The sequence below is a fragment of the Columba livia genome, chromosome 20, assembly GCF_036013475.1.
Source record: "Columba livia isolate bColLiv1 breed racing homer chromosome 20, bColLiv1.pat.W.v2, whole genome shotgun sequence".
NCBI lineage: Eukaryota > Metazoa > Chordata > Aves > Columbiformes > Columbidae > Columba > Columba livia.
In genome coordinates, this window is record NC_088621.1 from 10,051,597 (window position 1) to 10,189,166 (window position 137,570).

General features: G+C 57.3%; 5 protein-coding genes and 1 long non-coding RNA gene across 55 annotated transcripts; 2 read left to right on the top strand and 4 right to left on the bottom strand.

Annotated features, from left to right (window-relative positions):
• Positions 1-5,391: 5,391 nt before the first annotated feature.
• LOC135575917 (coiled-coil domain-containing protein 183-like) lies at positions 5,392-12,614 on the top strand. Its single transcript, XM_065037225.1, has 14 exons — positions 5,392-6,836; positions 6,923-7,044; positions 7,187-7,261; positions 7,762-7,932; positions 8,062-8,166; positions 8,556-8,678; positions 9,540-9,653; positions 9,761-9,815; positions 9,898-9,998; positions 10,277-10,437; positions 10,960-11,119; positions 11,232-11,357; positions 11,580-11,676; positions 12,316-12,614. The coding sequence occupies exons 1-14, from the start codon at positions 6,095-6,097 to the stop codon at positions 12,435-12,437; spliced, it is 2,274 nt and encodes a 757-aa protein (XP_064893297.1). The 5' UTR covers positions 5,392-6,094; the 3' UTR covers positions 12,438-12,614.
• Positions 12,615-15,889: 3,275 nt separating this feature from the next.
• On the bottom strand, positions 15,890-24,643 carry LOC110364446 (uncharacterized). The gene is made up of 2 exons (XR_010467372.1): positions 24,429-24,643; positions 15,890-18,314 (listed from the first exon to the last, which is right to left on the bottom strand). It is a non-coding gene; the product is annotated as an uncharacterized LOC110364446 (long non-coding RNA).
• A 2,412-nt stretch (positions 24,644-27,055) lies between these two features.
• Positions 27,056-34,325, top strand: LOC135575919 (coiled-coil domain-containing protein 183-like). The gene is made up of 14 exons (XM_065037228.1): positions 27,056-28,543; positions 28,630-28,751; positions 28,894-28,968; positions 29,469-29,639; positions 29,769-29,873; positions 30,263-30,385; positions 31,248-31,361; positions 31,469-31,523; positions 31,606-31,706; positions 31,985-32,145; positions 32,669-32,828; positions 32,941-33,066; positions 33,289-33,387; positions 34,027-34,325. The coding sequence occupies exons 1-13, from the start codon at positions 27,811-27,813 to the stop codon at positions 33,349-33,351; spliced, it is 2,109 nt and encodes a 702-aa protein (XP_064893300.1). The 5' UTR covers positions 27,056-27,810; the 3' UTR covers positions 33,352-33,387; positions 34,027-34,325.
• Positions 34,326-38,578: 4,253 nt separating this feature from the next.
• Positions 38,579-52,208, bottom strand: SEPTIN4 (septin 4). 3 transcript variants are annotated; one of them, XM_065037236.1, is made up of 13 exons: positions 52,032-52,208; positions 46,517-46,645; positions 45,967-46,266; positions 45,643-45,736; positions 45,423-45,509; positions 44,433-44,556; positions 44,125-44,259; positions 43,921-44,038; positions 43,479-43,580; positions 43,018-43,114; positions 42,578-42,740; positions 40,328-40,427; positions 38,579-40,060 (listed from the first exon to the last, which is right to left on the bottom strand). In XM_065037236.1, exons 1-13 carry the CDS (start codon positions 52,191-52,193, stop codon positions 40,001-40,003), a joined length of 1,671 nt encoding a protein of 556 aa, XP_064893308.1. In that variant the 5' UTR covers positions 52,194-52,208; the 3' UTR covers positions 38,579-40,000. The 3 variants fall into 3 exon arrangements, with proteins under 3 accessions (XP_064893308.1, XP_064893310.1, XP_064893309.1); XM_065037238.1 differs by lacking the exon at positions 46,517-46,645; XM_065037237.1 differs by lacking the exons at positions 38,579-40,060; positions 40,328-40,427 and adding an exon at positions 41,675-41,827.
• A 6,843-nt stretch (positions 52,209-59,051) lies between these two features.
• LIMK1 (LIM domain kinase 1) lies at positions 59,052-68,580 on the bottom strand. Of its 3 annotated transcripts, none has more exons than XM_065037234.1 (16): positions 68,407-68,580; positions 66,307-66,403; positions 64,444-64,582; positions 63,985-64,094; positions 63,707-63,898; positions 62,803-62,908; positions 62,532-62,716; positions 62,265-62,448; positions 62,069-62,155; positions 61,738-61,869; positions 61,567-61,626; positions 61,402-61,467; positions 61,148-61,304; positions 60,969-61,024; positions 60,362-60,519; positions 59,052-59,189 (listed from the first exon to the last, which is right to left on the bottom strand). In XM_065037234.1, the coding sequence occupies exons 1-16, from the start codon at positions 68,462-68,464 to the stop codon at positions 59,078-59,080; spliced, it is 1,899 nt and encodes a 632-aa protein (XP_064893306.1). In that variant the 5' UTR covers positions 68,465-68,580; the 3' UTR covers positions 59,052-59,077. The 3 variants fall into 3 exon arrangements, with proteins under 3 accessions (XP_064893306.1, XP_064893305.1, XP_064893307.1); XM_065037233.1 differs by having other exon boundaries at positions 59,052-60,277; XM_065037235.1 differs by lacking the exons at positions 66,307-66,403; positions 68,407-68,580 and adding an exon at positions 65,806-65,967 and having other exon boundaries at positions 59,052-60,277.
• A 1,669-nt stretch (positions 68,581-70,249) lies between these two features.
• Positions 70,250-92,932, bottom strand: ELN (elastin). 46 transcript variants are annotated; one of them, XM_065037240.1, is made up of 35 exons: positions 92,558-92,932; positions 86,063-86,116; positions 85,654-85,680; positions 85,455-85,487; positions 84,189-84,233; positions 83,515-83,607; positions 83,239-83,334; positions 83,086-83,151; positions 82,953-83,000; positions 81,826-81,897; positions 81,585-81,611; positions 81,305-81,376; positions 78,285-78,311; positions 77,760-77,828; positions 77,436-77,480; positions 77,179-77,298; positions 77,029-77,091; positions 76,002-76,151; positions 75,861-75,908; positions 75,151-75,309; positions 75,001-75,069; positions 74,717-74,848; positions 74,565-74,624; positions 73,836-73,967; positions 73,580-73,633; positions 73,268-73,411; positions 73,056-73,103; positions 72,629-72,670; positions 72,293-72,337; positions 71,829-71,870; positions 71,695-71,721; positions 71,391-71,432; positions 71,142-71,171; positions 70,966-71,016; positions 70,250-70,865 (listed from the first exon to the last, which is right to left on the bottom strand). In XM_065037240.1, the coding sequence occupies exons 1-35, from the start codon at positions 92,637-92,639 to the stop codon at positions 70,816-70,818; spliced, it is 2,364 nt and encodes a 787-aa protein (XP_064893312.1). In that variant the 5' UTR covers positions 92,640-92,932; the 3' UTR covers positions 70,250-70,815. The 46 variants fall into 46 exon arrangements, with proteins under 46 accessions (XP_064893312.1, XP_064893315.1, XP_064893313.1 ...); XM_065037243.1 differs by having other exon boundaries at positions 71,829-71,855; positions 92,558-92,827; XM_065037241.1 differs by having other exon boundaries at positions 71,829-71,855; positions 78,270-78,311; positions 92,558-92,744.
• Between the last annotated feature and the right edge of the window lie 44,638 nt (positions 92,933-137,570).

Sequence of the window (137,570 nt, forward strand, 5' to 3'; positions counted from 1 at the left end):
TCTTTGAGTCCAACCGTCAACCCAGCCCTGGCACTGCCCCATGGCCCTGAGAACCTCATGTCCGTCTGTCCAACCCTCCAGGGGTCTTCGGGGACCCGCACCAGGCTCCTCCTGATGGCCCGTCCCAAGTGAGGAGAATGGCGGTGGCCCCATGGAGCAGCTCAGCTCCAGGTGGCACTGGGCACTGCAGGGTGTTGTCCCTGGGGAGCATCAAGGGCATCCCTTGGGTTGTAACACCCACCTCCCCTTCCAGCAATTAACCCAGGGTGTCTTTCACAGACTTTCGTGCAGGCCAGGGATTTCCTCGAGAAAAAAATGTCCAGCGATCCTCGGAATGTGACGGTATCGTTTGAGGACAGAGACAGCAGCGATGACGGTAGGAGAGCATAGCGGGGACGCGTCCCACGGCGACTGTCCCTGCCCCTGCCTGTTGGGATTTGTGGCCATCCCCACCTGTCTCTCACTGTCCCAGCAGAGCCCAGCCCATGAGTTCTCTCCAGACCTTGGGGCTGTCTCCAAGGCTTAGAGCATGGGTGGTGCTTTTAGGTGGGGATGTGGGAGCATGAAGGCAGCTGGTGGGGTGGTGAGCATCGAACCACAGGAGGAACAAGAAAAGATGCTGTGGGGCAAGGACGGAGGCCCTTGTCTTCAAAATCACCTGGTTGTGAAGCATAACCAGTGCTCGGGTCTGTCTGTGGCCTCTTCCTACACCTTGTACCCTTTCTCCTGCAGATTTAATAAAGCAGATTTCTGCAGGTGACCCTGCAGACCCTCCCCAACCCATTTCTCTCTATTCCCTCCTCCAGAATCCTCTGAAGACAAAGAGGAGGAAGATGGCGAGCATGTCCCCACCCGTGAAGACATAAATAGGGAGGGTCAGCTGCTAATCAAAAGAAAGAAAGAAGCCATGAAGAAGTACTAGTTGCTCCACGAGAGCTTTGGATGCTCCAAACCACCCCTTGTTCTTTGGGTGTCCTCACTACCCGTTGTGTTCTGGATGGCCCAGAGCATCCATTTGCCTCTGGGTTCCCCCGTGACACCTTGTAAACTTTCTCCTGCAGGTATAGTAAAGCAGATGATGACCATGTCCCCATGTTGGAAGACATCAAGAAGGAAGGGCAGCTGCTGATTGAAAGCAAGGAGAAAGGCAGCAAGGAGAAAGGCAGCAAGGAGAAAGGCAGCAAGGAGAAAGGCAGCAAGGAGAAAGGCAGCAAGGAGAAAGGCAGCAAGGAGAAGTAGCAGTCGCTCCACAAGAGCTCCAGACCTTTCTGGGAAGCCCCAGGAGCTGGAGATGGGCCACAGCAGCAGCAGCAGTGCCAGCCAGAAGTAGCAGTCACTCTACAATAGGTTCGGATGCCCCCACTACCCCTTGTGTTTTGAATGGCCCAGACCATCCGTTTGCTTTTAGATTCCCCCATCACCCCTTGTACCGTTTCTCCAGATGGAGGGGTAAAGAGGAATGGGGAAGACCCAGGAAAGAATCTGGGGCGTGGGGGGTGTGCAGGGGGAAGCACAGGAGATGGGATATTTGGGATCAGAGGAACTGGAGAGAGGATGCAGAGGGGAAGTTGGATGGGGAGAACCTAGAGTGCACAGAGAGGGGGGCAGAATGGGTGTCCCCGGGGTGGGGGGAAGGCTGGTTTGCCAGTCATCACCCCCCCAGTCCACAGGCTTCCTACCTGGGGGTGCTCAGCACAGCAAACGAGCTGGGGCTGCGGGTGGTCCCAGCACCCCCACCCCAGGCAGCAAAGGGGGACCATGGCAGCAGCAGGTCCCACCGCACATCCAGCACCCATCAGGGGAAATAAAACACCTAAGTGGGGGTGGGTAAAGCAGGAAACCCCAATGTGGGCACAGAGAACAGGGCTGAGCACAACACATCCCAGCACTGGGGCTGCTGGGCTTAAATTGGTGTCCAGGAGCGGGGGGGCGCAGCTGAGGATGGTCAGGGTGATGAAGGCACCAGGGTAAGGATGCACGGGGGAGGGGGTGGTGGGGGCTCTGAGATATCTGGGGATGTGTGTGTGTCCCCAGCTCTGCAGGGCACAGGGGGATAGTGGGTTACAGGACAGGATAGTTAGTGGGGTACAGGGAGAAATAACAGTGTGCAGATGGATGGCGCCCACTGGAGGGCAGGTAGAAACACAGTCCATGGATCCCAGCACCAGCCCACCAGCTCCTGGTGAAGCCAAATTGGGGTAACTGGGCATTGGTGCTCATGGGGGGGACCAGCCATAGCGAGCGCCCACGGTGTATCCCAGCAGGGCTCACCCCATCATGGGGGGGCACAAGGATGTTGGGGGGCAACACATGAAGAGCAATTGTATCCCCAGCCCAGGACCCCTGCTCTGCTCCCCCAGATCCCATCACGGTCCCCACACCAGGACCCCAGGGCAGCGCATGGGGGGACCCTCACCCTTGGCTGCTGCCCCAGCCCCCAAGCGGAGTCGCACAGGACTCTCCCAGCCCCCTCCAAGCTGGGTGCCCCTGTGGGTGCAGCAGAACCCCCCCAATACGCATTCTAAGCCTTTTTTCGGGAAATAGGAGCCAGAAGCCGCTGAGCGGTCACTGTCAGCCCCTGCCCGCACGGAAGCCACTCGGAGCTGCAGACAAGCCGGGTCAGCCGTATTTATTGAGAATGGTTGTGGAGGGATTAGACATATTTCCACTAGCTCTGTAAGAATTTATAGACCTATACTCTGCTTCTCCCTGAATAAATGCCTCTCTGACCGCCATGCAAAGGGAGGTACTTGTGTAAGAAAATAGCAAGATTAAAAAAAGGAAAGCGCTAATCCACCCTGCAGGGCCCTGCCATGGCAGGGGGGTCCCTGCCCGCGGGGGCCAAGGGACCCTCTGCCTGGCACGGGGACATGGGTGACACACACGGACGCTGCCCCAGCACCCTGCAGCACCCACCCCCGGTACAGCCCCCGTCAGCAGAGCCCTTGGTGTGCAACCCCCTCGCCCAGGGGTGACCCCCCCGGGGACCGTGTCCCGTCCCAACAGATGGGATGAGGGATGAGTTAACTCCAAACGCGACACGCGCCCTGACTCAACAGATGAGACCGGCTGTGAGTTAACTCTGGGTTCATTCTGCGCGCTTACGTGAAGTGAAGGACAGACAATCACCTCCGGGGTCCAATTCAGTTGTGAGTTTTACTAAAAGTACTTGTTGGAATATTGGGTGCAGCGAATGGTGACTTGGCAAAAGTGTAACAGAACTTGTCAACACATTAGCAGCAAAAATCCTACTACGAGCGATATACTGGCAACCATCAGTAGCTCTAACATGAAATGTAACCAGAAATCAACGGCAGAGCTTAAAGATGGTGCTATCCTTGTATGTTCAAAAGGGAAAGCGAGAAACAGAGTGGTAGAGAGGGAAGGAAAACGAAGGTATAAGGGAGAGAGAAAGAGAGTAATATATATATATGTATATACACTGCATGTAAGGAACATTTAAGGAAGAACTGCTGTTTTTACATAACTGAGGACCTGGCGCCTGACCCCAGCAGGGGGGAAGGACCGAGGGACATCGGACTATGAATTCTTAACGTAACACACAGTCTCTTCCTGGAATCGGTACTGACGCCTGTATACATACCCATACCTGTATCGATAAGATAATTTAGGGGGAAGTGTAGCCAAAGTACCAAGAATTCATATCTTAAACAGATGGATAAGGGGAAGGGTGTTGCGTGCGTCGGGATGGTCTGTACACTCTGCAGTACCAACCAATTACCAACCAATGGGGAACAGGGGAGGGAAATTGCAGCCGGGAATTTGGGCACATATTTGCAAAAGAATTATTTCCTACAGGTCTGGGGGCTCGTCCGGGATAAACATCGTCATCTCGGGGGTCCCTGTCGCCGAAGGACAGGAAGGCGCGGCCCGTTGATTTCAACGGCCCTGGGGATCGTCGGTAGGGACTGCCAGTGTTTTGGGGGCAGGTCTTTATCGACTTGTTGCCTGTTATTGACTCTTTATCAAAATCATTAATGGCCTCCATAATGCCCCATTTAGCTGCAGTGGAGTGCCAGTTAATTTTTTTGATAGCAAGTGTTATTAGCAGCTCCTTTTAGTGAGCAGCAGTGCTGAGGCACATTGCCGGGTCCTAATGCGAGCTGCCCCTGACCCTCAGAGCGCACTGAGCCGGGCGGGGCTGCCGCTCCCAAGCCGCGGCGTCCTCTTTCTTCATTTGAAAGCGGGGGGGGGGGGCCAGGAACGATGCGGGGGGGCAGCCGGGAGGAGGTGCGCGGACAGGCGGTAGAAGCTTTACGGGGGAAGTCTGCTTCCGTTTTTTGGGTCGCGCCCGTACTGGACATGTATTTCTAGCGGCCCTTTCAGGCTGCCCCGTTTCGCGCCGCCGGTCCCGGGGCGGTCGCCGGCACTCGCCAGGTCGGGCTTTGCTATGCCGGACCCTCCGAGTTGCCGGTACGGAGGGGGGATCGTCTGGACACCGCGGCTGGGGACAGGTCGCGGTCTCGACTGCCATGGGCACTCGGGGCCGGCCACGGGGAGGGAGCGGCCAGCTATAGCGAACCCACCGAGGCTCCCACGAACCGGTGGCAGCGCCACCAGTGGCAGCAATGAGGACACAGAACCACGGGCGTACTTATATGCGGTGCTTTATTTCAGCGCTGGGAAACCAGGGGTTCGCACCCCAAGCTGGCTTCGCTGGTCAGTTTAAGTTACACAGTATTTATGCAGTCCATTCACATACATATTCATAGGGCAAACCCTATGAAGCACCAAACCCATATCCAGAGGTCCACATAAAGGGTATTCAGGACTTGTACAATTATGCGTTGTCTCTTGGCAGGACACTGAATGGACTCCGATCTGCATTAGTGTGGAATCGACTTGAAAATCCAGTACATAATATAGAAGCTGGGGACACTGTATATGTGAAAAACTGGAACGAAGAGCAGTAGGTAGTAATGAAAGTACCCAGATACCACAGGTAGTACAAAGTGTACAAAATCAGGCAGAGAACCTAATGATAACATTAATCCGAGACTTTGCGCAAACACGAAATATCAGTAGCATCACTGCCTGCCTTCCCATACCTAAATCAGCTGAGGATACAGTGGGGAATAATCGCTACTGCCTTACCAGAAATAAACAGAACTGGTAAGATAGCATGTGAATCCCACACTAGAATAGAAGAAGTCCCAACTGAACAAAGGAGAAGAGAACGACAAAAATGGAAAACGCCAGGACACAGGGCAGATTGTTTAAAATTACCTAAAGCAAGGTGTATTACAATAGGACGATTCCACGATGTAGGATGGTGCTTCTATGACAAGTGGACCACTAAAAGAGTGAATCAAAAGGTTGAACAGACCTACTGGGAGTGCAAAGATCAGGATGACAAAAACATAACTGAATTGTGTAGAACTGAAGCAGGGAGAGTTGACGTCAACGGGAGGAGCTTTGACGTGTCGGGTGCGGAGAGTCTGCGGGACTGGATCCTCTCGGAAGCTGATTTCTGCGGCGGTCGATTGACGGGAGCGCGTGCAAGGCTGGCTTAAGATTCTTTAGGGATATTTTCAAAGTGTTTGCCACTATAGACTCTGAACTTTGCTGAGGGCCACTGCAATGGAGATTCTTGAACCATTTCACCCGTTTTAAAACACTTTCTCTTGCCCCCAGGGTAATCTTGCGCGGTGTTTAAATGCTGCCTCGGAAAGTTCAGTGGCATAACGATTCTATTTGCCGTGCGGCCACAGCCTCAGTGTGGAAATCTCTACGCGGACAGATTGGTAAGATTCCTCGTGCGCACAATCCGCGTTTTTCAGACACCCGTGTCTTTGTGAAGCACTGAGGATGGTAACGTTGATATTTTAGCTTATCCCTGGCAGTTAGCGCTAACATCCAATTCATGAGTCTGCGAGGGAGACGCTGAGGAAGAGCCTCCGTACTGCTCGATTTCATAATCCCGCCTTTTGTTTTCTACATCCCAGCACCCAGAGCACAAGAGGACGGCTGCAGGTCAAAGAGCTTCTGTTACAGAAACTTACTCTAAGCCAATCTATGCGCTTGGTGCTAGGAAGGCAATTTCCTTATCAAGTCTGTTTTTTCTGCAAATGCAATGTTAAGTGTTTTCTCTGGTAGGGGGAGCTTCATTTTATTAATCAAGAAATTAAGGTACGTGCTTGCACTTCTTGTCCTATCTGTCCTCCAGCAGGAGTGTACGGTAAGCATCCAAATAAAGATCAGTGTTGGCAGCTGGCTGGCGTTTGCGGGTTTTGCTAACTCCCTGCGCTACCGTGTCCTGAGTGGTGCAGTGGAGTTTCCGAAGGAGGATGTCCAGGGAGTGACGGACTCCTCCCGGCACTCGGACAAGCGGGCAGCTCCCGGGCGAGCGCTGCTGTGTTGTGTGTCCGTGTGCGCGTGTCTTCGCCGCAACGGTCCCGTTTCTGGGGGGTTCGGCGGGCTCTCCCCTGGGCTGGTTGCGGCTGCCGCAGCCGCGGTGCCGGCAGCAGAGCTGGGCTGTGCTCGCTGTGCTGCCCGTGGCTACCGCAGCGCGCTCCGGAATCGCTCCGGAGCGAGTCCGCCGCGTGCAGGTGTGGAGAGGAAGGGGCTGCGAGCGGCCGTGGCCGCGCGGGAGGCGCGTGGCGTGTGGCCGTTGGAGCTGCCGCGGCAACGGTTCCGCAGGCAACGGGCACCCGGTTCCACAGGCGGTGCCGGCCCGGCGGCGGCTCCGGCAGGCGGTGGAGCGGCCATGGCTGCGGCGGGGCCGGGGGGCCGGGACGCGGCTGCCAGCGTGCGGGGCCAGAAGACAAAGCTGAGCCTGCACGCCCGGGAGCTGCGCGCCGCCGCCGCCTTGCAAGGTGCTGCCCCTTGGGCTTGGCGGGGACGGGCTGGGGCTCTCGCTCCCCCCGTTGTCCCGCAGCAACGGCGCCTTCGTGTCCCCCAGAGCAAGGGAGGAAGATTTTCACGCAGTCGTGCGAGGAAAAGCTCCGTCGGAACAGGGAGCGGCTCCCCCGCCTGCGCGAGGCCGTGCAGGAAGATGCCCAGGCTCTGGACGCGGCCCGCAAGGTAGCGGGAGGTCCCATCTGCCACGTCCCCGTGCCCGGTGTTGGCCCTGCAGAGCCGGCTGCTCCGCCAGCCCTGTCCGGGAGCAGACAGCAGTAGGACGTGACCGTCCCCATGCTGACGGTGACGTTCTCTGTGCCCGCAGCACAAGCCCGTCCTGGACCCCGAGGTCCTCGGGGCGTACAACTTGCCCCCCGATCTGGCCGAGCTGACGGTGGAGGTAACGGGGTCTGGTGGGCACGGGCTGCTGCGGGGGCTGGGGCTCCAGGGACACTGGCAACAGGGTGCGCGGTGGAGGGACCTGGTGCCGGCACAAGGACAACCCCACAGGGCTGGTGTGGTGAGACACGGGGTGTTCACCTGTGTCCCATGGGCCCCTTTCCACCGCAGGACGCATCCGTGCAGGTCCTCCTTTAGCTCGCGGAGCAGATCCCCTGCCCCAGCAGAGCTCCTGGCCCTTCCAGCCTGCCTTTCCTGGGCTGTCTGCCGCAGAGTCCCCGAGCCCTGAGGTGCTGATGTCACCTCTGCCTTACCCCAGCCACCCCCCAGAGCAAAGCTCTCCCAGTCCCCGTCCTTGCAAGCGAGTGACAATGTCCTGGAGCAACGTCCCAGCGTCCCCGGCTCTACGGTGGGGGGACTTTCCCAGGCAGGACCCCCTTCTCCCGCGGGTGCCCAGCGAGCGCTGCCTCCAGCTTGGTGACCTCTCGCTTGCCCATCCAGGAGGCCCGGGAGAAGCTCCGGGCCACAATCTCCAAACAGGCGAACACGCTCAACATGCTGGACTACCAGCTGAGGCAGCGCTGCCGAGCCCGGGACAAGCTGCAGCGGCAGCTGCAGCAGCGGCAGCGGCTGCTGAAGGAGGAGTTGGATGAGACTAAGAAGCAAAAGCAGGTACCCAGGACCCCTCTTCCTGGGGTGGCAGCACCCATGGGGGCTTGAACCCAAGCCCTGCACCCCCTGGGTAGGTGCTGGGTTCAGCAGGTGGTGTCAGCCCGAGTGTCCCCCCGATCTCTGCCCCAGATGATTCGCCAGCTGGAGAACGAGCTTGACAAGATGCGCGCCAAAGTCCGCGCTGCAGAGAAAGTGGGCGCCGTGTACGAGCGGGTGCATGATGCCCTGCAGGAGGTGAGCTCCTCCTCAGCGGGCCATCGTCCCACCCGCTCCCCCTGCAAAGGCAGCGAGGTGCCCCTGGGAGCACTGGTGCTGGTGGGACGTCCTCCTGGCTCAGCGAGGTCCTTCTGCTCCCCTCCATGAGGTGGTGAGAGCCTGGCCTGGGTTGCTCAGAGAGGTGGTGGCTGAACCATCCCTGGAGACATCCCAGGCCAGGCTGGACGGGGCTCTGAGCAACCTGAGCTGGTGAAGATGTCCCTGCTCATGGCAGGGGTGGCACTGGGGGAGCTGGGAAGGGCCCTTCAAGCCCAGCTATTCTAGGATTCTGCGATTCCATCCATTGTCACAGTGTGGGGACCCCCAGGGCTCAGTGGGGTGACAGGCTGTGGTTCCCTGTGTCCCAGGAGGTGAACCAACTGACTAGAGAGGTGGCGCTCATGTGCAGGACGTCAGAGCTGTACGAAGTGGAGGTGAAGGCCATGGAGGCCATGGCCGAGGAGGCCTGCAAAGCCGCTGCCATAGCCCAGGTGAGATCACCCAGGGCACCCTGGGGCCCACTGCCACCCTCCAGAGCCCACAGACAGCACCATGCACCCAGGCCTGTGGATCTTCCTGCAATGAAGAACAAAAGAGACTGAGCTGGGCTGGCCCACAGCACCTAGATCCTCTGTAGCTCCTCTCATGTCTCATTCTTGGGCCAGGATGCCCTGGGGCTGGGGACAACATGCCCAAAGCACCAGCCATGCTGAAGGCAGCACTCTCCACCCTCCAGCCCTCCCTGCCCTCCATGCTGCCCGCTTTCCTACCCAGCCCATTTACACGGGGGGTCATTCATGACACTGGCCGTCCCAGAAGCTCAGCTGGCTCACAGAGGTCTATCTTCATGCCAAGAAAGGCCTTGAGTTGCTGGAGCGAGTGGAGAGAAGGGAACGGAGCTGGTGAGGGGCTGGAGCACAAGTGTGATGGGAGCGGCTGAGGGAGCTGGGGGTTCAGCTGGAGAACAGGAGCTGAGGGGAGACCTTCTGATCTCTGAACTGCCTGAAAGGAGCTTGGAGCCAGGGGGGTCGGGCTCTGCTCCCCAGGAGCAAGCGCCAGGAGCAGAGGAAACGGCCTCAAGTTGCGCCAGGGGAGGGTGAGGTTGGATGTGGGGAACAATTTCTTCCCCAAAGGGCTGTGGGGCATTGGAACAGGCTGCCCAGGGCAGTGCTGGAGTCACCATCCCTGGAGGGCTGGACAGACGGAGATGAGGATCTCAGGACATGGGGCAGTGCCAGGGCTGGGTTATGGTTGGACTCGATGATCTTGAAGGGATTTTCCAACCCCAATGATTCTATGATTGTGTCATCCCAGCTTCTGCAGCCACTTGTCTCTTCTCTGATACACTCCAGGAGCAGCTGGCCAAGAGGGAAGCCGAGTTCCTTGCGGAGCGCTCCCCGGACACCCAGAAGGTTCCCATCGACAGGCCGTGGCTGAGGGAACTGAGCGAAAAGAATGTGCCAGCGGTGAGCTGAGGGGAAAGCACCAGCACCGAGCCCCCATGGGTGGGGGTGGCAGGGCCAGCTCCCCAGGGTGCCAGCAGCTCGGGGGGTGACCATGAACGTCCTTACAGCCAGCCAAGGACGAGTCCAGCATGGACCTCTCGACCCAGCAGGACCCACTGGTGGGTGAGTGCTTGGCGGGGTGCAGACGGGTGGGACGCTGGGGCAGCTCCGGGCATCCCTCTCTGCCACTTTTCTCCCGCCTCAGCCACCGAACTGGAGGCCGCCGAGTCCCAGACAGACCACGAGGCCGAGATAAGCGAGAAGATGGAGGCGGCCAAGGCTGCAGTACAGTGCTTGCGCCTCTGGGTAACGGAACAACCCATCTCCCCAAAAACCTGAGGCTGCCTGTAGGCACCGGGAGCCGAGACCTCTCTGCTCGCTTTGTTTTCTTGAGGGGTTCTCAGCTCTCCTGTGGGCCTGGAGCCCCCCAGAGCCCCTCTTGTGTGGGCTGGGATGGAGCTGTGTTTCTCCATGCCTTGAGCCTGCAGTGGTCCCTGGTGCAGAAAGCCCTCTGAGGCCACGGGCCAGGTCCTGCACCCTGCGTGAGCACTGTGGGCTGAGTTCTCGTGCTGTCTCTGGCTTAGAACATCCCCAGCAAGCTCCTGGCACAGGACTCATCCTTGGAGGACCTGGAGAACGACATCAAGGAGAAGGAAGAGGTGAAGGAGGAGCTGGAGAAAAAAATGAGGGATCTGGAGCTCCAGAAGGCTTTGCTCATGTTTCACCAGCCCTCCAACAAAACCAGGTGATGCTGGCCTCGGGACAGCCGTGTCATAGAATCACAGACTCATTTTGCTTGGGAAAGACCCTCATGATCCTTGAGTCCAACCGTCAACCCACCCCTGGCACTGCCCCATGTCCTGAGAACCTCCTGTCCGTCTGTCCAGCCCTCCAGGGATGGTGACTCCAGCACTGCCCTGGGCAGCCTGTTCCAATGTCCCACAGCCCTTTGGGGAAGAAATTGTTCCCTAGATCCAACCTCAACCTCCCCTGGCGCAACTTGAGGCCGTTTCAGTTTGTCTTATGGCTCGTTATGATTCGAGTGGTGAGAGCCTGGCCCAGGTTGGCCAGAGAGGTTGTGGATGAACCATCCCTGGAGACATCCCAGGCCAGGCTGGACAGGGCTCTGAGCAAGCTGAGCTGGTGAAGATGTCCCCGCTCATGGCAGGGGGGGTGGTGGGTTGCAACCTGAGCAGCTTTTGCAACGGATTTGTGGTGTCTCTGCACCCCTGTGCAGTTGTATGGATGTGGCTGCGGTTGGCTGCAGGGTGCTGGAGGAGGAGCTGAGAGCGAAAATGCAGGCACAACAGGCCCGGCGGAACCAGTTGCGGGCCCAGATGCTGAGGAACGAGGAGCTCCTCTTTGAATTTGAAAGCAGAACCGACCACCTCCTCTTCCGTCTGCGTGGCATCACCGTGCCCGGCCAGGTAGCCACCCAGCGCTGGGTGGTGCAGTGACACAGCGCGGTGACACTTGGGGCAGCCACCGTCACCCCAAGTGGCTCATTTTGCCCACCAAGGTTGTTCTCTCTGTCTCCAGGATGATTCTCTCCTGTCCCAGGGGGTGGAGGGGAAGTTCCAGTACCTGGCCGAGAAGCTGCAGTACCTGGCACAGCGGGCGGCCCACCTGCCCCCTGAACGCAGGATCCTTGACGAGAGCAATGAGGTACGTGGGGTGTCCATCCCTGCTGGGGTCTTCAGGGACCCGCACCAGGCTCCTCCTGATGGCCCGTCCCAAGTGAGGAGAATGGCGGTGGCCCCATGGAGCAGCTCAGCTCCAGGTGGCACTGGGCACTGCAGGGTGTTGTCCCAGGGGAGCATCAAGGGCATCCCTTGGGTTGTAACACCCACCTCCCCTTCAGCAATTAACCCAGGGTGTCTTTCACAGACTTTCGTGCAGGCCAGGGATTTCCTCGAGAAAAAAATGGCCAGCGATCCTCAGAATGTGATGGTATCATTTGAGGACAGGGACAGCAGCGATGACGGTAGGAGAGCATAGCGGGGACGCGTCCCACGGCGACTGTCCCTGCCCCTGCCTGTTGGGATTTGTGGCCATCCTCGCCTGTCTCTCACTGTCCCAGCAGAGCCCAGCCCATGAGTTCTCTCCAGACCTTGGGGCTGTCTCCAAGGCTTAGAGCATGGGTGGTGCTTTTAGGTGGGGATGTGGGAGCATGAAGGCAGCTGGTGGGGTGGTGAGCATCGAACCACAGGAGGAACAAGAAAAGATGCTGTGGGGCAAGGACGGAGGCCCTTGTCTTCAAAATCACCTGGTTGTGAAGAATAACCAGTGCGCGGGTGTGTCTGTGGCCTCTTCCTATTGGATGCTCTTGGAGGAGCCACTGAGATTTTGGAGCTTGCCACCTCTTTTGAATGAAGCTGGAGCTGCGTCCAGCACCGCGTGGCTCCAGAAGCCCCAGCAGCTGGAGATGGGCCACAGCAGCGGCAGCGCCAGGCCCTGCAGGTCACCCTGGGGTGCTGGGCAGGAAGAGCCAGGGCTTGGCAGGAAAGCTCACTGTGATGCCACCAGCCCTCCAAAACGTGCTGGCTCTCCCTGGGGACAGAGGCACAGCGGAGGTGGCCCTGCAGACCCTCCCCAGCCCATTTCTCTCTGTTCCCTCCTCCAGAATCCTCTGAAGACAGAGATGACGAAGATGGTGAAGCTGGCGGGCATGTCCCCACTCGTGAAGACATCAAGAGGGAGGGGCAGCTGCTAATCGAAAGTAAGAAAGGAGCCATGAAGAAGTAGCAGTCGCTCCATGAGAGCTATCGATTCCCCAGACCACCCCTTGTTCTTTGGGTGCCCCCACTACCCCTCGTGTTTTGGATGGCGCAGACCATCCATTTGGCTCTGCATTCCCCCACCTCCCCTTGTACCCTTTCTCCAGCGGGTTTAATAAAGCAGATCTTTTTCGTTCTTCCCAAACCTGTGGTCAAGCTAAAATGGGGGGGTCCTAGGTCACTTCTGCCACCCGGGACGCATGGGGGTCAAACCCTGAGGAGCACTCACGTGGGTTTGGAGGCAGCCCCATTGCCCTGGCCCTCACCCAGCTGTTCTCCCTGCAGAGATGGGGATGGGCTGGGGTGGGGACGGCGTTCCTGGCCAGAGGAAAGCTGGGGGCAGGCTGGCTTTGGCCCCTTGATCCTGTGGAGCCAGCAACTTCCTGGGACCTCTGTCCCCCAGGCGGCTCTGGGTGCACCAATGGGCCCGTGTGTGTCCACAAACATCTGCCAAAGCCTCAGGTAACCGAGAAAACCACCTCCCAGCAGTGACATCACCGAATCCAAGATCCAGAGTCTGTTGGTCAACAACTGGGAATGTCCCAGTTCCAGGTATTCTGACAGCCTGAAGGTCACTGGGAAGAAAATCATAGAATCCCAGAATCAGATTCACAGAGCAGTTTGGCTTGGAAGAGACCTTCAAAGCTCACCCAGTCCAACCTCTGCCATGAGCAGGGACATCTTCACCCAGGTCAGCTTGCAGCTGGTAGAAATGATGACCTTTCAGAGCGTGCTGGTGGTACTTTGTCCCTTGTGCCCTGCCCTGATGTGCAGAGGAGACAGAAGGGACACTGGGAAGATTTGGGGAAGAGCCTCCATATGCTGAGGTGTTGTGTCTCCTTCCTCTTCAGCCTCTACAAGGTATTTGGTAAAGAGCAGAGTTGGAACCGGGGGTTCCCATCATTTGGGATACACCCTAAAAACTCATTAATCATTTTGGTTGGAAAAGACCCTCCAGATCATGGAGCCCAACCATAACCCACCCCTGGCACTGACCCGTATCTCTGAGAACCTCATGTCCGTCTGTCCAACCCTCCAGGGATGGTGACTCCAGCACTGCCCTGGGCAGCCCGTTCCAATGCCCCACAGCCCTTTGGGGAAGAAATTGTTCCCTATATCCCATCTAAGACCTCCCCTGGTGCCGGTTGTTTCAGGCTCTTGGTCTGGTCTTTGCACTCTGGCTGTGGGGAACAGAGAAGCCACAAAACGCCTTGAAGACTTCTCTCTGATAAAGCTGGACTCCATTTCTCCATCTCAGTTTTGGGAGAATGTGGTCTGTGGCCCGTTTGCCAGATGCAAGGGAACACTGAGACGCTTTAGCTGCCTTGAAAGGAGGGGAAGAGCAGTGACACGCAGCAACATAGGAATTTCAGGTCTACTGAAACCATTAAGTTGTGAGCAGAAGAGACAAAGGCCAATTGCTTTATCATGAGCATTCGCTGAATGTGTTCAGACACAGCATCCCAACTGCTCAGCACGTCTGCGAGGCGAGGAGAAGACGTCACCCCAGCAGCGAGCTCCTGCCCGGGAGTGCAGCGATTAGGAACGACGCACACCAGGACGCAGACAGAAATTCACGCAGAGGCAGAGATCTTGTTCAGGAAGGAGCGCAGGGCCTGGCCAAGCCGAGAGCTGACCTAGGCCTGGGCTGCCTTCTTTATTCACCGTTGACAACTTATAGGATTTACAGGTACAGGCCTGGGCCAAGACGTTTACAAAAAGGTGCTTTTCCACTAATGGTTGTTAAGAACACACTAAACTCATGTGATGTTTGTCTCACTTGTTTTTGCACTCATTCACAGACCAGGCCCAAGGACATTCACACATCCCATGCACTTGGGGGCGGTTATCCGGCCCGAGATACCATTCTCACGAGTCTGGGCTATAACTTTTTACAATTACGAGAAACGTACTTCAAAGTCATATGTCCAAGGCCCTTGATATATTATTATGTTAGTATTATGCCTTTGACCGTCCAGATGGTCATGTTAGTATTGATCTTCCTTTATCATCCAGGTGGCTGGAACCGAACATCTTGCTTTCCCACATCTTACTTTCCAACATTCCCCACCTTTCTGTTTTAAACATCAGGTCTCAATGAGCGCAGTAAGGACCCTGGCTTTGTTCTTCTTTGCATTCTGCATCATTCTCCAGATGATTCAGAGGACTACAAGAAAAAACATCACACAAGCATATCCAATTCCCTCAAAAACCCAGACATGCAGACTGAGAGCTGAAAATGAAGTTTTAGGCTCTAATCACTTTATGCTATTAGATAATGTTAGCCATTTTGTCTTACAGTCCGAATTCTTACAAACCATGTAATTCTTTTGCAGGGTACTGGCTAAATCCTAATTCAGGCCTTGCACATTACCTAAGACTGTTATTTTACTTCATATCACTCATAAACACCACAATTCAATTTCAACGGTATCACACATATTTAGCACTCTGATAACAGAAAATACAGGTTCAGACAGCAGCTAAGGAGATGATTTAAATGCAATATCATAAGAATAATGAGGATCCACAACGTGCAAGTAGTCACTCACAACAAACAAAACTGGAGGCCTTTTCCTTCAGGGGACTCACGAGAAACAGTCACTCACTCAAAGAAGTGAGGTGTCATTAATGCCAGGAAGTTTCCCTAGATGGTGTCCCTGTCTAAGGAAAGGACTCCAGTTCACAGACCTGCAGCTCCGAGAAGACCACTCAAAGGGGGTCTTTGGCGGGAACCCCGTTTCATTGTTTGGCCAGATGTGGCTGTGGGCATTACAACATAGGCCAGAAGCTTCTCAGCTAGTCTGGGCACCTCCTCTGTTAAGGACCATGTTCATTGACCAAGGGTCCCACCCCTCCTGACCCATCAGTTGGTAGAGGTGAAGTGGGGCTGCTGGGCTTAAATTGGTGTCCAGTAGCAGGGGGGTGCAGGTGAGGATGCTCAGGGTGACGATGGCACCAGGGTGGGGATGCCCGTGGGAGGGGGTGGTGGGGGCTGTATGGTGCCTGGGGATGTGTCTGTGTCCCCAGCTCTGCAGGGCACAGGGGGACAAGTACAGCCCTGTGACACCCACGTAGTGGCTGCTGCTGGGTGTCACGGTGTGGGGACCCAGGATCACCCCAACACGCTGCCCTGGGCTGGGGCCAGGCGGCTGCTCCCCCAAACTGCCAGCACCCACTCCTGGGCACCCCCCCACTGGCTGCCACCCCCAGGGCAGGCACAGTGATGCTGGGCTGTACAGGGACCTGCTGCTTCACAGCAGGATTTGGGTGGGGCCCAGGAGGAGCAGTCGGGCACCCCACCCCGTGCTGAGCTGGATCCATCCACCAGCACCATGTGGAGGACATTGGGGTGCAGGGGGGCTGGGAGGGGGTTTGCAGGGTGAAGGTGTCAGCATTCAGGACTCATAACCATGGGCGTAGTTATATGCGGTGCTTTATTTCAGCGCTGGGAAACCAGGGGCTCGCACCCAAAGCTGGCTCCGACCACTGATTCAAACTTCACCATTTTATACAATTTGGTTACATACATATTCATTAAAGTTACAACGTGTATATTGCATATTCATTAGGTTACACAATTATTTCACAATATCAGTTGCAACACCTTGGAACTACTCTAAGCATGCGCAGTGTCCTCTGGTGGTCGTTCAGGGGGTCTTCAGGATGAAGTAAGTAGTCTTCATCACTAGTGTACTTTTCACCTTTTGTCACTGCACATGCGCACTTTGTATAAAATTATACAAATTCTTGGATGATAGCAAATGTACCTTCTCAGCACTTTCAAGATAAGATAAGAGCTTACTGAGAACTAACAGAACTAATTTTCAGTTCTCTAAAATATGAGCTCGTATACAACTTGCATAGCTTTTACGATAAGGTAGGAATCCTGGATATGGTCTACAGAATCAGAAACACAGCCCAGCCCACAAAATTCAATTCAACTATAACATTTCCCCCCTTTGAAAATGCTTTTCTATTCCTAGACAATGCATTTTCACTATTTATGTTTTCCTTATAAGGTGGAGGGCTGTCAAAAGTAGGTCTGCTAAGAACAGTAAAGATGCGGTCGTTCCTGGCGTTTGATTGACTTATCTGATGCTTAATACAAGCATACAGCAAAAAGAAAAGAGCAACTATAATAGCAAGCAAAAATAATCTTTCCAACAACGAATGTACCCATCCTCCCAGGTTCAGGTTCAATTTGCCTAGCAAGGCCCCAATCCGGCTCTGCTCTACATCTTGTTTTTCCGCTTGCAGATCCTTTTCTGTTTGGGTTAATTGGGAAATATCTTTCTCCACTTCAGAGGTTATGTTTGGGATATGAATGCAGCAGTGATCAACCCTATCCTTTAAATACCCACAAAGCCCATTTTCTTTTAGCAACATTATATCAAGTGCCATTCTGTTCTGCAAAGTCATTTTGGTCGTAGCTTGCAATTGTATATTGAAATCTCGAAAACCCTTTTTGGTTATCCTTGCCAATCGATCCATCTGTCCAATTAATCTGTCAATCATTTCTCTGTTTCTATAGGCTGCAATTGGTGCAAAGAAAGATTCTAATGCCCAGCCGAATTTAACACTACCTGATGGCTCGTGCCACACATCATCTTCATCTATCTCTCGCTTGTGCCTAACTTGTAGGAGTTCTTGCCTATTCTTCAGGGGTGACCTCTTCCAAATGGGACATAGGGTTGGTAACTCCAAAGTAACCTCCCTTACAGGTCCTGCTATCGGTAAATGTGTTGTCCAGGTTCCATCACTTAAGGCCCAAACCAAATGTCCCACACTACCTATAGTTCCTCTACAATCTATCTTATCTCCATCAATGCCTATTTTGATTGCTTCCTTTGGATCCAATTGTTTCTGAAAAATGCAACCTGTGATTACTGCAACTTTAATGATGGACAGAGGTATTTCTCTCACATCTGTCTGGCAGGTCATCACTCGAGAGCAATTCCACCATGGTACTGTTACTCCTCTCGTTACATTGGTCCATCGTATACACCATGGAAATGCTTCACTATATTGATATTGCTGTACTATGATTCAGTTATGTTCTGATTATCCTGATCTTTACATTCCCAATAGGTCCAATTAACCTCTTCATATACTGTCTTTTTGGTCCAACTTTCTTTGAGAATTACCTTTCCTCTAAATTCCACTGTTTCGGGTCCTGTTTTTACCCATTTTTCAGTTGGCACTTGCTCCAGCCTAGTACGGGATTCACACACTATCTTACCAGTTTTATTCATTCTCGGTAAGGTTGTAGATATTATTCCCCATTGTATTGGGTCTTCGGCCGATTTTGGAATGGGAAGGCAAGCAGTGATGCTACTGGCATTTTGGGTTTGTGCAAAATCTCGAATTAATCCTATCATCAGATTCTCTGCCTGATTCTGTACACTCTGCACTACTTGCGGCATTTGAGCATCATCACTATCTCCTATAGCCCTTCGTGTTTTGCATAATTGTTCTCCAGTGACTTTGCAAATCAGTGTGGCATACAGTCTGGGTACATAAACTACTATAAGCACAAAGCGGTGATAAAAGTTAGACATCCTGCGTTGTGATTTTAAGTGTGGTTGGACCCACTAATTGTGATTGCCACCGTTTTGGGACTTTCTTCACTCGGGTGTAGTGTATCCAGGAATCTATTTCAGCAACCTTGATTGCGGTAAATGTAGTTAAAAGTACTTGATAAGGTCCGTCCCAACGTTCTTTTAAAGGATCTTCTCTCCAAGTCTTTATATACACCGTGTCTCCAGGTTCTATATCATGTACTGGATTCTCAAGTGCTAGTGGGCAATTCCACACTAATACGGATCTGAGTCGATTCAATGTCCTGCCGAGAGACAACACATAATTGTACACATCCTGATTACCTTTTACATGTACACTTGGATTCGGATTAGGTGCTTCATATGGTTTGCCATACAGAATCTCGTATGGGCTTACTGACATTCCCCTCCTGGGTTTAATCCTAATTCGCAATAACGCTATTGGTAAGGCCTGGGGCCATTGAATTTTTGCTTCCTGACAAATTTTGCTAAGCTGTTGTTTTAGCATCTGATTCATTTTCTCCACCTGGCCACTAGACTGGGGTCTCCACGGGGTATGTAATTCCCATTTAATTCCCAAACATCTACTGACTTCCTTTACCACTTGAGCAACAAAATGTGGTCCCCTATCAGATGATATTCCCAATGGTACTCCAAATCTAGGAATTATTTCCTTCAATAACCATTTTACAGTTTCTTGTGCCTGGTTGGTGCGACAAGGGAAGGCTTCTGGCCATCCTGAAAAAGTGCATACCCCAACTAATAGATATCTGAATCCTCGGGTTTTGGGGAGTTCCACATAATCTATTTGCCAACAATCTCCTGGTTGTACACCTGTCCTAATTTTTCCCATATCTACTTTCCTTTTAACTAAAGGATTATTTCTCAAGCAAATTTCACACTTAGCTGTGATAGATTTTGCCATTGTTAACATCTGGACCGAGATAATTTGTTTTCTTAGATAAGTTACCAATGCTTCTGCACCCCAATGACACTTCTGGTGCTCTGCCTGAAGTATCCCTCTCATAATTGTGATAGGCACCACAATTTGTCCATTGGCGGTTACATACCATGCAGAATTATCCTTGACGGCTTTTACTAGTCTTGACAATTTCTCATCTTCTGCAGAATATTTAGGTGCCTCTGAAGGTGTAGGTAATAAATCAATTGCTCTTACCTTCTGGGAGACGAGACCCACCATCATCCAGACTTGTCGTGCCACTGATCGGGCTGTCTGATTAGCAAGTCGATTTCCTTCAATAATTTTCGATGTCCCACTCTGATGAGCTTTACAGTGCATGATGGCAACTAGTGATGGCTTTTGAATGGCATTAATCAAGTTCAATAATTCTTTTTGGTACTTGATATTTGTTCCTTGGGAGGAGAGTAGTCCACACTCTTTCCAAAGAGCTCCATGTACATGAACAACCCCGAATGCATATTTTGAGTCAGTCCAAATATTGACCTTTTTGTCTTCACTGAGCTCTAATGCCCTAGTTAGGGCTACCAACTCAGCTTTCTGTGCTGATGTGTTTGGTGGTAAGGATTTAGCTTCAATTATTGTTTTGGCAGTAGTAATCGCGTATCCTGCATACCGCACTCCGCTTTCCACAAAACTACTGCCATCAGTAAAAAGCTCCCAATCCGCCTCTTCCAATGGGGTATCTTTCAAGTCCGGACGACTTGTGTGGTGTATTCAATGACCTCCACACAATCATGTTCCAGATCTTCTTCTTCAGTCTCTGTGCTTAAAAACACATCTGGATTCATTAGGTTAGTTGTTTTTAGGATAACATCATCCTGTTCTGTCAAAATCGCTTGCTATTTCATCATTCTGCTTGGGGAAAGCCAATGGCCCCCCTTTTGTTCCAATACAGTAGTCACCATGTGGGATACAAGTACTTCAATCTTTTTCCCCATGGTCAGTTTCCGGACTTCCTGAACTAATATCACGGTAGCAGCCACTGCCCGCAAGCACGTCGGCCATCCAGCACTTACCGGGTCAAGTTGTTTAGAGAAATAACCTACGGGCCTTTTCCAAGATCCCAGCCGTTGGGTTAATACCCCTAGGGCAAGTCTCTGTCGTTCATGTACGAATAACTGAAAGTCTTTACTCAGATCAGGTAGGCCCAAAGCAGGCGCTTGCATTAAAGCTTGTTTCAATTTTTGGAAAGCTTCTTGTTGTGGCTTTTCCCACACTAAGGTCTTATTCTTCTGTGCCTCGTATAAAGGTTTGGCAATAAATCCATAGTCCATAATCCAGAGCCTGCACCATCCTGCCATTCCTAGAAAAGATCTTAATTCATGTAAGTTACGCGGTTCTGAGATAGCACAGATAGCATGTACACGGTTTATACCTAGTCTTCGCTGTCCTTGAGAAAGCTCGCATCCTAGATAGATCACAGTCGTGGAGGCAATCTGAGCTTTATTTTTTGACACTTTATATCCATTCATTCCTAATTGATTCAATATTTCCATTGTTACCTGGATGCAAAGTTCTTGGGTCTCAGCAGCAATCAGAATATCATCCACATATTGCAGCATCAAATACCATTGTCGAGGAATTCCGATATGGCCTCTTGTAGTCCATTCCTCAAGTTCTTTGGCTAGTTGATTTCCGAAGATAGTCGGACTATTCTTAAATCCTTGTGGAAGGCACGTCCAGGTTAATTGGGCCTTTCTTCCGTTGTGTGGATTTTCCCATTCGAAAGCGAATAGCTTTTTATTTCCTGGTCAAGGGGTATGCAGAACAAGGCATCTTTTAAATCAAGAACCGTAAACCATTTATATTCCTCTTTCACAGATGTTAACAAGGTATATGGATTTGCCACTACGGGATGTATATCCTTAGTGATTTGCTTTATTGCTCGTAAGTCCTGGACTAGTCGATAGCTACCATCAGGTTTCTTTACTGGAAAGATTGGAGTATTGTATTCTGATTCACATTATTCTAGAACTCCATATTTCAAGAATTTCTCAATCAGAGATACTACTCCTAATTTAGCTTCTAATTTCAATGGGTACTGCCTCAATCGTACTGGTTTAGCACCTTCCTTCAGCTCTACTTTCACAGGTTTAGCTGCTTTTGACCTCCCAGGTATGTCAGTTTCCCATACCGTGGGGATCACTGCATCTTCTACTGCCTGTGGCATCCTTACAATTGGATTTTCCTTTAATAGTAAAATTTGTCCTACCTTCGACTCCGGAACTTTCATTACCAAATCTCCATCCTCAAATGTTATTGTGGCATCTAATTTAGTCAGCAAATCTCGTCCTAAAAGAGAAACTGGACATTCTGGAACATATAAGAACTCGTGGGTTAGCTCCTTTTCTCCAAAACACAAATCCAAAGGTTGCAGGAATGGCCGTACTTCCTCCTTCCCTGTGGCACCAACAATTGTTGTAGCTCTGTGACCCACCACCCCCTGTAAGGAATTTAATACAGAATAAGTAGCCCCTGTGTCTACTAAAAATCTTACATCCCGGTCTCCCACTTGTATTGTCACTAAGGGCTCCTTATTCTGAGTTTTCACTTTCGTGCCTTCATATAGTCAGCTGTCATTACTGTATTCCCCTGTGAAAAATGCAGTTGTGATTCGTGCTAAGATGTTTAATGTTTACAGGTATAACCAAATGAGGCACAGACTCTGAATTTGGGAAAGGGAAAGGTGGTTAAGTTCTATGTAAAAAAGTTATGAAACTTGTTTAGGAAGTTATATTGATAGAGCGAACTAATATTTTAAGGGTTAAGCAACTATATAATAAGGGCCTACTAACAAGCTAACATTTTAAACCATATAATTAATATCTAGTTTAGAGCTGTATGTAACTAATTGTGCTAAAAAAAAAAAGCAGGACTTCATTAAATGCTGAGACAATCTGGAACATATAAGAACTCGTGGGTTAGCTCCTTTTCTCCAAAACACAAATCCAAAGGTTGCAGCAATGGCTCTACTGATTTTACAGCACCAGCTGCAACCTTGAGGAGACAAGATAGCCAAGATTTACAGCAAAAAGGAGGCACCAGTCTGGTTCCAGTCGGTTTGGTAGCTTGGGTTCCAGCCAGTTCCTCCTAATGAGCCAAAGGTAAAAAGTCCACTGTGACGAAGCTGAAGGAGCCTTCATCCAAAGACCCCTAAAGACCCTTCCTCAAATTCACCAAGTGACATTGCGCAGGCGCATCACGGGAGGGTCAAGGAGGGGAATATGTAAATGGTTATCTGAGACTCATTTTAATAAAAAGCGGGAAAGCTAATGAATATGTATAGGCGTTTCCGGGGTCATTATGAATATGTAATACCATACTGTATTTAAGCACACTTCTTATTGTTAAAAGTGTGCGTGTTGGGCGGAGTGAATCCCCCGCGCACCCAGCGCTGTTTTGCTTATGCTCTAATGAACACGTGTTTAAGGAATACAAGGAATTGGATTAAATGTTGTTTATCCATAGAAAAAGCATAAGTTATTTATTTCACCCCCAATACCATAGTCTGTACCGCATTTCCCGCAGCATTGGACACCTGATTCATGGGGGTCTTTGGACACTCATTCTTCCAGTGTCCTTCCTGCTTACAATAAGCACATTGGTTTATGCCGAGCTTCACAAGGGGTCTCAGGGGAGTTCCTTGTGTATTTCGTAAACCGCGTCCCCGACCTCGAGCATGTCCAATTCGCCTACCACGGACTCCTATTCCCCTGCCTTGTCCCTGGATCAAAGCTAACAGATTTTGCTGGTGACGTCTCGACTGCTCCTTTTCTCTATTATTGTAAACTTTCCAAGCTGTTTCTAACATTACATCCAAATTCCTTAACTGTGCACCTTCTAGTTTCTGCAACTTCTTTCGAATGTCATCTTGAGATTGCCCTAGGAAAATTAAAGCCAACTGAGTTTTCGCTTGTTCCGTTTCTATATCTAAATCCGTATATCTTTGGGCAGCTTCTTTCAATCTTTCTAAAAAGGCTGAGGGAGACTCATTCTTTTCTTGCCTTACATTATACAATTTTGACCAATTCATCTGCTTCGGTGTAGCAGTTTGGACGCCGGTCAATAACCAATCCTGATACCTCCGGAGACGGCTTAACCCGCCTCCTGTATTATAATCCCATCGGGGATCTTCCTTTGGAAAATTCTCATCAACATTACCACCTGCTAGTCCATTTCGGATATCTTCTCTCACTCTATCTCTTGCAGCCCGTATGACCATATCCCTTTCTGTAGAGTCCATTAATGTATCCAGAATCACTTGTAAATTCATCTTAATCACTTTTGCAGCCTTATCTGGGTTTTCCCGATAAGGACCAGCTGATTGCTTCCAGATTACTAAATCCCCTGGTGAGAACGGGACTTTTACATAAACTGGTTCCCCCCCAACACCTACCGCCTGCCGCAGGGGTGCTATTACATTTGATAATCCTCCCCCCTTTTCTTTTTCCCTGTTTCTAGTTCGGTGAGACACTGGGGTTACCGTTATCCCTTTTACACCGGTTATTACCTCCTTATCATCACTTAAATCATCCTCACTATCAGCAAGAGGGATAGGCGCAGAGGGTCTAACTGATACCGTTTCCTCAGAAGGCGCAACATCGAGACACAGTAAATCTGTCTTTGAATCATTACCGCTGCTATTTTCCACAGCCAAACACGTCATGCATTTCTTTTCCGTTGTGCATCCCGTACACTTATTATCGCTGTTATTTTGCACTAACATTAGCCCACAGCCCTCTCTCCAATCATGTTTTTGCTCAAGATAGAAGAAGAGATCAACGTATGGAACTTCATCCCATTTGCCCTCTCTCTGACAAAACCTCATTAATTCAGCAATAATTTCATGGTTCAAAGTGCCCTCCGGTGGCCACTGTACTTCATTTGGTAATTTATACCCAGGCCACCAATGAGTGCAATACTCGATTAACTTCTTTTTATGCATAGACTGTCCAAACCCAGCCTCCTTCCAATGTTTCAGTAAACAATTCAGCGGCGATACTTTTAACTTAGACATATTATCAACACACAAACACAAATACAGAAACCAAACCAAACAAACACAAATTCAAAAACAAATACAAGAACCAGATCGAATACAGGAACTAATGCAATACAACCAGACCAGAATAAAATCAGAAAACAAGATTCAGGATGCGAACCTAAGGCAAATACACAAACCAAACCAAATTGCTCCTAAACAAATGCTGAACCTTTCAGCTACACAGACTAATTGGCGCCTAACCAAACAAATGCCGAACATGCAGAGGTTTCCCTCCGTCTGACGGACGGCGCCTATAGGCTTTACTGTTCGGGAGCTCCCTGCCCAACCGAGCGTGGCTTTCGCCGCGTCTGATCGGCAGGCTACCAAACCAAATGGGGTACCCCAAATTCAAAAGATAAAGCACCTTCTTACCAATCAGAGGTCCGTCGAGAGCAGCGGAGGGTCGGTCGCGTCCGATGCGCTCCCCAAGAATACCTCGGTGCTAGCCGGAGCAGGATCCAGACGCGATCCGCCTCAGCAATGCTCGCGAGGTCCCATCTGTGTCCCCAAAATGTTAGCAATTAGGACACATAACCACGGACGTAGTTATATGCGGTGCTTTTATTTCAGCGCTGGGAAACCAGGGGTTCGCACCCAAAGCTGGCTTCGACCACTGATTCGAACTCCACTACATTTATACAATTTAGTTATATACATATTCATTAGAGTTACAACGTGTATATTGCATATTCATTAGGTTACACAATTATTTCACAATATCAGTTGCAACATTTTGGAACTACCCTAAGCATGCGCAGTGTCCTCTGGTGGTCGTTTTGGGGTCTTCAGGATGAAGTAAGTAGTCTTCATCACGAGTGTACTTTTCACCTTTCATCACAGCACATGCGCACTTTTAATAAAATTAGATAAATTCTTGGATGATAGCAAATGTACCTTCTCAGCACATCTTATTCTCTCGAGATAAGATAAGTACTAACTTTCAGTTCTCAAAAATATGAACTCGTATACAACATGCATAGCTTTTAAGATAAGGTAAGAATCTTGGATATGGTCTGCAGAATCAAAACACAGCCCACAAAACCCAATTCAACTATAACACCAGCTCCCTGCAGCACCCACCCCCGGTACAGCCCCCGTCAGCAGAGCCCTTGGTGTGCAACCCCCTCGCCCAGGGGTGACCCCCCCGGGGACCATGTCCCGTCCCAACACATGGGATGAGGGATGAGTTAACTCCAGACGCGACACGCGCCCTGACTCAACAGATGAGACCGGCTGTGAGTTAACTCTGGGTTCATTCTGCGCGCTTACGTGAAGTGAAGGACAGACAATCACCTCCGGGGTCCAATTCAATTGTGAGTTTTACTAAAAGTACTTGTTGGAATATTGGGTGCAGCGAATGGTGACTTGGCAAAAGTGTAACAGAACTTGTCAACACATTAGCAGCAAGAATCCTACTACGAGCGATGTACTGGCAACCATCAGTAGCTCTAACATGAAATGTAACCAGAAATCAACGGCAGAGCTTAAAGATGGTGCTATCCTTGTATGTTCAAAAGGGAAAGGGAGAAACAGAGTGGTAGAGAGGGAAGGAAAACGAAGGGAGAGAGAAAGAGAGTAATATATATACTGAATGTAAGGAACATTTAAGGAAGAACTGCTGTTTTTACATAACTGAGGACCTGGCGCGTGACCACAGCAGGGGGGAAGGACCGAGAGACATCGGACTATGAATTCTTCATGTAACACACAGTCACTTCCTGGAATAGGTACGGACACCTGTATACATACCCATACCTGTATTGATAAGATAATTTAGGGGGAAGTGTAGCCAAAGTACCAAGAATCCATATCTGAAACAGATTGATAAGGGGAAGGGTGTTGCGTGCGTCGGGATGGTCTGTAAACCCTGCAGTACCAACCAATGGGGAACAGGGGAGGGAAATTGCAGCCGGGATTTTGGGCACATATTTGCAAAGAAATTGTTTCCTACAGATGTGGCGGCTCGTCCGGGATAAACATCGTCATCTCGGGGGTCCCTATCGCCGAAGGACAGGAAGGCGCGGCCCATTGATTTCAACGGCCCTGGGGATCGTCGGTAGGGACTGCCAGTGTTTTGGGGGCAGGTCTTTATCGACTTGTTGCCTGTTATTGACTCTTTATCAAAATCATTAATGGCCTCCATAATGCCCCATTTAGCTGCAGTGGAGTGCCAGTTAATTTTTTTGATAGCAAGTGTTATTAGCAGCTCCTTTTAGTAAGCAGCAGTGCTGAGGCACATTGCCGGGTCCTAATGCGAGCTGCCCCTGACCCTCAGAGCGCACTGAGCCGGGCGGGGCTGCCGCTCCCAAGCCGCGGCGTCCTCTTTCTTCATTTGAAAGGTGTGGGGGGGAGTGGGCAGGAACGATGCGGGGGGGCAGCCGGGAGGAGGTGCGCGGACAGGCGGTAGAAGCTTTACGGGGGAAGTCTGCCTCCGTTTTTTGGGTCGCGCCCGTACTGGACATGTATTTCTAGCGGCCCTTTCAGGCTGCCCCGTTTCGCGCCGCCGGTCCCGGGGCGGTCGCCGGCACTCGCCAGGTCGGGCTTTGCTATGCCGGACCCTCCGAGTTGCCGGTACGGAGGGGGGATCGTCTGGACACCGCGGCTGGGGACAGGTCGCGGTCTCCACTGCCATGGGCATGATAACATTAATCCGAGACTTTGCGCAAACACAAAATATCAGTAGCATCACTGCCTGCCTTCCCATACCAAAATCAGCTGAGGACCCAGTACAGTGGGGAATAATCGCTACTACCTTACCAGAAATAAACAGAACTGGTAAGATAGCATGTGAATCCCACACTAGAATAGAAGAAGTCCCAACTGAACAAAGGAGAAGAGAACGACAAAAATGGAAAACGGCGGGACACAGGGCAGATTGTTTAAAATTACCTAAAGCAAGGTGTATTACAATAGGACGATTCCACGATGTAGGATGGTGCTTCTATGACAAGTGGACCACTAAAAGAGTGAATCAAAAGGTTGAACAGACCTACTGGGAATGCAAAGATCAGGGTAACAAAAACATAACTGAATTGTGTAGAACTGAAGCAGGGAGAGTTGACGTCAACGGGAGGAGCTTTGACGTGTCGGGTGCGGAGAGTCTGCGGGACTGGATCCTCTCGGAAGCTGATTTCTGCGGCGGTCGATTGACGGGAGCGCGTGCAAGGCTGGCTTAAGATTCTTTAGGGATATTTTCAAAGTGTTTGCCACTATAGACTCTGAACTTTGCTGAGGGCCACTGCAATGGAGATTCTTGAACCATTTCACCCGTTTTAAAACACTTTCTCTTGCCCCCAGGGTAATCTTGCGCGGTGTTTAAATGCTGCCTCGGAAAGTTCAGTGCCATAACGATTCTATTTGCCGTGCGGCCACAGCCTCAGTGTGGAAATCTCTACGTGGACAGATTGGTAAGATTTCTCGTGCGCACAATCCGCGTTTTTCAGACGCCCGTGTCTTTGTGAAGCACTGAGGATGGTAGGTAACGTTGATATTTAGCTTGTCCCTGGCAATTAGCGCTAACATCCAATTCATGAGTCTGCGAGGGAGACGCTGAGGAAGAGCCTCCGATGACATTGTGTCAGTACTGCTCGATTTCATAATCCCGCCTTTTGTCTTCTACATCCCAGCACCCAGAGCACAAGAGGACGGCTGCAGGTCAAAGAGCTTCTGTTACAGAAACTTACTCTAAGCCAATTTATGCGCTTGGTGCTAGGAAGGCAATTTCCTTATCAAGTCTGTTTTTTCTGCAAATGCAATGTTAAGTGTTTTCTCTGGTAGGGGGAGCTTCATTTTATTAATCAAGAAATTAAGGTACGTGCTTGCACTTCTTGTCCTATCTGTCCTCCAGCAGGAGTGTACGGTAAGCATCCAAATAAAGATCAGTGTTGGCAGCTGGCTGGCGTTTGCGGGTTTTGCTAACTCCCTGCGCTACCGTGTCCTGAGTGGTGCAGTGGAGTTTCCGAAGGAGGATGTCCAGGGAGTGACGGACTCCTCCCGGCACTCGGACAAGCGGGCAGCTCCCGGGCGAGCGCTGCTGTGTTGTGTGTCCGTGTGCGCGTGTCTTCGCCGCAACGGTCCCGTTTCTGGGGGGTTCGGCGGGCTCTCCCCTGGGCTGGTTGCGGCTGCCGCAGCCGCGGTGCCGGCAGCAGAGCTGGGCTGTGCTCGCTGTGCTGCCCGTGGCTACCGCAGCGCGCTCCGGAATCGCTCCGGAGCGAGTCCGCCGCGTGCAGGTGTGGAGAGGAAGGGGCTGCGAGCGGCCGTGGCCGCGCGGGAGGCGCGTGGCGTGTGGCCGTTGGAGCTGCGGTTCCGCAGGCAACGGGCACCCGGTTCCACAGGCGGTGCCGGCCCGGCGGCGGCTCCGGCAGGCGGTGGAGCGGCCATGGCTGCGGCGGGGCCGGGGGGCCGGGACGCGGCTGCCAGCGTGCGGGGCCAGAAGACAAAGCTGAGCCGGCACGCCCGGGAGCTGCGCGCCGCCGCCGCCTTGCAAGGTGCTGCCCCTTGGGCTTGGCGGGGACGGGCTGGGGCTCTCGCTCCCCCCGTTGTCCCGCAGCAACGGCGCCTTCGTGTCCCCCAGAGCAAGGGAGGAAGATTTTCACGCAGTCGTGCGAGGAAAAGCTCCGTCGGAACAGGGAGCGGCTCCCCCGCCTGCGCGAGGCCGTGCAGGAAGATGCCCAGGCTCTGGACGCGGCCCGCAAGGTAGCGGGAGGTCCCATCTGCCACGTCCCCCTGCCCGGTGCTGGCCCTGCAGAGCCGGCTGCTCCGCCAGCCCTGTCCGGGAGCAGACAGCAGTAGGACGTGACCGTCCCCATGCTGACGGTGACGTTCTCTGTGCCCGCAGCACAAGCCCGTCCTGGACCCCGAGGTCCTCGGGGCGTACAACTTGCCCCCCGATCTGGCCGGGCTGACGGTGGAGGTAACGGGGTCTGGTGGGCACGGGCTGCTGCGGGGGCTGGGGCTCCAGGGACGCTGGCAACAGGGTGCGCGGTGGAGGGACCTGGTGCCGGCACAAGGACAACCCCACAGGGCTGGTGTGGTGAGACACGGGGTGTTCACCTGTGTCCCATGGGCCCCTTTCCACCGCAGGACTCATCCGTGCAGGTCCTCCTTTAGCTCGCGGAGCAGATCCCCTGCCCCAGCAGAGCTCCTGGCCCTTCCAGCCTGCCTTTCCTGGGCTGTCTGCCGCAGAGTCCCCGAGCCCTGAGGTGCTGATGTCACCTCTGCCTTACCCCAGCCACCCCCCACAGCAAAGCTCTCCCCGTCCCCGTCCTTGCAAGCGAGTGACAATGTCCTGGAGCAACGTCCCAGCGTCCCCGGCTCTACGGTGGGGGGACTTTCCCAGGCAGGACCCCCTTCTCCCGCGGGTGCCCAGCGAGCGCTGCCTCCAGCTTGGTGACCTCTCGCTTGCCCATCCAGGAGGCCCGGGAGAAGCTCCGGGCCACAATCTCCAAACAGGCGAACACGCTCAACATGCTGGACTACCAGCTGAGGCAGCGCTGCCGAGCCCGGGACAAGCTGCAGCGGCAGCTGCAGCAGCGGCAGCGGCTGCTGAAGAAGGAGCTGGATGAGACTAAGAAGCAAAAGCAGGTACCCAGGACCCCTCTTCCTGGGGTGGCAGCACCCATGGGGGCTTGAACCCAAGCCCTGCACCCCCTGGGTAGGTGCTGGGTTCAGCAGGTGGTGTCAGCCCGAGTGTCCCCCCGATCTCTGCCCCAGATGATTCGCCAGCTGGAGAACGAGCTTGACAAGATGCGCGCCAAAGTCCGCGCTGCAGAGAAAGTGGGCGCCGTGTACGAGCGGGTGCATGATGCCCTGCAGGAGGTGAGCTCCTCCTCAGCGGGCCATCGTCCCACCCGCTCCCCCTGCAAAGGCAGCGAGGTGCCCCTGGGGGCACTGGTGCTGGTGGGACGTCCTCCTGGCTCAGCGAGGTCCTTCTGCTCCCCTCCATGAGGTGGTGAGAGCCTGGCCTGGGTTGCTCAGAGAGGTGGTGGCTGAACCATCCCTGGAGACATCCCAGGCCAGGCTGGACGGGGCTCTGAGCAACCTGAGCTGGTGAAGATGTCCCTGCTCATGGCAGGGGTGGCACTGGGGGAGCTGGGAAGGGCCCTTCAAGCCCAGCTATTCTAGGATTCTGCGATTCCATCCATTGTCACAGCGTGGGGACCCCCAGGGCTCAGTGGGGTGACAGGCTGTGGTTCCCTGTGTCCCAGGAGGTGAACCAACTGACTAGAGAGGTGGCGCTCATGTGCAGGACGTCAGAGCTGTACGAAGTGGAGGTGAAGGCCATGGAGGCCATGGCCGAGGAGGCCTGCAAAGCCGCTGCCATAGCCCAGGTGAGATCACCCAGGGCACCCTGGGGCCCACTGCCACCCTGCAGAGCCCACAGACAGCACCATGCACCCAGGCCTGTGGATCTTCCTGCAATGAAGAACAAAAGAGACTGAGCTGGGCTGGCCCACAGCACCTAGATCCTCTGTAGCTCCTCTCATGTCTCATTCTTGGGCCAGGATGCCCTGGGGCTGGGGACAACATGCCCAAAGCACCAGCCATGCTGAAGGCAGCACTCTCCACCCTCCAGCCCTCCCTGCCCTCCATGCTGCCCGCTTTCCTACCCAGCCCATTTACACGGGGGGTCATTCATGACACTGGCCATCCCAGAAGCTCAGCTGGCTCACAGAGGTCTATCTTCATGCCAAGAAAGGCCTTGAGTTGCTGGAGCGAGTGGAGAGAAGGGAACGGAGCTGGTGAGGGGCTGGAGCACAAGTGTGATGGGAGCGGCTGAGGGAGCTGGGGGTTCAGCTGGAGAACAGGAGCTGAGGGGAGACCTTCTGATCTCTGAACTGCCTGAAAGGAGCTTGGAGCCAGGGGGGTCGGGCTCTGCTCCCTTTGGAACAAGCGCCAGGAGCAGAGGAAACGGCCTCAAGTTGCGCCAGGGGAGGGTGAGGTTGGATGTGGGGCACAATTTCTTCCCCAAAGGGCTGTGGGGCATTGGAACAGGCTGCCCAGGGCAGTGCTGGAGTCACCAGCCCTGGAGGGCTGGACAGACGGACATGAGGTTCTCAGGACATGGGGCAGTGCCAGGGCTGAGTTATGGTTGGACTCGATGATCTTGAAGGGATTTTCCAACCCAAATGATTCTATGATTGTGTCATCCCAGCTTCTGCAGCCACTTATCTCTTCTCTGATACACTCCAGGAGGAGCTGGCCAAGAGGGAAGCCGAGTTCCTTGCGGAGCGCTCCCCGGACACCCAGAAGGTTCCCATCGACAGGCCGTGGCTGAGGGAACTGAGCGAAAAGAATGTGCCAGCGGTGAGCTGAGGGGAAAGCACCAGCACCGAGCCCCCATGGGTGGGGGTGGCAGGGCCAGCTCCCCAGGGTGCCAGCAGCTCGGGGGGTGACCATGAACGTCCTTACAGCCAGCAAAGTCCGAGTCCAGCATGGACCTCTCGACCCAGCAGGACCCACTGGTGGGTGAGTGCTTGGCGGGGTGCAGACGGGTGGGACGCTGGGGCAGCTCCGGGCATCCCTCTCTGCCACTTTTCTCCCGCCTCAGCCACCGAACTGGAGGCCGCCGAGTCCCAGACAGACCACGAGGCCGAGATAAGCGAGAAGATGGAGGCGGCCAAGGCTGCAGTACAGTGCTCGCGCCTCTGGGTAACGGAACAACCCATCTCCCCAAAAACCTGAGGCTGCCGGTAGGCACCGGGAGCCGAGACCTCTCTGCTCGCTTTGTTTTCTTGAGGGGTTCTCAGCTCTCCTGTGGGCCTGGAGCCCCCCAGAGCCCCTCTCGTGTGGGCTGGGATGGAGCTGTGTTTCTCCATGCCTTGAGCCTGCAGTGGTCCCTGGTGCAGAAAGCCCTCTGAGGCCACAGGCCAGGTCCTGCACCCTGCCTGAGCACTGTGGGCTGAGTTCTCGTGCTGTCTCTGGCTTAGAACATCCCCAGCAAGCTCCTGGCACAGGACTCATCCTTGGAGGACCTGGAGAACGACATCAAGGAGAAGGAAGAGGTGAAGGAGAAGCTGGAGAAAAAACTGAGGGATCTGGAGCTCCAGAAGGCTTTGCTCATGTTTCACCAGCCCTCCAACAAAACCAGGTGATGCTGTCCTCGGGACAGCCGTGTCATAGAATCACAGACTCATTTTGCTTGGGAAAGACCCTCAAGATGCTTGAGTCCAACCGTCAACCCAGCCCTGGCACTGCCCCATGTCCCTGAGAACCTCATGTCCGTCTGTCCAACCCTCCAGGGATGGTGACTCCAGCACTGCCCTGGGCAGCCTGTTCCAATGTCCCACAGCCCTTTGGGGAAGAAATTGTTCCCTAGATCCAACCTCAACCTCCCCTGGCGCAACTTGAGGCCGTTTCAGTTTGTCTTATGGCTCGTTATGATTTGAGTGGTGAGAGCCTGTCCCAGGTTGGCCAGAGAGGTGGTGGATGAACCATCCCTGGAGACATCCCAGGCCAGGCTGGACAGGGCTCTGAGCAAGCTGAGCTGGTGAAGATGTCCCTGCTCATGGCAGGGGGGGTGGTGGGTTGCAACCTGAGCAGCTTTTGCAATGGATTTGTGGTGTCTCTGCACCCCTGTGCAGTTGTATGGATGTGGCTGTGGTTGGCTGCAGGGTGCTGGAGGAGGAGCTGAGAGCGAAAATGCAGGCACAACAGGACCGGCGGAACCAGTTGCGAGCTCAGATGCTGAGGAACGAGGAGCTCCTCTTTGAATTTGAAAGCAGAACCGACCACCTCCTCTTCCGTCTGCGTGGCATCACCGTGCCCGGCCAGGTAGCCACCCAGCGCTGGGTGGTGCAGTGACACAGCGCGGTGACACTTGGGGCAGCCACCGTCACCCCAAGTGGCTCATTTTGCCCACCAAGGTTGTTCTCTCTGTCTCCAGGATGATTCTCTCCTGTCCCAGGGGGTGGAGGGGAAGTTCCAGTACCTGGCCGAGAAGCTCCTGTACCTGCAAGAGCGGGCGGCCCACCTGCCCCCTGAACGCAGGATCCTTGACGAGAGCAATGAGGTACGTGGGGTGTCCATCCCTGCTGGGGTCTTCGGGGACCCGCACCAGGCTCCTCCTGATGGCCCGTCCCAAGTGAGGAGAATGGCGGTGGCCCCATGGAGCAGCTCAGCTCCAGGTGGCACTGGGCACTGCAGGGTGTTGTCCCAGGGGAGCATCAAGGGCATCCCTTGGGTTGTAACACCCACGTCCCCTTCAGCAATTAACCCAGGGTGTCTTTCACAGACTTTCGTGCAGGCCAGGGATTTCCTGGAGAAAAAAAAATGTCCAGCGATCCTCGGAATGTGATGGTATCGTTTGAGCAAAGAGACAGCAGCGATGACGGTAGGAGAGCATAGCGGGGACGCGTCCCACGGCGACTGTCCCTGCCCCTGCCTGTTGGGATTTGTGGCCATCCCCACCTGTCTCTCACTGTCCCAGCAGAGCCCAGCCCATGAGTTCTCTCCAGACCTTGGGGCTGTCTCCAAGGCTTTGAGCATGGGTGGTGCTTTTAGGTGGGGATGTGGGAGCATGAATGCAGCTGGTGGGGTGGTGAGCATCGAACCACAGAAGGAACAAGAAAAGATGCTGTGGGGCAAGGAGGGAGACCCTTGTCTTCAAAATCACCTGGTTGTGAAGCATAACCAGTGCGCGGGTGTGTCTGTGGCCTCTTCCTATTGGATGCTCTTGGAGGAGCCACTGAGATTTTGGAGCTTGCCACCTCTTTTGAATGAAGCTGGAGCTGCGTCCAGCACCGCGTGGCTGCAGAAGCCCCAGCAGCTGGAGATGGGCCACAGCAGCGGCAGCGCCAGGCCCTGCAGGTCACCCTGGGGTGCTGGGCAGGAAGAGCCAGGGCTTGGCAGGAAAGCTCACTGCGATGCCACCAGCCCTCCAAAACGTGCTGGCTCTCCCTGGGGACAGAGGCACAGCGGAGGTGGCCCTGCAGACCCTCCCCAGCCCATTTCTCTCTGTTCCCTCCTCCAGAATCCTCTGAAGACAGAGATGACGAAGATGGTGAAGCTGGCGAGCATGTCCCCACCTGTGAAGACATCAAGAGGGAGGGGCAGCTGCTGATCGAAAGTAAGAAAGGAGCCATGAAGAAGTAGCAGTCGCTCCATGAGAGCTATCGATGCCCCAGACCACCCCTTGTTCTTTGGGTGCCCCCACTACCCCTTGTGTTCTGAATGGCCCAGACCATCCATTTTGCTTTGCATTCCCCTACCACCCCTTGTACCCTTTCTCCAGCGGGTTTAATAAAGCAGATTTTTTTCGTTCTTCCCAAAGCTGTGGTCAAGCTGCAATGGGGGGTCCTAGGTCACTTCTGCCACCGGGACGCATGGGGGTCAAACCCTGAGGAGCACTCACGTGGGTTTGGAGGCAGCCCCATTACCCTGGCCCTCACCCAGATGTTCTCCCTGCAGAGATGGGGATGGGCTGGGGTGGGGACGGCGTTCCTGGCCAGAGGAAAGCTGGGGGCAGGCTGGCTTTGCCCCCTTGATCCTGTGGAGCCAGCAACTTCCTGGGACCTCTGTCCCCCAGGCGGCTCTGGGTGCACCAATGGGCCGGTATGTGTCCACAAACATCTGCCAAAGCCTCAGGTAACCGAGAAAACCACCTCCCAGCAGTGACATCACCGAATCCAAGATCCAGAGTCTGTTGGTCAACAACTGGGAATGTCCCAGTTCCAGGTATTCTGACAGCCTGAAGGTGACTGGGAAGAAAATCATAGAATCCCAGAATCAGACTCACAGAGCAGTTTGGCTTGGAAGAGACCTTCAAAGCTCACCCAGTCCAACCTCTGCCATGAGCAGGGACATCTTCACCCAGGTCAGCTTGCAGCTGGTAGAAATGATGACCTTTCAGAGCGTGCTGGTGGTACTTTGTCCCTTGTGCCCTGCCCTGATGTGCAGAGGAGACAGAAGGGACACTGGGAAGATTTGGGGAAGAGCCTCCATATGCTGAGGTGTTGTGTCTCCTTCCTCTTCAGCCTCTACAAGGTATTTGGTAAAGAGCAGAGTTGGAACCGGGGGTTCCCATCATTTGGGATACACCCTAAAAACTCATTAATCATTTTGGTTGGAAAAGACCCTCCAGATCATGGAGCCCAACCATAACCCACCCCTGGCACTGACCCATATCTCTGAGAACCTCATGTCCGTCTGTCCAACCCTCCAGGGATGGTGACTCCAGCACTGCCCTGGGCAGCCCGTTCCAATGCCCCACAGCCCTTTGGGGAAGAAATTGTTCCCTATATCCCATCTAAGACCTCCCCTGGTGCCGGTTGTTTCAGGCTCTTGGTCTGGTCTTTGCACTCTGGCTGTGGGGAACAGAGAAGCCACAAAACGTCTTGAAGACTTCTCTCTGATAAAACTGGACTCTATTTCTCCATCTCAGTTTTGGAAGAATGTGGTCTGTGGCCCGTTTGCCAGATGCAAGGGAACACTGAGACGCTTTAGCTGCCTTGAAAGGAGGGGAAGAGCAATGACTCGCAGCAACATAGGAATTTCAGGTCTACTGAAACCATTAAGTTGTGAGCAGAAGAGACAAAGGCCAATTGCTTTATCATGAGCATTCACTGAATGCGTTCAGACACAGCATCCCAACTGCTCAGCACGTCTGCGAAGCGAGGAGAAGACGTCACCCCAGCAGCGAGCTCCTGCCCGGGAGACATCACTGGGTGCAATCGGACTGACTGCCGCTGTCTTCGCCTGGCCTGGGAGAGGTGGCTGTGGAAATGGATGTGACAAGTGGAGAAAAGGTACAAGAGCGAGTGGGAAGACACCAGAGGCAACGCCTGTGTTTCTAGAGTAAGAAAAGCCAAAATACAACCAACCAGGAAGGCAGCAGCAGGGTCAGGAGCATCCCTCTGCCAAAGTGACCCTGGGCCAGACAGGACAGCCCTGCCTGGGACAAACAACACACACAACAAAGGGTAGACCCAGGCTGGGACTGACACTGGAGCCTCAGCACCGGGTTTTATCCTTCATGGACAAAGGGAACCAGGCTACATCAGCCAGTTGGAGGCCAAAACAAGCGGCTCCTTTGGCTGTTCTGGGATGGGAGATGCAGGCAGGACCACCAGTGTGGGCTCTGTCCTGGAGCTGCAAGGGTGGGATGCGGGACGAGGCAGCCAGAGCTGCTTCCACACAAGGAGGCACAAACATTTACCGTTTCCATGTTGGTTTTAAGATGGTTCATATATGTGATGGTCATTTTTGACCCACACATCGCCTGGGTTGGCATCACGAGCCACAGGTTGGGTTGTAGCTTCGTTCTAAAATGCTGGAGGGAGCAGGGTGGGACTGAGGCAGCACTGGTGACAGAGGGACAGAGCCCTGGGGTCCATGTCTGTCTTGTGCCGGACAACCCAGAGCTGGACTCGGTTCTCTGGGGGGCCCCAGGAGAGCAGAGCAGAGGGGCAGCATCCCCTCCCTCAACCTGCTGGTGATGTGGCCCAGGAGACACTTGGCTCTCTGGGCTGCAAGTGCACATTGCCAGCTTATGTCCCTTTTGTCCCCACCAGCCCTTCTCCACAGGGTTGCTACACATCCATTCATCCTTCCATCCATCCATCCATTCCATCCACCCATCCCTCCCTCCCTCCCACCCCCAGTCTCTGCTGGTGCTGGGGTTGTCCTGACCCAGGTGCAGGACCTTGCACTTGGCCTGGTTGAATTTCATGAGGTTCACATGGACCCCCCAGCCTGTCCAGGTCCCTCTGGATGACACCCCTTCCCTCCAGCACATCAACCGCACCACTCAGCTTGGTGGAAAAGCAAAACTGAAGTGTCTTGCGTGATGCAGAGGCCAGGGAAAGGCGCCTGGCTTTAGCTCTCTGCCAAGCACACCTGGGGAAACCCTTTGAAATGCTTCAGCCACTTTAGCAGAGAAAAATAACACCCCCACACAGTTGCCAGGCTTCCTCTGCTCACGCAGGGACAAAGGACAGCGCGGGGACAGCACAGCTCTCTCTGCGGAGCTCGCTGGCTCTGACACCGGTGCCTGTTTGGGAGAAATATCAATGGGAAAGATTTTGTGCCCTGGGATTCAGGTCATCTGAAGAACACCAGCAAGGAGAACGACTGCCAAAACCTGCACAACGATGGGACCAGCTCCAGCTTCCCTGGGGAAGGAGGCGGCTGGAGCTTGTCCCAGCCCAGCCATGCCACGGGCGACCCAGAGCGCATGAAAGCAAAGCCTCTTTCCAGGCTCTCTTCGCTGTGAGACCGTGGGGCAGGGTCCCATCCATGGGGGACATGGGGAGCACATGCTGCCCGAGCTCTCGCAGGCCGCTCTGCTGCACGGGGAGCAGAGGAAGGGACAGAGAGGTCTGGGTGGCCCCGGAGGAGCTTGGAGCAGAGCAGGGGGCACAGAAACCCAGGGAGGGTCTTGGAGATGGGTCCAGAGAGGATCCAGGTGTATATAGGGAGGGGGAAAGGGATGGGATGGTGCAGGGGGTGTCACACAGGGTGGGAGTGAGCACGCAGGGACCAGAGCAGAGTTGAAGGTGCTTGGTGGGGATAGAGGTGATTGAGCAGGGGCAGGAGCAAAGTCCTGCAGAGGGAAATGGAGCTGGAGTGGGTTTGGGGGGTAAAGAGGAATGGGGGAGACCCAGGAAATGATCTGGGGCACGGGGGGTGTGCAGGGGGAAGCACAGGAGCTGGGATATTTGGGATCAGAGGAACTGGAGAAAGGATGCAGAGGGGAAGTTGGATGGGGAGAACCTAGAGTGCACAGATTGGGGGGCAGAATGGGTGTCCCCGGGGTGGGGGGAAGGCTGGTTTGCCAGTCATCACCCCCCCAGTCCACAGGCTTCCTACCTGGGGGTGCTCAGCACAGCAAACGAGCTGGGGCTGCGGGTGGTCCCAGCACCCCCACCCCAGGCAGCAAAGGGGGACCATGGCAGCAGCAGGTCCCACCACACATCCAGCACCCATCAGGGGAAATAAAACACCTAAGTGGGGGTGGGTAAAGCAGGAAATCCCCAAAGGACTGGATAGTGGGGTGCAGGGAGAAATAACAGGGTGCAGATGGATGACGCCCACTGGAGGGCAGGTAGAAACACAGTCCATGGATCCCAGCACCACCCCACCAGCTCCTGGTGAAGCCAAACTGGGGTAACTGGGCATTGGTGCTCATGGCGGGGGACCAGCCATAGCGAGCGCCCACGGTGTATCCCAGCAGGGCTCACCCCCATCATGGGGGGGCACAAGGATGTTGGGGGGCAACACATGAAGAGCAATCGTATCCCCAGCCCAGGATCCCTGGCTCTGCTCCCCCAGGTCCCATCACGGTCCCCACACCAGGACCCCAGGGCAGCGCATGGGGGGACCCTCACCCTTGGCTGCTGCCCCAGCCCCCAAGCGGAGTCGCACAGGGCTCTCCCAGCCCCCTCCAAGCTGGGTGCCCCTGTGGGTGCAGCAGAACCCCCCCAATACGCATTCTAAGCCTTTTTTCGGGAAATAGGAGCCAGAAGCCGCTGAGCGGTCACTGTCAGCCCCTGCCCGCACGGAAGCCACTCGGAGCTGCAGACAAGCCGGGTCAGCCGTATTTATTGAGAATGGTTGTGGAGGGATTAAAAATATTTCCACTAGCTCTGTAAGAATTTATAAACCTATACTCTGCTTCTCCCTGAATAAATGCTTCTCTGACCGCCATGCAAAGGGAGGTACTTGTGTAAGAAAATAGCAAGATTAAAAAAAGGAAAGCGCTAATCCACCCTGCAGGGTCCTGCCATGGCAGGGGGGTCCCTGCCCGCGGGGGCCAAGGGACCCTCTGCCTGGCACGGGGACATGGGTGACACACACGGACGCTGCCCCAGCACCCTGCAGCACCCACCCCCAGCACAGCCCCCGTCAGCAGAGCCCTTGGTGTGCAACCCCCTCGCCCAGGGGTGACCTCCTGGGGGACCATGGCTCAGGTGGCCCTGCTAGGGAGGGGACACGTCTCCACTCTAGTGAGCTCCCAGTGATCCCACTGCTCCCAGTTCTGCCTCCACCCTGCAGCTTCGCTGTCCCGTCATCTCTCCCCATACCCAGGGACACCCCTGCGGGGGACACAGGGACACAGCACAGTGTTCTGCAGAGCAGCAACACAGATGGGGACATCCTGGGGGGACACAGGGGCACAAAATAGTACTTTGTGGGACTGCCATACAGATGGGGACATCCCTGGGGGACATGGGGACACACAGCAGTGCTTTGCTAGGAAGCAACATGGATGGGGACATCCTTGGGGGACACACAGGGACACACAGTGCTGCTGTGTCAGGGCACAGTGGGGACATACTGGAGCCACACAGGGACACCACAGACAAGCGAGTGACACCAGAGGCTAACACACCAGCGAGGAACGATGCTGTCACCGCAGGCCGGGCAGCGCCGCGGGCACGTGATGGTTGTTATTGCTTTGCAGGTCCAGCGTTCCGGGGGGCCAGGCTGGGGAGCCAACCTCTGATTTGGGCTTCAAGGGACTTTCTTAAGGGACTGTCCCCCTGTGTCAGCCAAGGCCTGGGGGGGAGCAACTCTGTCCCCAACAGCAGGGCAGATGGAGGGGCTGGGATTGCTCCCCCACTTAAGCCAGGGCCAAGCTGAGTGTAAGAGTGGTAAGCAGGCAGCCCGAGGTGACACGGGGACAAGGGACACGACTGGGGAGCAGGCTGGCCAGTGGCCCTGCCCTGAGCAGCAGGCGGCACAGAGAAAGCCAAAGCTTGGGGGACAGAGCTGTCCCCAGCCCATGGGGAGTGGCTGGGGCAGCATCTGGCCGAGACAAGGGACCCCCGGGCTGGGTGGCCAGTCCCCTCGCTGTCCCCACGGGCTGGGTGCTGGCCAGTTGGCTAAGGCGATACCGCAGCAGCGTAAGGTGGAGGGTGCGGTGTTGGTAACGGGGCAGGATGGAGCGTGATGTAAACATTTCTGATCTGGGGGGGGTGGCAAGGAGCAGGAGGAGGAGGAGGGGGCTAGTGTGAGTCCTTCATCTGCTTCTGGATCTTCTGCAGCATCTCCTGCATCCGCCGCAGCTGGAGGGGAGCAGAACAGGGAGCGTGGTGGGGGCTGGCACCCCCCAGCCCCCTTGCAAACAATAGTTGGGTTGAGCATCCCAAGCAAATTGGGATCCCCGAGGCCTGTGGGTTGGGGAGGAACCTCTGACACCCCTCCAGCACCCCCCACCATGGCTGGCAGCTGCTGGGATGCTGCGGGAAGGGTGGTCCCTTGCGGGCCATCGCTGGGGCTTGGGACATGGGGAATGGGGTGATCGGGGGTGCTCAGCCCACCCCCACACTCACCTCCTCGTCCTTCTCCCGGATGAGTTTCTCTGTCTCTGCGTCTGGCACCGGGGAGATGACAGGGATGGGGAAATCGGTCCCACTCTCTCGCGTCAGCTTGCTGCGGGCAGAGAGAGGAGGTGAGGATGCTGCCAGAGCCCTGACAGCCCCTGTGACACCCGGGGGGACATTCCCCAAGGGTGCTGCAGCCCTGGACACCCCAAACCTTGCAGATACCCACTGCCCACCTGCATAGACCCTGCACCCCCCTGGGCTGGCCCTTTTCCTGGCAGGAAGGAACAAGGACACCTCCAGGTTCCCCCCCAGACCTCAGCATCCCTGATCTGCTGCAAACCAGTTTGGGGAAACTGAGGGAGGCACCACCACAGCAGGGGTGCCAGGGACCCCCCGGGCACAGAGCCCGCCTGGGTGCTTCAATCTGGGCTCGGGCTCTCTTCACCCAGTATTTTCTCTGCTGCTTTCAAACATCATAAACTCAGCACCTCCTTCCTCTGCCACATGCCCAGCCCTGTGGCAGGATGGGGTCCCTGAGCACCCCTCTGCCCGGCCAGCCCTGGGGATGCTCCGTGCCTCTTTTTCCCCCGAGCATCAGCTCCTGCTCAAGCCCATCCCTGCTGGAGGGAGCTGCAGGCGTCCCCCGGGGACACCCCACCGTGCAGAACTACAGCGAGCAAAATCGATGGCTTGTCCCATGCCACTGGCAATGGGGAGGGACCAGCTCTCCCAGCTGGGTCCCCGTGGATCCCACACGCTGCCACGTGGCTGGGACACCGCTGTCACGACTGGCAAGCGTCACGTGTAACGCCGTGTGCCACCGCCAGTGCATCCCCTCCATGTGCCAAGGGTGAAGGACACGGCGGGTGTCACACGTGCGGGCTGGGTCCTGGGGGGTCCCGGTTGTGCCGGGGACCGTGCCAGTGTGTTAAGGGTTTTGGCCGCATTTTGAGCCGCTTTGGAACTCACTGCCCCTTGTCACGGCTCCTCACCCAGAGGGACCCAGGGGAAGCTCGTCCATCCCTGGCAGCAAGACAAGGCTTCAGGCACTGGGCACGGGGCAAGTGGCTTCACCAGCCTGGGAAAACCCGCCTTCCGCTGCCTCCTGCGCCCCAAAACCGCATCCCCCTGGGAGGGCAGGACAATGGGGGTGCCCATCCTGCAGCCTTGGGCTTCCCTTGGGCTGGGAAACTCTGGGTGCCACCACCCAGGGACACATCCCTCCATCCCCCTTTGCCTGGGCGAGCCAGGGTGCTGGTGCTGGCACCCAAGGGTGACTTGTATGGGTGGTCACAGGACCAGTTCTCCCCGGAAGCAGCTGCCTGGCCCCTGCACGGGCACAGAAGGACCGAGACAGCATTGGGTACCAACAAGTACTTTATGTAGGGGCCAGGAGGGCAGTGGGAGGGGGAGGAGGGCGGAGGGGCCCAAGGTGGCCCCGGCCTGATCCTGGCTCAGTCGGCGGAGCAGTCACTGCAGCACAGCCTCAGCGTGGAGGGGTGCCGCCTTCTCCGGCAGCATGTATGGAGAGACCAGCTTAGAGGCACCTAAAGCCATCCCCACCACCAGCACTGCTGCTTCAGCCCCCCTGACCCACAAAGCCCCCGCTCGCTCCAGCGCCCCGACCGGGGCTGCACAGCCCCACAGGGACCCTGCTATGGGGAGATTCCCCCCAGTATCTTGAGGTGGCTCACGGGGATGCAAGTGCCATGAATGTGCCCAGCACCGACAGTACGGCTCTGGGGCCAGCTGTTTTCTGGGTCCTGCTCCTGCCCCAAAGCCTGCATGGTCCCCCTCACCACTGGAGCATCCCACCCCACCTGTCCTGCACAGCACAGGGTCTTTCTTGCTGCTGGAGCATCCCCCAAGACCCTCTCACCCAGGGGGATGCGGGGTCCTCCATGCTGCTGGAGCATCCTTGCCTGAGCTGCCCCCAGGGAGGTGCAGGGTCTCCATCACTGCTGGAGCATCCCCCAAATCCAGCTCTGAGGGGATGCAGGGTCTCCCTTGCTACTGGAGCATCCCCCCCCACAACCAGTCCCAGCCCAATGGCACGGGAAGAACCCCCCACCACCTTGGGGCATCTCCCACATCACCAGTTCTTCCACATCCAGCCCACCACAATGCCCAGCATGGACCCACACACAACCCCAGTCCCCCAAGATCACCACTTGCAATGGGCCAAGGTCATCCCAAAGAGAGGAGAAGTCCCTCCAGACCCCCCTGCAAGCTGGTACCCCACTCCAGGCCCCGTACTTGCGGTTCCTCTCCTTCACCACCATGCGGGTCATGCTCTGGATGCACTGTGTGCGGTAGTTCTCGTAGTGGGTTTCCCGCGTCACGTCCTTCAGGTCCTGCATATGGGTCCTCACCAGCATCGTCCGCAGCTTCACGAAGTCACAGTGCGATGGGTTCTCCACTGCGGGGGGAACCCGGGGTCAGGGGGCCACAACCATCCCCCACTGTCCCCCCGTGCCACCACGGGCCACGTTGGGCATTGGAACAGGCTGCCCAGGGCAGCGGTGGAGTCACCATCCCTGGAGGGGTTTGGAGGACACATAGATAAAGTTCTTAGGGACACGATTTAGTGTCAGTGTTGGGTTAATGGTTGGACTTGATGATCTTGAGGGTCTCTTCCAACCAAAATGATTCTATGATGTCCCCAAAAGGACCCCGTGGACACAGCCCAGCATTACCTTCCACGATGCCCCAGGGGTAGAGGCGCCCACGGACGCGCCGGCCTTTGGCCTCCACGATTGTGTTGCTGCCAATGACGGCGAAGGGGATGCTTTCCTGCGGGAGGACAGCAGGGGCTGGCAGAGCTCGATCCTGGCTGACGTGGCCCATGTCCCTCCACATGCATCTCCTGGGCTGTATCCATCCCCATTTGCCAAGATCTCCCTGAGCCCCAGCCATGGAGACTCCCAGGTGGGACAGCAGCATGGGTTTCTCCACCCCAGCCCCACAAGCTGCAGGTGGCACCTGCTGGGTCTTGGTGACACATCTGGGCAATGCAATATGTGCCAACCCCACCATGCTGGGGCTGCTGGAGACCTTGTGGGGCCCCAAAGAATCCTAAAGCTACCGTAGGAGGAGATGCCCTCTTGGCCATGGGGCTCTGCTCCTCCAAGGATGGAACTAGAGGGGCCAGACCCACCTTCAGAGCCTGGTCTTGCAGCTTGAACTCCTCATCCTCATCTGAGTCGCACTCGGGGAACTGGTAGATGCGGATGCCGTACTGGTCAATCTCCTCCCGGATCTGGAGGCAGACAGCCCCGCTGAGGGCACGGCTCTGGCCCTCAGAAAGGCACCAGTGTCCCCCAAGGACCCACAAAAGCCTGTCCCACAAAACTTAGATGTTGTGGACACCCCTTCAGGTCCTTCCAGCCCCTAGCTGAACACCAGAGAGATGTGTCCTTGGTGGCCAAATGGACAACACTGTCCTCTACAGTGCTGCAAGCGTGGAGGATTCTCTGTAGCAAAGCCCGAAGAGGGGATGGAGAGAGGATCCAGCCAAATGGGGACCCCAGCCCTCAGGGTACCCCTGTTCCCAGGGACCTGCTGGGATGGCTCCAGCCTGGGACAACTCGCCTCCTTACCTTGTTCTTCATGCGCTCCACCTCGGTGGGGGTCAGGGTGTCAGCCTTGGCCAGCACCGGCACGATGTTCACCCGCTGGTGCAGGGCTCTCATGAACTCCACGTCCAGGGGCCGAAGGCTGTGGGTGGAGCCCGGTGAGCACCATCTTGCTGAGCCCCTTCCCCAGCACCCCCTCCCAGCAGCGCAGGCAGGGGCTGCCCGTACCCGTGACCAAAGGGGGAGATGAAGTAGATGCAGCAGTGGACGCGGTTGTCCTGGATGTTCTTGCGGTTGAGGCCGCTTTCATCACGGAAATACTGCTCGAACTGCTGGTCGATGTAGTCAGCAACTGGCTTCCAGCTGCGGGGACAGGGACGTGACCATCGCAGTCCCCTATGGGACCCTTGGGCTTTGCCTGGAGCCCCAGCTCAACAGCTCCCATGACTCAGCATTGCAGCCCAAGGATCCATGGAAATCCCACCCATGGAGGTGCTGCCCAGCCCCGGGGGGACCCCCACCCCCATGGGATATACCACTCGGTATTGTTGACAGCGTCACCAAAGCCCGGCGTGTCCACGATGGTCAGGCGCAGCTTGACACCCTTCTCCTCGATGTCCACCACGTGCTTGGTGATCTCCACTGTCTGCGTGATGCGCTCTGTGGTGGCGGAAGACATGTCAATGATGGGGGGGACACCCCAGGTGAGAGACAATGAGGGTGTCACGGGGAGATGCTGCAGCTCCCGAGTGTCACCCTCCCACCTGAGGATTGGGGTGGCTTTGCAGGATCAGTCCCGACATGCGCTGGGGTCCAGCACCATGCTCTATTCCATGACTCCCACATCCACCCATCTCTCGGTGGCTGTACCACCACTCCCCGTGACAGCCCAGCTCTGGCAGCACAGGGGTCTGCGGGAGCATTTTTGGCTCCCTGTACCCCCACGTGTGACCCCACAGCTCTGGGGCTGCACATGGCCCCAGGCACCTCCATGTCCCTGCATCCCTGTGTCCCCAAGGATGCTCCCATTGTACCGTGTGCGTGTGGCCGCAAGCATTTTGGCTTTTGCTCCGAGCAACGGAAACAAATCAAACAATTGCCTCAAAACAAATCAAACAACTGCCTCAAACCCCTGAGGATTTGGGCAAGTTTGGGCAATTTTAATTCAAAAACCACCTGCAGCTGAACCGGCACCGTGCCCCAGACCCTGACTGTCCCCAGCCTCCCGGATTTGTCCCAGCTCCAGCTGATCCCCACAAGCCAGGACTTGTTTTCCCTGCAGGGACAAAGCCCCAGCGGGAGGTCCCTGTGCTGGGCAGCAGCGAGGTCCCCTGTGGCCTTGGAGCAGCCCCCAGTGCCATCAGGCAGCTGCCAGCATTTCACACGTGGCTTCAGAGACCAAGAGGAGCCCAGCCTGGCAGGGAGAGGGACTGCAGACTCTTGGGAGTAGCGTGGGGCTCTGCAGCCCCCCAGGACACCCCATTCCTATGACTGTGCCCCCCATTGCTGGGAGTGTCCCCCCTCACCTTCGGCATTGAGCAGCTTGCGGTCCCTGTACATGTCCGTCAGGAAGAGGCTGTTGACCAGGGTGGACTTGCCCAGCCCGGATTCCCCTGGGACAGAGGGACAAGGGTGAGGGGAAGCAGTGGTTAACAGGGGACACAAGACTCTGGCCATGCCCTGGCAAAGTTGAGACTCCCCTGCCATGGCTTTTGGGACCTGGAGCAGGGTCAGGACCCCCTGTACCTGCCACCATGAGGGTGAAGTCAAAGCCCTTCTTCACCGACTTGCGATGGACCTGGTTGGGCAGTGTGGCAAAGCCCACGTACTCCTTGTCATCCTGCAGACGGAGGGGACATGGGACAGAGGATGTCACCATCCCACCCCCTCCCATCCTGAGAGGCCACCCCCTTCTCCCTTGCACCTCAGGAGATTCCCCACGGCTGGAGTACCGCAGGATGCAGCCATGTCCACCCCAACCCCTTGGGTTCAGATAGGGGGAGCATCCTCTACAGTCACTCCTGCAGCCCCTTGGCCCATGTTCCCCCCTCTCTGCAGATGCGTTTTCACCTCGGAGGAGTCGTAGGGGTCCAGCTGCCCCCAGGGGCTCCGCGGGCGGTTGGGGCTGGGCGGCGGGGGGGCGGTGATGTGCTGCTGGAAATCCAAGGGCCGAGAGCGTGAGAAGATCCTGGTGTCCCTCTCGTCGATGGCTTCGTCAGGGGGGACCCTGCTCACACCAGAGAGGGGGTGGCCGGGCTCCCGCCGGCTCTCCGGGGTCTCCACCTTCCTGGGGCTGTCTGTCGGTGGGCAATCCCGCAGGAGCTGGGTCAGCTCAGCCTCCTCCGAGTCCTCCTTCAGGAAACGCTTTATCTAGGGACCAAGGGAGGAGGTGACACTAATGGTGACAGTGCCAGCCTGAGGTGGCATCACCCAACTCAGCATCACAAGCCCCCCGAACTGCAGCAGACAGACACATGCACCCCAAGGATGGCAGAGATGGGAGGAGAGGGGACACACAGCCCCCCCCAGGGGACCAGCCACCACCCTGGGGACAGCCATGGGGACAGCTATGGGGGTGGCAGTGGGGACAGCCGTGGTCCCATGCACCGCGGGTGCTTACAGCTTGTGGCGCGGGGATGGCAGCCAGCTCCTGGCACTCTGGGGGACAAGGACAGGGACCTTCCCCCTGGGCACCCTGCCGCTCCTTGGGGTCTTCTGGGGGAGGCAGGACCCCCACACACCACATGGCCTGCCGGGAGGATGGGGAGGGGACACCAAGATAGATGAACAGCAGCGGTGGCGGAGCAGGCAGGGGGGCCAGAACTGGGGGGGCAGATGGTGGGCAGGGGTCTGTCTGTCCCCTGACCCATCTGCCCACTCCCAGGGGCTGACAAGGACACAAGGGGCTCCTGTCCCTGAGATCCCAGGGGACAGATCAACCACAGCCCTCACCAGCCCCACATGCAAAGGGGCGGCACAACCTGTCATGCAAGGGGGCTACGAACCACATGGCCACCCCATGGCCATGTCCTCATGTGCACAGGGACCCCGACACCCCCTTGCCCTGGCTCTGCGTGTCCCGGAGCTGGTGCAGGCAATAGCCGCGCAGGAGCCGGGGGAGCCGGGTGCGGTGGCCCCTGCACTGGTGGCCAGGCTGGGACAAATGACAGGGACGGCTCCACATCCTGTTTACTAGCGCTGGCGGGAGGGGACACGTTCCAAGGACATGTCCGGCATCGACTCCCATTGCACTGAGCCATCCTGCACCAGTCCCACAGGCAGAGACACTCCCAAATGGGGGGCACACCAGGCCCAGGGAAGCCCCTGATCCTTCACCCTCCAACCTGAGGGTCAGTGCAACCCCCAGATCAGGGCTCTCCATGGGGACACATGTCCTCCCCCATCCTGTGTCCCCGCTCCATCGGCGGGGGGGACAGCCATGCCAGCGGCAAGGCGAGATGCACTGAATTAGCTGGAAACAAGGTCACGGCGCTGCCTGGGCTGCACGCTCACACGCCTGCCCCCTGCCCCCTCCACGGCCCCCAGCACCGGGAGCCACAGTCCCAGTCTGAGGGGGCAGCAGGTGCCCCAGGGCAGGGGCTGCAAGGGCCTCCACGCTCCCCTCTCCCTCAGCAGGCTGACAGCGCTTGGTGTGTCTGTGTGACCATCCTCTTGCTCACCAACCTTGGCCTGGGGGGGCTCAGCACCAGCCCCCACCAGCACACAGCCCAGACGGGGGTCACACAGGCCTGGGACATAATGCCGCCACCACCAAGTGCTCTTGGCCCCACTGCTGCTCTATCCCATGGGGCTCCAGCCCTTCGGGGGTCCCCCCTGTCCCCAGACACACAGATGGCCTCACCGATGCTGTGGCACGAGGGTGTTGCACCACATCCTCAGGGGGTTCTGCACCAAGTGCATCCCCCAGCAGCAGTTGTCCCAGGAATGGAGCATCAACTGCGCCACCTTCCCGCAGCACCGGGGTGCTCCAGGTCCCCCATCCCCATCTGCCCCCTCTCTTGTCCCACCAGGGAGGGACACTGTCCCCGTACCTCTTGCCCAGGCTGCAGCTCGGGGCAGGTGGCCATGGCAGAGCCGGCAGCACCCGTGGCCGGGAGAGGATGGTGAGCAGCACCAGCTGCGCTGAGGGATGGGGAGGGATGGGGAGCAGCATTAGCATAACTCCACCCTGGGCAGGCACCGGCACCCACGGCACCCAACAGCCAGGAACGGCCCCTGCGGGTGCTGGGGGCAGGACCAGCGGGGGGCACAGGAGGGGAGAGGCCAGGCCAGGTCCTGCCTGGCTGCCGACCTGTCAGTGACCAACAAAGTGCTGTGGGCCAAGGAGGTGGCAAGGCAGGTCCTGGGGGGCTGCATGACCATCACCATCATCACCAGCCCCCACAGGCTGAGCACACAGCTTGGCTGCAGCCCAGGAGGACATTCAGCCCTGGAAAACACCTCCATCCCAGAAAAAAACCTCCTTCATCCCAGGACAATAACCTCCTCCATCCCGGTGTGCACCAGATCCTCTCCTGCTCCCCACTCTGGAGCACGGCACAGCTGCCAGGCATGGTCCCAAAACCTCTTCAAGAGGAAAAACCAGGTTTCCTATGGAAGCCTCTTTGAAAACTCAACATTTTTGCACCTGACAATTAAAGCTTCCCCACATGGTTCCAAGTCATTACTCCAGCTGGGCTTGATGGGTCCAGCCAGGACAGACCCTGGGCTCCCCAGCTTAGGAAGGACAAGGAATTACTGGAGAGAGTCCAGCAGAGGGACACAGAGATGCTGAGGGGTCTGGAGCATCTTTGTGATGAGGAGACACTGAGAGAGCTGGGGCTGTTGAGCTGGAGAAGAGAAGCTGAGAGGGATCTGATCCATGGATCAATAGCTCAGAGTGGGTGTCAGAGGATGGAGCAGACTCTGTTCAGTGCTGCCCAACGCCAGGGTGAGGGGCAACGGGCACAGACTGAAACACAGGAGGCTCCATGTGAACATGGGCAGAAACTTGTTTGCTGGGAGGTGCCAGAGCCTGGCCCAGGCTGCCCAGAGCGGGTGTGGAGTCTCCTTCTCTGAGACATTCCAACTGCCTGGACCCACCTGTGTGATCTGCTCTGTGACCCTGCATGAGCAGGGCTGGGCTGGGCATCTACAGAGCTCATGCAATCCAACCGGCCTGGGGTTCTGGGGTTCTGTGACCCAGCCCTGGGCTGGGAGAAGCAGGGATGGTGCCCACCACAGGGATCCCTGGCAGAAGCTCCAGCAGCCCTGCCTCAGTTTCCCCAGCTCATCCTTGGGCAGGCAAAGGGTTAACAGTGCCCCAGGAGGAGCCGCAGGTGGCAGTGACCACCTGAGCTGTCACTGCTGGGGTCACCCAGAACAGTGATTCACCTTGACACATATCGAGACGCATTAGAGCAGCTCAGGTGCAGAGGCGGGTTTGCTCAGCCATGGAAGGGCTGCGCTCGCCAGGAAAGCGCTAAAAAGCCCCCGAGCATCAGCTGGTGCCGGGACAGGTGTGATGAACCGTGAATCTTCTGGACACTGAGAGGGGCCTGGATGCTTCTGTGCTGGTCCCCAGCGCCCGCAGGTCCCAGCCACACTCCTAACCCCAGTGCCACATCTCCTCCACCCAGCTCTGAAGCCACCCAATGCAGGACACCCTGGCATGTGTCCCTGCTCAGCCCAGACCCAGGGGAGCAATGTCACTGTCCCTTGGCTGACACTGCCCCCTCCCAGTGGCTTTGCAGCCCCTTTCCCCACCCCGGCAGGCTGCAGCACCCCCCACCACACCAGCAGCCTGGCCAGGCTCTGCACCCCACCAGCGGCGCCCCTTGCCCCCCAGAAACCCCCAACTGAGCATAGCACAGATCTCCAGCGACACTTCCTAATTGTCCCACCTTGCGCTCCCGGCAGGAACAGGGCGGGGATTTACTGCCTGGGGCAGTGCCGGTGCCCCTCTAAGCGGATTACACGCCCGTCTGCGCGTGAGCAGGCACTGGGGCTGTCACCAGCCCCGCAGCTCCAGTGAGGTGACACACGCGCTGCCTTGTCCCCACATGTCACGCTCCACTGAACCTTCCCCGCCTGGTGACAGCCTGGGGGCTGTGGCGGGGGGTGCACGGGGGCAATGGGCAAAGCCTGAGCTGGGAAAGCCACTGGCTGCCTGTTAGCATCTTTCTGCCTGGCACAACATTCCCACAGGACGTGTTTTCCCAGTCTATTTCTGCAGGGAAAGAAAGGAAATGTTTGAGTGAGGGGCTGTCCCTGCAGCCAGGGGACAGCCAGGCTGGCCAAGGTGTCCCCAGTCCACCCAAAAATGACATCCAGATGTGCCCCCCCATGGCACAGCGTGCACAACGGCTGAGCATCCCAAGCACTAACACCCTGATCCAAAGGCACAAACTCCACATGGAACAAGGGCACGGTGGCCCCTGGCAAAGCCCAGCTCTGCTGGGACCAGCCCAGCTCCTGCCCAGCACAACCGGCACCTGGGCTGTGCTTGTTCCGACCTGCCTCCAGACGCACGGGATGCTCCCACCAGTGCGCTGGAATCGGAGTTCCGTACACCCAGCTCTCCCCTCCCACTCCATCGGCAGCATCTCAGTTGGGAAACTCAGTCCACCAACAGCCTGAGCAGGAGCAGGGTGCCAGGCACCCTATGGATGCAGTGGCATGGGTCAGCATGTCATGGGCAGGGTGTCAGCGTCAGGCAGGTGAGCACATGGGACATGAGCTTTTTCAAAACATTCCTCATTGCAGCAGCTCTGGCCCTTTCCTTGCAGGGAATCCTCCAGTTTGAAGGACCCACAAGCGCCTGCTTGGGGGCCCTGGCATGTGGCACATGCAGTGGCTCCTCCGAGCTGGCAAGTGACAGTGGGGCCTGTCCAGGCTGGAAACAAGGTGACATCTCAGCTCATGGGGATGGGTGAGAAGATCCAGCCCACTAAGAGCTGGGAGCAGCAGTCGAGGGGGACAATTGCTCTTCTCAATTCTCTGGGTGAGCTGTGGACCACATTGGGGACAAAGGGATGTGGCACCAGTGTCAGAGAGCACCAGCTCTACCTCCATGGGTCCTTCTGGATGCGTCTGCACCCACCTCCAGCCTCAAATCACCCCACAGCCACAGCAGCCCAGCTGTTGCTGTCATCCTCCCCCCCCAAGATGTTTCCAAGCCTGGCTCTGTCTGTCCCCAAAGCTGGGGTTTGGAGCCTTTCGGGAAGGCGCTCGCCGGAGCTGGTTGCGACACGCTCCGCCAGCCGCCCTCCTATCCGGTTTCACTGCGTCCCGCTCCGGAGGAATGTGCCGGTCCCGTTCCCACGGCAGCTGCTGGGGAAGGACAACCACGATGGTCCCCACCAAGAGGGGTTGTCCCAGTTGCCACGGCCCTGATGCCACGCAAGCCACAGCCACAACCCATCTCCATCCCCACCCTGGCTATGGTGAGTGCCTCGAGGTCCCCGTGGGGACGTGGCCCTGATGAGCGGCTTCTGGGGATTGTCACCACCGAAGAAGGGTGAGGCGGGACAAGCGACGCAGGACAGGCTCCCACCGAGCCCGGAGGGCTGTTGGCAGCTCCGGCCCTTGCAGGTAACTGCAGAGACGGCTCCAAAGCGCAGCCGGGCTCCGGGCGTGCGCGACGGTCCCCGCAGGAGGGCCCGGCCAGGCTGGCAGCGCCACCGGGACCGCAGCCCGGGGGACCTGCCAAAGGCACGGCTTGGTGACTGATGCTCCGCTCAGAGCGCCGCCTGCCCACGCAGCGACATCCCGGGGGTGCCGAGGTCGCGGGGACACGCAGGTGCCACTCAAAGGCAGCGTCGCTTTGCCGGAAGGTGCCCGTGCCGGTGCCACGGTGAGGGGTGGCGGGCAGGCGGCCCCGCGGTCTCCCCGGTAGCAGCAGCGTGACCTCCCCATCTCCTCCCAGGCTGCCCCCGGGACGCTGCCCGGCTGCTGCCCTCCAGGACGGGGAAAGTGTCGTCGTCCCCCCGCCCCGCTGCGGCACTGGCGGCCCCGGCCCGCTCCGCCCCCGCCGCACCGTCACCTTCACGGAGGGCACCGGGAGCGGGCCCGGCCCCTCGTCGCGGTGCAGCCAGGCCCGGCTCTGCCCGGTCCCCCCCCGCCGCCGGCCTTACCATGGCTGCGGCGCCGGGCGCCGTCCGGGAGCGGCGGCTGCCGAGCGGCACGGCCGGGCCCGCGCCGGGATTAGCAGAAATAGCAGCCGGCGGGGGCGGGGACGGCCCGGGGCGGGGCGGGCGGCGGGCGGGGCGGGGGCGGCCTCTCGGCACCACCGGCATCGAGCACCGGCATCAGCATCCGGCACCGGGAACAAGCGCTGTACGCGGGGCACCAAGACCAGCATCAACACCCGGCACTGGCATCACCACCGGACACTGGCACCACACACCGGTATCAGCACCGGGCACCGGACGAGCATCCGGCACTGGCATCAGCGTTGGACACTGGCACCAGGAACCGGGCACAGGCACTGTGCACAGGGACCAGGCACTGTACACGAGTCATCAGCTCTGTGCACCAGCACTAGCATCAGCATCCAGCACCTGGTACTGGTTTTAGCACTTGGCACCAGCATCAGCATCTGGCAGCGGGCACCGGCACCACGCACTGGGACCAGGGATGGTACATGGGGCACCAGGACCAGCATCAGCACCTGACACCGGCATCGGCACCAGCATCAACACCCAGTGTCAGCACGTGGTGCCAGCAACAGCATCTGGCAGTGGCCACCGCCACTATGCACCGGGAAACACACAGCTGGCATGGGGCAGGGATACAAGGCAGCAGCACCAGGGTCTTGGTACAGGGCACTGGGAACAGGACACCTGCTCTGGGTACAGGGCATTGGCACTGGATACCAGGTACAGGGCACCAGTACCAGGTACCGGTGCAGGTGAGAGGGAACGGCCCCAGCACCGGGGAGTGACATTCTGGTGGTTGGCACCAGTATCAGGCATGGCTCAGAAGGTACTGGGCACTAATCACTGCCACTAGGAGCACTGGGCACTGGGTACCAGTTAGCAGGTATTGGATACTGGGAACAAATGCACCGGCACCATGTCACACATTGGGCACCATACGCTGGGTACCAGGGACTGAACACTGCACTGAGCACAGGGCAGGTCCCAGTCTTTCCCAGTACTCCCTTTGCAATATCCCAGCCCATCTCCCTCCGCTGGAGCCTTTCCTGGGGCTGGTGCCGGGTGATCCTGCTGGAAACCTGGCAGGGGAGACCAGCAACCCTGTGGACAGTGTCCCCGTCCCATCTTCGTCCCATGCCAGGGGCTGCATCCTCTGCCTGGGATGTCCCCAGTCCCAGTCCACGTTGTCACAGGCAGTGGGTGCCAGCAACACATGGCTGCACCCCTCTGTCCCCACTGAGGGCAGGGGAGGACACTGGCACAGCCAGGGTGTTTGTGTTCCCGGCCATGAAAGGCGCCGGGGGGGTCTTGGCCAGAGGTGGCCATTCCCCACAACGAGCAGCTGGCAGAGGCTCAGGCATTACCAAATTTCAGCCATCTGCTCCAGCTACCTACTGGGGCTGTCCTCATGCCCCCTGTGCCAGGAGGGGCGCAAGGCCACACATAACCCCAGAGCAACCCTCTCCCGGCAATGTCCTCCCTGCCTCAGTTTCCCCACCCATAACACGAAACCAGTGCTAATTTCCCAGCAGGAAAAGCCAGATCCAGCTGCACACAGAGACTCCCACCAAGGCTCAGTGACCATCTCAGCCTTGTCCCCAACATTGTCACTGCCCCAGGCCTTGTCCCCCCACCACATTACAGGCCCAGGCTGCAGCCAGATGGCTCCATGTTCCCATTATTCCCATAAATAACCAACACAGTCTCAACATGGTGTGGGGGAGTCCCAGCAGCCACCCAAACCCTGTCCAGCTGGGGCGGCTGGGCAGTGAGCTGGGCAGCTCTTCCCATCCACTGCTGGGCAGGGGGCTGCAAGCAGGGGCAGGCAGGGGCAGGCAGGTGAGGGTGGCCGTTTGCATCTCTAATCCCTGCAGCGAGCGCTTTCCTCTGAGATTAAGGGGGATTATAGGCTGGGGTGCTCCCGGATCCCAGCCTCGCCTCTCCTGGCCCTTCGAGGAGCAGCGTCTGGCACAGCGGGGGCAGGAGGGCAAGGCAGGCACCGCTGTGATGAACTGGGTGTTTTCAGCTCTGCCGGACACAGCCTGGAGCAGCCGTCAGCTTGCCAGGGCCTGGCTTTGGTAGCCGGGTGCCCATGGAGGCCGGCAAGCTGCAACCCCGGCTTTAAATAGAGCATTAAAAGCTGAAGGGATCAGCTGTGGAGTGGGAGGGGGGATGCAAGGGGCTGCATTTTTCTTGGCCAGTGGCTGACGCAAAGGGAGCAAGGGTGACACCAAGGGAGGCTGGAGCTGCTCAAGAGGTCCCTGAGGTCCTCGAGTCACCCTGTTTTCCCTCACCCTGGCTGGCAGCAGCATTATCAGGTCCCAGCACAGCACAGCCAGGCGGGGAAGCCACTGCGATCTGCTACTGGGGACCAGAGCTCTGTAATTACCATGAGAGGCTGAGTTATTTTTGGGAAGCCACTACACTGCTGCCAAAGCTTTTATCCTCCAAACCAAAACAAGATGGGAAGAGCCCATCCCAGGATGCTGCATCTGCCGGGCGTGGGGAGGTTAACCCCTTGCCTCCTGGCTGCCTCTACCAGGGGGCTGCCTGTGCCCCCCCACCTGCACCCCGCAGCGTCCCAGTGCCTAGTGCTTTGGTTGCACTGGTGGGGTTTCAAAGTGGGGGGCAGTGGGGGAAGATTTGGGGTCACAGAGGCCACAGGGTGTCTGGCAGGCATTGGACAGGGCTGGGGGGTCACCCCCCTCCTCAGCTGCTGGCAGGTTCAGAGGCCACATATTCGGATGCTTTTCTGCATCCACTGTGAGAACCGCTATTTATAGCTCTTTCTGGAGCAAAGGGTCCAGTCTCGGGGCCTTCCCAGAGCAGAGGCTGTGCTGAGGAATGCCGGCCAGAGCAGAGCACCTCAGCGATGCTCCAAATTAAACAGCCCAGGGGACAAAACCCTGAAGGGTCCATCCCAAAAGCTGCCCCAAGGACGGGCAGAGGTGGCGGCTGGGCAGGGAGGCGGCACTGCCAGGCTCTGAAGCAGCCAAACAGCCTCCAAGCTGGGAATAAACTATTTTTTCCCAGCATGGAGAGGATGAGCTACATTGTGCACCTCATGGTGCCCCCTGCGATTGGCTCCAGGTGGGTTAAGGGTCTGTGCTCAGGGTGACACCCCAAAAACCTGGGGTTTATTTCCTACCTTTTGCCACATTTCCCTTGATCTCAGCCTGCCAGGGCTGCCCGTGCCCAGGTCACTCCCTGTGCCAGGTGCCTGCAGGGCAACAAACAGACCCCAAAATGCATGGGCTGGGGTCCCCAAAGTTCTAAACCCACATGCCATGGTTTCCCAGCCCACTAAACCACATATTCTGGGGTCTCCCTGCCCCCTAAAACCCATGTGCCAGGGTCACTCCATTCTTGCTCCAAGCCCCCCAGACTGTTTCTCTCCAGGCAGTTCCAGCCAGTGAGGGTCTGGGGGTTGTTGGGGACCACGATCCCCCATGTCCAGCCAATGCCAGCCCCTGGTGGGGGACACAGGGTGAACTCCATAGGACAGTGACACCACCAAGTCGCAGCCATCCAAACCTGTAGCCACACAGACCTGCCTGTCCCACCCCCGAGCCCTCCCGCAACTCATCACACAGCACCAGCCCCAGCAAACCATTTGCAAGGGATTCACCAGCCAGCACTGTCCATCTCTGGTGGCAGGCCTGGGGACACAGTGGCACTGGGAATTGGGTGTCATCCCACAGCCCCAGCCCATCACTTACCTCCTCCTCTGGAGCCGCGGCCGGGGGGGATTTGCATCAGAGCCGGGGTAGGACAGGACGGCAGCAGGACCGAGGAGAAACAAGTTTTCCCATCAGAAGCAGCTAAGGTTTCCCAGGATCCCCTGCCAAGCCCTGGCTGCAGCCCCCATATGTCCCTGTGTCCCCACAGGTCCCTGTTTGCCCCCCAGGAAGACCAGCTGTGTCAGGGATGGAACACTCGTGTCCCCAGCTGGGACAAGGACGGGTGAGCGATCAGGGAAGCAGGGCAGAGCTGTATCCCCGCTGCTGTGTTTAAAAATGCCACATTTATGTAGACCCTACAAAAACAGCCAGCAAGGGAGGCAGCAACACGTGGCCCATGGGATTTCCCAGGCCAGGGCCAGCCTCACCTTTCAGGGACCAGGGGACATCAGCATGTCCCTCATCACCCTGTTTGCAGGGGGAGAAGGAGCTGGAGCATCGGCCCCTTCTGCCTGTCCCCACATCCAGCACCCCCCACCATGTCCCTGCAAGAGAGGAAACTGAGGCAGGTGAGAACTGACGTGCCAGCATTGGCCTTGGTGCCCTGACGGGGTTTCTGGGGTCTGGATTCGTCCCATGGAGCCACCAGGTCATGGTGATGCAATGACATGAGTGACCCAAGGAGGTGGCTCCTGTCTGAGCCTGGGAGGGACATGAGGCTGTGACAGTGACACCTCTGTGCCCAGCTCAGGCTGCTCCCGGACAGTGCAAAACCCCCAGTCCTGAGCTGGAAGGATGGATGATGTCCCAGGGGACAAAGGGTGGCTCTGGGGACAGTGCCAACCGTGATAGAGACCCTGCAGAACCAGGCAGTGGGCATAGGGTGGTAGGTTAAAAGAGGGTAGGACAAGAGACATCTGGGGACATCTCTAGTCCAGCCTCAGCTCAAAGCAGGCACGGGCAGAGCCACAGAAATGCTGGTGGCAATGGCTCTGGAGGTCCCACTGCCACCTCCTGCATGCTGCTGGGAAATCCTCTGGCACCATTCCTGTGGCTGAGGATGGGGACTTGTCCCCATGTCCCTGTGGATGTGGGTCCCTCGGATGGACCCCAGTGACCTCTTCAGCTCCCCATGTCCCTATGGAGCTGGGGACCCTGGTGGGAGCCCAGTGACCCCTTAGATGTCCCTATCGAAGTGGGAATGCTAGTGAGACTCCAGTGACCCCTGTGCAGCTTCAGACATCCCTATGGAGGTGGGCACCCTGGTGGGACCCCAGCACCTCCTCTCTTTGCACATCTCCAGCCCCAGGAGGACCCTGCTGCCTGTCACCCCCCTACCAGCAGGCAGCTGCTGTCCCCCAGGGAAAGTCCCCCCAGCCCTGGTGTCCACCCTGATGTGATGCCGGGGGAGCCATCGCACTCTCCCTCCCACAGAGTTGCCCAAACTTACCCGCAAGGAAGGCAAAAAACCCGGTGTCCAGTGGCTTGTCCCCATTGTCACCACTGCAGCTCTGGGTCGGAGCCTCATGCAGGATAGTGGGGGAGGCCCTGTGCGGCAGCACTGGCTTGGCCATGTCCTTACCAGAGCCACTGGTGCCTTTGGCCACCACCTTGGTGGCATTTGGCTGCTGGCCTGCCAGTGGAGACGTGGGACATGGGGACACCTGGCTCTCTGCCTGCTGCTTGGGCCACCACAGCGAGCTGATGAGCTTGGGCCGAGCCCTGCCGGGGCTGGCCCTGGGGGGTCCCTCAGATGGGGCACCCTTGGGGAGACGTGTGGCACGGTGCCAGCTCTCAGTGGCTCGGTTCTGGGTGCTTTTCTCCCTCCAGGGAGGTGACGACTGAGGGGGAGAGTCAGGTGACAGGAACGGGGACACTGAGCCTGTCACACTAGCATCGAGCTGGGCAGGGGGGCGCTGCGGGGGTTGGGGGGTGTACAAGTACTGCACACGCCGATGGTTGGATTTGGGCCCCCCAGGGGGTGGCTTTGGGTGGGCGCCAGCCATGTTGTGGGGCCACTGGGGCTGTGCTGGGGCCACCTCCTTGCCCGGTGACAGGGGGCTCCTGGCAGATGGCTTGGGCTGGGATGAGGTGCTGGTTCTGGGGGTGCCCGAGCTGGCACCACTCTGTCCCTGCTGTGACCGGCTGCTGGCTGTGCCCTGGCCCTCCACCCCCCCAGTGCCAAAGCTGTTCTGTAGTGTCACCAGCAAGTGGTCTGATGACACCGGCTGCACCATGCACATCTTGCCCCGCAGCTCCATCCAGTTGGACAAGGCGCCACGGGGGGATAGGGGGTTGCCGCTGCCGGGCTGGGGGTGCCCTGGGGTCCTGCTCTCCCGTGGTGACATGGGGTTGGGGACCATGGTGGTTCCCAGGGCGGGTGGCCTCAGCAGGTCCCCTGCTGCCCCGATGTTCCTGGGCAGTGATGGTTGTCCCGCTCCCGGAGCAAAGAACCAGTGCTGTGCGATGTCACCAAGGGCGCCATGACAGCGCAGTGACGCTGGCAGGGTGTTCGCCCTGTCCCTTTGCTGGGGTGATGGGGGACAGGCAGTCAGACAAAGGAGCCACCTCAGCGGGGGACAGAGCTGCCGTCACCTCACCAACCCCCCATCCCTCCCATGCTGAGGCTGAACATCTCTAGAGCAATAAACCAGGAGGTTTTCCTGATGGGGGGGTCCAGCCTGGATCCTGGGACCCTTCAGGCTGCGCTGTCCCCTCCCCTCCTCGTCCAGCTGCAGCATCCCTGGGGACATCCCCCTGTCACTCCACCCTCAGTAAGCTCCTTGGGGTCTGTTTTTTCTCTAGTCAAAGCTCAAACCCCTCTGAGGATGGAGATCCCCCACCTTTGGGACCTCAGTTTGGTTTAGGAAGGTGACAGAGGGACAGCACAAGACAGTCACGGGTCACCACAGTGTGGGGCATGGGCCACCTTGCTGTCCCCTGGGGCTTGTTTTCCTTTGAAGGCAAAGCTGCTCCATGGCACCCACAGTCATGAGCCTGTCACCACCGTGGGCTCTGTCACGGCGTGGGGTGACAGTGGGCACAGCCAGGCAGGGAGGGGACACACGGCCTGAGGTCCTGGGGACCCAGGCCAGGGGTGGCATCAGCCTCAGGGCTGGGGGGACACCCATGATGGGGTGGGAACGGCATGAAGGGGGATAACAGTGCTGCCATCATGGGGGTGACCCAGCCAGGGAGACGCCACCAAGCATGGTGCCAGCAGCCACAAGTGGAGGGTCCAGTGCCTTCTGCCTCAGTTTCCCCAAGAGCTCCCAGCGCCCCCGGGGGGAGGCGAGCGATTCCCAAGCAGGCCGGGCAGCGAGCAGGGAAGGATTTATTGACTCACAGCTCGGGGTACATCACAGTTTGAGCTCCCTTCCCGCCTCCGGAGAGGACATGGCCTTGAACTTCCCGGGCACGAGTGCGCGCGGAGAGCGGCTTCACAGTTTCATCCCTTTGGGAAAGCAGAACCGAGGCAGTGACAAATGGCAAACGCTACGTCGTATGAAAAAATAATACAAACTCTTCTCTTTAAATATCTTACAGAAAAAAATGAACCTGAATAAAGAGCATGAAAAGCACCGCTTGGCGCAACCCCCTCCTCAAAACCACCCCAGGTCAAGGGGACCAGACAAGCCGCATCCCCCGCGTCTCTCTGGACCATCCTGGGGATGCGTGGTCGTGGATGAGCACGGGCAGCATGGACGTGGGGGTGGCGGGGACCGCTATGTGCCTGTCCCCACGCCAAAGGGGTGTCCCCCCCTCATGGAGCCCTCGCTCAGCCAGGGGTGCTGGCAGCCCCCCAAGCCCAGGGTGCCAGCAGGAGCAGCGTGAGAGGGACAGGCCAAGGACAAAGACATCGCTACGAAGCTGCCCTGGGACCTGCGCTCCCCAGGGGGGTCCATGGGCTGTGTACCCCCCTAAAGGAACAGGGGGTCCCTCCTGTGTCGCAGTGCAAGTTCAGGGAAAGCCAAGGCACCGCCGCGAGGCTGCGGCTCTGGATGGGGGGAGCCCCCGGGGCTCGGGAGGAGGTGGCCGCGCAGCCCCCGGGCGTGCAAAGGCGAAGCTGAGCCAGGGTGGGGGGGACATGGGGACACAGGGACAGTCCCCACGGTGAGGCTGGTGGGGCTCATCCGGGGAAAGAGCTACGGCATGGGCAGTACAGCCCTGGGGAGAGCCAGCTCCTGGGGCCGCGTGGGCAGCGGTGCAGGCAGCAGCACGGGCAGCGGCACAGGCAGCCCGTGCACAGGTGACAGGGTTGGGGGGCTCATCCAGGGAGCCCCCGGGATCCAGCCCCGGGGGGTGGTGGCAGCCAGAGGAGATGCTGGTGGTGGGTGCAGCTCCTTCTCCCACAGCTTCAGAGGTGCGGTGCAGGTGGGGGGGCTCTATCGGGGCGGGGGTGCGGGAAGCCCGCCCTCGCTCCGCCGGTGTGTCTCCCCAAAGGCTCGGTCCAGCTGCTCCAGCTGGGAGCTGAGAGGCAGGTGGATCTCCAGGTGCATGCGGAGGGTCTCCAGCCACTGCTCCAGCTTGCTGAAGGACGGCCTGAGGGACAAGTGGGGACATGTGGCAGCTTCGCTGGCCCTATCCCACCCTCCCGCCAACAGCCCCAGAGTCCCAACCACTCACCGCTTCTCGGGGTCCAGGTCGCAGCAGCAGACGGCGATGGGGAAGAAGCTGGGGGGACAGGCGGGGGGGTAGTAACGGTCCAGGAAGCCCCTGACGTTGAGGCCAAAGTCGGTGGTGCGGGGCAGATAGTCGGGGTCAGCGCTCACCCGGCCAATGATCTGAGGGGACAGTGGGAGGGAGGAGGGGACTCAGCCCCAAGGAGGGACCCCAACCCCAAGGGGAGACTCAAATGGGAGACCCCAACCCCAAGGGGATATCTCAAACCCAAGCGAAGAACTCAACCCCAAGGGAAAGACCCTAATCAGAGATCTGGAGACCCCAACCTCAAGTGAAGAACTCAGTCTCAAGGGGAGACCCCAGCTGGAGATGCTAACCCCAAGGGGACACCCCAACTTGAGACCCCAGCCCGAAGGGGACACTCCAAACCCAAGGAAGAACTCAACCCCAAGGATAAGACCCCAACCAGAGATGTGGCAACTCCAAGGGGAGACCCCAGCTGGAGACACCAAGGGGACACCCCAACCCCAATGGAAGAATTTGACCCAAGAGGAGACCCCAACCAGAGACCCCAACCCCAAGGCAACACCCTAACTCCAAGAGTACTTGCCTCACACAGGACAATACCGAAGGAGAAGATGTCCACCTTCTCATCGTAGCTCCTCCCTGCACAGAGAGATGGGTCAGGCCACATGACACGTCCTGTCCCTGCCCCACCAAGTGTCCCCTGCTTGGGGGCAAAGCCCTGGTTGGTCACATCCTTTCTCCCAGCACCGTGGCCAGACTCACCATTGATCATCTCAGGGGCCATCCAGTACGGGTTCCCCACCACTGTGTAGCGCTTCTTGCGGTCCGGTTTCTTCAGGTTCTTGAGATGTTCGGGTTGGTTCTTCTCGTCCACCATCAGCCGAGCCAGTCCAAAATCAGCCACCACCACGCTCTTGTTCTGGGCGGATGGAGAGGGATGAGGGACGGGGGGAGCCACACAGGGGGCTCAGACCCCCACCCAGCTCACGGGAGAACACCGCCGAGGTGGGACTCACCTCCCGCACCAGGCAGTTGTGAGAGTTGAGGTCGCGGTGGATGATGTTCATGGAGTGGAGGTAGGCCTGGAGGAAGGATGAATGAGAGCTGGGGGAGCACCCCCACCCTGTGGCCCCTCACCCATCAGCACCCATTCCACCCACCCATCCCCTGGTGACACCCACCATGCCAGCAGCGATGTCCTTGGCAAAGCTGACCCGCTGGCTCCAGGGGTAGTGGCTGTCCTGGGGGCAGGAGGGGGGTTTACCAGAGAAGAGGAGAGAGGAGAGGGGTCCCCCAGCCCCACCAGGGCTATGGCGTGGTTGGGGGGGTCCAACCTATCCCCCAGCACTCACCATGGTCTTGATGAGGCCCCTCAAGGTGCCCCCCTTGATGTACTCCGTGATGAAGTTGAGTCTTTTCTCCTTGTACAGTACCCCAATAAACTTCAGCACGTTGGGGTGCTCCAGGCAGCGCATCACCTTCACCTGCAGGACCCCGGTGCCCGTGACACCCCCAGGTACCCACCCACACAGACTCCATCCCCAGGTGAAGCGTCCCTCATGGAACAGGCAGGGACACCCCCACTGTGTGCACCCAGCACTCCATGCTGGGAGGGGACAGGATGGGACACCCCCATCCCTCGTATCCCTCCCCAACCCAGGGGGATCAAAGGCGGACACTTGCCTCTTTGAGGAAGGTCCTCTGCGTCTCCTCGTCGAAGCGGATCAGCTCCTTCATGACCATCACCTCGCCTGTCTCCCGATGTGTCACCTGGCAGGGAGGGCAGGGGCTGAGCCACCCCCTCTGGGGACACCCCAGGGGAGATGACACACAAGCCAAGACCCTCACACTCGTGACACTTGTGGCCACCCAGCCTCACCTTGATGGCCTGGCCGAAGCAGCCCTTGCCCAGCACCTCGCCGTGGATCAGGTCGGAAGGACGGAAGATGCGATGGGCGCGGGAGACGACGCGCAAGGACTCGGAACGCCCGATGTCCTTGCGCTGGGATGCGGGTGACCCCAGTGAGCCGGAGCCCGGAGACTTGTCCGTGCTGCAGCTCCTCCTGCGGGACAGACAGACAGACAGGGGGTCAACCCCAAGGAGGGACCCCCGAAATGGGAGAGGCGGGCGAGCTGGTGGCCTTACGTGACGGCACGCTGGCGCGTGGGGCTGGGCTCCCCACAGGGCAGGGGTGCTGGGGAACGCAGGGGTGTGTACGGGGCGGGGAGGGGGCTGCAGGCGAACCCCGACTCGCGGGCGAGGGGCTCGTGGGGGTCATGTTCAATGGTCAGCTGGAGCAGGCGGCTGGTCTCCTGGATCAGCAGGTCAATCTGGGGGGGCAGAAAAGGATGGCAGGGGAGTTCTAGGGGAGGGGGGGCATGAGGGTGTTTTGGGGGACAGCACGGAGGGGTTGTACCTCATCCAGGGGGACGTGGCCGATGGGGGTGCCGTTGATCTCCAGAATGCGGTCGCCCACGTGGATGGAGTTCTTCATGTCAGGGCTGATGCAGTTGGGATCCACCCTGCAGACAGCAGGGGCTCAGTGTGTCCTCCCGACACCGTCACGGGTGGGGATGTGCTGGGACACTGCCCACGAGCCACCCCCCCAGCCAATGGGAACAGGCTGTCGTGTCCCCTGTGAGTCACCTCTGCCAGATGGGGATGTGCTGTCATGGTACCCAAGAGTCACCCCTGCAATGCGGGGACATACCGCCCACAGGTCACCCGGACCATGCAAGCTGCCCACATGTCACCTTCTAGCCGCGGACAGGCAGGCAAGCTGCCCTCGTTGGACGGGGACATGCAAACTATCTTTGCTTGATGGGGACACGCAGTCATGGTACCCACGAGTCACCCCTCTGTGTTGGGGACTCGTAGACTTGGTCCCCACAGGTCACCCCTGCTAGTTGGGGACAGGCAGGCATGCTCCCCACAGGTCACCTCTGCTAGCTGGGGACACACAAGCATGGTCCCCACAAACAACTCCAGCATGTCCTGGACAGGGACATGCTGGCACAGTCCCCAGGAGCCATCCCAAGCATGGGGACACACCGGCCCTGTCCCCACAGCCCACCCTGGCAGACAGGACAACATTAACATGTCACCCCCAAGTCACCCTGATGGCTGGGGACATGCCAGCACAGTCCCCACAAAAAACTCCAGCAGCTGTGGACATGCCACCGTGGTCCCCTCTGCCACCCCCCAGCTAATGGGGACACACCAGCCCCAGTCCAAGAAGTTTCCATGGGGTGGATCTCCACAAGGGGCACGGGATGTCCCCAGCCTCAGGGAGGGGACAGTGGCAGAGGGGACAGTCATACTCGCGGACGCGGACAGTGCGGGGGTGCTCGGAGCCACAGCCCTGGTCGATGGAAACGGAGAAGCCGCGTTTGCCGTCGGAGCACGCGGGGATGGAGACGAGGGTGACAGTGTGCGGGATGCGGGACGCCGGCGACTCCGGCAGGATCTGCTCGATGACTGGTGTCACCACCATCTGGTAATAGCAGTGCCCGCTGCGGGAACGAGAGGACAAGGGTGGGTGGGGGGTGACAGGGGACGTGTGGTGTCCCTCCCGCATCCCACCCAGGCTGGGACGTACCAGTAGAGCTTGGAGCGCTCCACCAGCGCGTAGGTGTCCCCGTCACCGATGAACGTGTGGCAGTTGAGGCAACTGAAGCACTCGGGGTGGTACTTCTGCTCCCCGGCCACCTGCGGGCAGATGCCATCAGCCCTGGGGACCCAGGTGTCCGGGGCAGCCACGGGTGCACCAGGGCCAAAGCAAGGGCAAGGCTGAGCCATGGTGTGTGGCAGGGACAGTCAGGCCACCAGGCTGGGGACAGCTGCAGGGACATCTCCCCACCACCCTGAGCCTCCCCAGTGCATCACCCAGCCCCAACACAGGGGGACACACCCCTCAGGGTCCCCCTAAAACACAGAGGACATCACTGCCACCCCCAGAGCCCAACCTGGCTGGGGCTCTGCAGCCCCTCCCCACCTCGCCCCCTTTCCAGGGGGCCCAGCTGTGGGTCAGGGCTCCATGTCCCCTCTCGGCACTCACCATGACCAATCCCTTGGTGATCTGCTCGGAGCAGCCGTGGCAGAGCTCCCCAAATCGTGCCCAGTAATCCCGCTTGCAGTACAGGTGCCCATCCTTCTCGTAGTACTGGTGGGACAGGGAAGCCCCGCACTCGCAGCACCTGCGCCAGGGGACGAGGACCCTCTTGTTACCATGACTTCATCATCACCTTGTCCTCATTGTCACCCCAGGGAGCACCCAGTGACCATTAACCCTACAGTTCTCCAACCAAACTGCTTCCCCTGTTTCCCACCCTGCTGCAAGGACACCACGTCTGTGTGTCACCAACCCCAGGGTGGCAGTGGGTGGTGTGGGGACACTGGGGTAGACAAGGCAGGGGACACAAGGCAGGGACAGGCATGGGGAGGGATGTGCCAGCCCTGCATGGATATGCCACCCTGCTCATGGACACATGGAAGGACATGCCAGACTGGTCACAGACATGCCACCTGGCACAGACACATAGAGCGATGTGCCACCCTGGTCATGGATGTGTCACCCTGACCACAGACAACACATGGAGGGATGTGTCACCCTGGTCCTGGACATGCCAGCCTTGGGGTGCAACACCCTGGGTGCTGCAAACGGGGTGCAGGGGGTGCGGGGAGCTCCTGTGGGACTGTGAGATGGGGTGCAGGGGGCTGTGCAATGGGAGAGTGCACCCAGGGATGCAGAGGGGGCTGTGAATTTTGGCGTGTACAGGCAGGTGCAGAGGGTGCTGTGCAATGGGGCACGCAGCAGGTTGTGGGGGTGCTCTGGGGGTGCAGGGGCTACAAAGGGGGTTGCTCTGGGGATGCAGGGGGTACTCTGGGGGTGCAGGGCCTGCAAGGGGGGGTTGCTCTGGGGATGCAAGGGGCTGCAGGGGGGGTGGGGGTGGGATGGTGCAGGGGGGTGCTGTGGGGGAGGGCACGGGAATTGCCGCAGTCACCCCCCCAACCCCAGCCGGGGGCAGGCACCGCACGCAGGTGGAATCCCAACCAGCCGTGACGTCACGGCGCGGAATTTCCCCACCCCATGACGTCACCACCCGAGGACTCCCCCGCCCCAGAGCCAGCACGAAGCCTCCACGGGGTTTGCGGGGGTGGGCGGGGGGGCGGCCGTGGCCAATGAGGGGCGGCCGCGCGGCCCCGCCCCCTTAAATCCCGCCCCCCCCCACGGGCCACCGCATCCTCATCCTCCTCCTCCCACGCGTGACCGGCCGAGGCCCACGGCTGCTGGAGCCCGGGCTACCGCGGGGGGGTCGGATCCAGCAGCCTGGGGACACAGGGAGCAGAGCAGGGGGACACACAGGACACAGGCAAAGCGCCCCGGGGGTCCGGCCCAACCCAACCCACTCCCACTCACTTGGCTCCGGCGCTCAGGACATGGCTGTTCCTCAGCACTGCCGCCAGCATCCTCCGCAGGACGGGGGGGACACCACCCCAGTCCCCTGCCGCACTCAGCAGCCCAGCCCCACAGGGACCTCCCCACCAGGTCCCAGCCACCCCTCACACCCCCAGACCCACGACTTTCCTCTTCCTTGGGGCTCCCACAGCTGGAGCTGTTGGGAGGGTGCGAGCGAAAGAGGAAATGGAGGGAGGAGGCCGGGTGACACTGTGACATCAGCCCCGGAAGGGACAGCGGGGGATGTCAGAGGAGCCCTCTGCGCTCAGTGTCACCCGTTGAGCGCTGCCTGCACCCCACTGCCTCGCAGGCCCACGGGTGCCAGGACACGCAGCCACACTCCTGCCAGCATCCGGGTGTGTGCAATGGCCTCACACATGTCCACGGCTGGACCAGTGGGATCCGCGGTCCCTGTCTCCACGGAGCATCCCATTGTCCCCAGGGCCATCCTGGTGTCCCTACCGGAAGCAGTCGGCATGCCAGTCAGCGTTCAGCGCCTGCAGGTACTGCCCGTCGTAGATGCCCTGCCCGCAGCTCGCACACACCGGCAGGTCGGTCCCTGCATGGAGTGAGGGGACACAAGGGGGACAGGGCTGTCACCTTGCTAGCTGTACTCATCCTCCCTGCAAGCATCACCCAGGCACATCCCCCAGGATTGAGTCCCGCAGCCCAGGGTGACAAATTTCCCCCCTGGGCGCCCACCCATCAATCCCATAATGGGGACAAGGTCATGGCATTGATGTCCCCAGGGTTGGGGACAGGGCAGGGGCCCAGTGCAGCACTGCCACTGCAGCTCGCATTGTGCCACGCCACCTCCAGAGCCCCTGTTACCCAGGGCACTGCCTATGTCACCAGGGGGTGCTGGGTGCCCATGAGGGCGGGGGGACACAGGGAGGTCGAGGGTGGTGGCAGGGGTGGCACTGAGGACCCTGGGTGTCCCATGGAGGTGCTGCAGGGGTTCAGCCAGCACAGGGGACGGGCAGGTTGGGAGGTGCAGGGGTGATGAGGGGGCTGGGGACATGGCAGGGACAGATTTTGGGGGGCACAGGGGTGGAGGGGTCCCTGGGCACCCACAGCTGAGGGATGCAGGAGGGGCTGGATGGGGGGCACACACTGTGGGGTGCAGGAGGGATGATAGGGTGCAGGAGGGGGCAGAGCATGCAGCAAGGCTGCAGGATGGGTGCAGGAGGGGTGAAGGGGTGCAGGATGGGTGCAGGAGGGGTGAAGGGGTGCAGGATGGGGACAGAGGGTGCAGGGGGGATGAAGGGGTGCAGGATGGGTGCAGGGAGGGGTATGGGGGGATGAAGTGGTGCAGGATGGAAGGGTGTAAAGACGGATGCAGTTAGACATAAAGTGCATGGAGGGACACAGAGAGGTGTGGGATGGGTGCTGGAGGATGTAGGGGGGTGCAGGATGGGTGCTGGGGGATGGAGAGTGCATGGGGGGACACAGAGGGATGCAGGATGGGTACTGGGGGATGCAGGAGGTGCAGGATGGGTACTGGGGGATGCAGGAGGTGCAGGATGGGTACTGGGGGATGGAGAGTGCACGTGGGACACAGAGGGGTGCAGGGTGTTTGGGGGGACACAGGGGGTACAGGACAGGCGTTAGATGAGGAACTGCAGGATGGAAAGAGGTGCAGGGGCACACGGGGTGCAGCAGAGGATTATGCGGGTGCAGTGAGGAAGGTGGGGGATGCAGGATGAGTGCAGAGGTCCTAGGGGTGCAGGAGGGATGAGAGGTCTGGGGGGACAGAATGGATGGGAGGCACAGGAGGCATATGGGGGTGCAGGGAAGGAGACAGGAGGGACAGGGGGTGTGGGGGATATTGGGGTGCAGGGAGGGAGGTGCAGGGTGTTTGTTGGGTGCAAGCAGCAATGTTCAGGTACAGGGGGGATGCAGGTTGTTTGTGGGGTGCAGGGGGGCGGGGGTGTTTGTGGGGTGCAGGCAGGGATGCAGGCTGGATAGGGGTGCAGGGGGGATGTTGGGGTGCAGAGGGGTGTGCAGGCTGGATGGGGGTACAAAGGGAAATGTGGAGTTGCTGCAGGGAATGGGGGTGCAGGCAGGGGTGTACATTGGATGGGGGTGCAGGGAAAGATATGGAGGGATGCAGAGTGGATAGGGCATGCAGGAGGAGATTTGGGGCTGCAGAGGGGATGCAGGCTGGCAAAGGGGTGCAGGGAGGCATGTGGACTGGATGAGGGGTGCAGCACGGAATGTGGGGCTGCAGGAGGGATGCGGGGGGAATGTGGGGTTACAAGCGCAATGCAGGCTGGAAGAGGGGTGCAACAGGAGATGCAGGGGGTAATGTGGGCTGGATGAGGGGTGCAGGGGGGGATGTGGGGGTGCAGGTGGGATGCTGGCTGGATGGGGGGTGCAGGGGAGGATGTGGGGGTGCAGGAGGAATGCGGTGGGGATGCAGGGGTGCAGGAAGGATGCGGGGGGTTTGCAGGCAGGCTGGGGAGTGCGGGTGAGCCGGGGGAGGGTCGCGGGACCCCAGTGGTGGCGGAAGCGCTGAGTCAGTCGAGGGGGGCCCGGCGGCGGGGCGGGGGGGTCACGCACCTTCGTCCTCTCCCATAGGCTCGTCCCTCCAGGTGCAGCACAGCAGCATCAACCTCATGCAGCCGCACTGCCCGGCGCCGCGCCAGGCCCTGCCCTCGCCCCGGTCCCGGCCCCGGCCCGGCCCTGGCGCTGCGGCTCCGGCAGGCGGGGAGGGCGGGGGCCCACGGCGCCGGCGCGGCCGCTAGGGGGCGGGGCCAGGCGGGGCCGAGGGAGCAGGGGCGGGAAGGGGCGTGGTCATGTGGATAGGGGTGTGGTCAGAAGGGCGGGGGCGGGGCTGGTGGTGAAGGGGGCGAGGCCCGGGATGGGGCGGAGCGCTGGGGCTGTCACCGCGGGTGACAGGGGTGTCCCTAGCGCCACTGGGCTGTCACCGTGGGGCACGACGTGGGTATCACTGTCATCCCCCAGGTTGTCACCTGGGACAGAATCCCAGAATGTCAGGGGTTGGAAGGGACCTGAAAAGCTCATGCAGTGCAATACCCCCATGGAGCAGGAACACCCAGATGAGGTTACACAGGAAGGTGTCCAGGCGGGTTGGAATGTCTGCACAGAAGGAGACTCCACAACCCCCTGGGCAGCCTGGGCCAGGCTCTGCCACCCTCACCGGGAACAAGTTTCTTCTCATATTTAAGTGGAACCTCCTGTGTTCCAGTTTGCACCCATTGCCCCTTGTCCTGTCACTGGTTGTCACCAGAAGAGCCTGGCTCCATCCTCCTGACACTCCCCCTTTCCATATTGATCCCCATGAATGAGTCACCCCTCAGTCTCCTCCAGCTCCAGAGCCCCAGCTCCCTCAGCCTTTCCTCACACGGGAGATGCTCCACTCCCTTCAGCATCTTGGTGGCTGCGCTGGACTCTCTCCAGCAGTTCCCTGTCCTGCTGGAACTGAGGGGCCACAACTGGACACAATATTCCAGGTGTGGTCTCCCCAGGGCAGAGCAGAGGGGCAGGAGAACCTCTCTGACCTACTGACCATCCCCTTCTAACCCACCCCAGGTACCATTGGCTTCCTGGCCACAGGGGCCCAGTGCTGGCTCATGGTCACCCTGCTGTCCCCAGGACCCCCAGGTCCCTTTCCCCTACGCTGCTCTCCAACAGGTCCTTCCCCAGCTTATACTGGAACCTGGGGCTGTTCCTGCCAGAACAGATGTCTCCACCATCCCTTGAAGTGTTGCAGAGATGTCCCCCTCAACCTCCAGGCTGTCAACACGGGACAGGGCATGGACATCCCACTAGGTCCTTAGGCTGTCACTGAGGGACAGGACATGGACATCACCACCTTCCCTTGGTACGTCACCTTGGGGCAGTGCACAGATGTCCCTCCAAGCCCCCAGGTTGTCACAATGGGGCAGTGCACAAACATGTCCCTTGTCCCCTGGGCTGTCACCAAGGGCAGGGCATGGACATCCCCTTTGGTCCTCAAGATGTCACTGTGGGTCAGGGTACAGACAACTCCCTGCAACCCCAGGCCACCACCATGGGACAGGGCAGGGATGTCTCCCTCAGCCGCCAGGCTGTCACCATGGGACAGGTCTTTGCTGGGTCCTTGGGCTGCCACTGTGGGATAGGACATGGACCTTCCCATCATTCCCTGCTCTGTCACCATGACACAGAACATGGATGTCCTGCTCATTCCTGAGGCTGTCACTGTGGGACAAGACATGGGCATCCCCCTGACCCACCCGCTGTGTCCCAGGGCTGTGACTGCGCAGTGGGGCACACAGCATCCCCAGACCAAGAACACAGCATGTCCCCAGGCTTGGGCAGAGCCACGGACACAAGACATAGGTAGTGCCACCCATCACCACCACGGGGAGGGGGACAGGGACACAGGACAGAGCCGGAGTCCTTTAAAAACTTGTCCTTTATTAATCTGTCGGAAGCGAGTCCCTCTGCACAGGGCATCCCACCCAGTTATAGCAAAGTGAGTAACATGAAGGGACTGAGCCCCTCCCACCCGCAGCCCCCCCGGGCCGGGGGACCATGGGGACTGGGGGGGGACCCTCGGGCGACAGGGACATCCCCCCTACGCAGTCCCCGCCGCTGGGACCCCCTTCCCTCCCTCCTTCCAATGTGGGGTGCCCCTCATCCTGACCCTCCCCCCCGGCGGGGTCAGCTCTGGTGCTGGGGGGGGGCTGACACCCCAAGACCCTCCCCCAAATCCCGCAGGGAGCGATAGCACCAAGGGGGACGGCTGCTCCCCGCAGTTTATTCCGCACTCCCCGCGGGCCAGAGGGGCTGGTGGGGGGGACGGTCCCTCCTGGGAATGTGGGCCTGGGGATGGCCCCGGCGTGGGGGGGACGGTCCGGGGTTTTTGGGGAGGTGGGGGATGTCTCAGCTTTGCTTGGGATTTACATTCTGGACCATGCAGTAGCACCAAAGTTCATGAGGTCATCGATGACTGGCGGACGGTTACTTCCGCTTCCTCCCACAGTACTTCCCTTGTGCGCAGCCCACGCCGCCTGGGGGGATACACAGGGTGAGCTCCCCCTGCACCCCCCGACCCCCAAGGGGTGTCTGGGAGCACGGCAGGGGGTGCAGGGGCCACCCAGCAGTGCTCACCTCTAAAGCCCAGGGCACCCAGGGCTCCTCCGAAGGTCTTGGGGGGCTTCCCTGGAGGGGGGTGAGGAAGAAAGGCAAGGTGAGCAGGACCCGAATTCCACTTGGCTACTGGGTGCAGGGGGGTTATGCACCCCCACACACCCCAAAAATGGCCCACTCAGTGGGGGGACACTCACCACCGAATCCCAGCTGGCCAGCAACCCCACCTGAAAGAAGAGCGGAGCCCTCAGCACCCACCGGCACGCAGCAGCACCCATGTTGCTCTGCCCCACACCCCCCCGAGCACCCCCTGGCGCAGTGGAGTCCCCTGGGACCCCTGCAGGCTATGACCGTGTCCCCACACTCTGTGGGCTGTGCGTGGTCTTGCGAGCCAGCCTGACACTGAGATGTGCCCCGGGTGCGTGCCAAGGAGCTGGGGACAGTACCTGGAAATATCGGTGACACGCCAAAGCCCGGAACTCCAACCCCTGGGGAAAAAGCAGCAGCTGGTGACAGCCTGTGACAGCAGTGCCACCCCAACCCTGTCTGGGGACACCCTGGCTCACTGCAGGGACAGGAGCTGCTGCAATAGCCCCTGTCCCCACCATGGCACCCGCCTGGCTTCGGGGTGCTCTCCTGTGCAGTGACGTGCCAAGCAGCGGACAGCAGCGGGATGGGGACAGCCAGTGGTGTTAAGCATAGTGGGGTTGGGGACACGTTCCCACCCCAGCCCCAAACTGTGGCACTCACCTGGCTGCAGCCCCCCAATGCCAAAACCTGCAGGATGGGAGAACCCTGGTGAGGGTGGCGATGGGGACAGGGATGGGGACAGGGATGGGGTCACCCCTCCAGCCCCCATGGCTGGAGCAGTCCCTGTTCCTCACCTGGCTTGGGAGGTTTCCCAGCAGCTCCTGGAAACAAGGCTCCTGTGTCAGAGAGGGGGGTCAATGCAGCCCCCCCCCCCCCAAGGCTTGCTACCCCCTGGGCTGTGCTGGACCCCACTACAAACCCAGAGGGTCCCCAGGCAGGAACCTGCATATCTGCACATTTGGGACATGGTACAGTACTGTCCCCTGTCCCTGCACCATGGGTGACACTGGTACCACAACCCTGGGTACCTGCTTAGCGATGGGCACCCCTTCCTGATCGCACCCTGGGAGCAGGGTGGGTGACAGACACAAGCTGGGGCACAGGGCACGGTTACAATATGGGGTGGGATAGAGAGGGGACAAAAGTGACCCTGCATCCTGTAAATCCCCTTTATTTTTCATCAAGCTGCCAGTACTGCCACTCCACTGCCTGCATCCCCACCCTGGAGAGCCCCCGTGCCAGGGGCAGCATCACTCACCAGCACCGAGCCCACCAACTCCAAGGCCACCGACTCCAAGGCCACCTATGACAGGGACCCTGGGTGAGCACCAGTGGGAATGGGCAGTGGGGTAGCATCTGATCCACTCCTCACCCACCACCACATGTGCCTGTCTGTTCTCGGGCAGCCCCCACGTCCCCCCATGCCCTGGGAGAACATCCCTCTGCCCACATCCCTCTGGGTGAGCATCCCTCTGGGTGAGCATCCCTGTGCACACATCCCCCTGGGTGAACACCCCTCTGTCCGCATCCCGCTGGGTGAACATCCCTCTGCCCACACACCCCTGCTGCCTTCTCAGCTCCTGCCAGCACCTACCTGGGATGCCACCGACTCCTGGGACTCCAACCCCGGGAACACCTGCCAGAGAGAGACCGTTAACCTGTGTTCCTCCCTCAGCCTCGCACCCCCAGCTCAGGGCACCCCCAGCTGGTGCTCAACTTGCAGGGATGGCCCTGACATGCATCCTGGGTGTCCTCAGCACCCATCTGACAGCACCCAGAGCAAGTGGACCCAGAGAGGGCTCACACCCTGCCTGACACATTGCTGCAGGGGAGCAAGCACAGGTGGCACTTGGCACCCATGGGTGACAGCGTGCCACCTCCCACACTTGGGCCACCCTCTGCCAGGGCACCACAGGGCATGGAGGGGAAACAAAGCGAGGCCAATAGCCTGATGGCCACAGGAGGAGGGTGTCCAGTGATGGTCCAAGGTGGAGCTGGGGCAGGGTGCCAGAGATACGTACCGAATTTGGGAGGTTTAGCACCAGGTTGAACCCCTACTTGGGGGATGCCTGCAAAGTGAATGAGGGCACCATGGTAAGGATAGTCACCGTGCACCTCTCCCGCATGCCACCATCCTCCATCCCGCCTGCATTGCCCCTGCCATGTGGCTCAGTGGCTTTTAGCATGCCTGGCCACCATTGTCCCCAAGGAGGGGATGTGACAAAGCACATACCTGCCCCGGGGAGGATGCCAGTACCAGGTACCCCCACACCTGGCACCAATCCAGGCACGGCACCGACGCCAGGTGTCACTCCTGGCACTCCTGGCACTCCGGGGACACCAGGAACCGCACCTGGCACCCCTCCAACTCCAGCACCTGTGGAGAAAGGGAGTGAGGCAGTGTGGGGGTGACCCCCGTGTGACCCCCATACTCCCGTGGGACAATGTGGCTGGAATGGAGTACCCACCCTGGAGCCCTCCAGCTGCCCCTGGACCAGTCTGTGCTCACAGAGACACCCCAGATGCCCAGGTTGGGCTGACTCACCGAATTTGGCTGCTTTTGCTGCTGCTTTTGCTGCTGCGGCTGGAGCTCCCACCCCTGAGCAGAGACAGCAAGAATGGGGTCAGTGTCCCTGGGGGGTCCTCTCCAGCAATGCCCATCCCTCCCTCCTTGTTGTCATTCCCCAAGGGACGACCATGAGTTGATGGAGACCACAACCGTCCTCCTCATGCCTCTTCTGCCCCAGACCTGACCCTGCACCAGCCAAGCTACCGTCACCATCCACCTTCCTCCTCCTCACCTGGGACACCAACGCCAGGTACCACTCCAGGAGCCAGGCCACCCACGCCAGGAGCTAGACCGCCTATGCCAGGAGCCAGGCCACCCACGCCAGGAGCCAGGCCACCCACGCCAGGAGCCAGGCCACCCACTCCTGCAAGAAGAGAGAGGAGGATTGGGGCTTCAGCTCAGGATTGGAGGTGATGGAAGGAGCTGGCTGAGAAGACAGAACAATCTGGGGTGGGCAGATGGATGGTGGGGTGGATGGATGGTGGGATGGATGGGTGAATGGTGTGGTGGATGGATGCTGGGATAGATGGGTGGGATGGCTGGCTGGATGTGGAATGGACAGGTAGATGTTAGAGTGGATGGATAGATGTGGAGTGGATGGATGGTGGGATGGATGGCTGGCTGGCTGGCTGGATGGATGGATGGAAGTGTGGATGGTAGAATGGATGGATGGATGGATGGATGGATGGATGGATGGATGGATGGATGGATGGATGGTAGAATGGATGGATGGATGGATGGATGGATGGATGGATGGATGGATGGATGGATGGATGGATGGATGGAAGTGTGGATGGTAAGCCAAGCCCTGAGCCCATGTACATCCCTGTGGAGAGCTCATCCCTCATCCCGACCCACACGGACCCTGCGCAGTGCCCAGCCTCAGCCTCAGCGAAGAGAGCAGCCTGGGATGGGGAGGTGGCAGGACACACAGGGTAACCCTGGGGACACCCTGGCTTACCGTACTTGGCTGCTTTGGCGGCTGCTTTGGCAGCAGCGGCGGCTGCTGGAGCTCCAACTCCTGGGGAAGAGGAGAACCGTGAGGGTCAGTGATGGCCCATGGTGGCCCCATGGCTCAGAGACAACCTGAGCATCCCTTAGAGACCGTCTCACCTGGTACAACTCCGGGCACCAGACCAGGCACACCGACACCGGGCACACCGACACCAGGCACGCCAACACCGGGGACACCGACACCAGGAATGCCAACACCGGGCACACTGACACCGGGCACACGCCCTGCTCCTGCAGAGAGGTTCCGGGATGCAGCTGGGTAGGCAGGTTCTGTAGGCAGGTGTCCCACACCCTCCCTGCTGCCCACAGTGCTGGGGTCCCCCCACCCTGCCCCTTTGCAAACATCCCTGCTCCCTGCCAGGGGAAGGATGATGGTAACTCACCGAATGCCGCAGCTTTCGCTGCAGCCTTTGCTGCGGCTGCTGCAGCTGCCGCACCATCTGGGACACCCACTGTGGGGACAGAAACAGGACAGTCAGGGGACCAGCGAGGTCAGCACCACCCCATTGGTACACGCCAGCCCATTCGCTCACCTCCAACACCGGGCACCACACCAGGCACACCAGGCACACCGGGCACACCGGCGACACCAGGGACACCAGGAACACCGGGAACACCAGGAACACCAGGAACGCCAGGAACGCCAGGAACACCAGGAACACCAGCAATGCCAGGAATGCCAACACCAGCTCCTGCAGGTCACGAGTGGGGAAAAGTTAGATCTTGTTGCAGCAGCAGTTGAAAGGTGGGACCTCATCACAGGTCTGCTCTCGCTGTCATGCCATGACAAGGAAAGCACCCCACCACCTCATCCCATGCACCATAGTGCATGGGACAGATTGGTCCCTTGTCTCTCAAGAGCCCCCAGTGAGGATGGTAAATCTGCTGTCGTAAAAGAGAGGCTGGGAAGTCACCAGCACAAGGGACTGTGATGATCCTCACCATGACAGGGCAGCCTGATCCAGGCTCTGGCACCTTACACCAAAGAAGTTTCTGCTCATGTTCACATGGAGCCTCCCGTGTTTCAGTCTGTGCCCGTTGCCCCTCACCCTGGCATTGGGCACCACTGAACAGAGTCTGGTCTGTCTCCTGACACCCACCCTGGATGCTTCCCCATAATGATCCATCAGGAGAGATCCCCAGGGGACACCCACCTGCCTGGGGACACCCTGGGTGCCAGGGGTGGGGAGGGTCAGCAGGGGTCCCCAGGGAGCTGCTGGGGAGCTCCTTGCACAGCACATACCGTACTTAGCTGCCTTTGCTGCCGCCGCTGCTGAGGGCGTCACGACTCCTGGGGACAAGGAAGAGAGGGACCTTCAGCCACCAGACGCTGCAGCCCCCAGCAGAGCTGGGTGGTGGGGATGGGGATCCTGGCAACAGTCACCTGCCACCCCGGGGACACCTCCGACACCGGGCACCAAGCCGGGGACAGCACCAACACCGGGGACAGCGCCAACACCGGGGACAGCACCAACACCAGGCACAACGCCGGGGACACCTGGGACACCGCCGACCCCGGGCACCACTCCTGGAGCTAGAGGAAAGAACAGTCAGACCCCTCAAAAAACACCTTGTGCCACTGGTGGGGACATGCTCTCCTCCAGTGTCATGGGAGGTTCCAGGGCACCTGGTACTGAGGTGGGCTCTCCACACCTCCCAAACCTGCTCAGAGGGCCGGGGCTGCACCCAGGTGGGGGATTCCCTGCTCCCTGCACCCAACATGAGCTCTGGAGCCCACCCAGCAATCCAGGAGCTTGGAAACTGCTGAGGTCCCCCAAGGCCGTGGCTGTAAATCCCAGCTGCTCCTGGGGCTGATACGTTTGCTACTTGCTTTTCTCCCACAAAACAACTCATGAGAGGAGCAGCAAACACGCGATCTGCATCACAAAGGTCATCCCTCCTCTAACAAATGTCAGCTCATTACAGGCACTGTCTCCCTGGACTCCCTGCCAGAGCCCAGGACAGTGAAAGCTCCTCTGATGGAGGAGCTGCTGGTATCAGGGACATACAGCCCCGCTCCAGGCTGTTGCACCATGGAGTAGCCCAAGAACCCTCCAGCTACTGCCAAAAAAGCTGCTTTTTGCAAACCAGGTGTTGCTACGCCCAAGCCTGGCTCTCCCAACAGGCTGCTGGAATCTGTCCCCACAGGTGGGTTAAGCTCCTCTGCAGCTCTGTGGTCATTTCCCACTTTCCTCTGGTCAAAGCTGCTGGTTCAGCAGATTGGAACCGCCTCATCCTGAGCTTTGGGCAAGATGGGGCTGGGAGAGCACCCAGGAGCTGGGGCAAGGGGTGGTGGGGCAGGTGGTGAAGCCACGCAGCCCCTGGCACTGGTGCCCGGCTCTGATGCACCCCAAGAGTGAGCCCAGCCCTGCAGGCAGCTGCCGTACCCACCGAGACAGCAGGGGACTCACCAAGAGCTCCTGCCTTCGCTGCTGCCTTTGCTGCCGCTGCTGCCGCTGCTGCCGGCCCTCCAACTGCCAGGGGAGAGGTACAGAGTCAGGGGAGTGGGACAGCGGGAGGAGACCGTCCCTGAGCCCCAGAGCTGAACCCCATGGCCTCACCTCCAACTCCTGGGACAACCCCGACACCAGGTACCACTCCTGGGACAGCGCCGGGTACCGCTCCTGGGGCAACGCCGACACCGGGTACCACTCCTCCGACTCCTGGGAGGACGCCGGCTCCTGCCGCAGGGGGGAAGGGGATGGTCAGCTCTGGGATGCAGGGGCACAACTAGCATCCCCCCAGCACAGGAGAGAGGGACGGAGCAGCTGCACACTGGGGAGGTGAGTGATGGACGTGCCCGCAGAGTGTGACTCACCATATTTCGCTGCTGCTTTCGCTGCTGCCGCTTGTGCTCCGACTCCTGGGGAAGGACATGGGCAGACGCTGAGGTCCCGAGACCATTTCCACCTCAGCTCGCCCATCCCATGGGGACCCTGGGGGACCAGCCCATCCTGTCACCATCCCCCCTCCTTTGGGAGGTGATGCACCCCTCCAGGCTGTCCTTGGGGTGACACTGACACCCTGGGGCCACCAGACAGCCAGGCAGTGCCCAATACCCCATCCAAAGTGACCGGGGTGCCTGGTCCCCTCGCTGTGCCCATCCCAGTCCCCACTTCGGGGTTGCTGGAAGGGAGCATACCTGTCCCGGTGGGGTACCCTGCCTTCCCTGCCGCCCCGATGCCGGCTCCAATCCCGCCGGGCCCGAAGCCTGCAATCACAAACAGAATGGCAAAGCCGGGTCAGGCGCTGGCCCTGGGACAGGGGATGAGGCAGATGGAGCAGCTCTCTCAGCCTAAATGTTGAGGGATGTGGGGGCGATGCTGGAGCACCCCCCTGGGTTGAGATGCCAGTTCGAGCACCCCTGTCTGTAGCTGTCCTCAGCTCAGGACATGTCCTAGCAGAGAGCCAGACGTGCTGCGGCGTGCCTGCGGGTTAATGGTACCGGGTGGCCAGGAGAGCTGGGTTGCTCCCAGCCAGGTCCACGGGCATCCTGGCAGGGCAAAGCACGGGTCCCCGAGTGACCACCTCGCCCTGGGAGCGGGGTGCCCCTCACACCGCCCCGGGGTTCGGTGGCCGTGAGACCACAGCAGCAGCAGCCGGCAGAGCTGTGAGGAGCTACAACCGCGGAGCGAGGGCTACGAGCACTCACCGTTGGGCAGCTTACCAGTGCTGTAAGGCAATCCATAGCCACCTGGAGAGGAGAGAAGGCGGCGGGTTAGCGCCTGGCTGCCGGTGGCTGTGCCCCCTCTGCCCCACGGTGTAGCCCCTCTCTGCCCGACGGCTCTGCAGGACCAGCCCTCGGTATCAGAAATCCTCCGAGATACAACCCCCTGTGATGGAGCCAGGCCATGAGTTGCTCCCCTCCATCACCTTGGAAGTAGCGGCTCCAAAAAGAGCCACCCACTCTCAGCCCCACGCTGAGGGCTGTGGCACCTGAAGCTGGTTTTGCAGGAACTTCTTGTGACCCTGTTTCGGTGGGGGGTCCCCCGTGAGCCCTGCGGCAAGAGCTGTACCCAGCTGGCTGCGCCATGGCCGGCTCCAAATGAAAGGTTTTAATTGGAATCAGGGCTTGGGAGCCTCTGCTGAAACGTGACCTTGTTAGGGGGTCGGCGCAAAGGGATGAGGAAGGATTACGAGCGGGAACATTGCGGCTGGGGAAATATCTCCTTGCAAAAGACCAGGATCCCACCGCTGGGGACAGCATGGGGACGCCTGGGACTCGGCAGGGACGGTGTGCTTGGGAGCTGGCAGCGCAGAGCTGCCATCGCTGCTGGCAGAAGGCCTGAGGAGGGGTGATGAGGTGCCACATCCCCATGGGGACACCTCGAGTTGCAAGTCACACACCAAGCCCTCCTGCTGGCGGGGGTTGCGGGCAGGGTGGGGATGCAGCTCCCTGCAGCCAGGACGGGATTGCTCATGGTAAAACATCTCCCTGAGTGTAGGACATCGTCCCCTCCCGCCAGCAACATGTGGGGACCAGATTTCCCTCCACCCTGCCAGGCTGTTCCATCATGTCCCGCACCAGCGTGGCGTTGATGGAAGGCAGAGGCTTTCCAGGCTGAGGTGGCCTTGATCTGTACCAGGTGTCCCCCCACCCTGGGGACTCCCCTTGCCCATCCTGGGGCACCTCATCAGCGCCTCGCTCACCCCAAAGCTGCAGAATGGTCCAGCGCTGGGTGAGACACGTGGAGGTGACTCCACGGGCCAAAAGTCCAACCCTTTGGGTCTCTGAGGGTTTTGCCAGGTCCAAGCGTAGCTCCCCACCACTCCCCAGCCAGGGGCTGTGCACACCCATCCTGAGCCAGTGCACGGATGCCACCAACACTGCTGGGCTGCCACCATCACTGCTGGAATGCCACCAGCAGTGCTGGGGGGTCTCAGGGATGATGGTCACACTGGCTGGCATAGAAAAGGCTTTGCATAGAGCGATGCCACCTTATCACAGCCTGGCACTGGGGAACAGTCATCATCCCTATGGCATGGAGTGGGACCCCGATTTCAGCCACAGCTTCAAACTGAGCCTGCGGTGACAAGGTGGCCTGTGGTCACCTCCTGATTAGGGACAAGCACAGAGCAGGAGCTGGCTGTGGCATTTAGAGCAAATCATCTAAAAAGCAGACTTTCTATTGAAAATGTTATTTTTTCCACTGTCCCCTCATCTCTTCTCAACCCAAACCTGCTGCAATGGGGAAACAGTTCAGGGGACACAGGAATGTGTGGGAGACCCTGGGTCTGTCTGCAGCTTCAAACCGACAGCTTTGCCAGCCAGCCCAGCATTTTCCTGAGCCCTCAGAGGTGACAAACTAGCATCCCTCTGCACCCTGGCAAGGACTGGGGTGCCAGGCAGCACCCACAGCTGAAACCACAGCTGTGGACACCACCACTGTCCCCCTGGTTCCCGCAAGAGGTGCGATGCACTGACAAGGTTCCCTGGCCAAGGGGACGAGCGTCCTCCCCTGATTTACTTAATGAAGAATCCCCAAAAAGTGGGTCAGTCGGAGGTGAAGCCCTGTCCGGGATGCGGGCCATGGTGGGGCCGCTGCGGTATGGAGGCAGACACGGCCGTGCCGGTGTCGGCGGTTTGCTCTCTGCACCGGGCACCCCATGAAAGGCGGCGAGGGGCCGGGCTGCGGCTGGGACGCCAGACGGTATCCAATGGCGGCAGGGCCGGGTCGCCCTAACGAGCGTAACTCTGTTTCCGCGGGAGGAAGCCAGCTCGGGCCAAGTATTTCTGCCACCGTTTGCGGTGATGGGCCCCGGCGGGGGAAACTGGTGGAGCTGCCGGGGCTGGCGCCCGTGCCGGGATGGGCTCTGCTCCCCAGGGCTGGGCTCCCTCCACCAAGTCTTTCCTGCCTGTAGCAACTTGGGAAAATGCCTGCAGATCTACTTATGTCCCAGCACTCCAGGACTGCAGGTCCCTGGATGGATTTGGCCACTGTCCTCCTCGGGAATGCTCTTGGGACCAGCAAACTGGCAGTGCGGCCCTTGGAGGGCACAGCACCTTGTGCTGGCTGTCTGGCACTGCCCATTGTGCCACTGTCCCTGTGTGTGGCTGGTGACAGGCAGAGATGGCACCCAGCACAGGGCTGGGGGATGGAGGTCCCTGGAGCAGCTCAGCTGGGGAAAGGGGTGCTGAGCACCCCCAGGCTTCCCTGGGCTGGACAGGCAATGGGGAGGGAAGCCTGCCTAGAGCTCCATCCCCACCGCCTGCCTGCTGTTGGTGGCCTTGGCTAGAGCTCCCTGAGCTGGGACATTTGGTCCAGGTGACTGCCCAGTGCAACCCCAGGAGCCACAGGAGGCAGATGGTCCCTACAAAAGCCATACCTCATGCCAAGAGGAGCCAGCAGGGACAGCCTGGGGTGACCCGGCCCAAAGCGTATCCCCAGAACCTGCTCTTTCCTACCTTGCAACAGCCGGAGAGAGGCACAGCATCATCCTCATGGGCTGGGGCCAAGACCAGCATCAGCGACCAGGCAGCTGCAAGTGGGGCTGCGATGGGCAGGGCTGCTGCTGGACTCACCCACCCTGTGTCCTTTCCTCTGTCCTGCTGTCCCAGGGCCAGCACCGGCACCACCAGGTCCAGGGGACCCAGGGACATGGCACCTCAGCCCAGGGGAGCGGCGGGTCCTTCTGACACTGCTAGGGGGTCCTCGACCCCCAGCCCCGCTGTCTGTGGCAGCTTACCTGGGAGCTTAGGAGCTTTGATGGGATACCCCAGAGGGACACCGGGCTGCTGACCTCCAAAACCTCCCAGTCCTGCAAAGCCAACAGCAGACTCTCACCTGGAGCCCGCACCCAGGCTGCCACAAATCCTTACGAGAGGGGAGTGCCCTGGGACACCCCAGAAGAGGAGAGTGGGTGGCTTGGGAAGCCCTGGAGCATCTTCTGGCACAGGAAGACCATGGCTGTGATGAACAGGCTTGGGAAGGAAGAGTAGGATGAGCGAGAGAGATGGGACACTCACCAGGGATTCCTGCGAAGGCTCCTGCTCCTAGATAGAAACACAAAGGCACCGTGTGAGCCTCAGGGCTGGTCCTTGAGGTCCAAACTAGCCTGTGTGGGCTTAGCCAGTGATTGGCTTCACTTGCCCGCACGCCTTGTGGGGCTGTGACCCCCAAAGAATGGGCTGGAACCAGCCACAGCAGGATGGGGACACCCCGGACCCTCCCTCCAGCCCAGTGTCCCTGGGGACTGAGGGGACCTACCTGGACCTTTGGGCTTGACTCCAGCACCTGTGGGTACCCCGGGCAGCACGCCTACGCCAGGGAATCGGACACCTGCAGCACAGACCAGAGGCCAGGTGAGCATGGTGGCATCATGGCACTGCCAGTACCTGAGAATCCTCCACCCAGCTCCCAAATCGTTGTCACCGATCTCTGGCTCAACAGTAACCCCTGTGCCCTTGGACAGGGTCCCCTCATCCCCCTGGAGCTTGCTGGGACCCCCCTGTGCCAGCATCCCTGTGCAGAGCTGCTGGGGAAGGGTTTGCTCCAGCCCACGCAGGAGCCTGGGGTGCCTGCGCCTGCAGGGCATGTGGCACCCACAGGTGGGTCCCACTTGTGACAGCAAAGCACCAGCCAAGGCCACGGTCCAGCCAAGCTCAGGCATTGCTTTCTGCGCCAGTGATGCTTTGTGCAAGCTGGGGCTCTTTGGGGAGTGGGAGGGGTGTCCTGTCCACTGAGTCCTGGCCCTACAGAGGCAACAGGCAGTGCTTTGGCCTTGCAGTCATTTGGGTTGGGTTTCTGGTGATGTTTTGGGGGGGGTTATTTTTTTTCCCCTTTTGCAAGTGTCTTTCATTATAACTCACGCGTTTTCAGACATGGAAAAGACATTCCTGACCAGCAACACACTTCTCCTTCTGACAATGTCGAAACATCTTGTTTTCACAAGTTTTCCTCCCCCAAATTGCTTTGCAGTGAGGAATTCCTTCCCCCCCCCCATCACCTCCTCCCCCTCCTTCCCACGCCGCCTTTGGCTGGGCAAGCCAGCCCTGCTGTGGTCCGTGCCAGTTCCTCTCCCGGCGCTGATGCCGCCTGCTCCCGCCGAGCTTGGCACAAGACCCCCAGAGACACTGGGTCCCCCCCCGCCTTTGGCACAGTGGAAATGTCGCTATGGCCCCAGCAAAAAAGGGTTTGGAAACTGCAGGCAGCAGCGATGGAGCAGGCAGGGAGCTGGGAAGCAGGCAGCACAGGGCTGCAGGCAGCCGTCTGCAGGACAGGCAGGGGAGGTGAGGTAATGCCCAGGGTGCAGCTGGCCACAAGGCTATCGACACAAACCGGGGTGCTGCTGGCAGGATGGGGACCCGCTTGGATATTGGGGAGCCTCAGCTCACCTGCGCCAGGGAGGACACCGCCCGGGAAAGCTCCAGGAATCCCAGCACCTGCAGGGTGAGAGAAAGGTAGGGAGGACCATCCGGCCAAAAACCTTCCCCGTCCCAGCCCCCTGCTTCGGAGCCACATACCCACCTGGTATTTTGGGGGGTTTCGCTGCTGCACCAACCCCGGGTTGCACCGCGCCTGGTACCACCGCACCTGTGGGCAGCAGAGACCCCTGAGCCCCGCACACCGGCTCCTGCCCACCCCGGCTCAGCTATGCTGAGGACAAGGGCTATTTCCTACCTGTAGGAACCCCGAGGCCACCAGGAACACCAAGTGCGCCAGGAACACCAAGTGCACCAGGAACACCAAGTCCACCCACGCCACCAATACCAGCACCTGGGGACATTGGGAAGAGGAGTGGACCAGTATGAGATGAAAGTGTCTAACCCAGGCACTCAGGGGACATTGGGCATCCCTGGTGGCTGCCCAAGCCCTGGCATTGCCTTGACCAGCATCACTGCCCGGTCCAGCATCACCACTTGGCCCAGCATCCCACCAGATGCCCTCGGCACTCACCAGCTTTCGCAGCAGCTTTAAGCGCGGCGGCGGAGGGAGCACCAGGGAAGACGCCGCCGGGGAAGGCGCCTCCGGGAAAGAGACCCGCAGCACCTGCGAGGAGGAGAATGACCAGTGTGAGCATCCCCAAAAAGCAGCCAGAGAGGAGGTGTCCTGCCCTCTATGCCAGCTGCAGGGTGTGGGGAGCCATGGGGGCTGCGCAGGGTGCTGGCATTAGGCTGGGCAAGGCGGTGGTTAGCGGGTGTTGAGCTGTCCTGCACTGGCTTCTCCTGCATCCCCCCCCAAATACCTGCTATCACCCACATCCCACCAGTCACATCCCAGGCCACCCAGCAGTGCCACTGGCTGCTGCACACACCAGGGTGCCCCGCAGCTCTGGTCAGGCTGGCTGGGCCACACGTGGACACTGTCCCCTGCTACAGACCCCATGGGGACCCCTTGTCCCTCCTGGCCTATCACTGCATGGGGTCACCCAGCTGTGGTTGATGTAATGATGTTGGGGGACCACAGGGCTGCCCATTGGTGGCTGCCAGTCCCTCAGCTCTGGGCGGGGTGTCCAGCCCAGACAGGACCCACCGGACAGGCTACGGAGAGCACCCGAGGGGGGACAAGCCACGTGTTGTCCCCAAGGTGGGTGTCTGGGGACACGGCCCTTGGGACAGTCTGAGGCTCACCTGGCTGCAGGCCAAGTGGGCCCAGTCCCCCGAGGCCTCCGACCCCTGGAAAAAAAAGTGGGGTGAGGTGGGGAGGAACAGCCAGGGCCAGAAGAACATCAGCATCCCATTTGTTCCACCCCAGTGGGACAGGAGTGTCCTCCAGGGACAGGTGATAGATGTGCCTGCCAGCATCCAGGTCCCCCATCCTGTCCCCTTTCTGCCTTGCCTGCCCCCCACCCTGCCAGGCCACGAGGGGACGGAGCCGAAATGTTTATGGCTGAGGAATGAGTCCCTCCGGCTCAGGCCAGCGCTGCCTTCCAACATCTGGGGCTAATCAGCCCTCGCTCCCTCCAGGCGCAAATTCCAGTGCCGTTGGCTCAGGGTGCGGACGCTGCTCCGGCTGGGCCTTCGCGGCCGCGCCACGTTTGGTTTTAATTATGCCGAAATAAAGGGCCTTGTTTTTCTTTCCACGAGTTGAAATCTGAGTAAACGGAGGTTGCTGGCCCCCGCCTCGGGCTGGTGCTCCCGCCGTGCAGACAGGCCGGTTTGGGGGGGCTGGGGGTGCAGTGTGCCCCTGCCCCTGGGCACAGCCGGTACCCCTGGGGTGGGAGGCGAGGGGAGAGGACCTCCATCAATCCTATAGGGTCTCCACCTGAAAGAGCATCTCCCCCTGGGAGGGATGCCCAGTGGGCATCAGCATCTCCATAGGCACCAAATTTGACCCACACATGGCCAGTCCCTAACGCCTCAGCACCCTCCCAGCTGTGCCCATCGCCATGTCCCAGGCTTGGTGCATCCTCCTGCCAGCACCTCATCTCGCTCCTGGTGATTTCTCATCTCATCCCCTCATTTCTAAGACAGCGTGGGCTGCAGGATCCTCAGCAAAAGCTGCTCAGCTGCAGACATGGGCAGGCGCGAGTGCTGCCAGCTGCCCATGGGCACCAGCTCCCAGTGGTACCCGGCTTTGCATCATCCCCAGGAGCTTTGCTGCAGGTTTGCAGGCAGCAAGCACCCCAAAAAGGTGGCCCATAGGGGTTAGAGGGGACAAGGCAGTGTGCCGAAGCAGGGGATGGATGGAAGGCTCCCTTGCAGGCTCGGCAGAGGGTTAGCGCAGTGGGACAGTGCGGGAAGCGCCGGCTGCTGCGTGCCTTGGCCATGGGGGTGTCCAGGGTGAGGGTTTCCCCTCAGCCACATGGGAGAAACATGAGGACAACAGGGATCGGGACATGCCCTGGCTGCTGGCGCAGCCAGGGATGATTTGAGAACCAAGGAAAAGTTTCTTACCTGGTTTGGGAGGTTTTCCTGCAGCCCCGAGTCCTAGGGCAGAGCGAATGGAGAGAGGTCAGAGCCATCCTGCCTCTAAGCATCCCCCAGGGGGCTGATGCCATGCAAGACAGGACCAGCCTCATGGCAAACCCCCTGCCCACCACAGGGCAGCTCTGCCGGGGATGCTGCCCGCTCCCCATCCCGGCACAGCACTCACCTGCTCCCAAACCACCGAGTCCAGCACCTGTGAGCAATGGCACAGCCTTAGCACACATCCCTGTGAGATCCCACCCCCCATGACAGGCTCCCAGGCGTCTATGGGGGGAAAAGAGGGTCACGATGTCCCCAAGCTTTTTGGTGAAGCACTGGAGACAGGCTGTGACCTCTGAGCATCTCCTGTGCCCGGGGCTAGGACCCCCAGCATGAGCCTGGCACTGTAACCCAGTCCTGTCCCCACGTCGTGGGGCTGATGCTGGGCCTGATTGGCCAGGTAGGGTGTTCTCATGTCCCCTGCTCCCAGCTGGCAAGTCCCCAGCCCTCCATGCTGGGCTCAGGGGTACCCAGGGACGCCCCAGACACCTGCAAGCAGGATGATGCCCCCCCTTCCACCGCCCAGATCCCCTTACCTGGGAAAAAACCTGCTCCTGGGACCCCCCCTCCCGGGATAGCACCAGGAACCCCTGCAAGAGAAGAGACACCCATTAAAATCCCCCAAGGATCCAAGTGTGTCTGGTGGGTCCGGGCAGGGGGTGCACTTCCTGGGATGGGGAAAGGGAGTGAGATGCAGAGTCCCAGAGCGAGGGCACAAGGGCAGGTCCCTGCCTTTCCTTGCATGCCTCAGTTTCCCCAGTGTGACAGTGGTGACAGGCCTTGGAGGTGCCCCAGCTGACAGCTGGGGGGGCACATCTTGGCAGAGGTGCCAGCAGGACTCGGTCCTGCACGGGAGGGAGGGACACACAGCTGGCATGGAGCAGGTCTGGCTGGTGACCAGCTCTGCTGCCCAAAAGCTGTCCCGTAGCACAGCCAGCACCATCTCCATCAGCTCCAGCTTCACATGGCACTGGGGGAAAACGTCATGCATGGGGGGATGAGGCTGTTCCAGTTCATCCCTGCAGCCCATGCTGGTCCCGTGCCCATGTTGCCCGCCCTGCCTGCCCTGTCAGTTGGGAGACCCCACTCAGGACAGGCTGGCAGTGTTGGACTCGGTGGACAGTGCTGAGACCCCCAAAAACCACCTGCATCCCTCTGACAAGCTGAGAAGCTAAGTGCCCAGGTCCCACCACTTTCCAGGGCATCTGGAGCTTGTGCTCAGACACCACGTGTTTTGGCTAATTTGGACCATGACAAAGGTCTGTGTTCTACAGGTCACCAGGCCACCATGCCCTGGGTGACCCCTCCTGCCCCATTAGGGCTTGGCAGGTGGGTTGGTGGCACAAGGAGGTGGCAATGCAGAGGGATGCTCCCCTTTTGGCTGGAGCGTATTTTTAGCACTGGGAGGGGGATTGCTGTGGGATTTGCAGGATGGCTGGCAGGGAGGCCGGCAGGACGATTTGGGGGTTGCTGGTGACAAGTGCAGGGCCAGCACCCCCCGTGGCCCCTGCACCCCTCTCCCTGCCTGCGCTGGGCAGAGGGGTTGGAGCTCAGGGCGGATGGGCCCTGGGGACCCCGCGGTGGCACGGATGGGACCTGAGGACCTGCTGCTCCGAGGCAGCAGTGGCCTCCCCAGCACCCTGTCTAGGATGGGGGGACCTTGCACCCCCAGGACCCAGGTGCTCCTGGCACCCCTTGGCAACATCACTGCAGGCTGGGCAGGGCGGGCAGGTGACAGGCAAGTGATGGAGCTGGTAGACTGCAAGGGGGTTACATTGTGCTGCACCCATCTCAGATAGGTGGGGGTTCCCCACCTTAGATAGATGGGGGTTCCCTTCCCTGTGCCCCATAGCCCCCCCACTTTCCCCCTCCAACAGCTTCTGCTACAACATGGCAGGGACAAGAGTGTCCCCTGGGCCCTGCTCAGGCGTGTTCCCCACCACCCAGGGCACCTGGGATGGACCCTGAACCCGGCCACACAGGGAGACGGGGCACCGGGACATGCACCTGTGTCAGGACACACACACGTGCAGTGCGGGTGTCAGGTTGTGCGTGGGGACACACACCACAAACCCACGGGGATGCACACACAGGATCTTTGCCAGGACTTGTCACACAGTCCCCATGTTCCCCAGCGATGCCAAAGAGGGGGGCGCAGCTCTGCGCCCCCCAAAACCACAAGGGGCCAGGGGCTGAATCCAGCCCTGGAGCAGCTGACGTCCCTTGGAGCGCAGGGGACACGCGCTTGGTCATCTCCCCAGCCGGGCGGCTCACCCCTGCGGCACGGCACAGCCCGGCAGCTGGCCAGGCCTGTACGGAGCAGCTCCTTTTCCCGGCACATTCCCCCACCCACCTCCCCCAGCTTGGAAAAACAAATCCCAACTTCTTGCCTGTTTCCAAACAAACTCCGAGTGTCCACACATCGACTGTTCTCCCCCACCCACTGCTGCTGGGACCCAGAGCTGGCGGGATGGCCACAATCCGGGGACCCTCACCCGGTCACTGCCCATGGCCAGCGACTGTCCCTCTCCCCAAGTGGGAAGGTCCTTGCTGTGCTCACCCCCCGCAGTGTCCGTGGCCTCTGCCTCCATGGCCAGGCGAGGTCTCCGGTGCTGGGGTGATGCTGGGCAACCCTGGGGACCCAGACTGAGCTGTGCCCCCAAGACACAGACCCCTGGGGGTGCCGTGAGGGGGTGGGGTGGGTCACAGCCTTCTTGGGGTGCGTGAGGACCCCAGAAAACTCCAGGTGACACCTGCCCGTGGCCATGGCTGCCAGACTCAGCCCTTCATCAGTGTCACCCTCTTGGGTGCTACAGATGCCGGCAGGGAGTCCCATTGCTGTGTCACTGTCACTGTCCCCTTCCCAGGCATCTCCCAGACACCACCCCAGTGCCAACATGCTGTGCCCATCCCAGTGTCTGCACCTTTTGGAGGATTACAGAGGCTGTGCCTGTCCAGATCAGGAGGTGGATGGGGGTCAGCAAGCTTTGATAGACGCCTGGGTGGCCAGGGGTGGGCAGTGGGATGGCCGGGGTGCTGCACGGCTTTGGGGAGCCAAGGTTATTCCTCGGGAGCATGGCAGGAGGCTGCTCCTCACTCTCTGCTCTCCCTGTCCAGCTCTGGTGCCAAAAATGGCCAGTCCTGTGCTTTTCTTGAAGCTCTTTTACAAGCTGCCTTGGCACTGGCAGAGCTGGGCTTGTCCCGGGCCGGGGGGCAGTGCCAGTGAAGGGTCTGCCAGGAGACACAGGGGCCTCTGACCTACTCGGCTCTCCAGCCACAGACGAGCCTTGAGCAGCAAAACTCCCTCCGGCATCACCAGTTCCACCCATGGGCTGCACCAGCGGCTGGGGTGTTGACAGCAGCCCCACGTGCTTGGCACCAGCTACACCGGGGGCTCCCCGAGGCCACACCGGGCTATGATAATCACTCTACAGATGGTCTTCGCCCTTCCCCAGCTCGGGGTCTGCTCCCCAGCATGGCGTGTCTCCCTTTGACCTATCCATTGCTCATTCCCTTGGCACACTGGGGAAGGGGAAACTGACGCACCAGCCTCCCAGCACTGGAGGAGCGTGGTGCTCCTCTGCCCCTGGTCAGAGCCTGCTGGGACTCTGGAAGGGGGAGTTTCTCATGTTTTTCAGCTTGTTTTCTGGGCTGTAAACCTGCAGAGCATAGGGCTGCCCGCAGCACCCCAGCACCCACCCCAGCGCTGTTTTATCAAGTCAGGGGCAGGAGAATTTGCATCCATGTGTGCAGCCCCAGCTGCAGCAGGGGTTAACCCCTGGAGGGGCACACGATATGGGATGGAGCCTTATTTATAGGAACTGGATTTTTTTTTCCATATCTCTGTGTCATAGATCACTGTTTGCAATATCTGCATGTTCCCATCACCTGCACTATTTTGGATTGACCACTGTTTGTATATCTGCACCATTTCTACCTGCACCGCTGCTTGCAGCTTTCTTTACAAGCCAGAAATACAGACGCTTCCTCTATTCAAAAGCTAATTTTCCCCTGAGACTGGGATCCACGCAGGACACGAGCTCACACCCTCGCTGGCCAAACCTCTGCCCTCATGGGCAACTGCTCCTGGAGGAGGCTCAGCACGAAACCGCTGCAGATATTTCCCCTCTTCCCTCAGGCTGCTGTTTTCTTTTTTCTTGGGAGAATCAGTTTTGGAAAACACGCAGTCTCCAAGCAACTTTGAAGCCGTGTTGCATCCCAGCCGGAGCTCACTGGTAGCGGCTCGGGGAAGCAGGGGGGCTGCTGTTGGAGCCTGGCTCCTCTCCAGCCCTCCCGGAGGCTTCAGCTTTCATCTCTGAGCGCTGGCAGACAAGCTGCACCCTACGAGTTGTTTGGGGAGGGAGCAGCCCCAACAGGTTGGTGCCTTGGGGACATGCCCTCCTGGGTGGAGGAGATGCCATCCCAGCCCTACAACTGGCATTACCGGCCCTGGAGGCACCTTGGGGACTCTGGGTGTCATTGGAGAGTCCCCATGGTGCCCAGGCTGGGACGCCCACACCGCCGGTGCCAGCCTCTCTGCATCCAACCTGTGCTCCCAAAGCCTGCAGGCCTGGGATACCCCAAGGTCCCTCTTGTCCCCGGGGGGTTTCTGTCCCTGGGGATCCCCTGTGCTCTGCCATGGGAAACACTGAGGGATGGATGGATGGATGGATGGACGGATGGATGGACGGATGGATGGAAGTACCGAGGGATGAACGGAAACTGAGGGATGGATGCCCCACTCCAAACACTGGGACACACTGCACTTGTCTCATTTTAGGGGAACTTGGCACTTTTTAGGGGAACACATGGCACCATCCTCACGCAGCAGCCTGGATCTGGTCATGCATGTCCACACGGTGCCCAGGACAACTCTGCTTCCTCGGGAGCTGTGGAGCAGCCAGGGCTGATCCTGACCCACTGCTGGGAGCTCCCCAAGTACCTCCAGCTGTTGCAAGCCTGAGTCACTGTGCTGAGGGGGACAGTCTGTGTGTGCAAGGGGGCTCCCTCCCTAACCCCCTGACCCTGGGATCTCTCAAAGATCCCTTTCCTGCCAGGCTGTTGGAGCTGCAGCAACAGCGGGTGCTGGATGATGCTGCCCTGAGCCCTCTCCAGGTGGGTGCACCCCACAGCACCCTCACATGCTCCCCACCCTGTGCCACTGGCCATGCCTCTGTCCCAGCTCAGTCCTCAAGGGCTGGCAGGGCATGGCTGAGCCTGCCCAGTGTCACCCGGCACACCAGGGTGCACAGACCTTGATCACTTCTCCGTGGGGAAGTGTTCCTGGGTGTCCCCATCAGTGCTGGGACCATCTCCAGGGCCAGGGCCACCTCCTCTGTGGATTGCTTCCCAAACCAGTGAACACCCCTGGAGACTGATCAGTGACTGGAGTGGGGCCAACAGCCCCAAACTGCTCAGAACCTGCTGCAGGAGCTCAGCCCGGGGCCAAAGTCCTCCCGAGACTGTCCCAGCAGGGGAGCAAAGCCACCATGGTTCAGCAAGCCAGCACGGAGCATCACTGCTGGGGACAAGTAGCACCCAGGACTGAGCTGCATCCCATTGGGGATGGCACCTTGACCCTAAGCTGCAGCTCCCCAGGATCAGGCAAAGTCAAGCTCGGCTTTACAGGCAGCTGCCTGGCTTGTCACCGCACCAGGGTTACCCTTCCTGTGCAGCTGGGGACAGACCAGCCCATGGTTGGGGTTCCCAGAGCCAAGAGCACCAGGGCAGAGCAGGGAGCTGCAGGGCACTGGCTGGTGATGCTGTGGGCTGTGGAGAGCAAGGGGGTGGCTCAGCCTGCAGCTGCCCGGTGCCACCCGCAGCCCTGGCACTGCCCTCCCCTGCCCATGACGTCCTGCCCTCTGCCTCCCTCTGCTCCTCTCGCTCCTCTGTGGCCCAGACACCCTACACGATGGCTCTGGCACCGACCCCGTCACTGATGCTGGCTCTGCTCATCACACACTCTCCATGGCACAACTCGGGGTGACCTGCGCCTGGCTCTCTGGAGGTGGCTGTTCCATCCTGCTGTCCCCACCTCACGCAGCTTTGTGCAGTTCAGCCATTGCAACAGACTGTAAATCTGTGCTCTCTCCCCCGCTTTGAGTGTGATCTTGGCCCGACCATGAGACGCGAGCCGTCCCGTGGGCAGGCACCTGCTGTGCCGGCTGCTTGGGCTTTGTCACACAGTGCCGAGGGACATGCACGATGGGACGTACACCGTGGGACACACATCGCTGCGCTGGCTTTTTCCTCCCCACCCCAGCAGCGGGTTTGCTGCACTTGGATGTGTACGTGCTGGGGGTGTCACGCAGCCCCTGCCACTGCCCAGTTAGGGACCAGTCAGCAAGCCATGCCGTGCGCTCGGGGATGGACCGACCCAACGCTGGTGACACAAATGCAAGGAGGACGGTGCCGGGGCCACACCAGGCAGCCTGAGCCTGTGATTCGGGCGGGTCGAGCTGCTCGGCTGTGTTGGGCCACACACTGCGCAACGGCTGTGGGATGCAGGCACACGTACCCCACTGCCCCGCCAGTTCACACACCATCGCACTGGGGGGTGATGGGTGCCAGGTCGCCCTGCCCTGCTCCCTGCCTGCATGTCCCCAAGCCTTGTGTGTTCCCAAGCCTCCTGTGTCCCCGAGCCTCAGGTGTCTCAGAGCCTCTCCCCAGGATGCAGTACCTTGCAACCCCCCCTTGACAAGTGCTTCGCGCAGCAGTGCCATTCCTGGACTGCCCTGTGTCACCCCCTTCAGCGACATCCCGCCCCACCCGGGCATGGCACATGCCACCTGCCAGGATGGAGAGGGAAAGAGCCCTCCAGGGAGGTGACACCCCGGGGTGCTGCCCTCCCACCCCGTGGATGTCCCCAAGACATCGCAAGGGGCTGCGTGTCCTTAGTCGGAGCAGGCGCGGGGCTGCCCGTGGGCTGTTGGGGGGCAGCAGCCGAGCCCCGGTACCCGTGGAGGGTCCCTGCGGAGCCAGGGAGAAGCGCTGGCTGGGGAGAAGGGGAAAGAGCCTTTTTCTTTTCTTACCTCCTTGCTGAGAAGCCGGGAGGATGGAGAAGAGGAGGAGGAGGACTCCGGGAAGGAGGGGTGCAGCTGCCTGCCTTGCCATCTCTTGAAGCAATGCCCCCGTGCTCCCGCAGGCTGTGTGTTTTATCCCAGAGCTGCTTAATTGTTGCTTCCAAGGATGCGAGGGGAAGGGGGGGGGGTTGGAAGGAGGGAGGGGAAAAGGGGGGAGAGAGGCACAGGACACGACGTCATGAGGAAAGGGCAAACACACACGAGCCTCTCCAGCCGATTGGGCTGGCTGCTTGCTTTTTTTTTTTTTTTTTTTTTTTCCCTTTTCCTTTTTTTTTTTTTTTTCGATTCCTCTGCCTCGCTCCTCTCTCCAATCCGGGCGCTCCTCTGCCAAAAAAGCTGGAAGCGGGGAGCTGCCAAGGCAGCCTGCGGGGCGGGGGGGAGGCAGCGGAGGGGCTGCACCCACCCCCACGGACCACCACGTCCCTGGGTGGCACCGGGGGGTTTGGTGGTACTGAGGGGGTCTCGCGTCCCGAGTGGCAGCGGGCACGTGGGCGTGAAGGCTGGGTAAGGGGTTTGGGGGTGCAAGCGGGGTGCGGAGCGAGGAGCCGCGGGGTGCTGCGGGTACCGGGGGGGACCCGGCCCGGGGCACCCCCGGCGGTGACCGGTAGGTGGCGAGCGCGGGGTGTCCGGCCGCCGGCGGGAACCTGAAACCCGCCGGTTTTGCAGGAAAACGTCCTGCTTGCAGCCGGCAGCGGTGTCTCCTCCGGCCCCGGGGTGTCCTGGGGACACGCAGAGACCGACCCGCGCTGGCCGTGGCTGGGGGTGGTCACCGTGTCCCCAACCGCCTCCAGAGTCCCGTGCGGGGGGAATCTTGCAGCTGAGCTGGGCTGCTCCCCCCTTTCCAGCTCCCGTTCATTCAGGGCCACCCGAGCTCTGACCCCACTGTCGCTGGGTTGATGCTGGTGCAAACCCAGGCACCGCCTGTCCCTGCCAGCCACCTTGTGTCCGTGCCAGCCACCTCATCCCTCTTCTCATGGGGGACCTCTGGACAAGTGTTGGGGAGCAGCAAGTTAAATGGGGGGATGAAAAACAAGGAAAGGAAAATACCCTTCTCTGCAGCCCTGGCCACGCTCAAGGGCTCCATGCCATAAGTGCGGGTCTGACACAGGGGAGCCCCCTCTTTGCTGGGACCTGAGATGCTGCTCATCTCATTACCCGACTCCCCATGAACCCCGACCTGCTGCCCGGGGCGCAAGAGCACGTGCAAGGAAATGTCCTGTCTGCACTCCCTTCCCACAGGGCTCCCCGTGAGCGGCCTCCTCTCCCCCATCTCCACGTTTCTGCGGAAATTGGCAGAAAATTATCAGCAAATCCACCCGGTTCGTATCCGCCTGCGAGAGGTGTGAAGTCCCAAACCTGGATGCTTGCTTAGAGAAGTGTGAGCTAAATCCACACTCAGGACAGTCCCCCCAGAGCCTGGCTGTCTGGTTTAGCTCAGCTCCCACTTTATTTTAGGGAAAACACTGGTGGCTACGACTGCAGGAAATCCGGGAGGTGGAAATTATGGAGCGTTTTGTCCTCTACACCCGGTGCAGGGACAAGTCAAGGAGTCTGGGGTAACCATGCAGGAGCTGCTGGCCTTGCATGGATGCTGATTTTCTGTTCACCTATGACCTCAGAAAAGCTGCGGGGCATGGAGTACCCCACTATGTGGAGGGGGGTCATCGCCGCAGGGGCAGACCAGCCGGGCTGGCCTGTTCGTCCACCCAGCTAATGTTGCTGAATGATGTAATGCTTGAGCGAAAACACACGTGGTCATTAAACACGAGCGCTCTGCTCGAGAGAAGCGACATGGGAGTGGATGGGTGGATGGGCACGGGGATGAGCAGCTTTGCAGCGGTTCCAGCGGCCTCAGGGCTGTGATGTGGCTGGCAGGGATGGATGCAGACCCGGGTCAGGGCTGGTGGGATCCAGACCCCTGATCAGAGCTGGCTGGGGCTCTGGGCAATGCATCCGTGGTCTGTGTGTGTGCAAAACATGCAGAGAGCAGGGCTGTGCAAGTGGCCTTGCTGGGAATCGTAACTGGGGCAGCTGGCCATCTCTAGCAGCTTCTATCTCTTGCCAGTGAAACGGCTCAGGCTTTTTGAAAGAGTGTTTTGTACCTAGAAAGAATAGATGCAAGGCAAGATCTCCACGCCCCTGGCACTCGTGCTGGGGAACAGGATCCAAGCCCTTTGCGATTTGGCTGGGGCAGAGCTGAGTGCTCTGTGAGCTGCCCGCGGGGAAGGGCTGGGAGCATTCCCCGAAGCTCATCAAGTGTCGGGGAAAAGCTGTGCGATTCAGCCGACGCCAGGACGGCACCGTTACGGGTACAGACTGATGAGAAAAGGAGAAGGCAGAAAATATTTCCCCTCTGAGGAGGGCCCATGTGGAAAAGAGGGGGTTTGCTGCATAGTGCAATATTTGGGCGAGAAAACCCACCACGGGGGCTGGAGCAAAAGCAACTGGGACCACAACCAGGACATGCCTGTACCAGTGTGGAGGCGGGTGAAGGGCTGGGGGCTTTGCTGGGAGCCGTGGCAGCTGTGGGGAGGATGTTTCGTGCAGCCTGTCCCCTATGCGGGTCCCATCACAGCAGCTGGCAGGTGAAGGTTGCACACTGTTCCCCAAAATGTTGACATAGCTGCTGAGGGAGATGCCGAACAGACTTACCCTGCTGTTGCACACACACCGAGCTGTCCCGGGGGTAACACTGACATGCAAAACACAGAAGTAAACACCCCTTTGCCATAGCTACAGAAGAGACCCTCACCTGCCCCCCGCCCCGGACCCAAATCCTGCTCCGCGCTGTTGACAGCGTTGTCATAGGAAACGGCACTGGCTAACGGGGTGTGACGGGGTTTACGGTGCCTGCGCGGGAGCACACGGGATGCTCTCAAAGGAAAGGTATGTGCGAGGGGCAGATCACAGGAACACCGGTGAGAGAGGCCCTTCTGAGGTGTCCGGTCCCAGCACTGACTCCTGGCAGCACCGTCACCCCTCAGGGTGGTCTGGCCTGCAAATCTGCCATCTCTCCAGGGATCTGTCCTGGGGCTGCACCGCCCTCCTGGGGAAGAAGTTTTCCTGATCTGGACCTAAGATGTGTTTGCAGCTGGGGATATCCTGAAACGCCCAGGGCAGCACCCATGGGAAGCCCTGCGTTGCTTGGGCTCTGAGAGAAGAGATGGAGAGCAGATACGTGGTGTGGGTGATGATGGAGAAGGGGCCCAGTGCTCTGTGTTTGGATGCAAATTGAGGGCAAGATGGAGGAGAGAGGATTGCACACCCTGAAGTGGATAGCAGTGACTAGGAGACATCACACTTCCGTCCTGCATCTGCATTTCTGCAAGGGACCAGCGGCGGCAGCTGGTGCCCATGGCAGGAGAGATGCAACTGCGGGGACAAAGGACAGAAGCAGTTGGGGACGCAGCACAGCCACTACCAGTCCTTGCTGCTGCCGTGCACTGATGCTGGAGCTGAAATAGCGTGGCTTTGTCACAGTCTTGGGGAAGCTGTGGGTTTGGTGCAGCCATTCTGACCTGCATTGTGTTGGCCAAAATTTTCATTTCACCTGCTCATCTCTCTGCTGAGCAAGTGTGTCATGTTTGTCCACTGTGTGTCTTCCAGAAAGGTGATGCAGGCTTCATCTGAAGTCCCAAGGGACAGAGAAGCTGCCTCATCCCATGGTTGAGCATCCTTGTTTTCTTGCCTTGGTTTGCCAGCTGCTAATTGTTAATGAACAGGTTAACACCCTTGTAGTTGCTGCAAAGGGAAAGCTTAAAACTAAAGAGTCTGTCTGAAATGGAGATCTCTGCAAGTCTGTCTGCTGCAGCATCCCAGAGAAATGCATCCCAGGGCATGGGGCAGGAGGAGGAGGCAGGTTCTGAGGCACGAACAGGGCTCTGTTGTACCTGGGAAACAAGTCAAGTCTCCTCTCAGTCTTATTTTTGGCAAGCGAAACCTTCAGGCTTGTCAAGTCCCTCATTCAGAGGTATTTTCACCAGCCCGCAGTCCTCTCCGTGGCTCTCTCCTGAACCAGCTCTGACACTGGCAGCCAGGTCCAAGCGATGGGCAGCAGGGTGGTGACCAACCACCACCCAGCACGTGGCTGCAGCTGTAGCTCTGGTGTTTTCTGGCCAGAAACCTGGATAACCCCTGCACATTGGGGGCTGGAACATCAACCACTGCTCACACCAGTCATCCAGGAGCCACAGGTTTGGTCTCAGACTGCGCTGGATAGGTGGCTGGTAAAACACCGACATCCCTTTTGAGGACTGCTGGGTGCGATCTGGGGACAGAGTCTCCATCTCTCACTCTGCTGTGGATCCCATCACTTCAGCCCCATGCGTTCCCTGGGGGGAACATTCAGTCACCCTGTGTGTGGCCCCATGGGACACCCCTCTGGCACCCAAAGCCACAGCCGAGGAAGCTGTTCCGTCCCTGGCACAAGGCTGGAAGCCACCTCCGAGACCATGGGCAGGATCTTCTCGGCTATCCCCTTGTACACTCAGCGCTGGGGTGTTTCTCCAAGCCCGTCAGGCGCTGTCAGCACCGCGGGGGCTGTCTGGGGACCGCGGGGACTCAGACAGCCCTTCCCCGCCAGCCGCCGATCACTGGCAGGTCCTGTCCATGTGTCAGTTGTGTTTGATTGAGTAACTAACGAGGCTCGTGTGACCCCAGCAGAACCCCACCCAGTCTGAACTTTCCATTAGCTCATCTTTCTCTAGCAGGCACTTCCTATGGTTCTTATGGGAAGGTTTTGCCAACACAAGGATGCTGCTCAGTGGGACCAATGCTGGAGCCACAGCCATGTGCAGCAGAAGGACTCTCTTCCTTGGCATGACCAACAGAAACAGCATTATTCTCCCATGGCCACGGAGGGAGCCAGAGATCTCTTGGGAATGTTTATCACCAGAGTCTCCTCAGGGACAGAAGGGGAGACACCACCCCCAGCCCCTCGGCTGGACACCTGACCCAGGCCCCTGTTTTCTGCCATGTGCAAACAACGAGAAGATGTTTGTGATGATTCCTTCTCTGCAGGCTTTGCCTCTTTCTCCTCTCCTTTTCCCTTCCCCTGCAGGTAACCAGCTCTCCTTGTGCTGAGAAGACGCGTGAATGTGCAGCACCTGTGAGGCTCAGGTTGTGTTGTGAGTGGTGCAGCCCTGGGACAGCAGTGGTGACATCTCCATCCTTGGACATGTTCAAAATGTGCCTGGACAAGGCCCTGAGCAGCCTGATCCAGCTTTGGAGTGCTAACTTGATCAGGGGCTCGGCTGGAGACCTCCAGATATCCCTCCCAACCTAAATCCTTCAATGATTTATATCAAATTCTCTTTGGTATGTATGTAGTTCTGAGAAGCCTTTGGTGATGTATCGCTGAACCGTTATGATCCAACGCTGGCCAAGGAGGGATTTAGTGGACCTGGCTCCATACATCTCATTCACATTGTCCTTCTCAAGGACAGCAGAACAACTGCCGATAGGTGCCTCCAGGCTGTGGCGCAGCCCCGCTCGGGTGTGAATCCTCTCCTCTCCCTTCCTCCATCCCCGCCACCCGGACCTTCGCTCACATCTTTGGAGTGGCTGTTTTCATTCTTTCTCCAGGCTGCTTGTGAGCTTTCCAAGTGTTGATTAAAAGGTACCATCACTGCAAAACGTGCTGTGCCTGGGTGGATAGAGCTTTCAGCAACTGAAACACAGTGTTTACTGGAACACACCACGGTCGTTCTCGGTCAGGACTGTTTCCCTGCCAGATGTCAGCTCTGACCCCCAGCAGTTTCGGCAGTAGAGCTGCTTAAAAATTGGAAGATTGTTTTGTATTCTTGAAACAACAACAACAAAAAAAGGGTATGTTTATTATGGAGATATTGCTTTTCATTGCCTGCGTACTCTGAAATGGCCAAAGCGTGTTCAAAGAGACTTTCCTTTCAAATCGCCTTTTGTACAGAGACTGAGGCTGGAAAATATCAACCCAGAAAGGGGAAAACTGAAGCAAGTTGTGGGCAACTGAGCACAGAGATGTAACTGGTAACACTCAGCCAGAACGTGAACTTTAGACACTGCCTGTGCTCCAGTTTGTGTCTGTAGCACAGAGGGGCCCTAAGGAAACGGCGGTGGAGCTCTATTATCTTGCAGCCAGATCCTTGTGGTGTTGAGGGGAAACATACAGCAGGCAGGGCTGGGCTGTCTCCCTCCCCTCCCAGCGCACCCTGCAAATGCCAGTCGATGGCTCCCAGAGCCCTGATAATCCCCAGCATGAGTCAGAGCCCAAAAATCAAGAGCAGAGCTTCAAATTAAGACTTATTAAAGAAAGGAAAAAAAACCCAAACACACCGGGTATGGTTTCTTGTGTTCTGCTTTGTAAGCCATAAGGTTTATACCTCCAGCTTTTCTATGCATCCAGAGGGGCTCAACATTTTCCTTTCAGCAAAATGAAACCTGAGCCTCCCTCAGGCACATGACTCCAGGAGATGAGGATTGAAAAGCCTGCAAGGCAAGTGATGCGTTCACTGATGGTGACAAGGCTGTGAATCCATGGAGGCAGCACCGTGGGGATGTCCTCTCCCAAAAAGACCCCTTGCAGGGAGCTGTAAGTCCTCACAGACCCTGGAGGACACTGGCCTGTCCTGCTTTGAGGTGACCTGGTGGCTGAGAGGGACCAGCTCAGCCATGGGGTGATCTTGAGATAAGTTCCCTGTGCCAAAATGCTTGTCAAGGGGGGAATTAGGTTCAGCAGTAATCTCCAGCCTTCTTATCTGAGTCCCATAGAGGCACCACATGTGTGATTAAAACCCCTGAACTCCAGAGATCTGGCATTTTGTGATCTCCTTGCTGGGAAATGACAGAAATCCTCAAAAAAAAAGCTAAGAATGTGCTTTCTATCAGGGCTGCAGCTGGCTACATACATACAGACTGTTGGCCTGGTCCCTCTGACACCCTCCCTGGGACCCACAGCTTCCCCACAGAGAGTTTGTTCATTATTTTTCCCACTGGAGAAGCACCCACTGCTGCACCCACACCTGGCCTGGCTCTGCCCAGGCAAGTGGAAATGTGGCCGTGGGGTTTAGTGGCTCTAACAAAATAACACGGTGAAGAACCTGGAGAAGGGATGGAGGAGGTCATGGGCCTGTGGGACAGCCATGTCAGGGGGTTTCCACAGTGATGTAGGTGTGAGGCCAGGAGGGTCCAGAGGTTGGGCTGAGAAGGTGGCTGGACCAGGGCAAGGAGAGCTGGAGCAGGGCTTGCAGTCAGCTGGTGTGACCTGCAGCGAGGGAGACCCAGCTGATGCTGCAAATTGGGTTGTCTACAGGAGCAAAGGGGTCATCAATGCAGGAGAGATTTGGTGGGACAAGGAATAGAGGGAACCAAGCACCAAAATCAAGGAGGAGACAGGGAAAGGAGAGCCTCGTGGAGGGGCAAGGAGAAGGATGGGTGGCCTGGTGTTGCAGACCGGTGACCAAGGAGGAGACACCAGCGCCCTTGCAAGGGTCCAGTCCAAGATGGGAGCCTGAAGACGGGAACATGAAGAGGAGAGGTCGAACACCATGTGTGATGAAAGGGTCCAACTCTCAGAGCTGGAAACTGAAAGAGAAGGGATGACACTGCGAGAGGTGCTGGAAACATCCCTCCCAACGTGTCCCCAGCCCAAGCTTCCTGCTGAGTGTCCGCTCTGGGGATAGGAAGGGAGGAGGGACCCCATCCAGTTTGCTATTAGCCTGCAGACCCTCATGTCTCTGGACGACCACCGACACCTGGCACATGTTGAAGAGCTTCCCCTGTATCTCTCCCAGGGATGTATAAGGGCTAATCCAGAGCCTCTTCTTGTGATATCCTCCTGGAGATGGAGGTAAGAAACACTGCTAGATCCAGTTTGGGGTGACATGGAGGTTGTCAAGAGCCCTTGGGCAGCATGTATTGCAATTTTCGGGGCTGTTTGACTGAATGGCTCCTCTCTTTCCCCCAAGCCCCACCATAGGTCTCAGCTTCTCAGGGCAAAGCCATGACTTTGTCCGTCTCTTGGGGTCTGGCTCCCCTCCTGAAGAGCCCTGCGAGCTGCTTGCCCAGACCTGGCAGGTCTCAACGTCCCTTGGTTCCCATCGGCCTGTCTGGGCTGAGGAGCGAGCCCCAAAACACAGCCCCCGCTCCCCGGGAAGGATCAGCCATTCGCCGTGCAGTCTGGCAGCGAGCTCCAGCACAAGTGAAGCCCTGGCCCTCCACCAACGCACGCTGTTTCCTCCCGGCTGGCTGGCCAAAAGGAGTCAGATGAGGACATGAGAGGAGCCGGGAGTGCAGGCAGGCGGCGGGGAAGTGGGGGGTAACACAGGGCACCGGGCTGGGTTCAGCGGCTGGATGATGCCAGGAATAAGCCTCAGCCAACGGGAGTGGGAACTGATGGTGATGGGTCCTGCAGCTCACCTCTTCCTGCAGCTTTTGGGCTGTCTCTGGTTCACCAGGGTCCATCAGCAGCCCCCGGTATTTGGGGTATTTCTTTAGGGTAAGAACTTCCTCACTTTCAGAGAAAAACAACCCATTAGTGCCACATGTCCCTCCGCACGGGGTCACAACTGGCACTAAATTTTCCTCCCAGCTTCCAAGTTCCAGCTGTTGCTTGGAGCAATGGTGTCTCCATCCCTCAGGTCCTTTATTCGTGCAGAGATAACAGAGTCTTCAGTGTCCTCATCTCTGGGTCCTCAGTACAGGACACACATGGACCTGCAGGAGAGGGGCCAAAGGAGACACAGGAATGACCCGAGGCTGGAACAGCTCTGCTGGGAGGACAGGCTGAGAGAACTGGGCTGTTCAGCTGGAGAAGAGAAGCTCTGGGGAGACCTTATTGCTCCTTTCTGTACTTAAAAGGGGCCAATATGAAAGGTGGGGACAGACTTTTAGCAGGGCCTGTTGAGATAGGACAAGGGGTGATGGTTTTAAACTAAAGGAGGGAAATTCAGGCGGGACATGAGGAAGGAATTGTTGTCCCTGAGGGTGGTGAGAGCCTGGCCCAGGTTGGCCAGAGAGGTGGTGGCTGAACCATCCCTGGAGACATCCCAGGCCAGGCTGGACGGGGCTCTGAACAACCTGAGCTGGTGAAGATGTCCCTGCTCATGGCAGGACTGGATGAGCTTTGAAGGTCCCTTCCAACCCAAATTATTCTGTGATTATAAGATTTATTCCCAGGAGCAGGGTCTGAACAGGGATAATTCTTCCTACCATGTACTCATGCGAGCTGGTGCCCCAGCATCAGCTGTGTGCCCAAAACAGGGGATGTTTGTCTTGGAAACACACATGGATGAAGCTCTCGAATGACTTTCAAGTTCACTTCTGCTCTGCCACCCAGATCCTGCTGCCCACAGTAATACTTCGGCCTGACTAGGCCAATTAAGGTGTCGTTTGTAACTAGCACATGGATAATATTTCGATTTAGTTAATACTTCTCTTACTGCAGAATATTGCCTCAGGCCAGGTGAGCTGCTTGCTGAAGAGGCTTCAGACAAAAAGAGTGTTGACAAAGTATTTCACCATTTCAAAGCAAAATGTGGGGGATTTTTGATCCTAGCAAGGAACTGGGTTATATTTCATGACCAAATAAATAAAGCAAACCCAGACAGTGTGTTTCAGACTGAAACAAGCATTTCACTTTGAATCCAAATTATTATGGAATTAGTTTTGATTTCAGGGGTAGAAATCTCAGAAACACTGTCTTTGGGTAGAACAGATAAACATCGAGCTTTTAGCTCTGCTGGAAATGCTGAAGGTGTTTCCAAGTCCAGAGGTGCCCTGGTGCTGGGACTGGGGAACCCCAGTGTGAGCAGGTGAAAGGATGGTGGGTTCTGCAGTGGGTTTGGGAAGGTCCTACCAGCCCCACATGTGTAGATGTGATAGGTGAGAGGTCACCTGCTACAGACACTATAGGGCCAAGGTCACCCTGCTGCTGTCACGTGTTAATCCAGCTGGATGCAAAGAGCATCCAAATGCAAAAGGCAAAGAGCAAAGTCTCAGCAAAATGGGAGTAAAGAAGAAAGAGCCACACAGTGAACTTCTTCAGGGACTACTGCATGAGGGCATCTTCCATATCAGCATCATCTTCATCAGACAGAGGTTTTCAGGTGGCATTTCTGAGGGCAAATAGTCTATCTGGGAGCAGGCATTGCCCTGGGGCGAAGGCCTCTCCCCCCGAGCTGAGCGGGGCTGCGTGGCAGCGGGAGCTGACGGTGCTCCCGCCATCTCCACTGTAGCTGCTTTTCCTCGCAGCACTTCACAACTCAGCACTCTCAAGTTAATTAGAGAACCATATGCCCCTTTCTCGCACATCATAAAAGCATCGTGTTTAAAGCCGGGTGATAAAAGGGAGCATTAGTCTGGGTCACTGCAAGGCTCTGATCTCAGCTCGGCTCCACGCGCTGCCTCGCTCTTCTGGACCGCTCTCAGACCAGGTGGAAGCAATGTTTGAGTCCATCTGAACTCGCTTTCCTGCCAGCTTGCTGGACAGACTACCAAGTATTTTACAACTCTCTCCCAGGCACGGTTTGTTCTCTAACAACCTTCTGCAGCCTGTCCCCGTTTCACTCTCCCGGTTCCCTCCTGCTCTGGGTGTGGAGTTTCCGACTCCCAAGGGGAACTCAGGACCCTGCCTGATGTCAGCTCGCAGCAGGGGTCAGCAGGTCTACCCCTGGTTTTGAGGTGGCTTCGGACTCTTCCAGGTGTCCATGGACCCTGCAGCCTGATCTCTCTCCCAACTGGTCCAACTGCTCTTGAGGCAGTCACTGTATATATCCAGAGATCTCCTCTTTCCTCCCCTCTGCCTGGAGGACACAGTTCTCTCCCATTCTAATGTGCAAGGCAGAATAACATGCCAGATGTTTTATGTTAAAAGCTCCCTTTTCCTTCTTTCTGTTTTATTTAAAGTGTCTCAGACGGGAAGGTGAGGACCCTGTCTGCTCTGGTGAAGACCACCTAATCTGATCGGGTCCCTTTTGGCACAAGGCGTATCCAGGCTGCTATCAACTCAAATTTTGAACATGAGATGGAGTACAACCCTTGGCCAAGAACCATGAGAGCTGTGCATGACTGATGAGCAGGAGAGCTGTGGAGCTGCAGAAAGCGCCTGCAGCATCCTGAAAGCTGCTGTGGCTGCCCTGAGAAGTCCAGACTTCTCAAGAATCACTGATATTGTGAGACCATGCAGCTCAAGGAGGTCACCAGAGGGACCTGGCAGCCACCTGCAGTGGGACCTGAACTGGGAAAAGTCCTCCTGGTGGTGCATCTGCTGCTCTCCAAAGAAGTGTGTGTGCCAGCCCAGCTGCCCCAGGCTGAATGGCAGGGTCACTGTGGCAAAGGTCCACCACAGGGCATGTATCCCCTGTGTCCTCTGAGCAAGCACTGAAGGATGGGGAGATAGGAACCACCTGCTGGTCCATGCAGCAGAAGCCTGGGCTTGAAGGACGGAGACAGTGCTGAGAAGAGCATGTACAGTGGCTGAAGGCTGTTTGAGGTTAGCAAGGACTTCTGCAGGTTGTCTTGCCCAGCCCCCTGCTCAAACAGGGTCACCTGAGAGCAAGTTGCCCACAGACCACGTCCATTGGACTGTGTCCATGACTTGGACCACGTCCAGGTCCTGCTGCTGAGATGGATAGTGAAAAAGAGCTGTAACCTGGGAAAGGTCAGAACAGCATCCTCTGTTGGAGCTAATCCTCCTGGTCCTGTGTGAGTCTCCCAGCAGCTTTCTCTCCTGCAAGCCCATGGCACTATGACTTCCTTTGCTGTGGCACCAGGACCGTGATCAGCATCTGGAGGATGGTCTGCTGGGGAAGACCCTGGGCAGGGGAGACCTCACCCCCTTGTCGTCTCCAGGAAGAGTGACAGCACCAGTCTTGCAGGAAAGACATACCAGCAATAAGGAGCCCAGCAGAGCTCCAGTACAGTACTGGTGCCATTACAACCCCTTTGGACATGGATTTCTCCAAGGCCAGTGATGTCCCTCAGCCCCAGCGCAGCAGAGGAGGCTTGGGGTGGTGTACAGTTCATCCCTGCCCAGGCAGGCACCCAAAGTACTCCTTGGCTGCGGCACAGCCCTGTCCTGCTCTGCCAGCCCAGCATCCCTGGGACCTGGCTGCAGAGACGGCGAGGAGGCCGAGCTGTGAGCAGTGAGCCCCGTGTTATTTTTGCTGCGCTCAGAGTTTTGCCCCGCGTTCCTGTTTCCTTGTGCTATGTTTAGACAACTTTGCAGGACACGTTTGCTCCAGCTCCAAAAACAGCTTTTTTTTTTCTGCAAGAATCTGAAGCCTGACAAGAGAGGGGCCAGTGAAAGCCAAGGCAAGTTCCTGGGGTCTGTGTGCCTGGGCGGAAAGCATGAGCAATGTTGGCGCTGGGCTTCCCTGGGCTTACCAGGATTGGCTTGATCCTCTTTCAGTGGATGTGGGGGGATAATCTCCATCTCACACACAGCATTGCCAGGGTTCAGGGCATCTTATTGTGATCTGCTGGATGGAGCACTGTGGGAGGACAGGGAGACTGTGGCTGCCCCGCATCCCTTGCTCTTGATGCACCCTTGGAAGAGTGGGGTAGAGACCTCAAGGGTGCATCTCTCCCAAGTTCTTGCATGGTGGATCCTGCCGAGCTCATATCTGCCCCCTGAATGTCATTATGGCTTCATGGCCAGTTGTCCAGCTCTCCTGCTTGCCGAGGCCTGGGAAAGTGGGGTCACCTTTCAGTGAGACAAGTGTTAAATGTTCCCCTTCCTCCCCTGGCTCTGGCAACAGAGCTCTCATCTCTGCAGTGCCTGAGTGGGGAGATTATTAAGTGAATATGAACATCCTTGAGTCTAATCCACACGCAAATGCAAAGTTAAATTGAAACCAGAAGATGGCTTTAGCAGCACAGTTTATAGCCTTTAACCCTTGGGTGACACGAACTGGACTCCCCCTGTAATGCCAGGAGAAGGTGTCCTACCTGAAACCCCAAGCATGGTCTGGGGAGAAGGAGGTCCACAGGACAGCTGTGGTCACAGCTGGAGTCTGCGCTGCCGCTCCATCTGCCAGGCCCCGTGCCTTCACCCAGGCGTGCACCAGGACGAGGACAGTCACTGATGTGCACAGCAGCATCCCAAAGGACAGAGGCATCTCCCAGCCCTGTGTGTGCCCTTGGATGATCCCACCGTGCACCCAGAAGGGCTCCCTGCTGCCCTGCACCCACTTGGAGACACGCAGACAACTCTGGAGGAAATGAGAGGAAAACATATGCCCCAGATAGAAGTCCCAACACACCTTGCTACAAACACTTTTGGGGGATCCATGGAGGATGCCCAGAGATCCTGGTCCTCTCTCCAACCTGCCCATGTCAACGCTGGACCTCAGAGGAGACACTCAACGGTGGAGACACATTTGACCCTTAGGGTTCAGAGTGCCCATAGTGGGGTCCAACAGGATGGACAAGGCAAATTGCAAAGTGGCCCTGGCCACAGTGCAAGGGGAGAGGGTTGGGGTGAGGAGGGGGAATGGAGAGGTGGTGAGACTTGCCCACGGTGAGTGAGGGCAGAGCAGTTGGCTTTGCCCAAGGAGGGAGCCTTGGACAATTAGACATTTCCAGTATGTAGACAGAGCCATGTCAGCCCATGGTCATCTGCCTGCTGCCTCAGGCTGTGCCTGCCCCAGTCCCTCCTTCCCTCTCTCCTTCAACCTCCTCTTCCTCACCTGCTGTTCCCTCACCTCTTCTCTTCTGCTTGCTCCATGGTTCATGTTCTTCTCCACAGCCCCCATCATCACCCCAGTGCCCTGTCACCAGAGCCAAACCGGGACCACGCCATGGGGCTTTCCCTCTCTGGCACACTCTCTGGGTCTGTGCAAACCCCTCTGTGAATCCCAAAAACCTTCACTGGGCTGGGATTTCTCCGAGACTCCCATCTACTCATGCTTTTCCTGCCATGCTCATGCCATCAGCCCATGGAGGCACAAAAGGCTTGACAGGAGGAAGGGTGAGTGAAGGGACACGGAGCACGTCTGAGCACACGGGTCCCCGGGTAGTGTGTTCCAGGGAGTGCAGGCAGCTGCCAGCGACAGCGAAGGTGCACGGGAGAAGGCTTAGGACATGGTTGGCAGGACCACGGCTGCCCCTGCTCCAACAACCACAGAAATATGTAAATGAGAAACTCGGCCCCTTATTTATGAGACTTCACGATTCATTTTTCATTTGGGGAATGCGAAGGAACGAAAATATGAAATATTTCTCTGATGACACAGTTTCCACCCAGAAAGCACATTCCTTGGAGGCGATGTGCTTGTGCACTGGGGCCACATGGGACCAAGCCTGGACCTTGGTACAAGCTCCACGAAAGGGTGAAGGCTGCGGGGCCAAGTCCCACGGCAAAGCTGTGGTGGGAGAGCAACAAGGGTCTTGCTAAACCGCAAAGCCCTGCTGGGGTGCTGGAAGGGACAGAGCTGAGAGCAGGGGACAGAGCTGAGCCAGGTCCAAGGGGAGAGAAGGCAGATTGCATCTCCTGGTTCTCCTCCTTTACAACTAGAGTGAGGATTCAAACTCCTGCTGCACACTGGAAAGAGATTTCCTCCTCACAACATCTACAAAATATTAAATTCTGGCAGTGCCTGAATTTCTCAAGGATGTGCAAGTATCCCTGTTTATTGCCTTAACAGTTAAAATTCATTACCCGCTGGCTCCTTCAGAATGGCTCTTCCAGGTCAGTGTTTCCATGTCCTCCATAAGCCCTATGAGGAAAATTCACACAACTAAAATCTATAGTACCTATGTAATTAGTATCTACACTATAAAGACCACAATCTCATGGGCCAGACCTTACTGCCTCCCAACAGCACCACAGAATCATAGAACCACAAAATCATTTTGGTTGGAAAAAGACCCTCAAGATCATCAAGTCCAACCACTAACCTAACACTGTCACTAGCCCATGTCCCTGAGAACCTCATCTCCACATCTGTTCAACCCCTCTAGGGATGATGACTCCATCACTGCCCCAGGCAGCCTGTTCCAATGCCTAACAACCATTTTCATGCAGAAATTTTTCTTAATATCCAATCTAAACCTACAGTTAGATGCTAAACATCCAGAAGATGCTGTCCTGAGGATGGGGCAGGGATGGGAGGCTCGCAGGGCTCCAGGCAGACCTGTCTCAGGGCTGGGGGCGGCTGATGAGCCCCTTACCTTTGCTGGCCGTCCCCAGCCCACACTGACCTATTCCCATGGGTGCTGCATTGAGCTGGAGCCAGTTCTTGCAGGACTGTGGTAGGTGGGTTTTCCTGGGCTGAGACCACCTCTGGGTTTGGTTTCCTGGGGACGTCACTATGAGTCACCCTATGGTGGCTGCACCATTGATCTCACAAGAAATACAATGCATTTAAGATGCGGGGCATCCTGAGATTACCTTTGATCTCCACTCTTGTCCCCACATACCGACTTGTCTCTTTATTGACTTAGCTGGAATCTTTCGCTATTTGTTTGAACTACCTTTGTAAGGTCCTGCTCAGCTTGACTTCTGGCAATTCTCATTTACACTGGGCACTTCCAGGTCCGCAGAGCCACTTTTACCTGAAGATCTGCCCCATCTCTTTAAGCTCTCTTCATTCTCACTGTAATTCTTGGTGGGCAAGCCACTCTTCTTGCAGGGGGTACCAAATAAGTTTATACTTTTGTCTTGAAAAGCCTGTCATCCTCTGGCACATTCAACCTCTGAACTTTTCGGTTCAGATGACTTTGATGGCTGTGTCCCTAAACCTCTCCGAATACGGGAAAGAGAAATACCGCACTTGAACCATTAATCTGGCAGAGGTTATTCTTCAGTTTGTTTTAGATGAAACCTCTGTGGTCAACGTGCACGTTCTGCAATGGACTTTTCTACCGTGTCTCCCAACAGAAAAGACCAAGTCTAAAATAGTAAATTCTGGAGCCATCTATCAGCTGCCATGTCCCAGAATAGTTGGTAGCATTTGCTCTCCAATCTATATCTGGAAGCGAAAGGCTCCCAGTGTGACAGCAGGATTTATGAGCAGTCATGATTAAGGGACATACCCAGAATGTTTGCTCCGGTGCCTAAAAAGGACTGGAGCACAATTAATGTGAATGGTCTCCCAAGGCCATGCTGGGCTCCAGTTCCACAGGTCCGTGTTAGGAGAAGCACGGTTCAGCCAATGCATCCCTCCATAGGGCCTCTCTGCCCCAACTCCTCAGGGGATGGAGACAAGGACCCCATCCCACCCATCATATTTCCTCCACAGTGGCTGTAGTTACTCCAGCACAGAATCATCAAATAATAGAATCACAGAACAGTTTGGGTTGAAGGGCCTTCCCAGCTCCCCCAGTGCCCCCCCCTGCCATGAGCAGGGACATCTTCACCAGCTCAGGTTGCTCAGAGCCCCGTCCAGCCTGGCCTGGGATGTCTCCAGGGATGGTTCAGCCACCACCTCTCTGGCCAACCTGGGCCAGGCTCTCACCACCCTCAGGGGCAACAATTCCTTCCTCATGTCCAGCCTGAATCTCTCTCCCTCCTTTAGTTTAAAACCATCACCCCTTGTCCTATCACAACAAGCCGTGCTCAAAAGTCTGTCCCCATCTTTCTTATCCATCCCTTTTAAGTATGGAAAGGCCACAATAAGGTCTCCCCAGAGCTTCTCTTCTCTAGCTGAACACCCCAGCTCTCTCAGCCTGTCCTCCCAGCAGAGCTGTTCAGCTCTCTGAGAATTTTTGTGGCACTTGATCATCTTCATCCTGAGTTGACCCAAAAATACCTGAGTACCCCTGTACTCATGCAACGCTTCTCTCCACAGCCTCCTTTTTATGAGGTGCAGGTCCCAATCTGGAGGCAAGCACAGTGCTCTGGAGAAGCCTGTTTCTCTGCACAGCCCTGGAGATATTTCTCCTTTTCCCAAAGCAAAGCCTGCAGCCAAAGTCAGTGAAACCCCAACCACATCAACCCTCAAAGCCCTTTCATTCGAGCAGGTTTCTGACACATCCACATGTTTCTGTATGACACTCCCCATCATGGGGTCATCCCATGCCCTTCACGAACCCCTGTGTCCCACTCACATCTCCCTTCACCACAGCCATGTCTCACACCAGACATCCTGTGATGAGATACATGGGCTCCTGCCACAGCCCACACATCTCTCCGTGGTTTTGGCCTCAGTCATGTTGCTTGATGAGCCTGGTATTGTCCTCCCCTTAACCAGAGCACCTGCCCAACCACTCATCCCCTTCAGCTGGGCACTTGGTTGACCACGCTCACTATGAGCAGACACCTGTGTGTGTCAGGTGGTGACAGCAGAGGGGCAAAGTCACAGTGTACCTTCACTAATTTGTGCAATGCCCAGATTAGCTCTTGATGGGACTTAGTGTTGTATTTGTGTTGGGATGACTATAAAAAAGTGACATGCTGGAGTGACTCCAGTGCTCACCAAGATTGTAAGGGGCTGGAGTATGGGATGTATGAGGAGAAGCTGAGGGAAGTGGGTGTCTTCAGCTAAGGGACTCTCTAATTGCCTGATGAGTAACAAAGTCAGAGCCAAACTCTTCTCAGAGGTGCGTGGCGAAGGATCCAGGGGCAACTGACACAGTTGTGGCAAGGGAAAATCCAGCGTGACATGAAAAAAAGATTTTCACTGCGAGGGTGAAAATCCTCCTTGGAGATGTTCACAACTGGCCTGGACAAAGCTCAAAGACACCTGGTCTTTCCTTGGAGCTAGCCCTGCTTCGAGGAGGAGGTTGGACGGGGTCACCAGAGATCCCTCCCAGCCTGCAGCTCTGTGCCATACTACGATGTCCTGCATACTTTGGTGAGCAACACATGTTCTAGGCTTTCATTCCAATTAATGGAGCTTTTTTTCACCGAATATAAACAGTCTGCTCTTTTCAGGAAAATCTGCCGGCCTCTCTTCAGAGCCAGAGAGCCACATTGCCGGTTATAGCCCGGCCATTGATTTACTGGTGTGACCATGGCCAAGTTGGACAGCATCTCCACACTGAGATCCAGCATCCTTGAAATGCAGGAGAAACCCAGTCTATCAGCTGGTCCATCTCATCCTAATCCAGCGCAGGGCCTTCGCAACCATCAGCGTAATAAGCTTGCAGATGAAAGCCGCTGGGGGAGTGCATCCATCATCGTTAGCCTGATTAGGGCTAATTCACAACACATCGGTTTTGTAGAGATTGTGTCTTTTTTCTCTGCCCTGCTTCCTGTTTGCAAGCAGATTGCAGCAGTCTTTAATTAATTGTGGCTTGCAATTATTCAGGCACTTCTCAGGGAATAAATCTTCCTTGACTGAACAGGGCGTTTCACAGCTCAGGCACAACCCCGAGAGGGGAGAGAAACGTCTCCCCGGGCAGGGTTGTGTCTGTGTCCGAAAGCACTTGCCCTGCTCTCGGCCGGTGCCAAGGCCCGGGGCTGACCCCCGTCCTCCCTGCGTTTTGGAGCTGAGCACTCCTATTCCTTCATCGTTCCAAGGGCTGAGCTCTCTCCTGCTCGTGAACGGCCGGTACAAAGCGTCTGCAGCCGAATCCCAACCTGCCCGTGGAATCCAAGTGAATTTTCCTTGGGAATTACTTTCACTACTTGCTCTGCTGTTGCTGTCAGAAGGCCATGAGAAGTGATTGCCATAACGATGGTTGAAATCCAGTTTCCCTTCTAAGTCTTTTTTTATGTTATTTAGAGCTCAAATCAACTCTTTTTTGGTTGAAAGTTTCCACTCTTGGGCATAAGCCAAAAGCAGATTTTTCAAGAAATTGGAACCGACTGGGTTCAGTCATTTCTGAGTCACACACATGGAAAAATACACATTTCCCCCTCACACTTCATGGAGACACTTTGGACATGTACAGCTCAAAACCAGCTGGATCATGAGACTTCAGACTTGGCTTATTTGAGAGTCCGCACCGAGGTGTAGAAATCAAGCCAGGTTTGGAGAAGCTTGTGTTGGCATTTTCACACTTTCCCTCCCCAAAAGGGCCATCAGCTGGTGCACAAGGGGCAAGAAGACATGCTGTTCTCTCCCCCTTTTCTTTACATTGCTCTCTCCAATTGAATAATCCCAGGGGATTAGCATTTAAAATAATGAATGTTTAAAGTTAGCAAGAGAAGAATTCCAGCAATGTTCAATTCTTCCTAAGCCCCTTAAATGGAGTCGAGATGAGGGGGCCTCAAACAGGGAGACATCAGTCAGCTTCAGAAGTCAAATGGAGTAAACACAGGCAACAGTCCCATCCTTCGTCTAGGACAAATGTATGGGGACTCTCTCACCCCAAATGGCCGAGCGCCTTAGTCAGCGTTGGTCTAATCAGCCCTGTTGCAGACCAAGGTGGTGGGGAGCAGTTGCTCCATGGTATTTGCTCTAGAGCAGCCCAAAGGGTTTTGTGTGGCTGGTCTGGAACTGAAGCGTGGCAGAGGCAGGAATGGAAGCCAATGTCTTAGACACCAAACGTTTAACCACAAAACCCTTCTTTCTTCCCTCAATGAATTGTGTCAAGACTGCACAAATCTTGCTGCTGGAAATTTCTGCCTTCTCCTTCTTGGCTCTCCAAGGTGGTTGCTGGGCATGGGGTGAACAGTCACCATGACACACTGAAGATAGTTCCTGTGACAAGTGAGAATGCTTGTCCAGATGGGTGGTGTGTGGTTGTCACCAGACCTGCATTTTTGTACCCAAGCCATCAGCTGGGGGGGAGTCAGTCTCCATCCCGACCCTACAGGCATGGGGCACCTCCAGGTCTGGTGCTGTGCCAGGGGCTTTCTCTATGGAGATGGCCAAGGGACATTCTAGGTTTGAGGATTTCCCAAGAGACAGGTGCCTGTGCTCAGGGTGTTCAGGAGGGCTGTGGTCGGGTTGGAGACCCATCTGGTCCCCCCAGTTCTGTGGTCTGCGTGGTGTGGAGCAGGGAGGTGCCTGCACACAAGAAGCAAAAGCAATCGCTGGGGAGTGGGTCCACGATAAGCTGGATATTTCACACCCTTCCCTGCCAAGGAAGGGTGGGAGTGGATGGGAGAGGCCGGGAGGTGCAAAGGGAAACCAGCTGCATGAGTCACCGCGGCGGCCGGCAGCCGATGGGCAGGACACCCGCAGGAAATGCCGTTTCCCCTGGATAAGGTGCAGAGGACAAGCTGGCACCAGCCCACGGGCACAGGTTGATCCCAAACACTGCTGGGTGCAGGGAACATGCACAAGTAGCAAAGCCAGCTGGAGAAGGTGGCAGATCTTTTGCCCAACACCACTCGCCTGATGTGCTGCACTGGAAGAGGTGGGTTCTTGCACTGGGATAGGTTTGGTGCCCAGCTCTGAGACTGCTCATCTGCCCAGCTGCATACTGAACTGAAGGGCTTTGAGCAGTCAACTCTACCACCATGGACAAGGTAATGAGCAACGTCTTCCTCCCTGTAAAACTCACACAGAAGTCCAGTTCCACTAGCACCCTGAGCACTGGCCCAGACCATGTCTCTGCTCATCTACTGCAACTTCACCTGCCTAGATGTGAGCAGATGTCCCTGCAACATCCCTCACTCCCCCCAGCAAACCCATAGCCAGAGAACACTTCCAGCACTGGTCACTGGCCCAGTGGAGCTTGCACAACTGGAGTCTGGGCAATCTGGGGCTCTTGGTGCATGTGCATGTGCATGTGCTCCTGGGGCTTGGTTTGGGCAGGCTGTGGGCATGACCCAGCAGAGCCAGAGAAAGGACAGTGTCTTCTGACTTCCAGAAAACATCTCCTGTGAAATGATGGAGCTGGTGTCTCAGGGCAGGTTGTGGAAATCCTGCTCGGTGGGTCAGTCCAGGCTTGTCCTTAAGGAAGCTCTGGAGAACAGCAGTCCTGATGTGGAAGCAAGACATACTGCCCAATGGGGATCTCCAGCCCCTCCGTCCTGAACAAGTGTCTCCTCTGAGGGCTGAGAGCACACAGGACACCAGCAAGCTGTCAGCATTGCCTGAACGGGTCCCTTCTGGTGGTGACAAGGGTCCTGGGCTGGCAGATGTGGGAGGCACAGACTCGTCCCAGACACCACAGAAAATGGGGCTGGTCTGGGACCAGCACTGCCTCAGCAAGGCTTTCCCAGTCGCTCCCATAAGCTCGAGAGCAGCCTCAGGCCACTGTGTAGGTCACCCCTGGGACTGGGATGGAGATACAGGCTTTGGCATCAACAAAGGGGTAAATGCAGCAGGCAGGGGAGACAGGAGTGGTGTGTGATGCCAGCACAGCAACCCTCACCACATGGGATCATCCACCACTTCTCTGGCTGTGGGACCTCTCCGCTTCCCCAGCCCCGTCATTGCAATCCCCCATCACCTCCCATGGGCAACAGGATCCTCCTGTGATCTCCAGCAGCTCCCTGGGCAAGGCGGGGACCCTGTCCCAGCTCCAGGACAAGGCAGGTGGTGACAGGAGTGAAATGTGGGCAGATCAGAGGGGATGGAGGAGGAACAGGCAGCCTGGCCCAAGCTGAGAGGGGGGCAGAGCCCAGTGCCCACGCCGATGCCCAGAGATGCCCACGGGATCTGAGATGGATGGCGGTGGGTCTGGGAGGGCTGGGGGCTGCTCTGCCATCCCTCCCTGCCCCGGCCCCAGGCCCAGGCACTTCCACACCAGCAGAGCTGTGCCGGCCGCCTTGTTCAGATTGCTTTTTGTGGTGTTTAACCTGATTTTCCTCCGCTATAACTTCAGCCCATTTGATATCCTGTCTGCCACAAGCAGGGAGAACAGACTGTTCCTTTCCCCTCTGTAGCTGTTTTATGTCTTTGAAAGGACCAGCACGTCTGTCCTCGACAAGGTTCTGCAAGCCCCATCGTGCTCCCTAGAGCTGCTCGCCCCATGGACTGACATTCTCTCCCCTCTCTTTCTTGCCATGCCACAGGCGCAATGGGCAGCACAGGCAGCGCGGGCAGTGCCCTGGCATTGATCCCACTGTGCAACCTCACTGGCACACGCATGAGTCCATGCAGCAGAGCCTGGCACAGGCACTGGCAGATGCAGCCACGCGCCAGGAAGGGCACAGAGAGTGTTTGCTGGAGAACACCCCAAAGCGTGGCATTTAACGCAATTAAATGGCTCTAATTCCCTGCTGTTGCCAAGACCAGGCTGGAAATGTGTGTGCCACAAGATGTCAAAATCTCTGGTCCCCACACACCTGGTAGGTCTCAGAGCAGCATCTGGCAGAGGCACCAGGGTAGGATGCAGGGAAGGATGCTGGGGAGCGATGCTAAGCCCAGCAGCCACGTGGGAACAGCCCATAAATAAGAAAGGTAGCCTGCAAACTGGGTGTTGAACACTGAAGACTGGCCTGACTGTCTAACCCCCAGGTGGACAGTTGAGCTGGGCACAGCGGTGGGAACGTCCCTGTGCCACCAGCCATGTCCCCACTCACTGGCCTCCCTGCACAGTGCCAGCAGAGAGGGATGGGGTGGAGGTGACGTGGGGCCAGGCTGGGGCCGGCGGGGGGAACTGTTCAGGCACGGTCCTTACGGCTTTTGGTCTTTTTCCACCAAAGGGTTTTGGGGCGGGGGGTGTTTTATATCTAGATTTTTTTGGAAGGGTTTTGGTTTGATTTCCTCCTCCGCCAAGCACTAAGTGATCGTTCTTTCCCCCCTTGGCAGGAGCTGCCTGTCTCGTGGTGTTGACCTTGGCTGGGCTTTCTCTGTGGCTGGAGCGGACTCACACCATAAATTCCCTGTCTTCTAGGAATCTAGCATGGGAAAGAAAAGAAACACGAAGGAGAATCATGGATTAAAATATTTTGCATCTTAGCACATAACAAAGGGGGCTGGCACTGAGCAGCCAGATGACTTCCCCAAGCACAGAGGTGTTGCCTGCACAGCCCAGGCACCAGCGGGTGCGGATGGCGTAGGTGATGGCACCGGGTGGCATTCATGCCCAACCATGGGGCGTGCGGGGATGGGAGCTTCACTGTCCCAACAGAGAGCCATGGCAGGGGATGGCACAGTCCCCAAGCACACACAAGATGAGCGGTGGGCACTTCTAGCCCCATTGTACAGCCCCACGGTGTCTGGGGCAGCAGGACAAGCAGCCACTGTGTGTGGGGTGGAACGTGGACACAGGAGAGAGACTGAAGCTTTTGTAGGAGAGGGGGTTGCTGCTGGGGCAGGATTGTGCCCTTGCCACCATTCGAGGTAGTTTGTCACACACTTGTCCCCAGTGCTGCAAGCTGCCCTGGCAATGCTCTGGTGGCGTTTGCCATGGCTGCGCGACTTTGGGGGAGGTTTGAGCCACCTTGCCCACGCTGGAGCAGAGACACTGGCAGCAAAGCACTGAGGCGAAGCAGCAGACACCAAATGGGCCAAGCCCCAGTTGCTTTCACAAGCAAGTGAGATGCAGCACAGCCCTTAATTGAATCCAGCAGAGCTGTCTCGGACAGACAAAACACAGCAGTGATTCAGAGCACCAGGATGAGCAGACACAACCATCCCAGAGCCCAAGGAGATGGGCCAGCACCCTGAGATAGGGGTCACCCAGTCCAGCGCAGCAATACCGCCCCATGAGCCCCAGGCCATCGAGGAGAGGGGATCCCCATGTGCAATAAGAGATGAGACAAGCCCTGAGCCTGGGATGTCCAGGGTTCTCTTGGGTGTGCAGGAGCTGGGGATGCTGAGGGCGCTTGGGTGATGGGTGCTGTGGAGCAGGACACCGACCAGCACTACTGGGATTGCTAAAGTGCCGTGATGCACGGGGCTGCACAAAGCCAGAGCAGGCTTGAAGCTGGGTGATGGAGCCAAGGATGCCCAAGCAGCCTAGTGCAGGGTGTTGGGGTGCCTCGGTGCCCCCAAACAGCATCTGTGTCCCCGTGTCTGGAGGGTCAGGTTTCCTGCACCCCAGCAGGGCTTGCAGAGCCCACCAGCAGGCTGGTGCAAGGAGCAGGAGTGACTGGTGAATCAAAAGCCTGGTTGCAATACTTTCCCACCCTGCTCTCCACTGCCTGGGCTGTATATTAGATGTTTGAAGGTCCCCCAGGGAAGGAAGGACACAGTCACAGGCTGCTGGCAGTTTGAGCACTGGCAGGGGATAAAATCTGTCTTTATTTCCACACAGGTTTTTATATCACTGTGCCTGGGAACTCTGCTGAGCAGCAAATCCAACACAGGCAGGGCCCATCCTAAAGAGGGGTCCCTGGGGGGTCTGGAAGAGATGATGTTATGGGCATGAGAGTTTGCTGTGCTTGGGTAGCAGATTTTCGTCTTACATGTTCTGGGAACGCCAAAGTGCGGTGTATTTGACACTTCAAAAGGGCCCCATTTCCCAAAGCCGTAACCTGCTTTAAGCTCAACCAGCTGGAAAGAGGCCCTGAGCCCCCCGAGTGTGAGCAATACTTCAAATCACTTTTAAAACACGGTACTGCAGCCGTCATAACTGCCCAGCTGAGAGCATCAGCAGAGTTCATTCCTGCTTCTCCTGGGCTTGGAGGGATGGGGAAGGGGCAGGTCGTTAAAATAAAACAAATCATCCAAATCAGCTGGGAGGGAAGAGGAAATGGATAGGAAACACGAAGCGATGAGGTCACACAGAGAAAGCTGTGAGTGGCAAAGCTGGGTGGGAATCTCCCCAGTGACACATCATGTCATGAGACTATGTGGCTGGGAGCACCTGGGGAGGCGCAGGTCTTCAGGGCGTGGGGGTGGAAGCTGGCTGCACTCGCATCGGGTGCGCACATTGTGTTACACATCGTGTCACACATCACCGGGTGTGCACATCAAGTCATACATCGCGTTACACATCACTTGCACCAGTTGTGCACATCGTGTTACACATCGTGTCACACATCACCAGGTGTGCACATCGTGTCATACATCGTGTTACACATCACTTGTGGCGAGTGTGCATGTCGTGTTACACTTCATGTTACAAATCACTTGCACCAGGTGTGCACATCGTGTTACTCATTGTGTTACAAATCACTTGCACCAGGTGGACATGTTGTGTTACACATTGTGTTACACACTGCTTGCACCGGGTGTGCATGTCATGTTATACATTGTGTTGCACACCACTTGCACAGGGTGTGCATGTTGTGTTACACATCATGCATCAGCCATCAAGGGGGATAACGACCTGCTCTCCACTCCCACTGCACATCTGGAGGGGCTGAGCAGCGGGGACATCTTCCCGCTGTGCCCAGGGAGCTCTTGCAATGGGGAAGGGAGATGGACGGATGGAACTGCAGAACAAAACGGGATCAAGGAGGGTGGGAGCGATGTGCAAGGTCCCCGTGAGCACCACCTTAGCGTGGCTATGCAGATACCAGCCCTGAGTCCCTCCTGAGCATCAGCTGTGACATCTGCCTGCAGCACCACCCGGGCAGCACGGTCGGGACTCCCACACCTATTCTTTCCCTCTCTGCTTTCCGAAGGACGATTTCCCTGGGGCGGTCTCTGCGGTGGAAGGAGGAGAGCAGTCCCATAACAGGTGTCCAGGCCACCACTCCCAGCCAGGCTGAGCAGGGTGTCTGTGTCCTCGTGTGCCAGGCTGCGGTCGCGGGTCGAACACCAGCCTGGGAAGCACTCCTGAGGGACCCATTCCCATCCCCTGCTACCACAGGCAACCGCTCGGGTAATCCTCCTCATAAATTTTTCCAGCTCCATCTTGAAACCAGTCAGGCTATTTGCAGTGCTGGCCAGACGCCAGGGTTTCTAGTTCACCAGAAATGTCATGTTTGTTTGTTTTTTTAATCTGGGATGGTGCCAAACTGGATCTGCACCAGCTTTCTTTTTGTTTTTTTTAAGTTTCCGGTGAACCACAAGCTTCCCAGCCCCACAGCTGCTTGGCAGATTGACGTGCCTCTCAGCTTCATGGCTCACACCAGTGACGATACTGGCCATGGTGGCACCTGGGGCTCTGAGCATCATCCCCATGATGCTCTCAGGTGATCTTGCCAGGTGCCCAACTGTGCTGGCCCTGCTAAGCGGCTCACTTTCCATCACTGCCCCAATGGCTCAGAGACATCCAGGGTTATGAAGATGCAACATGATTTTCATCAAGGCTGTTTGGCCGAAGGTTTCCACTGAGCTGCGGGTTTTGGCCCCGCTTGACCCCAGGAAAGGCTGTTGGAGGGTCAGCTTTTGCCATGGGGATCGCTCCTCTCGCTCGCAGCGTAACTGCATTCACGGCCAGCTGATAGCCATCTGCTGCTCTGCCAGCACTGTCCTCCAGCCTAAATAGCTCTTCTCCCTCCTGCTGCTTACTCCCAGATGTATTTATAGACCAACTCTCTCCCGGCCTTCATTTTCCTAGACTAAACAAGCCAGGCACTTCCAGGCTTCTCTCATAAAACCAGCTCTCCTTCCATGTGCCTGTCCCACCTCTTCCCGTGCTGCACCCTTTATTGCACCTCTGGGCAAGCAGAGCAGGGACTGGGGACCTCTTGGCAGTGGGTACGAGCCAGTCCCCATGGCGAGCACCCTGCCAACAGGGCTTGACCTGCCCAAGGTTACATGGGCAGCTCCTATGTTCCCAGATTGCTCTTCCATTTCTGCTTTGACTTTCATGGCCACCTTTGGGGGTACTGTGTGGACACCTGACCTTGCCATAACATTTATCCCAGCCCGGCATTTCCAGAAGGTTATGTTTCCCTCTCTGTGTCCACGATGCTTTCCCATTTGGCATGTTACCAAACTTCATTACCAAGGCCATAGTCTCAGGACCAGTTCCAGCACCTGCCTTCAAGCCATAGCTCATCTTTCAGCGCACTCTCTTACTGCCCTCCGTTGTTCAGTTCCTCCCCCTCCAACAGTCCAACCTCTGTCCCTGTTTCCCCACCTTTCTGTTCCATTTCCATGCAGCTTTTTCCCCTGCACTTTGCCAAATGAAGGGCAGATGGACAAATCCTGGCAGGAGCCTCAGGCAGATGCAATGAGCACGTCTCTGTGCCGCAACAGGAGAGCACGAGCAGCCTCCTGGATCACCCCATCCCAGATGCTCAAAGGGAGAGCGAACATCTCTGTGTCTTGCCTCGGAAACAGACTGATTGAGGAGGTCTAGCTCCAGTGCAGACACTGGGCTCCCAACAGTGGGGGGCTGGTTCCCAGTATCCACTGGTAAGTGTTGGCTGGCAGAAGTCTGGTGGTCCAACCTCCCCTCACAACGGTTCTGGTTCTGGAGCACGGGAGCCACCGAGGAAAGAGCTGGTTTAATGTGGTAAAGAGGAGACCAAGGGCAGCGGTAAAACACCCCTTGAGGCTCAGGCAGTGCATTTGTCAGCTGGTTTAGCGCAGATCCTCCAGTCAGATACTGTCAGGATACATTTTTAAAGGAAAACTGCTCTTGGTGTAGTCAGAAACTGGGAAGCTCAGCAATTAGATACCGGGAAGCTCATTTTAGGGCTACTGAAGGCTCAAGGTATCGCACATTGCTGCATCACCCTCCTGCCAGAGAAGCTGTATGGCAGAGGCCATTGTGTCCCTGGAGAGAGGGACGGACAGCCCAGAACATCTGCAGCAGCACCTTCATGCCACGGATGCTCACACGTGCACCAGAGGGGCTCCCCACCACCATGAAATGCTCGTGGCTCTACAAAAGCCAGAGCTGATGTCTGAAGCCAAAACTATTCTGGCCAGCACAGGGTGGTGGTAGCATGGACCTCACACCAACAGCAAAAACGAGGTTATGATCTGGTCTGAGATGCTGCAGTAGCCCAAGGCACAAACACTGATCGAGGGAGTTCACTGTGAGCAAGAAGGATACTGCCCCAACCAGCAATGATGTTTTCTGGGTCTCAGGAAGAGCCAGTTTCCTAAATCTGAGAACAATTACGAGCGAGATTGTCTTGGAGGAAAATATTTAAACAGAACAAAATAGGAACGATGGCTGGGAATCATTCAGAAATACTTTCCGTAGGGCCCGAGTGTTGGCCGGGGGCAGCGGTGCAGAGCTTGAACAATTGTGAGACCCATCAGCCCTCCCTGGACTGGCAGCATGTCCCCATCCCCCCTGCCAGAAACCCCGGCAGCTCTTCTCCGACCGTGCCCGTCTTCATCGCCGTCTGCTTTCTAGGGAAAGTGGCTCAGAGGGGCGACAGCCAGCAGGTCTCTGTCCCCGAGGCTCATCAGATTTGTCAGCTTGACCCCCGCGCTGAGCCTCCCCGCATGGGGACCAGCTCTGCGGCAGGGAGTGCTTCCCAGCCAAGTTCTGCTCAGCGCTTCCTCCATGCCCTCAGGCTTGGGTAAAGCCCTGCTCTTCATTAGGAGAAACAGTCACAGCAGGGGATGTGTTTTCTCTTGTGTTTTGCCATCCTTTTTCTCAGCCCCGGGCTCTGTCTGTGCTCCCGTTTGCAGAGCCAAACCCACCCCTTGGGGACCCCTGAGACACTTGTGACCCGCAGGCAACTCGAGCAGGGACAGTTGTGGGACAGTGGAGCACTGGACCAGGACTGCCCAGGGTGTCCCTCCTGGCCAAGCAGTTCCAAACAGAACTGATCTGTCCCCAGGGACACTTGGCAGCCATTCAGTGTCACCATTGTTGGCAGACAACCTGGTTCCACCACCACAACACATTCCAGACACTTGGTGGGATGGGTGTGCAGATGCAACATCACCCAATGGGAGCAGGTTAATGTGTGAGCTGAAGACACAAATACAGCAAACAGACAACCTGTGCCAAAGGGGAAAATAATAATTTTTGGCTTCTCGGTGCCATATTTTGGAAGGAAAATGAGCAAAGTCACCAACCCTGGGGACAATGGCAGGGGGTCACCTCACCGAGACCCAGCTGGGCCATGGGAGCAGCACCTGGGGACTGGTGTGGTGGGCACCAGGGAAGATGAAATTCTTCTGCACTTCATTTCTCTACCCCAGCTACCTGTGTGAGACAGCTCTGGGTTTTCTGGGGCCCAGTCGAGGCATCGGTGGACATCTGACTGCGGACTCCGGGGACAGGGCCTTTGTAGGCAGAGCCTGTGGAAGCTTAGACAGAAACGCAAAGATTTGCTTTTCCAAAAATTTTGGTTTGCTAGGAAAAAGCCAGAATGTCTTTATTTTACCAAGGCAATAGAAGGGTTTTGCTAAAAAAAAATAAATTAATGTCTATTAAGTTATTAAACTAAGAGGAAGGAGTTGAGAATAGTTCAGGCCCCTAGAGAGATGCTGTCAGACTTTGATTTCTCCAGAAGCAGAATCTGTTTGTTTCAGGCTGGCCCTGTGGGAAACTGTGCTTCCGAAGACTGGTGGGATTCGGGCAGGGATGCTGGGGGTCCACCAGCCTGGGTAGAACAAAGAGGTAAAAGGCTCCAAATCACCTACGTTACCATAGGGACAGCAATGCTGGTACCTGTGTCTGGAAATCTCTTTCCACAGGAGCCTGACCATCCGTTGTGCAGCTGCAGCATTTGCTGCCCATGTGTGCTCCTCCAAGGCTTGTCCTCCCTCTGCAAACGTGGATCAGACACTTTACAAGGGACAGACACCAGAACAAATGTAAACAAGAAGACAAGCTGCAAAGGTCTGTTTCTCACTCAGCTGCTCTATAGAGACATGATTTATTTCGGGTACCTAAATGCAGGTTGACATTCTGATGACACAAGGTTAATCCCAGCCGGAGGCTTGTTGCACTGGTGCCAAGTGTTGCTGGTGTCCCAGCAGACTGACGCAGCTGTGCCAATATCCAGCCTAACACAGTACAGGGATGTCTAAACGTTTGATCTAAGCCCTTCTCTGTACCTTCCTCAGCATGCTGTGCTTCGAATCCTCATTCTTGGTTGGAAAGCAAAACTCTGCTCCTCCACGCTCAATGCCAGCCGTTGTATAGCTGATTCCCTCCGCTCTTGGCCAGACCCAGAGTCTGAGCTGTCTGAAGTGACAGGCTGTGCACTAAAGCAAGTCAGAAAACAACTTTGCAAACCACTATGGTGGTTTTCCTGATCTCCTCAAACACCTCCTTGTTATAATCGCAGCTTGGAAGTTTTCAGCCAGGAACATACACCTATTTTTCTTTTCTTCCCCTCTGCTGCTCATGGCCATAAAAATCAAGAGTGTCTAGGATATGTATTCATTCCACTTTTCCATTTCCACCTGCAGCTTGTCCAAACCTCTTCACCTCTGGAAGAGCTACAGAAGCAGCAAAAGGAAAACTGAAACCCAAGAACGCACCACTGTGTGGCTGTGCCAAGCATGAGGACTTTTGAAGTGTCAGCGGGACAGAGGAAAAAGCCCCTTCAGAGTTGTTTGGAGAGAAGTGGATACTCTTCCACTGCAAGAATCAGCCGGGTGACTCTGACTTGCAGCCAGATCAAGCCCTTGGCCTCACAGCTGGTGGATGCTGACCCTCCTGTGCCTTTTCTTCAGACAGGGGGAGGCCTGTCATCCCCCACAGTGGTATCATTGACTGTTTTTTGAAGGATGAAGGGGTGGTTGCTGACTCCATCCAAGGGCAGATGCTCCTCGCTGTGTGTCTTCCAGGACTGCTATGAGCAGGAGCAGCTCTCCCTGCAGATGAGGAGCCGCTTGGGGATGGAAGAGATCTACCCCAGGGGTGGTGGGGTGTCCTGGGGATGAAGGCGGTGACAGAGACAGGGAGAGCATCAATGTGCCTGAAACTGGAGGTGGAAAAGGTGAAGCAGGCAGAGAGGGCTGTTCATCCTTCCAGGGCTCGGTGCTGACACTGAGCATCACCTCTGCACCCCCTGAATACTTGCTTAAGCCCAGGCTCCACCTAGGGCATCCCTGGAGGAGCCCACTCCTGTGCTGAGCCAGGGCTGGTCCGTACCCCCTGTACTCTTACTCTGCTGGGGATGCTGGTGCAGAGACCAGCTCAGTACTGCAGACATAGAAAGGCTGGGTGGGTTCATTGCATGCAGAGCTGCGGAGATCTGGAGTGGTGCAGGCTGTACCTGGACAATCAGCATGGCAGGAGCCCTCTGTGACCCATCTGACTAATTCTGTGGGTTGTAGAAGTCCTGTGGGACTTGGGAGAGGGGACAGCACTTCTGTTCTGCACTTACAGGCTGAGTGTGGCTGAGCCAGGGCGCGAGAGCCACAGGAACCTCATGGCATGTATTACAGATGGACACGTACCAGGTTAAACATGCGCCATATGGGTTTGCATCAGCACTGAGGGCTTTACAAAGAGCGTCCAGTTCACAGTAACCAGCCTGGAGGCTGATGTTATCCAGATGATACTGTTGTCTTTGGAAAGGCTCCTAAACACTTGAAAAACACCTTCAGCCGTACTCCAACGCAGCAGAGCAGGACTGAGATTAGAAATTGCACTTGACAGTGTCCAATCTGTCCAATGGGATTAAAACCAGATCCAGTTCATATCTCTGCAATTACACACCTCCCTTCCATAGAAGAAATGCTTTCTCTTTCATCTTACATCACGGGTATGCACATTTTATTCCTGCTTAAGCCTCAGCTGTAGGGCTCCTGAAAGTATTTCAATACAATCTGAAATGATTCCGGACAGATGCTGCACAAACTAGTCTCAAAACAGTGGTGGTCCTGATCATTATTAGCCTGGAGTTTAATACTGTTGGATTCTGGATATCCAGCTGGGACAGTGTACAGATGTCTCAGACTAAGGATTTTGAATCATACTGCCCCAAATTCATGAAGGCAGTGCTGATAAGACCATGTACTCATGTTAATAGTGAGAGAAAGAACTTCACAGTAAAAATGGGAGCACTGGCTTAGTTACATACAGGTTACAGAAAGGTGGAGAGGTTGGAGAAATGTCTGAAATGGGGACACAATACAACCCTCTGAGGACATCTCTCACCACCAAAGACCAGAAATGCAGAAGTGCAGCTGGCTCAGGACCATCACGGTGATTTCTACTTCATAGTCCATATCCCAAGAAAACATGATGGAAAACACTTGTCTTCCTCCCTTTTTTTTTTTTTTTTGTATGTCCACAGAGTTGTCACTGAATATCATGGCACTTGGAGGGTCCCTGATTCACAAGTGACATTGCCTGTAAGGAGACATCCAACAAGAAGAGAGTCCAAGATTTCCAAACATCTTGTTCAGCTCCATCACTGTCTTCAGCCCACAGCCTAAACTTTCTCAGCAAGCCTAAGATGTTCACAATATCTGGACGTGGAAACTCCCAATCGGACAGAAGCCTCAAGTGTGGATGATCTTCATGCTGATCTTTAAGCTGGACCTTGTAAGAATTTACTAACCTGTGAGTGAGAGCTCAGTAATTTCCCTACAGGTCCTTGCCAGCATCCTGATGTCCTTCCCCATTCAGCAAAGGGAACCGTGCGTCCCAGAGAGGTGCTTGATGCTGCAGGCCTCTTAGGACAGTCCATGCACAAGGCTTGGGACAGAGGTTTGAGATCAGAGAGAAGTGCTAGCTCCCTCCTAAGCCCTCCTCACTGGTATTTCTCAGCTTCTTCAGTTTTTTTTTTACAGAGAAGTAGTTACCATCTCCTGCCCAATGCCCTTGCACATCCTGCACATAGGTAGAAAGAGGAGTGAGCTCTGGAGATGGAGCAGAGACCATCACCTATGGCAAGGTCCCACATCTCCAGCCACACACCCACGTGTCTCCTAGGACTCCTCACTGGCTTCTTTGACAGGATAACTGTGCAGAGACAGAGGCACAGACTGTTCAACTGCTGCTGCTGGAAAGGAAAAAGGAGGTTGAGGCAACACCGCAGGGATGGGGAAAGCACTGGGGTGCAAGGAAGGAGGAGCAGCCCCAAGTAGACGACACTTGAGACGTACAGTGAACTGGAGACTGTTGAGTGATCAAAGGGAGCACTGGAGGTTACTCAGGTCCTTAACTGAGCCCAGAAACTAAGGTAGATCCCAAAAACAAAGTTGAGAGAGATGGCTGGAGAATTCTAGGTTGCACTTATAAAAATAATCTGATTTTGCCAGCCTGAAGAACGTACCTGGACATCACTGCCAGTCTTTGGTAAAACATGACCCTGGCACAGCAGAGCCGGATGGTGAACATCAGATGGCAGCACCAGGAGTGCAGGAGTGTGAAATGAGGGATGCAGCATGAAGCATCATATGTATCTCACAGCACATGTAATAAACGTATTGCCATGCTCTGTGTCAGGGCTGCTCTGCTTGCAGGAGGCAGAGCCATCTCTGGAGATCAAACCACAAAAAAGGAAGAAGATGAGGATGAGGATGAGGATGAGGATGAGGATGAGGATGAGGATGAGGATGAGGATGAGGATGAGGATGAGGAGAGGAGAGGAGAGGAGAGGAGAGGAGAGGAGAGGAGAGGAGAGGAGAGGAGAGGAGAGGAGAGGAGAGGAGAGGAGAGGAGAGGAGAGGAGAGGAGAGGAGAGGAGAGGAGAGGAGAGGAGAGGAGAGGAGAGGAGAGGAGAGGAGAGGAGAGGAGAGGAGAAGAGGGGAAGAGAAGAGGGGCAGGGGTGAGAAGAGAAGAGAAGAGAAGAGAAGAGAAGAGAAGAGAAGAGAAGAGAAGAGAAGAGAAGAGAAGAGAAGAGAAGAGAAGAGAAGAGAAGAGAAGAGAAGAGAAGAGAAGAGAAGAGAAGAGAAGAGAAGAGAAGAGAAGAGAAGAGAAGAGAAGAGAAGAGAAGAGAGAAGAAGAAGAAAACCCCACAAGAAGTCCTTGAAGAGAAGACAGTCTCATGGTGATGGATTCATTGTACACACTGTTGAGCAACTGTACATGTGGGGACTGGAAAATCCCCTTGGTGAACCGCCTGCCTGTAAACCAGATCCTAGAGTGCAGGTTTTTTAAAGCTGCAGAAAGGAGCTCATTGGAAAAAACTTGTCATATTGAGCACAACCACGTCACAGTCGGATTGGGGCGGGGGAGGGGATCCTGCAGCGGCTGCATGGGAGACAGAGGCAGCATGGAAAAGATCATGCTGGAGGCTGTTTTGGGAAACATTTGCCGCGGTGGGGGGGGAATATGCCAGATGACAGAATGGGACTGTGCTGACCTTCAGATGGGTGCAGCAGGGCTCTGTGCATCTTCTGGGCATCCAGCCTCCCTGCTGGCCCCCCGGGAAGAGAGGAGGGTTGGGGGTGATGTCTGGACCTGTCTTCAGTGTCCTCTTTGGGACAGGACTGTGGAAGCCTAGGACTTGATCAGTAACATGGAATTTTAGAAAAAAAAGTTGTCGTTTTGTAAGAGCAGCTAAAAATGTCCCTCTGGCAGATCCAACAGAGGAACCAGCTGGCAAGAGGGAGATACTAGACAGCAAAGCACTGCAGAGTGGGTCTGTGCAACACAGAAAAGAAGAAGCTATCCAGTCTGTGGTTAAATTTGGTGTGAAAATGATATGCTCTGCTGTGCCTGGCAGGGGAGATGGTTTGGAGCAAGTGTCAGGGGTCAGATGTTCTAGTGTAGGATGTTTCATCTGGATGCTCACTGGTTCCCCTGGACAAAGCCCAAGCCTTCTTGCATATGTGCTCCTAATGCCTTATCTGGGAGGTGCTTCCCGGGACTCCCTGGGGCTATGCTGTTCATCCAAAATATTTCACAAAAAGATACTGAAAATATTTGAGATACTGAAGGCAGTGGAGTTCACAGGGATCGTATTAAACTACAGGGATAAATGCCAGAAGAACAGAACCAGAGTCCTGAAAAGCTCTGGGAGAGACTTAAAACAGGAAAGTACTCCAGGTTAAAAAATAACTTGTGAGAAAAAGTGGCTGAACGAAGGTGAAGCCTCAGCCACCCCAGGAGCTGCCCGCACAGACCATACCTGCTGCCCCTGTCATACATGTGACATCGCTTGGTCTCCCACCTGTGCTCTAGTCCAAGCCAGCAATGCTTTTGGAACCTGCTGGCTAATCCCAGACCAAATTCAGCTCAGTCCCATTGGGAAATGAACAAAAATGAACCATGTCACTCACTGGAGATGGTTCCCCAGCGTGGTTCTGGGGTGCACCCCTGCAAGACAGCACAGCAGCACAGACACCTCCACTTGGAGCCGCACTGGCACCTTCAAGATTTGGGCTACTTAAACTAGCCAGAGGGCACAGACTGTCCTTTTAGGCTAAGACAAAAACCTAGGAAAGTCTCTGTGCTCCCCAACCCTCTCTTCAGAGCTGTAAGGAGAAGCAAGGGAGAAGGGAACTGTAAACACAGAGGACGACGCATTCCCTGGCATGAACAGAGGTGCCTTGCCACTGCAAAGACCACGCACAAGGTGAAACTCCAACCTGGTAACGCTGCGTGTCCTGGCAGCATGGGAGGAGAGCACTCACAAGCAGAGATTCTTGCAGAGATCCCAGGCTGTCTCGTCTTGGAAGCGGGATGAGCCTGGAGAAGGTCAGGCATCTACAGGGACATGCATTGCGCTGGCCTGGCTTCACTGTGGCTGTAGAATAAAACGTCAAATAATGCAAGACATCAAATGCTAGAAGCTGTCAAAGAAAACAAATGAAGACAGTAGTTCCAGAAATTAGAGACAAAATCCAGCGCTGGCATGAAGTCGTTTGTATAATTAATGACACGCTAGTTCTCAATTATCATTACTGCAATCCAGAAATAGCATTATTAGAGACTACGGCGCCCAGTCATGTAATGGCGTGTATAAAAGCTGCACTCTCTAGACATGACATACCTACTGTGCTGGCAGCAAATAGTGAACCATAATTCCCTGTTAGGAGCCCGAGTTTCTGTAGCGACCAGGCTAATGAACCTCAGTCTACTGTGGTCATGGAAAACACTGTCAAATGGTTGAGTGGAGGCTTGACATACCTTCAGATACCTGAGCCATTTCATCCAGAATCTCTGGAGTTCCTGGAGAGCTGCCTCAAAACTGCAGCCGTCACCCACAGAGGCTGAGAAACAGATGATCTGGTTGTAAACCACCCAGCTGAAACCAGGGAAGCCTCAGGAACCCCATGGGGAAAGCCAGCAGAAGGCACACTGTGGTTGGAGACAGCTCCTCCAGGCTTTGCAGACAATGTGTATGGGGAGGACGGGGCAGGACGCTGTGGAGGTGGCTCCCTGCAACCCCTGGGAGATGTGATCTGTGGTCCTCAAGGGCCAGGGTAGCCCAGAACTTTCTGCAGCACCCCTGGAAGTAGGACAGATGGGATAATGGGCCGATCACACACCAGATCCTGCAGCATCCTGGTTCAAGGGATACACCATCCATTAGAAATCATCCTGGTGGTGTGGTGGATCTCCATCCAACCCCTCCCAGCTTTTTTCCTCTAATGTTCGCTAATTACTGTTAGATTAAAGGCTGCTCTAAGATACACTGCAGGGCAGCTGTTAATGAAGACACGTCCACTCCTCTGCAGAGAGCCCTGGGGAATGTCCTGCCTTCCTTCCATCTCCTGGGACAACCTGGCCTCCAAACCCTCCACAAAAGAGGACAATGAGCCCTCTCTCCCATGGGAGACCTCCCTCTGAAGTATGGAATTTGCACAGCACAAGACATGCTGCGAGAAAGATAAGAGCAGCAAAAATTAGTCCCTTAAACAGGGACAGTGGCAGTGGGGACCCGGCAAGGACATAGCTGAGCAGCATCAGGGCTGCAAGGTCTTGGCATAACGTGGCACCTTCCCAGCTCTGCTGGGATCCCAGTAGGAGCGGGACAGGCTCCAGCCACCTCACTGGGCTAGAGGCATTGTGAAATGGCACCATGTGGTCAGAAGCCGGAGGCAGCTGCCTTTCCTGGCTGCGGCATCCTCCACCCGTCAGTCAGGGGTGTCTGGGCTTGCTGGGGAGGCGATGGGGCTGGGTCTGACGGGCCATGGCGGAGGCTGGAGGGATTCTGTCCAGTCGCTGTGTTTCTGAGAAGCAGGCTGGGCGAGCCAGGGGCTGAGATATCGGGAGGGCTGGCAGCTCCCAGGCTCAGCACAAGGATCATGCACAACCTGCATGTGTTAGCCCAGGATGGGTCCAAGAACAAGACCAGCGCCAGAGCCCTGGGACAGCGGTGTCCTCCTGTTTCTCTGCAGAAGGGGGATGCTGGAGGGGAGGAATAGTCGAGGCTGGGACAGGAGAGCACATCTGGAGCTGGCATCCTCCCATCCTGAGGGCTGCTGGATACCTGAGCTGTGTGGGAGCAGAGGTGCATGTTGGAGGGACCAGACCATGCACCTCAACAGACCTGCCAAGACCCCGGGGTCCGAAGGGGCTCTCTGTGCACAACAAGTGTCCTCGCACGGCTTCACCGGCGTTGAGCTGTGCCAGGCGTGCTGCCGAGACGGCTGTGTTAAGCCCTCATTACGTCTGCTTGTCTAAGTGTAATGGGTTGTGACAGAGCCTTTTGGAGATATCTCAATAATCTCTGCTAATGGATCCCATCTGTTCCTCCCCAAGAACCAGAGCTGATGCTGTCAAGCCCATCCCAGCTGCCTGGGCACCTGTCCAGCGGGCACTAGATACCCCTTGCCAGAGAGTAGATCTGCCATGCCCCCCTCCCCAAGCTTCATCATCCCCCCAGCAGGGTCCTGACAGTGGCCACCAGTCTCAGGTCCATGCTGGGAAGGGCAGACCCCTGGGAGGAGAGCCATGCCAAGGGGTGAGCAGCGCTGCTGCGAGGGGCTGCAGGTTGCTCCATTACTCTGGGACCGTGATTTCTCTTTTTCTGTTCTGGCTTAGATGTGGCAGTAACTCTCCAGGGCTCATCAGCAAGAATGGGAACTTGGGTGATAGTCCAGTGCCTGTGTCAAGGCTGGGAACACCTGGATGGGTCCTGGCCAAGGTCTGCAGGAATGGGACCAACCTGGGGAGGTGGTTCTGCTGTGAATGTGCAGGGAGGTCCATGGGGAGCTGGTCAGGGAGAGCTCTCAAGGTTCGGTGCAAGTGCTGTGGGAGATGAGATCTCTCCAGCAGCAGGAGGGAGGAGGAGGTGAGGTTCAGAGCAGAAAGCTGTCAAGAAGGACATAATGGGGCAAACACAAGGTCTGACTTTAGAGAGAAAGCCCATGCACTAATGAGATTTGCTAACAGGTGGCAGAGCTTCCAGACAAAAACTGCTCCACACCAACGCTGCAAAAATCTGCATGGGATGACCACTGGAGCTTGGTGTGGTGGGGCATGACCCACGTCCCGCTGCCTGTCACAGTGGTGTCACAGCACGATGCTGTCATGCCTGTCACAGTGTGGGGTGATCCGCGGGCTCGGGCTCCTGCCTGGTGTGAGGGGACCCAAAGGACTTGACTTGAAGAGTTGTGTGTCCCTCTCAGCTGTCACAGCAGGGTTAACCACCAGATACTGCACAGAGCCGTGGTGAGGGATGATCCCTCAGTTTTCCATTATCCAGCAGGCCCTTTGTCACGCCAGAGCTATTTATGAGGATCTTCCCAAACCAAAGCTTGCATGCTCCAGCCATAAATCACCAGAGATGATATCTGAGTATCATCCCCATGCATGAGATTGTGCCTCTGCCAAGTCCCAGCTGTGAGGAAGCCGTTCCCTCTCCCCAGTATGCGCAAGCATCCCTTGGACACTCAGATGTCCAGGGAACGGCTGCACCAGCGCCAGTGGATGGGTCAGTGGAGCTGTTGTTCAGCTCCCCATGGGCAACATCCCTCCCGAAGAGATCTCAGGATCTCATGGACCTCTTGTGGAGGAGCTCTCCATGGTCTCAGGCACTTGCTGCTCTTCATCAGGGACAGCCCTGGCCAGCCATACCAGGAGTAGTCACCACTGGGCACGGTGACACTGATGGGCACAGCCCAACAAATGGGCAAGCTGCATGGCCTGCCTGTCCCCAGCCTTGGTGGTGGCAGTTGGTGTCTCCTGGTGCACATGAGCAGGAATGTGGTTCAGTAGGAGGACTGCACGATGCCATGGGCCATGCTTCCCAAACCCACAGGGAGATGCAGGTACAGAATGGAGCCACCCATGGTATCTCCTGCCTGGCATGGTGGTTTTGTGGGAGAAACAGCCAGGGTCCAAGACCTTGGGGCAGCTGGAGGTCTGGTGGGATTTAAGTAGGGGGACAAAGGGAAGGGGCTAGTGCTCTTGTCAGCACAGGCTCATGGCAGAGGCTGTCCTTGGCCCCTGTGGTTGTGGGATGGATGTGACACCCCTGCCCCAGACCTGGCATTGTGAGCAAGGTGTGTTGCTCCAGGAGCACCTCCTGAAGCCCCCAGGAGAGCTCTGGGAACAGGGATGGTGTGACTTCCAATGCACCTGAGCATGGCCTGGCCCTGCCTCATCGAACACCAGATCACCTCCTTTCACCCTCTCCCAATCTACATTGCCCCTTCCCCAGGCCAGTGATACCTTCTCCTCTTCCTCTCCACTTGCTCATCTCCCCAGGACTACCTCAAAATCATGGTCACCTGGAGATGACCACTGCTGGCCATGGGTGAGTGTCACAGTCAAAGGCCAAGGGCACCCACAGCTTCCCAGCTGCACAGTGTTGCACTCATAGATGTGGGCACCCAAACATGGCACCATGTCAAGGCCATCAGTCTCCTTGTTGGGGTCTTTGCCTCAGTATCCTGGCTGGTTGTGGCTCTCCTGAGTCATAGTCTCTCAGCCCTGCTCATGCAGACCTCAGCAGGACCATTCCTGCTCTTCTGCAGGCAGGCACGGTCTCTGCATCACTCACCCATGCCCAGTTTGTTGTGTCAGGTTTGCTGGAGCTTCTGTAAGGAGAAATTTCTCGGGATAGAGAAACATCTGAGCTGCCTGGCGATATTCGTGCCTCCTGGGGGACAGCACAGCACCCCAGAGTTCCCCACCCCACCCCAGGCCTGCTGGGAACCACCAGCTGGGCTCTCCAAGATGCTGGCTCTGCTCAGGGCTCCGAGGCGGGATTTCCACACTCTGCCTGCCCTGCTCGTCTGTCTCCAGGCTGGAAATCCCAACCATTGCAGCAAAGTGCGTAAAGCTCTTTCCTGCCCAGCTCCACTTGGAGTTCAGCCCTCCCATCTCCTAGGCCTTCATCCAGCAAAGCACTTAAGTGCACACTCCTCCCAAAGTGAAATCAGTGGGACACTCACGCACTTAAGTCCAAGTCAGGGATCACCAGACTCGCTGGCTGATGCATTTCCATGCCAGACTCCAAGCCCTGCTCCTTGGCTACATGATCCTCAAGGTCCTGTTTATTTTTTTTAATTATTATTTTATTTTTGCTTCAGCCCAACGTATGAAGACAAAGAAGGTGCAAGACCTAGCTGAGAAGCTTGCTACAGCCTCCCCTACTTGCTCCTGGTCAGGTCCATGTGTAACAACCACACCTAGGGAAGTCTCTCCCAGCAAGAGCGCCAGGCAAACAAGCCAGCTTGCTCACAATCCAACTATCTGCCTGGTTTCCATCTTCTCCGGTGTCTGCAGATCTCCAAGACTGACAGCTTCTCTTCATCTCCCAGCACAGCATACCCTGCCCGAGCACGTTTGCGGGTAGGAGCTCAGCTTGTCCCCAGAGCTTCTCTCTCCCCGTCTCCGCTGCCATTTGGACCCTGGAAGTTGTGCCCCAGCAGCATGTTTTTCACACATGTGTCGCTATTTCCCTCAAAGACGGTGAAAGAGAAGTGCCAAGATGCTGTAGTCACAGCATCACTGAAGACCGTAACTATCACGCTTGCCCCACTTGCAAGGCAGACAAAGAAAGGAGCTGTGACTTGGTCCAGCCCCATCTCTCATTCAGACACTCTGATTGTAGAACACACTCCTACTTCCCCCACCAGATGTTTAGAGGTCTGCTTCATTTATTGTTTATTTCTTGAGCCGATGAGCTGACGAGTCCGCAGGCACCAGTCTCTGGACACGTGTCTTTATGCTCGGTACAGCTTCTTGAAACCCTTGAGTCAATGATTTCAGATGAGCTTCTTTGGAAAGTGTTCGGAAAGCAAGGGGAAAATACTGTCCTAAAGATTAAATTATTCGCCAGAAACCTTGGAGCGAGGTCACCAGGCACAGTAAATCGGGCTGATTGTTGTGTTTGCACAACACTTTGAACACACGTCTTGCTACACAAACACGACACCATTTTGCTCTTGATGCAGTGAAGGAAGTGATGCCACATCCAACAGGAAGCATCTCTGCATCCCTGGGCACCGTCTGTGGGAAGAATGTTCCCAGATAGCTTCAGCAAGGCTGAAGCGAATGTAGAAACCTCTTTTCCTTTTTTTTTTTGCTTTTTTTTTTTTTTTTTTTTGTTCTTTCTCCAAATGAAAATGGAGATGTTCTGAATTAAAGGAGTTAGCATGACATTAGCCCTAAGCAGTTCAGCGTGCTGGCAGGGAGAGAAGCCTGGTGCCGGGCAGCAGCCGCCCTTCTCCCCCGCAGTTGTCCTGCTCCCGTCATTCAGCCACCGCCTCACAGATGTCCCCACGGCTGGTGTGGTGCTCAGACCCCCTCGCTGCCTCCCTGTGCATGGCAAGCAGGTGAATTAGAGACATCTGTGCAGCAGGGAACATGCTGGGAGACTTCTTGCCTCTAATCCTCTCCCGCTGTTGCTCTGCAGGATGAACCCAGGTGGCCACATGGCAATGTCAGTGGTTGGGGAGAAAGGGCATTGCCTCTGGGCTGGTGCTGGTGAACCGATGGGTGCTGGGCAGGTGAAGCCCCAGAATGAGACCCCAACCTGCCCATGGGGAGCAGAGACCCCCCTCCCTGCCTCGGGAAGGTGGGGAACAAAACACATGAGCAAGGAGCACGCATGCGCCGCATCGCACGCAAACTGCAAGTGTGAAATCTTTCAGCCTGCATCACCGCTGCTTCCAAAGCACAGAGAGCAGGGATCATCCCAGCAGATCAGCTCCCCGAAGGCCCTCAAGGGCAGAAGCTTGTGGAGCACTCCCTGCTCCTGCAAAACCTCCTGGTGTGTACAAGGGTAGAAACCATTTGGTTCCCCAGGAACACTATATTTATCCTCTTTACACTCATTTTTCTTCTGCTGCAAGTGCCTCACCCCACCTGAGGCTCACAGCAGTGACTGCAGCATCCTCACACACCCCTCAGGCAGCCGTGGTCCAAGACCCTCCACCTGGTTTCTCCTCTTCAGCCGGGAAAAGGAGCAACGACCATCTCTCCATGTTCTTCCAGGCCATTGTGCCATCCAGCACCTTGCAATGACACCAAGTGGAGGGGCAGGCAGCCACTGTCCCTTTGCCTGTCACACGTGGGGAGCATGCAATGAGACAGTGTCTCACTAAATGGGGCCTCTCCAAGCCACCAAGTCCAGCCTCCTCCCCAGAGCCATGCTGCTGAAACGCAGCTGGTGAACACCAGACAGTGGCGCCTATCCAGATCCCTGTTGGTACACGCACTTGAAATACAAATGATGGACAGGCTGATGTGGCCCAGCTGAAGCCTGTGCCACCAGCTGCTCCAGGGCCATCAGTTAACGCCAACCAATGTCCCTGCCTGCCAGAGCCAGAGCCAGGCAGGAACCCTGTCTCTGCTGCAAAGCGAGCTCTGCCTTCTCCTCCTGCCTCCTTGGGAATGGCAAAGGGGCATGGAGAGGAGAAGCTCTGTCTGCAGCCTTGGCTGCTGCTCAGGGCACAGGTTGTGGGGACAGTCTGACTCCCCCAACACTGTCAAACAGCCCTCAGCAGGCATGGGACTGCCTGCCTTCTAGAAGCTACAGCACTGGTTTGGATATGGGATGCACCACAGGGTATGGGCATCTTTGAAGTCTGCAGCGGGACCAGCCACCCACCTTGCTGGGCCACCATCTGTGCCAAGCATGGACAGGAGCACTCCAGGATGCAGAACCTTCCCTCAGCACTGGCTCTTCAGGCTGTGGGAAGGCTGCAGGTCCCCATCTCCTGAGCTGCTGGGACTCCCTGGGACAAAGCAGGACCAGGCTGGTATCAATCAGAGATGAAGGGAGAGCATCCCCCACACTGGTGGGCACTGAGGCTGTGGCCGGCAGAGAGAGAGCTGGCGTTGGGCTGAGCATGGTCGTGGTACTAACCAGCAAAAGTGGCAGATCTCCAGAGGCTGAATGATGCCCCATCCCTGGAGACATCCCAGGCCAGGCTGGACAGGGCTCTGAGCAACCTGAGCTGGTGAAGATGTCCCTGCTCATGGCAGGGGTGGCACTGGGGGAGCTGGGAAGGGCCCTTCAACACAAACTGTTCTGTGATTCTGTGATTTGCAGCTCCCAAAAACACAGGCTCAGAAGTATAGATGTGAGTGGTGGAGACAAAGAGCTGAAGCAGCATGGAGGGATTGTGTCCCATGGCTGCAACATGCACACGTGGGCTTCCCCAGTGCCTGAAGCAGAGAGATGGGTGCTGAGTCCCAGATCCAGCTCCCCAGGAGCCACAAAATCAGGCTAGAGCCACCTGGGTGGGTGACACTGATGGTCCTGGCAGACCCCCCATCCTCACAGGCCCCCGTCCTCACAGGGGTCCCCAGACTGGCCACAGGACCTGCCACAGCATGGAGCCCAACCTACACCAGAGGCCCCCAGCTCTGTCCTGTGCAACCACCTGCATGAGCAGTAGCAAGGCAGAGCTGGAAGAGGTGGAAAAAACAAGAGAAAGGGACTTTCTGACCTCTCGGACATCCTGGTGGGCTGCATGGGGACATTGCTGGTCACCGCTGTGGTTGGGTATAGATAGGGCAAATGCCTGGGAAGAGGGTTTGGAGTAAGCATGGGCCGTGTCCTGATAGAAAATAACATCTCCGTTTGCCTGATTGCATGGGAAAAATGCTGTGGACAAGCAGCCAGGCCTGTGTCTGGGCTCACAACAGCATGTCAGCAGGAAGCAGGACACAGCAGCGGGGACACGGCAACGTGCTGCCAGCACGACTCGGTGGGAGCGCAAGGGCTGTGTGTGCTGGAGGCAGAGGGTGCACTGGTCTGGCACAGCAGCACTGGCACCCGCAGCCCGGCCTTCCCTACCCCACACTGACACCGGCTGGGGGGAACATGATCCCAGGGTCCAGCCAGACCCTCTGGGGTGATTTGCCCTGCCCAGGGTGGCCCCTGCTCTTGGAGCTGCTGACAGCCCCATGAACTCAGCCCTGCGAGGTATTAGCTCACTGGACTTGGCAGACACCTTCCTGTGCTCTTGCTTGTTTGTGATCCAAATGGATGACCCCAAGCCCAGGCTGGTCTTGCTCCACCCAGCAGAAGACAGCGAGCCATGTCTGGCACATCACGTTCCTCTAACCCCATCAGGCTGAGGTGCATGGGAAGCCCCACCTGGAGGGTTGGGCCATGTCTCTGGAACCCCCCTGGGTCCATCGTGCCTGCCATGGAGTGGGGCACAATGGTGGAAGGGACCACGCAGGTGGTGTTGCTCAAACCATCTCTCCAGGATTCTCTCAGGGATGGAGAGGCCAGCACCAGCACACACACCTGTTCATGGGGTAGAGCAGGACCTGGACCATGAGCAGGACCATTCATGGCCACATGTACCATGGCTGCGCCTGAGCCAAGCGATGGTGGAAAGCAGAGAGCTGCCAGCTGTGCCCAGGCACCAAGGAGAGGTGGTCTCTGTCCCCTCCAGCCCAACCATGCCAGGGTGGCCAGAGCAGGGCTATGACGTGGTCACGGCAGAAGGGAGCAGCCAGCGCGGGAGGAATGTGCTGTTGCATGAGAGGGAGGAAATCACGGCAAAGGAATGTGCTGTGCCACAGCCAGGGCCTGGGGAGAGTGAGAGGAACCAGCAGGCAGGAAAAATAAACTCTGTCTCTCCCAGGGCTACAGGGCCGTGGTCCTTCTGGTTGCAATTTTTTTTTTTCCTTCTCCCTCTTAAATAAAACATGATGTCAGCTATTGTTCTGGTTGCAGAAGGGCTGCCAAAAACTCTGGCCTTTTCTCAAGCGTCCTCCAAGCTCTGCTCACCTCCCCAGTACAGGACTGTGAACATGAGACCCACCAGTTAAGGTCACCCCTTCTTCTGGCCCCAGCATGGCTCATGGTTGAAGAGCCACAGGCATTGTCATGCAGTCACCAGCCCACTGCCCTTTGCTTCATCTGGTCCACCAACATTACCCCATTGTGGCAGGTCTTTTCACTACTAACATCCCTGTTTGTGTCCTTCAACCCCTTGGGAATCCTGAAACCCCCAAAATGTCCCAGGCTGATGGTGAGCCCTGCGCACTGACCTGGGAGCTTTGCCCAGCGCAGGAGTCAGGGTGAAGCTTGCTGGGTCTGAGATTGTCCCCA

What these genes read in the sequence shown, in the direction of transcription:
- LOC135575917 (XM_065037225.1), top strand. Translation starts at nt 6,095, where the DNA reads ATGTTAAGTGTTTTCTCTGGTAGGGGGAGCTTCATTTTATTAATCAAG. An exon ending in GCGAAAAGAATGTGCCAGCG is followed by an intron (nt 9,654 to 9,760) that starts GTGAGCTGAGGG and finishes ACGTCCTTACAG; the next exon opens with CCAGCCAAGGACGAGTCCAG. An exon ending in CAGCCCTCCAACAAAACCAG is followed by an intron (nt 10,438 to 10,959) that starts GTGATGCTGGCC and finishes GGTTGGCTGCAG; the next exon opens with GGTGCTGGAGGAGGAGCTGA.
- LOC135575919 (XM_065037228.1), top strand. Translation starts at nt 27,811, where the DNA reads ATGTTAAGTGTTTTCTCTGGTAGGGGGAGCTTCATTTTATTAATCAAG. An exon ending in CGCCGCCGCCGCCTTGCAAG is followed by an intron (nt 28,544 to 28,629) that starts GTGCTGCCCCTT and finishes CGTGTCCCCCAG; the next exon opens with AGCAAGGGAGGAAGATTTTC. An exon ending in AAGCCGCTGCCATAGCCCAG is followed by an intron (nt 30,386 to 31,247) that starts GTGAGATCACCC and finishes GATACACTCCAG; the next exon opens with GAGGAGCTGGCCAAGAGGGA.
- SEPTIN4 (XM_065037236.1), bottom strand. Translation starts at nt 52,193, where the DNA reads ATGCCGGTGGTGCCGAGAGGCCGCCCCCGCCCCGCCCGCCGCCCGCCC. An exon ending in TGCAAGACCAGGCTCTGAAG is followed by an intron (nt 43,115 to 43,478) that starts GTGGGTCTGGCC and finishes GTCCTCCCGCAG; the next exon opens with GAAAGCATCCCCTTCGCCGT. An exon ending in TCCGGGAGAAGGACGAGGAG is followed by an intron (nt 40,061 to 40,327) that starts GTGAGTGTGGGG and finishes GCTCCCCTCCAG; the next exon opens with CTGCGGCGGATGCAGGAGAT.
- LIMK1 (XM_065037233.1), bottom strand. Translation starts at nt 68,464, where the DNA reads ATGAGGTTGATGCTGCTGTGCTGCACCTGGAGGGACGAGCCTATGGGA. An exon ending in GAGCGCTCCAAGCTCTACTG is followed by an intron (nt 63,899 to 63,984) that starts GTACGTCCCAGC and finishes TCGTTCCCGCAG; the next exon opens with CGGGCACTGCTATTACCAGA. An exon ending in GGGGCCTCATCAAGACCATG is followed by an intron (nt 61,627 to 61,737) that starts GTGAGTGCTGGG and finishes TCCTGCCCCCAG; the next exon opens with GACAGCCACTACCCCTGGAG.
- ELN (XM_065037239.1), bottom strand. Translation starts at nt 92,639, where the DNA reads ATGGCAAGGCAGGCAGCTGCACCCCTCCTTCCCGGAGTCCTCCTCCTC. An exon ending in TAAAGCTGCTGCGAAAGCTG is followed by an intron (nt 83,335 to 83,514) that starts GTGAGTGCCGAG and finishes CAATGTCCCCAG; the next exon opens with GTGCTGGTATTGGTGGCGTG. An exon ending in TGGCCTCGGGGTTCCTACAG is followed by an intron (nt 83,152 to 83,238) that starts GTAGGAAATAGC and finishes TGCTGCCCACAG; the next exon opens with GTGCGGTGGTACCAGGCGCG.